Raw genomic sequence first — 143404 nt, 5'->3', positions numbered from 1 at the left:
TTAATAATGAGGTTAGGAATCCACCCTGACAAAAGTCAGGGAATTCAGAGTTCAGGTGGCAAGTCTCGTCCTGCATAATAGCATAACCCATTGATGGCTATGCAGGGGTTTGGGGCTGGCAATGTGCATCACTCCCTGCCCACTTAGAACTTCCAGGTGAGGCTGGAACGTAGACAATAGGTTCCTGCCAGTTGAGCTAAAGGAGAATCTCCATTAACAATCATTGGTATGGGATTTATGACACACACATAAGTGAACAGCTTAGGTTCTACATGAGTTAGGAAAGTAGGTAGTTCAGTACTGCGCTTGGTATGTCCACAGCATCTCTCGGTCAAGGACTTCCAACACAGCATATTAACTACTTAAACCCCACAATACCCTAAGGAAGTAGATAAGGAGTATGTAGGGTGCTACCTCCAGGGTGAGGTACAGCACCTCTTTAACAGCATATCACAACACTATGCAATGGTTAAGATCAGGAAGGAAGGAAACTCCCTCATTGTACTGTATCCAACATACTGCCTATTACCAAAGATCCCCATGCAATGTTTGTATGATTTAGAGTGTTTGACCAGAAACACAGAATTAATCCCAATTTGCATAATTACATCTCACCTCCCAAAATTCCTCCTGTAATTTTAAGTGACTCTTCCTCACTTCCTGTTCTCAAATGCTGCATGATGTTGGGGTTAAACCCAGAGGTGGCTACGCTATAGCATAAAGCACTTTGGGATGAGAGGCACTCCGTAGCTGTAAGCAACTGGAGATAGGTCTGACCCAGAAGTTCAGATTCTACCACCCCCTCCTTTGGGACAGTCTAGATCCAGACCTAAACGTTGCTTCTCAGACGCACTGTCACAGGTTAGATACACCCTGTCAGGTCGCATGTGACAAATAAGGGGTTACGGCTCCAGTGGCTAGAGTAGATATGGCTGTCCTAGCTTATAAAGCAGGGTAGTGCGGCCTAGTGCTCAGAGTCCTTGAGACTGCCCTTGCTCCCAGGGCAGCATGGCCTAGTGGCCACACCCTGCAGCAGGTGTGGAGCAGGGTAGGGGGACCCAGACTCACCCTTCTCCACAGGTGCTGACCCAGGGCCCTGTGAAACAAGTAGTTCGCGGCTCCTGCTTAGTTTCCTATTCTAACAGTCATGTTCCCTGGGTGGCTTCCTACCCTTGGTTCCTGCTCTGTCAGTTCTCCTGGGGGTGTCAGCCTTCCGGCTCACTCTTGTCCTCTGGGGTCAGCAGGGGTTCCACCATTGGTCCCACTGGCTTGGCCTTCGCGGTCTGTAGCCCTAGCAACTCCTTGGCAGGAGCCTACAGGTCATGTCTGCTCTACATTTGCTGTCTGGTCACCCTAGTCTGCTCTGCTCTTCCACCAGCCCAAGCAGAGCTAGGCCACGCCCTTTTATATCCTGTCTCCAGGTTGAGCATGCTCAGCAGGGCTGAGGGGAAATGGCCTGTTCGGCCCACAGTGTGCGGTTAACCCCAGCTGGGTCAATGCAGGGTAGATACACCCCATCACACACACGCCTATAGCCACGTTTATCATGGCACCGTGTCAGTGAGGCGTCATAGCAATTCCTGAAGCTGAAGGCCCAGACGGACAGTACGCTGTCGTATCGCGTAAGGATTTTGCTTAGCAATTGAAAGGCTTCCACACTAGCTCTTACAGCACTTTGATTGGGACACAAGCGCCGGTCAGGACTGCTTTTACTAGCATATTCATAGCCGTCCAGGCTCACGTGGCAACACTGGCAGGTTCTTATACCATGGGCAATCCACCTCTTTAGCTAGGTGTCTTTTAGACTCATCACTATTCGCACAGATCCTCGTGCAAAACAGAATAGATTCCCTTTGGTACGTTGGCGGAGGCCTCTCTTTTACATGCTCTACCCCCCACCCCTTACTAGGTGGCTCCTCCTGAAGAGGTGGAGATAAGTTATGGGACCCATCTCCCCTTATTATAGTCACCCCATATTTATGATGTTTCATGCCTTTGCTCCTCGCAGCATGGGAAACAGAGAGAGCTTCCCGCAATTTAATTTGGAGTGTGTGTATTCTTTGGATCCTGGTCTCACTCTCCAGAAGTGGTAGAGGGAGAGAAGAGAAGGGTTCTGGGTACTTTGCTTTCGTCCTGAGGTGCAGTGAGACCTTTCATTGGCTGTCCACACCCTCTCTGGTGTAGAGACACTGATCATGGCCTTGTGATAAGAGAATCATTGCCGGCGAGATATAAATAAGCAGACCGGGGTCACTGAGTCTGTGTCTTACTCACAGCAAATGTGTCTGCCAAAGTTCTTCAGGCAGGAAACTACATTTCCCCCCTTTGTCTGTCTCACTGTCCACCCTTCCTAGAAGTGTCTGTACAACAGGGTATTACCACATCTCTCTCTCAGTTCTCCTCCTCTCCATTCTCTTCCACCTGGGAGAGCCAGACATACCCACGTGTATTGTAGCACTGGCATCTCCTCCAATTGGGATCCATTTGTGTCCTGCCATCATAGCTTGGGATGTTTGTGCTAGACAGAAAGAGATAGCGGGTTACAAATGTGTGCTGTGGGTTAGCAGCTTTGGAATGATCACAACGGTTTCTGCTGCAATGTCCTGGGAAAGCTCCCTCTCCTAGCTCTGCGTCAGGACTTTGGAGCAGCCAGAGAGTGAACAGCTTTCAAAGAATTCACCCCCGGCTTCACCTGAGAACCAGCACATTCTTGAGAATGGAACACATCCTGGGTGTGTTGAGTCATGCTAGTTAGGGTGCCTGTGTTAAAAAAAGCAGCTTGTTTTTCACTCTCTTGAGTCCTGGAGAGGAGAATGAGCTAGTGGTTTGAACAGGGGACTGGGAGCCAGGATCTCTGGGTTCTGACACTAGCTGCTGTGTCACTATGATATGTTCTCTGGTTGCTTGGCGCTTCACAGCCACGGTGGGAAGAGAACCCAGCTCCACTTCCTCCAAAAGCACAATCCCCTAAGCCTTAGCAGGCAGCATTATAAGGACTATGACACATTGTGACCATGTCTGATTCCCTCCAGTTGAGGTAGAAATGGAAATACTTAAATTAGCCATTTTTGTCGCATGCTGTGAGAATGGCAGATGAAAAGTACAAGTGATTATTGTTAGTGTAGTTGATTCAGGCCAAGTTTTTGAGAAACAGGGATTAAAGCTGGCAGGGTTGAGAGTACTAGTAAAAAGCACTATATAAGAGATAGGAATCGTTGTCCTGGCCTCCTGCCGGGGGAGGAGAAGGGTCAATTTTCACCCCTTGGTGCAGTTTTTATTTATAAACCCATATACAAGACTTTTTTCTTTCTAAAGATTTCTAAATTTCAGCCGTCTTTCCTTAAAATAAAGGCAAAACAAATTATAAATGCATAACTAAACCACAGCTCTGCCAGTCAGGAAGCAAACAACCAGACTAAGAAACCCATCTGGCTAGGTGGCATCCTGGGTGGGCACCTTCCTAAATGTTTCATGAATGGCATCGTTACTGGGCTCGAGGTGGGGGGGAAACCAAGGCAATTTTTTTTTTTAAATCAACTCTTCCTTCAGTTGTGGGGAAGTAGAAGGGGAGGCGGGATGGTTATGGGGAGGACCACCTCCAAGGTCAGAGCCCAAGTCAGTTATCTCTCTCGGAGGGAAGACTATGTCAAAGCCGAGCAGCACTTGGGTTAACCCTAGCGTCTGGCTTCTCTGGCACCACGAGGCGTGTGGTTTCAAACCCCGTCTGCCTCCCTGCTGAACAACAATGCAAGCCAAGAGAGAGAAAAAAACCCAAATCCCCTTAGAGGAAGCCGAGGGCCAGATGTTCTCTGTTTCCTGTCCAATGCTGCCACAGCTGCCATAGCCTGTGGTTGTGGTTTGTCTGTCTATGGCTTGTATGTGAGAGACTGAAACAGCACTTTCTGGAAAGTCCCGCAGCAGCTGCACTGATACCTGACAGGCGCCAGATTTGCCACAGCCAGGGGGCTCTGTCTTGGCGGCAAGGGAAGTTCTGCTCGTTGTGCGCTTAAGCTTGTTGATGATTTTAGTGCCAGAGAGGGCGTTGCATTGACAGCCTTGGAGACCTACTGCTTGCCACAGAAAAGGCCCAGCAAACTTTCAACAGACCAGGCCCCACAAGATCCCCTGCCCAGATGCCCCTCCCCTGCCCAGCAGGGACCATCCCCAGGCCCAGGAAGATAACTCACTTTCCACTCTTAGGCTCCTTTGCTGGCCAGTTTGTGATGGTGGTTTTGGTGATGTGGACACCAGGGGCCAAATCCATGACTGGTGTAAATTAGCGTAGCTTCACTGAAGTCCATGGAGCGAAGCTGATTCACATCATCTGAGTCTCAGCCCCCAGATTCAGACAACAGGCCATGTTCGGCTCATTGTATCCATTGACTTCAGTGGTGTTTTGACTAAGCACAGGAAATTGCCCGTGCGAGTTGTCAGCATCACTTTGAATATTCGAATCACAATGGTAATAACTACAGTTGTATTTGGAAAGCCCCGCAAGGCACTTAGGATGCTGCAAGGACAATTATAATGCAATAATCATGATAATTAAAATGCCATGAAACACACCACACAAACCCCAAGCAACATTTAAGAACCCAAACCTCAGCATCATAAACCAAATAAGAGAGGGACTTAGGGTAAATACTGAAAAAGCTGATTTCTAACTTTCCAGATAACACAACCAGCAGCAGTTACAGCGTATAATAATCTTAGGCCCTTATCCTAGAAAGGAATCCGCATGGGTAGTCCCCTGTGTCTGAATGTAACAATATTGATGGACGCAACAGAGAGCTCAGTATAGGCTCAGGGTCCTAGAATGTAGGGTGTGAGTAATTATTCAATCTATACACATAATAAAATCTGAGAAAAGAGCTCTGTTACCCAAGAAATGGACAGAGGCACCTCTTCTGCTGGTCAGTTACACAGATGTAAATCCAGAGTAACTCCCCTGATCGGAATGGAGTTACTCTGAATCTATGCTGGTGTAAGGGAGAGCAGAATTGGCAACATGACGAGCTGGTTCCAGCTGGAAAGTACTCAGAGAAATGCCTGATACAGTGACAGCCCATCCAATCAGCCATAGGATGTCATAATACTACTTTACGGTGCACCTTTCATCCAGCTGCTGTTATTCTGCATGTCAGATCATAGCTCTAAATCAGAGAGCCTGGACTGGTAAGAGCCTTTGGGTGTTTTTGCTGTTGCATCTTTCCACCTCCTCAGCACTGATTTGGGCTTGACCCAGGCAAGATTCAAAAGGAAGTTGGACTGAAAACAGTTCCTGTGGGAGGGGGCCCTCTAAGAGCTGCCATTTAAGGATAATAGGAAGAAAAAGCAAATCCAGTCTGTTTCCAATGAGAGAAGGAAATGGAACAAAGGAACCAACAGAAAATTCTGCTTGCACACCACTACTTGCCACCGTCCACAGCTTTGCTAAGGGAACCCGGCCGGGGCTAAGCTAGGCCAACAAAATGTTTTAAATTAAGGCATCTGCATGACCTGACAATTCTGGTACCTGATCTGTAAAACTAAGGCTGCTTGGGATAGCTACAGATCGTGAGCCTTTGCCGGGTATATGGGCCACCCAGCTTAGTGCAGGAGAACTATTTTTCCATTTTTAGGAAACCTGCTGAAAGGCACTCATAGACCCTCAGACTCATAGACTTTAAGGTCAGAAGGGACCATTATGATCATCTAGTCTGACCTCCTGCACAACACAGGCCACAGAATCTCACCCACCCAGTCACTCTTAGTGGAGAGCAAGGGTGCCCACCCATGGTGTTAGTGCAGAGCAGTTAGTACTAAAGATGGCTAGAATGAGGCACAGATTGGTTAAGTGATTTGCCCAAAGCCTTGCAGTGAGTCAGTGGCAGGGCTAAAACTAGCGCTCAGAAGTTTTTGATTTCCAGTCTCTTGACACTCCCTTCCCATCCCCACCCTGTACAGCGCACTGACAGAAAGAAGGAAAGTGCCAGACCAGTAGGATACAATGAAATCAGCAAGAGGCAGTGCTGATCACTATCAGCGTCTGTGGCAATTAACGAGCACATTCTCCTCTGACAGTAAGTTCCGGAAAACTCTCCTAAGCCATCCAAAGATGCCTCAGGAAGTGCCAGGAATGGACGTCAGCTCCATTCACTAGCATCCATCCCTGATGCCAGGAGTGCGTAAGAGCTGCAGATGGAATATATCTGGCAACCACGCCAGCTGGCCAGTGCTGCGCCTATTTGCAGCTATAGCGCTAGCAGTGAATATGGCCATCGCAGGCTGTACGCTGCACTCTGCCTCGCTGGTGCGCTGAGGAAATATGCAGGGCCTAATTCAGTGCATGTCAGGAAGAAGGATGCTTTTTTGGTAACTGAATGGATAAATGGATTCCCCCGGGAACTGCAGCACCCCAGACATGAAAAATTCCTAGAAGAGAGAGAGAAATTGGAGTCCCTTTCAGGCAATACCCATTCCACGTGTTAGCTTTTACCACACACAAAAGGCAAACCTAGGCTTTCAGCCTGCCAGACTGTCTGATTAAGGAATATCAAAGAACTAAGGGTCCTTAAGAGAATTCAGAAGCCTGTGTGCCTCCTTGTAGTGCATAGGAACAGAGTAGCATCCCTTTAAATATTCTGTGAGCCCTCTAGTGGTGCTTACTGCGTTCTATGATGTAGAAGCTGCCAGAAACCAACCAGAGCAGCAGGCTGTAGCTAGCTAGGCCTGCCATGTTTGTGTGTATTTAGTAAACATAGTTGGGACACACACATACACACACACACGTCAGGGCCCATGAGGGATTGTTTTGTTGAGTAAAGAGCAAATGACACATCACTCTTCCATCTCAACTGAACCAAAAAAAAAAATGGCAGCTGCTTCCAGCAAGGAGCAAAAGGAATGCAAATTGGCCATACACAGAAAACAAAACACACCCGTTACGTAGGAGATTCTGGCTAGTACAGCGTAGGCAGGGATTGGCCTAGAGATGTGCACATTTCAAACTACCAGCCACACCCCATTGCCCACAATTCCTCCAGGACCCAGAGTGCAGAAACGAATCCAGAAATGGGGAGAGTCCAGGACAGTCTGCAACAAAGGTAAATCACAAGAGCGAGAGGGCAGGATTCTCCCAACATACCAAGACACCCTTTAGCCCTTGAGGAAAGAGATTAATTCTGACACTCTCCACCAGGATGTGTGGCTGTGGGGAGCTGACCCAGAGTGGCAGCAGTGGTCTAATGGTTCAAATCTAGGACTGGGAATCAGGGGACATGGGTCCCCTTCCCAGTTTCGTCACTGACTTGGTGTGTGATCCTGGGCAAGTCACTTCACTGCCCCATGCCTCAGTTTCTCTACCTGTAAGATTTGTATTTATTTGTTGTCAGGTTCAGTCTACTCATGTTTGCAAAGCGCTTGGGGATGCTTGGGCGAAAGGCACTAGAGCAGGGCGGAGTGGGGTTATTATTTAGCACATATTAGCCCCTCGAGGACCAGGCGGACTCCCCCTCCCTTCCCTAAGGCAGCCTCTCCGCCGCTCTGTCTTTTATTTAATCGCGGTGTAATCCTGATTAGTTACAGCCTGCTCTTGTTTCTCCACAAAGCCATGTGGGCAGCACCACTCGCGCGCCGCTGTCTGCCTGAGCCCTCTGATGGTGAGCCAGGGCAGGAGGAATTAACCACTGAGCTGTCTGGCCGCATCTCCAACAGGAAGCTGTTCCGCTTACGGCCCAGACAGCAGGCTTCAAGGTGCCTGCAGGAGGATGTCATTGTCTCGACATGTGGGGTGGAGGAGGGGGGGCAGCTGCGCAGGGAAGAAAGGGGTGGGAGAAAGAAAGAGCACATAGCAAAAAAAAAAAAAAAAAAAAAAGGAGGGGAGGGGGAGCAGGAAGAACAGAGAATCCAGCCGTTGGCACTAGCGACTTCAGAAAGGCTGAAATGAACCAGCCGAAAGGAGCAGGCGGGCTCAAGCCACCCATGGACTGCAGGGGAGTCACCCCAGGGGTTGTCCCATCAATGATCCACATTTTGTGACCCTCTGAAAACCAAGGCCGGCTGCAGCAGCAGAGGCGTTGCTACATTCCCTGGGCCCAGGCTGGGGGACTGAGTGACGGATGTGTGGCAGGCAGGGGTAGGCTTGTCGGGGTGCCGTAACACATGCATCCACGTCTCCCGCTTCGCATCCAAGCTGGGAGCATGATTCTCCACAGCCGTGTGCTGGCACTTGCACAGGGTGAAGTGGGTGTAAAATGCCACTATTGCCCTTAGGGGCTTGAGCCAAAGCCCAGTGAAGTCAATGGAGTCACGCCACTGACTTCAGGAAGCGTCAGCTGAGTTGGGGACTCTGATATAGTCGCCTCTTTTGTAGTCAACTCTGCCCGAGAGCAAACAGCCACACAAGGTGCAAGGCGGGAGAGAATCCGGCCCACAGCTGTGCGCCGAGCGTTTGCACACGTCCATGAGCAAGTGCAAGGGAGGGCTTTGGTTTGCCGTGTGCTTGCGAGCGACACGTATGGATGTGAGTGTGCATTACATGTGCCACACGTGGAAATCAAAGAGGGGGCTTAAAGAGAGGTAAGACTTGAGCGTGGACATACAGGGTACCTTACGCTAGCCTGTCTAGGTGATGGTGAGGAAATGATTTGCTAATGAAACATGACATTTTCAACTTCTGAAGCCTGCTTAATCAGAATGAACTATTCCACTTTCAAGTGGTTTGGGGCGCAATGAGCAGTAATTAAGGGGATTTTCCAGGCCTGTTCCTCTGCTTTTCAAGCCAGGCTGACTTCTCTCCCTCTGATGTTTAGCTTGGGTGGCATTTGATCACCAGGTGTGGGTAGGTAGCGCCTGTGTATCCAGCAGCACATGGGCCTTTGCTATGCTGACTGAGATGAAGGGGGAGTTGCAGGAGGTTTTAATCTTTATGGTTCTCCCCCACACCTGTGTGATTTTCCCGGTGATTTACCCAAACCTACAGAAAAGCTCCTGGAGCAGATCCTGCTCTCAGTAACATCAGTATAAATATAGAGTGACTCTCTTGCAGCATTACAACACTGTGCCTGAGAGCAGAACTGGACACTGGAGGTCTCCGGGGACTACTGAGGGCCAAAATCCTCGTCAGCTGGATATACTGTGCTGAATCATGCGTGCGAGCACATTGTTTTGGGCATGGGATTGACATTGTCCTTTCCTCCAGACAAGGGGCTGGGCTAGGCATGGCTTTCAGGGACCTTGTGACAAGCCAGTCTCACCTGTAGACCTCACATGGCCATCAAATCAAACCCAAATTGGAATCCAGGACTTGGCGGCCCAGCTAGGGTGCCACAGAGAGGCGTCATGTAGAAAACCTGGCATCTGGAGCAACCCTGGGATGCTTGGGAGAGAGGTGTATCTAAGCCTACCTCTACCAACTGATTAGGATGCATTTGATTTCTGAACTGGAGGGTGCCAGGCTGGGGACAGAGAATGGTGCTCAATGAAAAGATGATGTGGGGAGAGGATTGGAACAAAGGAGAGGGGCCTACACGGCTGCTTCTGGCCATGAACAAGGCAAGTAGCCTACTGGGGTCTGAACTTCCCTACATACCAACCGTTGGCCAGTCCTTTTCCCCATGAGGGCCCACAGCCAGAACTCTGGGGCCAAATCCATGCCCATACTCTGTGTCCCAGGCTGAGGTTTATGCCGCCGGTCCACAAAGAGAGAGGCAGACATGGCAGCATGGCCGATAGTTCGCTCATGAAGGGGCACAGGTGCCACTGCACTCAAGTCCTGCCCCCGGTGGCGCCTGTGCCTTGTGAATAATATCCTCACCCACAACGCCTATGAGCTTGGCACCAGCCCTGGACGAAGAGAAACAAGTGCTCAGCAGGTTTCTGAGAACAACTGGTGAAAGCCCCAGATCTGAGCTGGCTTTGACGGAGCTGAGCCCAACTGTTTTACATCGAAACAGAGATTTCCTCCACGCTCGGCCTGTTTCCACTTACAGCAGGGCTGGGGCAGTCTGCAGTTTCCCCATTGCAGCACAAAGGGAGGGGGGATGGTCTGATTTGTGCTTTCACCTGGATCTGGGACTCTAACTATCTTCAGTCCCCGAACACCACAGACTTGGGCCTGCCACCTTTCCCAGCCTTCTGACTTCACCTGGTACTGTGGGGCTGTCAGGCAGTCATTCGACTCAGATTTTCTGGGGGATACATCCCAGCCACTGATTCTGTGTGACCGTGGGGAGGTCACGGCCCTGCTCTGGGCCTCGTTTCCCCACCTGTAAAATGGGTATAGTGATTCTTTTGCACCTTGGTGACGTGCTTTGAGATGCTACATGTGCAAGAGATGAGATTAAGGCAGTGCTAACGCGATTTTCAGAAGGGCAAAGCACCCACAGCTCCCACTGGCCTGCAATGGGAGCTGGGCATTCTTGGCACCTCCGAGAATCAGGCCATAAACTCACTGCAGGACTCCTCATCGACTGGATGGAAGTGGATACCAAGAAGAGCCCGAACTCAGCTGATCTGCATGAATTTATGTGCAGGCAACTGTATCCTGGCTGTACCTGTAACAGAGCAGCAGTCAGTCTCTTGGGTTTACAGAGACTGCCAGCAAAACATGCGACATTAAAGACTCAGTAGATGATGGAAGTAAAGGCCCCTGCAGCTGCTCCTCATTTCTGGAAGCAAGATCCATCACTGAACTTCTGGGCCACATGCACTCCTCACGGTTACCTTCACCAAACACCCCATGTCATCGGCTCTTCCTACATGGCCAGGATCTGCGTTCTCATCCGCAGCCCCCATCTGTTAGCGCAGCCTCCCTGGATCTCTGTCTCATCTGGCCTCATGACTTGACCATGCTCTTACATTCTTCTCTGTACCCGCTCTGCGTGACCCATGATTTCACTCCTGCTCAGCATCTTGGGGGGAAGCTGATGTGACAGGCTGGAGGACTCCAGGCAAAAAGGAAGTCGCACCATAGTGCCCCTCTGCTGGGTTTTCTCCTCTCCATGTTACAAGCCAGCAATGATGCTGGGAATTCTCCATGCCATGAAACACAAGGAGGGACAGCAATGACTGTGTGGGGGGAGCAGGGCAGGTCTTCATTGCAAACGAGGAGTAAAGCTTACAGTGGTATCTTGGACCCTGACCCAAAGCCCATTGCAGCCAACAGAAAGTCTCCCAATTACTTCAGCAGCCTTCGGATCAGGCCCCTGATAAGGTGGGGAGTATTTCTGCAGCCACACAGGACCGTTCAGTACCAGCCTGGTTCTGAATGATGCTACCCGCCCCCCAGTACGAGGTACAGGAGCACCCATGGTTATGGAGTCCTCCTGTTTGGCCCAAGGCTCCCTCTGAACAGACAGAAAATGAGGGAAGAAAAGCTTGAGAGAAAATACAGTGTAAATAGCAATGAAATGAAACGATGTGAAGCAAATCGAAATGGGCCAAAGCGGTGATGTTCCAATGCAGATTTGAACTTCCTTGTATCTGAAAGCAGGGTCCATTCCAGCAAGCAAAAAGTCACACAGTTCTCACCCACAGCCGAAACGCTGCCAAGTCTGGAGACAATCGGAGCGCCCCAGCTCCAGCTGTAGGAAAAGACACTTTTGTTTTGATGATCACAACTTGCAAAGCAGCTAGACTGAGTCACAGGGATGAGACTCCCCGGTTCCCCCTAGACACCAGATTGGGCTCGTGTGAACCCCCTCACTCACTGGGGAGCGAGCGCAACAGCACAAAAGCAGCAAAGGAACAAAGGGAGCAAGGCCGAGGCACCAGGCTGGGAGTCAAGCTGTGCGGCCCTGCAGCTGACTTACTGGGTTACCCTGGGCACGTCACTTAGCAGCTCCGTGCCTCAGTTTCCCCTCTGGAAAATGGGGATACTGGCATTTGTCTCCCACACAGGAGCGGAACTTGTTACTATTTGCCAAGTGTCTAGAAATCCTCCAAGGGATGTTGCTGCGTGGCATGAGTGCAAAGTATTCTGACCGAAACACTGACAAGCTGAGGAAATGAAAGAGTCACCCGCCGAGCTCAGCATTTTTCTAGAATCCCACCTGGCGAGGGCGAAGGCTTTGAAAGGGAGGTGAGAAGTGGGCCTATGCCAAGCTGGCAGAGGGAGGGCTGAAGGAATCCAGCCTCTCCCCCGCCCGCCTGGTGCCTCACAAACGCAAGCGAGGCAGCAGCAGCAGCAGTGATCCCGCATGGTTGAATAACGCGGCTCCCTGTAGCCGGTCCAACAAGAGCCCAGGCGGATCATAAAACAGCCTCTCACGTCCATGCGGTTTGTGCTGCTAGGAGACAAGGCACCAAACACAACCTCACGTGGGCCCAGTAAAACCTTATATCCCCTCAGACCCGGAGTTCAGCTGAAGAATTTGCATCACCTAATTAAAACCAAGCCAAGTTTGCAAAAAAAACCTCCCAACCCCCAAAAGCCCCTCCCCACCCCTCTCCATGATTTCAATTACACTACAACTTGAAAGCTGCCTTCCTGGCCTCTCCCTGGGGGTTTCCTTGCAGAAGCTTTGCTGGCAGGGCTCAGCTGCTAAGAACATTTGAAGGCTAAAGTCACTTCCTTTGCCTGGTGCCCGAAAGGCAGGTGTAGCCCTTTCTCTGGCCTTCCCAGGGAGAAGAGCGAACAGAGAGCTCCTGGGAAACGCAAGGAGGCCTTGAAACAGTTGCTCTGGGTTTGGCTGCCGTGGGCCGTCACGGGGTTGTTGTTCTGCAAGGAGGAGACGCTGATCTCGCCTTTACAACCAGAGATGAGGTTGTTCATTTTGTTTTGGTTCGCCCCCTTTTTTTTTTTTTTTTTAGCAGCTAGAATAAGGGGCACTGTGGCCAGGTGCTATGCCAGCTCCTCCTCCCCGTCACCTCTGGCTCACTCCCAGCCGGCTGCCCCCTGCTCTCCCCGTCCTGCATCCCCCCCACAGTTCTGCCGATGCGCCTCACTCCACGCTGCTTGGGCACAACCTGCGAACTTGTCACCTGCAGCAGCCCTTCCTCTCCCAGGCATGCTACACCGCTCTGCCGACCCCCCCGCCCCTCCCTTGGAATGGCCCCCTACTAACCCAGGCATGGGCCTCTCGTGAGCCAGACCACAAGACGTGTCAAGTGTCACGCTAGTTTTATGGCCGCTGGAGAAAACCGAGGCCAGATGAAAGCAGAACAACCCCAGCCAGAGTTCACTTCAGAGTCCCTGTGTCCAGCAGCAACTTCTCCATTTTCCAGCTTCCTAGGATTGTGTGTGTCTTGGGAAGTTCAGCGCATTAGGCTCTCATCTGTTCATTTTTTCCCCTTTGCAGCAGTCACTCAGACTGTTGGGCTGGGAGCTCACCGCCCAGCAAACCTGCCTGCTGCTCTGGCTCCCACACCCACTCTGCTGCAGGGTGAGAGTGAGGAGGTGCGAGGGGGTGAGGATGATTCGTGCAGCTTGTGTCTCCTTTTCAGCAAATCCAGATCCTGCCCATTCACTCCTTTCCCAGCAGCTGGCTAAGACAGGGACCGGCACAAAAGCAAACTGTCTGTGACTCAGCTCAGAGGTGCTGCCCTTCACCTCAGGATCTGATCTCAGAGCACACTGCAAACATTCATTAAGCTTCAAGGCCACTCTCAGGTAGCTGAGCATCCTCCTTCCCATTTCATAGAGGGGTAAACTGAGGCAGAGAGCTTCTCCCAAGCTGCCAAAGCGAGTCAGTGGCAGAGCTGGGAACAGAAGGCAAGAATCCTGCATCCTCGTGTTCTCCCCCCCATCGCCGCCCTGTCCTAACCACCAGGCAACGCTGCCCGTCAAACCACCTATCTGAGATCAGTGTCTAGCCATCTGGTTTTGCAAAGTGCGTCACTGGATGTTTCCCATCGATCACGTTAGTCAGTGACCCAGCTTCCTGGTGGGAGTTCCTCACCTTGCCAGGCCTCCTCCATCCATCACACAGCAGGACCTCCCCATCTGGTGCTGAAGAACAGAACGGCCTGTCGCTAGGTAGCATGGAGTTGGTCCGGCCTGGCCCGCCTTGAGGGCGGGTAAGTACCAGGGGAAGCATTAGAAGGGCCTTTCTTCAACTGCCTGACACCTCCTGGCTTCAGGTTTCTGGCCTGTGTGGGGCTGGCAGTGTGTGGGCCGGGGGGGCAGCGCTCTTGTGAGGTTTGGACACAATTTTGGTAGCTCACACCCTGCGATTTCTCCTGGCCCCAGTCCCACCTCTGTTTGATGTGCCAGTCAGAGTAGAAAAATATGAACTGGCCCAGAACACTTCCTTGAGCAAGGCCTATTTTTACTGGGGGGGAGGGGGCAGTGCAAGGATTACTCACCCGTTCTGAGCTGCTTTGTTGTTTGAGCCGTCAGATGGATGCAGCCTGCTGGCTAATTGCGGTCCAGGCTCCCCTTGCGAGCCGCCTGGCTTGCTTTCCAACACATGGAGATGGCAGCCATTCCAGAGCGGTTAGAGTCCTCGCTTTGCCCTGTGCTAAACGGCTGATGCAGTGGAAAGCAGCTGCAGGAGGGGAGTGTGCTGCCAGGATAGGCAGCTGGCAAAATAACTCGCCCTTCCCTCCCCTTTTTGCCCCTCGCTCACAGCAGGGGGGAGAGAAAGGAAAGTGTCCCTCTCCCTCAAACAGCCGGGGAGAAGCGAGCTGAGCCGCGGCTGGGTTTCCAGGAGGAGCTGCCAACCCACTTGTCCTCTTCAGGTCATGGAAGATGTGAGGGGGTGGGTGCTGCATTAGCAGCTGCAGAGCTACTCTTGGATTGCCACAGCATCGCCCGGGGTGGAGCCTCTGTGACCCCTGGCGTTGGTGTCCTGCCCCAAGATCAGTCAGTGCCTGCCAGCCGTCTGAAATGGTGACCCAACTCCCTGCCTGCGGCGCCAGGGATGGCCAGCTGGGTGACATGCCTCCCCGCCCACAACCCGTGCCTATATTCAAAGCCATTGGCACAGTGGTACGATGCTGGTTACATCTCCCTGTGGCATGTCTAACACGGTATATGATGCTGATAGTGCAGTGGCTACCCTACAGTACAATATACCAGCGGGGTGCTTTGGCAGTATGTACGTCAGGGTAAGGCCAATACAGTACATCACCCATGAACTGCTACGGCACCAATAAAGTGCATCAGTGTAGGGCTCTTATGACCCCAGGATAACACCACTACGGCTCCAAGATGGCATGCTGGCACGGTGCCCTGCCTTGGCCTCAGGCTGGCACATCAGTATAGCACTGCTGCAGCACAGGCTGATACAATACAGACACTACAGTGATGCGCACAGGAGAAATACCTGGAGGGCAGGAGGCCAGCGTAGTACTGTGCCCTCCTAACATACTCCTTGCTCTGCATGAGCAGTGGAGCCTGAGTCAAATCCAAGGGCTGGAGAGGGGCTCTTAGTCAGGGGCATATGCTGGAAGTGTGGTTTGGGGTTGTAGTTTGGCTAAGTAGGCTGTGACGAATGTTCATTCCTAGTGGGTGTATCACAGCCAAGGCTTCCGGAGAAAGCAGCCAGTGGAACACAGAGACAGGTCCATGAAAGGGAGGGCCATATCCGCTGCAGTCTGTACACTCGAGAGGATGCAGCTGTATCCTCCACGCCAGACCTGTGCCTGCATTTTCCTTCGTCAGTGCTAGAGTGAGCCCCACACTCCCCTCCCCTCCCCGTGCAAGCTGAAGACTGACCTCTGCTAGCTGCCCCTGTGCCCGCCCTCTAGAAGGCACCGAGAGGGGGCAGGAAAGGGAATTAGACCTGTCCAGATTCGTGCAGCAGCCTTGCCTGCCAAGATCCTTCTGTCACCTCCAGTGGGATGCTGGGGCCGCCAGGTTTAAAGGGAGCGTTGTCACAGCCTCGCCTCCACCATCAGACCCAGGTAGATTCCACCCATCCAGTCTTTTAGCACGATGAAAAGATCTCAGTAAGGCACCAATGTCAGGGGGGGTCCCGCGGATACCAAGTGTGTCACTGAGCAGAGTGAGAGGAAAGAATAATCTCAGGGAGGGAGAAAGAAAAAAAAAAAAACAAACCCAAGGACTTTCCCTGCCATGTGCTCAGAGGATGAAAGGGGAGGAAAGTCAATCGCTGAAGCTGTGGCTCTGCTCCAACCCATTGTTCTGAGGGAGACTCAGTCGCTGGGCTTTCAGCAGGTGCTACCCGGAAAGTCCCTCACCTCTCCCATTCCTCAGCTCTGGCTGCGAGTAGGAGTGGAGATATTCCAGACAGCTGTAACAGCGCCAGCTTCCTGGCTAGTTTTGCCTCACCTTCGTAGAGGAAAATCAGCCAAGCCCTCCCGTTACCAGGAGAAGGACCATGCCTAGGACTGCACGGCGCTGACGGGGGAGCTCATGCACAAGCCAGCCGGGGGGGATTCAGAACTGCCTCTGGTTTTTCTGGACGTTCCAGGCCTGCTGTGGAACCCACCTACTGCACTGATGGACGCTGTCTTGGCCCGCAGAAAGCTGCTGGGTGTTGGGCCATCAGCAGAGCCGGGCAGCCACCCTGACCCCTACAGTAAAAAATATCACCCATTAGAAACACAGCTCTCTTCCTCTCCTCCATTCCTGTCTACCACCACCCTCCATGGCACCTCCCGGAGAGCGGGCAGACAACTTCCTAATCTCAAGTGAGAAAACACTGTGGAACGCAGACTTTCTCCCCTGGCTTCTGGGCCAGCTCCCTGTGCATTGCTAAGGTAGGCAGGACAGAGTCCAAAGCTTCTCCTAAGAAACTAGGAGCCTTCATAGGTCCCCCTAAGTGACTGCAACAATAAAGTACCCTTCAAGGTCTCACTGCTATACCCAGAATCCATTCCAGCCCAGCCCAGAGCTCTAGTTCAGGACTTCTATCTTCCCACCTGGACTGTAACCCAGGGGGAAAGAAGGTGAGAGACAGAGAGGCTGCTGAAGAAGGAGCATGACTCAGAGGTTACAGTGCTAGCCTAAGACTTGCCAGACCTGGGTTCACTGCCACCGACTTGATTTCAATGGAAACTAGGAGCCTGGGCCTCTTTGTGCCTCAGTTTCCCATCTGTACAATGGGGTTAATAGCATTTCCCTCCCTCACAGGGGTGCTGCGAGGATAAATGCATTACTGATTGTGAAGTGCTCAGATGCTATGGGCCATATAAGTACCTAAGAGACTGATGGGTGATTCTCTATCACATCCGTTACTGCCCTACTGGTACAGCAGTCCTTGAAGGGGGAAATTTATGCTGAATAGGCTCCGTTGAGTGCAGATGGAATTTACCAGCCTTTTCCATAGAATGCATAATTCCAAATCCTTGAGACTCATGGAAGGGACTCAATGGCTTAATATGCAAGTGTTGTCCTATGGCTTAAAGTGCTCTCACTCAGTGGAGCGACATCAGGAAACCTCCCCCACACCCCACCCCGGTTGATTCAAGAGACCTTTTTGGCTCTCATTTGCCTTAGAACACCCAGAACCTACAGAGAATTCTGAAGGGAGAAGCAGACAACCGCAGGATAATTAAACTATTACGACAGTCTTGATCCTCTCAAGCAGACAGTTTTAAATACATTACCAATTCTCTCAGCATGGCACATGCACAGTGCTGGCCTGCCACAACAGTCTGGTTCTGGCTCACGTTGCTGTCTGCCTGTGCGTCACACCAGTATGCAGGGACACTGGTCAACAATGGGAAGGGGGCATTTTTCCATTGAAACTTTTTTTTTTAAATGGAAAATTGGGTTTTTGACTAAAACATTTCAAGGAAAGTGCCTGGCTTTTTTTAAATTTGTTGCTAATTTTGCCAAAATGTAACAAAAAATCATTTTTTTGTAAAGTTTTCAATAAAAAAATTGAGAAAGGGGAGGAGAAACATTTCCTGACCAGTTCTATTTGCCCACCCTCAATTCTTGTCTACTTAGATAGTAATCCCTGCCCTGAAGAACAGAAAAATCACAGAGCACTATGGGATATGTCCCCCACACACATGGGCAAGCTAAGAAACAGTGAGGACACAATAACTCAGGTCGGGCTTTGCAGTGGAGATGCTCATGCCTGGGCTTGGCTAACCTGGCTGCCCAGACCCGGGCTAACTGTGCAGTGAAGACATACCTAGAGTGGCAAGTGACTTGCCCAAGGTCATATAGTAGGTCAGCGGCAGAAACAAGAAGGTACCCCAGTTCTCCTGCTGTTTGATCCAGAGCTCAGTCCACCGGACCACACTCTCTCTTTGAAATAATGATACTGAAAGAGGAAAAAGGGAAAGAAAGAGGTAGGGGAATGAAAGGAGAGGAAATAGAGGGAAGAAAGGAGAGAGAATGGCAGAAAAGGAGAGGGAGAGATCCCTCATTCTTGTCCCCCATGTACTGTGGCAGACTCTCACTGTCTCACATCCTTTCTGTCTGAGAGCTCTGTCCCTTAAGGGTAGGTTTGTCTATCTGGTTTTTATAAAGGGCAAATCCAATTTCCGATTGGAAGCAAACGTGTTCTGCCCACAGGCTGAGAGCTGATGAAAAGAGAGCGCCCCCATCTGCTTGAGAGCACAGCATTTTCAACTGGACGCCATTCTGGCTCCAAGCCTGGTCTTTCAGCAAACTCCATCCACTGGAGTAAGCAACAAATTCCATTACTTCAGTGCAAATTAACAAAGGTGAGGGAGATGTTCCCTCAGAACAGTCAGCTGGCTGCTGCATTTTCTCTTTAAAGAACCTCCTGGGTTTGAGGGCCTTGAGCTCTCTGGAAGAAATTGATGCTCCAGGGAAGAAATGGTTAGGAGATTAAGAATGAGGAATACGAAGAACCAAAACACATTAGCAAAATAAATAAGGTTGGACACAGCCTTTGTGCGCAGGGCTAGAAGAGACCAATAAAAGATGAATGGGATATTATAAAGCATAGGGTTCTTGGATGGGAACTTTGGCTATGAAATTTTACTTGAGTCATTACAGTCATGACTCAAGTTTTAGCTCCAAGTGAACTCCCAGTGCTTCCTCATGAAGGAGATCACAGACTGTACCCTGCTTTACTGCAGCCTATAACTCAAGAGACATCTGCTCCACCACACCTGCCTTCTACATGGCAAAGTCTTTGGCACAAAACTCAGATCATTACATCATTAGCCATCTACAGCCTTGTTTTCTGACCCTATGACTCCAGACTAAGACAACTGGAGCTTGAGCTGCTCAGCACCTCTGGAAGTCAGACCCTCTTGTCTAATTAAGGTATTTCTAAGTGACCATCACCCTAGTATCTAACACCTATGGAAGGAATGAGCTCTTGCTCAGAGAATCACTAACACTAGACCATTGACGGCTTGAAGAGCTGGCTGGTCACATGGTGCTGGTTTCCCCTTTTGGTTTCCAGCAGCTAAGTCACTTTAGAGGCCACCAAGAATACATTAGATGTAAACAGTTGCTGTATGTGACACAGGGAGGCAGGCCATGAGCAATCCACCTAATCATGAATGGGAGAGGAGGCACTCACAAGACAACCTCGCTAAGATGACATGGTCCACAGCATAAGAAAGTCTGAGAACCCCACATCTAATGCTTGCAGGTGAGCTGTAGGAGTATGCATTGAATATTCCCTGTCAATGCTTGGGCTACCATCTGAGGTCAGGTCTAGGTGCCTGGACTCCCCTCTAATGTTTCCTAACATATTCTCAGAAACTGAGAAAGAAGTTGCCCATTGCACTCTGAAAGTCACGATGCAGCGTTCCCCGCCTTGTAATGGGCACTTGTGTTCTCTCTTGATTGTGTGTGTATGGGGAGGGAAGGGTTCCTCTAGGAATGCATCCTTTGATATTCCCCATGGAGTATTGGGGGCACTCCTCATATTGCGGTTGGGTTTTGTGATAACAGGGAGGGAGTCTGCTGATCCTCCATTGGTTCTTTGGTGTTTCCTCTAATTTTCTGACAGAATTCTAAGGACTCCTTTCCATTATCTTGCTTTGAGTTCCCTTTGACATTCTCCACTCATCTTCCCGTTTGGAAACCACCATAGATGAAAGCCACCCGTCCACTCCTGGAGGGCACAACTGTCACTGCCTCCCCCAGGGATGACCCTTTCAATGAAGGTAGGAAGTTTCTATGAAAGTCATTTGGACAACGCGAGATGTCACCGATCAGCACAAACTGACTGCTTTGTTCACATAAAGATGAGTTCAGATGCGTTAGGGGAGCTCTGTCTAGCAAGAAATAGACTGGATTCTGAATATCTACACATGCAATCCCATCTTTTTTGGAAAGTGAGGTTTCATTTTTTTAAGACACCCAGGACCCATAAGAATTCTGGAGGCCAGTTGATAATGGGTAGGCCTGTGGGGAAATACATTGTATGTATAGCTAATCTACTTAAAATATCCTCCTGTTATAGTTACCACATCCACCCTCTACCCATTTGTTCCATCCACCTATTACCGCCTGTCATTAGGGCAGGAACAATCTCTTACAACATGATAGTACAGTTCCTAGCACACTACGTCCCTGCTCCCCGCCTGGGGGGTCTAGGCGCTATTGTAATATGAACAATTATAGTACTTTAATTTGATTTATCATTCCCTTATTTCTGCAAATAGAAGGGATGGTTTCCTGTTCAGAAACGGGGAAGGGAAGCCAAGAAGTGAAAGGTACATGCAACTTCCCCCCTCCTTCTGCAACCACCACTTCAGCACACAGACTCACAGGGACACATCCTCTCACCCGCAGACTTCTCTGCAGAGATTCTAGCAGACTATAAATCAGCCCCACTGTGAAATAGCTGGAGATTAATTAAAAAAAAAAATACTGAACAGCTGAGAGGGGTGTGTGTGTGCAAGAGAGAGAGAGAGAGAAGCAGAATACATCTCAGCAGACGAGCCTGCAAATTCTTCTGGGATGCTAGAGGAAACGTAAGAAACTGCACATTGAATTTAGCACAATGGAGACACATGCGGTCCCTGATTTTTTGGAGTGTTGTAGTTCATTAACATGCAGGCAGCATTTGAGTGGGAGCCGTTACTGGAGAGGATGGCTTTGTGATAATATTTACATATCGTGTTCTTCTGCGGGTGCAGCTCTCGCCAGTTCCAGGTCTTTGTTCCAAGCAGCCCTCCTGTGGACTGTCAGCACTGCACTCTCTGAATCTGGAGTCCCGAGAACATGGGTTTTAAGATGTTGGCTGCGATCCTTTCTTAGCAGCATGACTGCCTTGCTGCACCAAAGCCCTGCCCGATCCCTCTGGGAAACACTGACCAAAGCTTGGAACATAAATGGAATTTCAGGCACCATTGGGGATCGCTCCAAGGGCTGTCTGTCCTTAAAAATATGTAGTGCAATGTGTTTAAAAAACAGTGGAATTTGCTCCTATATAATAGCCTAACGTGGATTGGTGGCAGTATCTGCTGTACAAGCTTCCATCTCATAGCCCTGCCAAATGCACCTCAACCTTCCCAGGTAGCATCCCCTGATATTTCAGTCCTGCAGTCTTTGCTGCTGCATTTCAACCCCGGAGAGGCTGAACAAGTATCCCAAAGCCAGTTGAGAACATACAAGTGTCTCCCCTCGCAGATCATAGACTTAATGCATACATTGCCAACAGCCCATAGGTATACGCGTGGAAAGAATGTGATTGACATGGGCAATGCGTGTCTGATTGGATCTGTAATCCGGTCCTTCAGCCCACAGTGCACTTGGGCATCTGCAACACAATCAGAGAAAGAGGTGGATCGCTGAGCTTTACAGATGTCCAAGTAGCCAGGCGCCATTCCCATTTTAAATGGCATAGAAAAAAGGAAAATTAGCAAGAGGACCCTAGACATATGAGAGATGATCTCTGCCCATGTAGAGGGAGCCTAGCGGAGGAGAAAGTCAGGACTCCCAGGTTTTATTCTCCCTTCTAGTACTGACTCACTTTTTGAGCATAGACGAGTCACTTAACGTGTATGTGCCTCAGTTCCCCCAGAATTCTAATATATGTCTCACTGGGTGTCAGGTTTGCAAGCCAAGGTATTATCTTTAATGTGTGTGCAAAGTGCTTCGAGATTTTTCACTGAAAGGAGCTGTTAACATGCTTATTACTAGTTATCAGCATGAATAAAAGGGATACGGTTTAAGCGAGATCCAAAAAGGGACTGGAGAGGAAAGGCTGTTAAAAGGGTAGAAATACAGCATCCCTCCTACCTGACTGGAGTTACTTGTGTATATCATACACAGGCTGTCATTCCCCACAAACAGCAGGTACCTTCTTAGAACTCTGCTGGTTCGATCCCACGGCAAGACAAGCCAGCGTCAGCCTTCATTAAAGACTGGAACGGGAAGATGCAGCACTGACAAAGACAATCCATTATTGTCCATATCCCAGACAGGCAGACGTTCCCAGAAAAGGAAGATAACCCACTGGCAAGGCCCAGCTGTGTAATTAGCACAAGGCCAGGCGACGTCCAAGCAGAAGGAATAGCCATCTCTTACTGATTAATAAGCTTTGGCTGCTTAAGATTGCCATCAGCCAATGAGTTCACTCACCCTGACGTAGCCAATGTTTGTACGGGACTGTTGGCCATCTTGTGCACTCACAGTGAGACACAGCCTGGGACTCCCTTGCCCCCACTGATGAGCAGTTGCACACGCAGGAGTATTTGTGAGAGGAACCGCTCACCAAGATCAGTGAGAGGGTCAGTCTGTCTGTGAGTTTGCACAGATTCCCTAACCCGGATTTAGCTGCCTTTCTCTAGGCAATTCCCTATAGCAAATGAGTCCCCTTCATTCCTGCTGTGATTACAATGAAGGTTACGGGGGCTACACCAGGGATATTGGGGACCATGTATCCCCGTTTACTAAGCAAACAAGTTCCCAGGAATTCTGCAACTCCCTCGTGGCCCCTGGACTCCTGGGAAGGGAGGGCAGAGGAGTGAATAACTAAGCCCCTTTAGTCAGAAAAGGAGGTGGCAGCTGCTGGAAAGGGTCCAAACTACACCCCTACACGCCCTCTGCCTAGGAAGTTGTTCTTGGTACCAGGAGATTTCAGCTCCAGTGAGGTGTGTGTTAGCTGCCCTGGTTTCTTAGAACAGAGCTGGGAGCCAGAGTCTGCATGCCTTACAAGGATGATTACCGGCCCCTTGTGCAATTCTGTACTCCCCTTTAACTCAACAGCAGCCAGTGGCGTCTACTCTTCAACCAGCGGAACAGAAGAGGTGTGGCTGAAACTATCCAGCCCCACAGCCTCCAAACATGGCAGCAATGGGACCAGCTGCTCTGGAGGCAGCACCGCAAGTTCATCTCTCATTTGTGTGGGCAGGTGGAAGACAATTCAATTCATGTCTCCCCTTTCTCGCTCAAGTAGCTTCCCTTTGGCTAATGATCAATGAACACAGTGGTATTGTCAAGAGAAGGCTGTAAACCCTTATGCATAACAAATGGGGAAGATCATGGAAGCAGGATCCAAGGGACCTACAAGATGCATGGAATATACAAGAGTATCCTCAGCTGGGCATGACCAGATTTATTCTTGCATTAAATCTTGAGTTGGTCCTTGGATCATCCATGTATGATCCTTGCGCTTTTGCTGGAATAGACAGCTGGACCACAGGGACTTTAGCGACAATCATAGCAAGTGGAAAAACAGGTCCACACATAAGGAATTGTATAGGGAAGAGAACACTGGGTGGAGAAGGCCCCGGCACCTCCTTCAATGCCCCAAAGAAGTTACCACTTTCATGTAGGGCCCTGTTCCAGAGCAGGTCCTTCCACCACGACTGAAGGACTGGGATGCCTGAACTCCCTCACTCCATTGTAAGCTCAGGGAAAAATAGCTCCAGCTCTCACTCATCTGCAGAACATACTGGAGTTCCAGCGGTGAAGATCTGCACAGAACGACTCAATGCCTCCGCTCAGCCACAACGAAGAATCGAAGTAGCTAGAACCATTGTACCTCTGAAACCATGTTAAGAGCTGACAGGAGGAACTGCACAGAGGAAGCCGTTTGCAGCACAGAAGAAGTTTCACTGGTCCCACACAAAACCCAATGATATGGCGTAGCCTTGAGTGCTATCTATTGGCTCCTTATCTGTTAGTTATTTGTCTATCCACAGATACAGAGTATGCTCGTGAAACCAACCACCCAACCCAGTGCCATCCCACTTATCTTCCATCCCTGGTTGAGAGATGGCAAAGGAGGTAGGACCATTGGCTTCATACAATCAGCCCCTCCTGTATCCTTTTGTTTCTGGCTGACTCTGGCAAAAGAATGAAAAAAAACCCCGAAAAACCCAAGACTTTTTATTTATGGTTGTGTCAGTGGGCTGCACTGTCTAGACAGCTGGTATTAGCATCTCAAGCCGTCCTGGAATTTGAAATACCATTTATTTACCAGGAGAAATAAAAACTCTGAGATTAAACAGTTCATAAAAATAAATTGGGAACTGACACCAGGCCGGAGGAGACAAAAGGTAACCATGTCTAGGGTAGGCGTCTTCGTTTGTCTTGGCCACAGAGATGTTTTTACAGAAAACAAAACAAAACAAAAAAAAGTCAGCTTGGCTTCAGCGAAATGTCCTCTCTCTCTCCCCTCCCCACCTTCACTCAGCTGCTCTCAACATGTCCCCACAAGAAAGCCTCAGTTCGCTCAATTGAAAAGGAAGGACGGACAGAAACAGGGGTCACCCTTCTACAAGAAGCCTGGGGACCAGCAGTCACTCCGTGTTCAGGTGGAGAAAGCGACTAGGGATGGCCGGCTAATAAGTTACATGCAAAAAGAGGGGAGAGCTGGAAGCAGGAATCCTCAACCTTCCTTCTCTGCTGTGGAGGTTACAGGGCAATCCATGCCTGCCCCATTTTGGAGTGTCACTTTTGCAGGACACTACACCTGCCTGCCCGTTTCCACGCCAGTTCACAGATTGCAGGAGGTTTCCAGTCACATAGCTTTTAAGATTCAGCATGGACAGAGCAAAATAAATTTCTGGATCCCACCATCTCCCTCTCCTTGAATGAGCAGCACACAGTCTCCCAGGGGAACATATAAAGAAAGTTTGATGGAGCCACCCCATAATTTTAACAACAGCTGCAGAACCTTAAAGAGGAACCACATGAAGGCATGAGACCTCCCCTCTTACAAAGAGCTACGGGCTCTGTGTTGAAGCTGAAAGCTCATATTAATATAAATGACTCATTAGGCCAAGCACACAGCAGCTTGGCTGGAGAATTACTCCAGTTCTCCAAAGACAGGAAGATTTTAATAAGTAAAGGAGAGGCCACTGGACAGAATCACAGCGCCAGGACTGGAACTAGCAGGACTTTGTCCGGGTCAGACAGAGGCAAGAGTTAGTGTTCCAAAATTGAAGAGGGGGTAAAAATCAGATTGGGTAGAAGATAAGGGAGGGGAACTTGGTGTAGTTAATAAGTACCAAAGCCTTGAAGGTCTGGAAAGAAAGGAGAAACAACAATCTGTAACGGATCAAACCATGTGCCTGCTGCAAGCCATGTTAGTGGTATCCAAGGACAGCGAGAGCAGTAATAGCCTGTAGGTGGGGTTTTTTTTAAGCCTTGATAATGTATAGATTTGGAATCTAATGTGGATATTCTTAATGCATCTATCGCTGTGGTAACTGAGCACTCTGCTTCTGAATGCAGTGCACAGTACCTGAATGCTGGGTGATGAACACCACCCTGCAAGTGAAATCTGCAGCCTACTGTTTCGAAGTACTCATTGATGGTTCTAACCTCAAAGGAAATTTGCCATTTAAGGCCAATACAGGCAGGGAAGCAGCACGCACCAGGGCACAGTAAATAGTTTCAATACATTTCAGTTCTACTCAGCAAAGTGACTCAAAATGAGCTGTATAAAGCCAACCACTCCAGCCATAGTTCAGAGCTTGAGTGGAGGGATGGCCTTGTGGTGTACTGGGACTTGGGCAATCTGAGTTTAATTCCCAACTCTGCTACAGACTCCATGACTGGCCCTGGCCAAGCCACTTAGTTCCTGGGCCTCAGTTTCCACCTCCAACCTCCCTGCTGTGAATTGCAGGTGAAATATCGGTGAGGTCACTTTCCAGGACCCGAAGAAGAGCTTTGTGGGACTAGAAAGTTTGGCTCTCTCACCAACAAAAGTGGGTCCAATCAAATCATTTACTTCACCCACCGCGTCTCTCTCCCCCTTGTCTACTTAGAATGTAAAATCTAGACCAGGGCTTCTCATTGCCCTTTGACCCCCTTCTGACAACAAAAATTACTGCACGACCCCAGGAGGGAGGGGGACTGAAGCCCGAGCCCTGGACAGGGGCCAAAGCCAAATCCCAACGGCTTCTGCCCCAGGCGGGGAGCCTGTAACCTGAGCCCCGCTACCCAGGGATGACGCTCTCAGGCTTTGGCCCCAGCCCCGGAAGTCTAAGTCAGCCCCGGCGACCCCGTTAAAATGAGGGTTGCAATCCACTTTGGGGTCCGAACTCACAGTTTGAGAATCACTGCTCTAGACTCTCTCTTACAACACATACGGACAGCACCTAGCACCCCAGGGTCCTGGTCTCTTTGGAGCGCCTCGGTGTTAACCACAATTCTATACAATAAATGCTCCTTACAGTCTGCTGGCTACGGCCACATGGCCAAAGCAGCACCCAACTCTGTAGAGTTCAGGCATTTTCTGCAAAGGGTGATTGGATCCTGGCTAGTGCCAGAAGGCCAGATTTGCTGGACCGAGGTTCTGATCCAGTATGGCCAAACCTATCTTACTATGGAAACACTGGTGAGTTCAGAGTCTGAAGAGCCAAATTCTGAAGCATAGAGAGGAAAGGATGTTTTCTTTTCTGCTGGACAAAACATAACATTTCTGGCAGGCGCGAGCAGGGACTGAACACTGTGTCCACTTTGGCAATATCCCGAATTCCTGGACGGACACAAGTGTGTTTTTACATGCAACACAATTGTGTAATCCATCTCCCTCCACTCCCTCTGAAGGAACTTGGCAAAAAAGCATCCACAAGGCTTTGGAAATTAAGAGTAGCCTGGAGCATGTTGCATCTCACTCCAGCGGCTGCAGAGCAAGCATCACACAAATAAACCAAGTCACCTTCAACACTGCATAGTCTGTAGGTTTGCTGCACCCAGATTGTAAGAGGATCAATCATCAAAGCCCCGTTTCTCCCTCGCATTACATCCAATGAAGCTACATACTAAAAATCCAAGGGTCATGAACTATCTACTCCAGACAGCACCAGTGAAGAACCTGGAAAACCCTGGTCTTAGTGTTGTGGCTTTCTGGCTTGCTAGCTTGTGTCCACATGGGCTCACACACAGCCGTCTGCTCGCTGCACAGGAAAAGGCCCCACACAAATGAGAACACAGTTAACTAGCTTTTATGTGTATTCAACTCACCAGTGGTCCAGGGCCAGGCCATCTGAAATATACAGATTATGTTTGGAGTAACAGCCATTATTCCTCAACCTTGTCTGGCAGGCCTCACAAACTAAGGAGGAACAGACCCTTTCGGCACTTGGGAGGAGACATCCAAAGGAAACACCCCGGGGTTATTGATTCCATAGGCAGCACTCAGCCTCCAATGAACAGTGAACCACTGCCCAGCATGGTGCTAGAGAATCCTATTGCCAGAGGTGCTTGCTTTGGAAGAAGAAATACAGCAGGACTCTGGTGCCTCACACAATCATTAGAAACCTCCTTCTTTTTGTAGGGGACAAAAAAAGTAACCCGCATCCTGGTCAAATGCCAGTTTAGGCCAGCCTATTTTGCCAGCCCGTACTATGAACTGGATAGAATATTTGCTTGTGCGGGTCCTGAACTGGGGTGAAGTCCTGCTAGACCCTGCTGAATAGTAGTTACTGCCCAGGCAAGAGATGATTACAGTTCAGGGGCAGACGAGATTCCTGTACGAACAGGCACTGTAACGAAGCACTTTGCAACCCTTCAGGACAAACAAAGCATTTCCTAGAAATTTAGACAGCAACACCACCCCCACTCAAGCCTATACTCCCCTGCTATTAGATACCCCAACCAACTCCTTCCTGAGCTATCACCCTCTGTCGCCTGAACAGCTTGAGCAAGAGGATGCCTTAAAAATCTCAACCCACGTGTACTCTGGGGGGGAAAAACAGCGGTGGGTGAGTGGGGAGAAGTACTGATTCTACCTATTTTAGAGGTACAGATTAAAGTCCCTCCAGGCAAGCATCAATGGACGCTCAGAGTCAAGGCCTGCTGTCCAGTTACTCATCTAAACTTACACACATGGACTTTCACTTAGCATAATCCTGTTAGTTTGGTTTTCTTTCTAAGGCACTTGCAATGTTTCCCCCCCCCCCCATCCTGTAATATTATCCCCATTTTACAGATGGGTTCCCGGAGGACGGAAGATGTTCTAGACCTCAGGCCAAGCTCACAGCTAGTCAAGCCGAGCAGCTGCTCACGGCCAATTTCTTCACAATCAAAATGTTCGGCAGGAGTGTGCTGATGTCAGCACATCTTCCGCCGGAAACCAGGCAGCATTCCTGCCGCCTTGCCCCCCTGGCAGGCTGCTGCAGAGCTGGGACCCTGGAAGACCCAGCTCGAGCCGGGGCCATCAGGACTTGCAAGCTCCCAGCTTCTTGGTCACCCCTCCAGGCAGGCCGCCAGGCAGCTCAAGGAGCCTCATCAATTTTGTTTAGAAAGCGTCAAAATGAAACATTTTGATTTTTCAAGCTGGAAATTTCAGGCTGTCTCTGTTCCGCAGGCAATTCTGAAACCACAGTTTTGTTCCAATGCAGAATTATTATTTTTTCAACTCTCAGAATTTCCTGCCCCCCGGGGATTCCAGGTTCCAACCAACCAATATTAAGTGCTAGTCTATTTAAGGAAGTGTAGGCCCAGGCCAGGCTGTTCCCATATGACCCAGTTGCCTTTACAAATGGCTGTAAGCCACCTTAACATCTATGTGATACTGTAACACGTGAATGGAGGAACGTGGCTGAACTGGGCAAGTCCCAGTACCCTTGGAAATCAGAACAGCAAGTTAGGCAGTAAACGTGCATTACCGTAGGCTTGCGTGATGAGCTCTAGCTGGTATCTCTTCAATGCTATGTGCGTCTGTGGTTTGGGTGGGAAACAAGCATTTCGAGGCAGCAGAACAGAATGCACCAGGGCAGCTTGAACTCCGGCGGGAAGAGCATTGCTAAACAGTAAGCAAGTTGTAAACCACCAGTCAGACAAAACATCTGGCAGCTGCTTCAAATAGTTCTCTGTCTGAAGGGCGGACAAGCCTGCAACAGACTCATAAATCAAAACATTTGTGAGGACAGGGCCAGAGCCCCGGGGGGGCTTTGTGCAGCCCTAGGACGAGCCTTTCTCCCTTTGGCACCACTTTCTGGGCCGAGGAAGTTTTAAAAATAAAATAAGTAAATAAATCTCCAAATATTTCCCTCTCCAATCAAATTCAAGTCAGCCTTGGGCACGGGATCAAAATTATCAGTGCGGTATAGGCTGGGGGAGCACACTAGGGGATCCTTTTCACTCCTAGCTTCAGAACAGCTTTACTCACTCAATAGAGAAGACCTGTTTGCACCCAAATTGGAACATTCACTGCAGCAGTCAGCAGAGGAAGGCTGGCTGGCTGTGCTTACGGCATGGGGCTGGGACTCAGGAGTTTTGCAGTCAGTTCTCAGCTCTGTCACTGGATGACTTCTGTGACCTTGTGCAAGTCACTGAATCTCTGCCTCAGTTCCCCATCTACAACAAGGAAATAGGGTTACTCCCTTTGGGCCAAGGCCCTAGTTAGGGTTGCCGACTTTCTAACTGCACAAAACAGAACACTCTTGCCCTGCCCCCCTTTCCCCAAGACTCCATCCCCCCACCCTCACTTACTTTCACTGGGCTGGAGCAGGGGGTTGGGGTGCAGGAGGAGGTGAGGACTCCGGCTGGGGGGTGCAGGCTCTGGTGTGGGGCCAGGAATGAGGGGTTTGGGGTGCAGAAGGGAGCTCCAGGCTGCGGCCGAGGGGTTCAGAGCGTGGGAGGGGGCTCAGAGCTGGGCCACGGGGTTGGGGTGCAGGAGGGGCTGTGGGCTCTGGAGGAGGGGTTTGGGATGCAGGAGAGGGCTCAAGGCTGGGGCAGGGCTCTGGGTGGGAGGGGACTCAGTGCTGAGGCAGGGCATTGGGGTGCAGGAGGGGGTTCCAACCTGGTGAAGAGGGTTGGGGTGCAGGCTCCGGCTGGGCGGCACTTACCACAGGTCAGGGCCGGCTTTATGACCCGCAGGGCCTGATTGGAATACTTGGCGGCGGGTTGGGGCTTCGGCGGTATTTTGGCCGCGGGGCCCACTCCGGGTCTTCCATGGCACCGAAGGACCCCCCGCTGCCAAAATGCTGCTGAAGACCTCCAGAGCAGACTCCCCGCCGCCAAAATGCCACCAAAGACCCCCGGAGCGCAGCCCCCTTCAGTGCGGGGCCTGATTCCAGGGAATCGGCATAAATCCAGCCCTGCCACAGGTGGCTCCTGGTTGGTGGCGCAGCAGGGCTAAGGCAGGCTGCCTGCCCTAGCTCTGTGCGGCTCCTGGAAGCAGCTAGCCTAGGTGGAGGGGCCATGGGGCTCTGCGTGCTGCCTGCAGGCACCACTCCCACAGCTCCCATTGGCCGTGGCTCATAGCCAATGGGAGCTGCAGAGCCGGTGCTCAGGGTGGGGGGCAGTACACGGTGACCCTGTGGCCACTCCTGTGCCTAGGAGCTGGATATACTAGGAGCTTTCTGCAGTGTAGGGAGGCTGCATAGCAGAGTGGAAAGGACACTGATGGGTACCCAGGCCTAGGCTGTATTCTCAACTCCACGCTGAATCACTATGACCTTGGGAAAACCACAACCCCTCTGCACCTTCTTATGGATGAGACTTGAGCTTCCTTTCCTAAGTAGCTTGGACATTGACAGCTAAAGCCCTGTATCTGTGCCAATAACTATTTTACCATAGCCACCGTGGCAAAACACTCCCCTTGACTTATAAGTTACTTCTGGGGGTATCATCAGGATATCTCAGATTCTTTCAGAGATCACCACAGGACAGCTCCAGGGAGAGGAGGGTCAGATACCTTGGATTGCATCACTGAGACAGCAAAACAGGACAGACTGCAATAAAATAGGAAGGCATAATTCGGTGCAGATGAACGTGATTAGTCAGCAATAGAAGGGAGGCAAGTGATATTGGCCAGCAAGCCAGGATTGGCTTTAAAGGAGGCCTTGATTCAAGTGGGACTTTAATTTTCACGGTCTTCAGCGGTGGGAGCAGCCTTGGCTGCTGGCGGCCAGGACCCAAGCATATGCGACAGCAGGGGAAACAGGGCTCCACTGATTCATTAGGATTTGCTAATCTGTGACATCATTTGTTGATTCCACCAGGTCCAGTCCACATCTCATGACTTCCTGCATGGTTGCTAAGGCGATGTACATAAACACTGCAAACTCCAGGCCCCGAGCAGGTCATTTATTTCAAATATTCCCCGCAGCTGGAACATGAGCCTGTTTGGGTGTCTGGAGCGGAGCATGAACAAATTTCTCAGTCTCTGGCACCAGCCCCACCTTCTGTCCCCACCACCCCAGCCCACTGCTGTGCCCCTCCCCATAGAGTTTATGGCTCACTACAGCTCACATTCCATACAACAGTGATGGGACAGGCTGCAAGGGAGGCAAGCTTTGCCCACATATGGTCAGAAATTAATATTTCTCTTCAAATCCCTGCTACCTGCAGCATGAGAAAGATGCAGAGATTCATTGCTACCATGTGTGCAGGCTGCCTTCGCTTAGCATCATTTCATTAGCGCTTTCCTTTAAATAGAAAGAGATGGCACTGAGGGTTCCCGCCCCCTCCCCTCATTTATCTTGCATTTGCCCTTTGCGCCGGGCAGAAGCCATTTCTGGTGTATTGCAACCTTGAGTGGAGCTCAGTTTTACAGACCCCCCTTCCCCAGGCTGGGAGTTGTAAGAGGTCTTTTCCTCTTATACCCACGCCGCCCAGTTTGGTAGTTATGGCACTGGTGTGCTCCCTCGCACAAGAGGGTGCAAGGTTTGCCCCGGATTAGTACAGGTGCTCTCAACCCCAGCCCAGTAAATCTCTCTCGCTCGCACACACACACACACACACACACACCTACCTACCTACCAGGGAAAACTGCAATATTAGCTAAGGTCACCCTGTAGCACTTATAGAATCCTACAAAGGACTAGGCAGAGCGACCACCCCGCACACCACGGCATTGGCATTGCAAGATGCCACTTTCGGGACCACGGAACTACCTTCTTTAAACAGGGCCTTCTTTCCAAGGAGTGAAACCTCTCCCCAAAGCCTACGCAGTGTCATTTCAAGCAGCCACAGGGAGGGGTGGGCACTGATGCATCCCCATTGGTGCTTTGAGTCAAAAATCAAAGTGGAACGGCTAGGACTGGTGAAAGGTGCTAGGTTAAGGGCCCTGTAGCTGGAAGGCCTCAGTGTATTGTGTGGGCAGAGGAGTGTAAACTTCCACCCACTGGCCCTTGCAAATGCTTCATCCTTGACCTGGAGGCCCACCAGGCTTAAGAGGGTTATTCAGATTCCACCACCAAATTAAATCTTTGGCCTCTAACAGCCAGCTGCAACGACATCTGTACCAGAGATCTAATGGCAAACGGTCTCAGTTCATCACCACCAGGTCTGACCCAGGTAGGAGTCAACGGCCTAGAGGAAAGAGGCTCTGTGCATCCCGCTACAGATTCCAGAGCCATCAGTCCCCTGCATCAAGGGCATGTGCTACATTAACCTGCAGGGGCAGGGCACTGCTCTTCAGCTTTGCCACCCCATCCAAAGGACCCTCAGTTAAGTGAATGAGGAGAAACAGGAATCTCACTACTTCCATGTAACCCCAAAAGAGCCTGGCTGGAATAGGTCATGATCGCCTCTATTTAGCCAGTTCCCTTCTCTCGTTCCATTTCTTCCTCTCTGCCTCTCCAGATCCCCTCCACTTTTTCTTCACGACTTTCAGGAACTCACTCAAGTAACCCAAGGGGAAAAAAAATGTTCCCATATTTATACTGTATTGCCCATTACATTTTGTTCATATACACGGTGATTCTTTACCCTTACACTACAGTGTGAAGAAGGCCCATTTTAAAGAGAGGCTAGCTAGCCATTGGAACGTAAGGAATGTGGTGGATTCTCAGTCACTTAAATTCCAAGTCAAGATTGCAGGTGTCTAAAAGATAATCTTTCCTCAGCCAGAAGTTATGGGGTTGATACAGGAATCACTGGGTAAAACTCTCTGGCATGTGCTATGCAGGAAGTCAGCCTAGATAAGAGTCCCTTAAGGCCTTAAAAAAAAAAAAACGCATCTGTGAGTGAACCTGGTTCATTTTAAGGAACTGAGTACAGGGCCAGTAACAAGTCTTCCCTGCCAAAACTGCCATCTCATCTCAGAGATATTCATTCCAGCCACATGTGCAGTAGAGATTTCCAGGCATGACTGGCAGATGTGGGTCCCATAAGCCTTTAGACGTTAATGAGGTTGTCTAAACACACTGGTTAGCGGAAGATTCCCCAATGCTTCAAGGAAACAAAAGTGCTGCAATTCTCATACATCATATCCCCACTCTCTTGGCCTGCCTCCTGCAGCCTTCCTCACACTCAGTATTCAGAAGGAAGTTTACATGCAACAAGAGGGCTGCAGGCTTGATCCCAAGTGACAAACAATGGGGGAGAGACCTGAACTCAAATGGTACCTGCTGTTACAGGTGGAAACAGTGCAACACTACCACGATAACCACAAGCTACCAAAGGAAATGGTAGATTCTGACTCTTGGGAGTCTTCAATTCAAAGACCAGATGCCTTTCTGGAAGATCTGCTCTAGCCCAACACATTGTTGGTTTCAGTGCAGGGACAACAGGGTAAAACTTCTCTGGCTCATGATATGCAGGAAGTCAGACGAGGTGTTTTAATGGTCCCTTCTGGCCTTACAATCTATTTTAAAAAAAAAAACCTGAGCCATCTGAGGCTACAGTTGTCCATTATGTGCCTCTGCTAGGAAGCATGCAATGGATTGCAAGGAGCCCAGAGTCTGGAGAACAGGGTGAGAGGCTCCAATGGTCAGATGGAAGGAAAGTGTGGCAGTGGGGGCATAGGGCCTGGCCCCTCCATTAGCTACAATAGGATACTCCGGCCTTTCACCAATACCACTTCAGATTCCTATCTACACAACCCTGTTCCCCAGTCACCTCTACCTCTCCTCCAACACAGCCAGGCACCTTGCTTTCAGCAGGGAAGCACCACCACAAGACCATACCAGATAAGCTTGCATAAAAGCACAACTAGTAATGACAGCTCTGCACGTAGGGGGTGGGGCGGGGAAGGAGGGAAGAAGCTTTTCAGTCTGAAGAACAAGGATGGGGGTTATAGCACCAGAGATCTGGGTTTAATTCCCAGCTCTGCCACAGACTTTTTGGGTAGCCTCAGAATAGGATCTGTAAAATGGGCATAATCCATGCTCTCATCTTTGTTTGTTCTATTCAGACTAGACTCTTTGGGGCATGTCTCTTGGTCTGTATATGTACAGACCTGAACACAATTGGCCTCTGATTTTGGCAGGGCCCCCCTAGGCACAAATAAAACAGGACTCCTGCTCTATATATTTAATAAACTTTATTTCTGTATTGGATTACTGAATATTATTTACAGCTGGAAAAGAGAAAGCAAAGAGTTTAAAACTGTACAAAGCAATGCACTGGAGACAGCAGAGAGACAGTGGAGACAAAGGGGGGGGGCGGGCGCTAAAAGCACACAAACAACAGGGCAGAAGGTGGCCACTTCCCAGGAGGGGTGGAAGATGCTGGTCGAGTTGAAGGCCATCAAGCTAGGCTCTGTACATGCTGAATTATCTTGTGCAACTTGGTATGGTCCCCCACCCTGTAACAGAAGCTTGTACAAATCCCTACATAAAAATAATCATCCAGGTTACATTAAAAAAAAAAGAAAGAAAAGGGCACTTTGAACCCCACCCAGTCTTGGCACCAATTCTGTGCTTTAAAAAATATACTATGCCAGTAGATTTTTTTTTTTTTTAAAAAGGTACCATACAGCAGCTGTTTAAAACAGGATTATACAACACCACAAATATATATTAAACATTTTCAACAAATAAACTCATTTGTACCTGTACAAAACAGAAGCAAAAAAAAAACCCCCCACACAAACAGTTTTTCAAGACAAAAAAGAAATGTGCAAAATAACCCCAGAGAAGGCAGCTTAATAGCCTGCTATTTGGAGAGGCCAGGAGGGAGCAGCTCCTGTTGACGGTGGGGGACAGGGTCCTCTCTTTTTGGCTACTGAGGTGAGAATCTTTATTTGGGATGTGCGAGGATTTCTCTCGTCTTTTAAATAAAATCTCAATGGTTCTTCTCTCCCTCTTTTCTTGACTGTGATTCAGGCTAGTTCCCTTTGCTGTGCATGCACAGCATCGAAAGAGCCTCCCATCAAACTACTTTCCATCACATCACCCTCTAGACGTCTGGCCTGCTGACATACTGCAAGGCAGAACACACTGTTCACACCCTTCCTCCTGAGTCGTCCCTCTGGCCATTAGCAGGGATGAGAGAGAGGGTCATTCCTGCCAGAGAGCAAGGAGGAGGTTATCTTGATGGACAATGGCAGACTGAAAAGCTCTGATTTGAAATACTCTAAGCAGCTTCTCAAAGCAGAAGACTCCCCGGCAGATCCATTTCAGGGGCGCTAACATGGACTAGAATATGTATGACGCAGACATGGGAAAGGAGAGGTCTGTAGTTGTAAAAGATCTGCAAATCGACAAATCAATCTGGAGTGGCTGGCTCTCCATGGAGGATATTGCATGCCAAGGAGTCATGGCAGGGGGAAACTCACCACCAACGGGCACCTGATCTAAAAGCTGCAGGTTAAAGTGAACACAAAGAAAGAGGGGGGAGATGCAGACATCAGAGGGGCTGCTTAATGGATTGGTTTCCCCATCCACCGCAGGCCTTATCTGCTGCTAGCATCACAGCCAGTGAAAAGGAAGCCAGACAAGATGCAGGGAAAATGGAGTGAGGGATGGAGAGCGATGGGTGAAAGAAACAAGAGTCAATCTACATAAAGTAACAGTTAAGACAGGGTGAGACTATCGCAACATTGACATCAGCTACATAAACCACCTTATCCAAGTTAAAAAAAAAAAAAGTGTCCATGTGGAGTTTTTTTGGTGTCTTCACTTCCCATTGAAGTCTTTTATGTCCTTGCTTGTCAGAAGGCCCCTCCCCCCCATCTTGTGCCATTCCACATGTAGCACCTGCCATTCGACGTGTTGCCATTCTCAAGGCTTCCCTTCCAAGCCTCATGTACCCTCCTTCAGCCGGCATAAGAGGCAGAATTTGCTCCTCAACTGCAGGTGTTCAAAGGATGCTCTACAGCTGTTTGGCAGGAGCTGGGAGGAAAGCAGCAAGGGATGTGCAGAGATATTCTGGAAGGTTGTGTTTTGGGGGTTTTTTTGGAAGCATGCGGGGATGTGATGTGAACTTCCTCAGCAAAGGTCATCTTAGTTGTGAAACAAGGATACTTGAAAACGGCCATTTTAAGGGCATATTTGGTTTTGGCATTGGAGGAAGGTACTTGGGCTGAGGATGTCCAACACTAGTGATGATGGGGGGAGGCTGGCAGGACCACGTCCAATGGGTCAGCGCCGAATCATTTGCCTCTGTTTCAGTTCTCACAGCGTCCTTCAACCTGTAGGTCATTGGTAGAGAAGGTAGCTCTTGAGGGAGGCCGGCAGTGGCAGCGCTTGGATCTCGCTCAGTCGATCCTTGCCCAGAGCCAGCCGCACAGAACGCCGGCACAGATCCATCAGAGGCAGTGGTTCGGCTGCAAGACAAAAAAGCCCCACGTTAACTCGGAACACAGGTTAGAGCCCGGTGGCTGCGTCGTTAGTTACGGTAATAGACACTCAAGAGGAGCGTAAGAGAAACTGAGGCCCGGGCCTGTTCAGGAGCCCTTGACCACCCAGCACCCTCAGCAAGTAAAGCAGCAGTTCTAGGTTACTATGCAGGGGGTCCCAATGGGCCACGAAAGCTGTAAACTATCCGCAGCAAGCACTGAAGGTAATACATGCCCTAGAAATACCAACGGTAGAGTAGGAAAGGAGATCCTGGAATCCCCCTACAAGTAATTAGGGAGGTGTAGCAGCATTCAGTTAAGGTGGGAGAGCCCATATTTTTAGACATCACAGTGTGGGAACCTTTGTGAAAGCTGTTTAAACACAGGACTGCATCTTGCAGTATGGTTTTACCATTTCTAGGTACCCCAAAGCAATGTACTGGTTCTTCACATTTCTAGGCACCCCAGATGCCTTCACATGCTTACTTCTGACCTCCCCACCCCCAAAATACAGACAGGCCAGCTCCATCAAGTTTCACAAATCACTAGATTTGCTCGCCTCAGGAGAGATTTCACCTGCAACCTGAATCCTGATCCAGCAGCACCAGATGGGACTATACACTTGCATCTATTAGTTCGGTATCCATGCAGCAGGTTTCATAGCCCTTAACAGTGAAAGAGCTTTATTTAGAGCTCACACTGCCAGTTCTACTGGGGTGTCTTTCTATGCATCCTTGGTGGACTGGGCAAGTTCCTTGTGCCAGCACGGCATCCCCTATGGTGCAGCGCAAGAGTTCCTATTCTGTTAACACCTCCTGAAATGCAAGCGCCATGTGATTAAGGGTGCAGGTGTTCTGGCTGCTAAAGCCAGTGCTTGCACTGGCCACGCATCGCTGATGTGAGTAGTAATTTCTCTTCTGCAGGCAACCCTGCCCACCTCCCCACCCACCCCCAAAAACCGTCACTGCAGCAGATCTCTAGCCTGTTTCCCCTCCAGGGAGATTTTCCAATGAAAGTCTCCATCAGACGCTAATGGTAGCCCCTTGAGAAAAATCCAAAGCCTAACATGAAGTCACCCCCAAAGACTGAGTTGAGCTTGCTTGCCTAGGTCAGGACTTCAGTGTCTGAGGGGCAGATGAGAACCAAGCCACCTACAGACTGTCCCCAGCAAACTAGGTTTCAACACCTATATTTAAGGGGGCAAGCCCACGTCATACCCCCCAGAGTGCTCCCAGCACTGGGGACAGAACATGCTCTACTGGAAGATCTGCAACTACGATTCTTGCAAAATGGCTTTAATAATACAGAAAGGAGAAAGTGCAAGAGCGGCTGGCTTCACTAACCAGGATTAAGACCCACCCAATGAGGAAAAGCTAGTAGTCAAAAGCCCAGCTTCATTTTAGCTCCACAGTTACATTTTCAGGTTAGGTTTGACAGACTACGGCAGTACCCCAGCAATGAAGAGTTGGGGAATTTTTTTTCCAATATCAAACGATTGCATATGGACCTATGGCTCCATACACATCAATGCAGCAGGGAGCTGCTCTCTCTAGTTCTTAGGAAGAGGATGATCTACGAAGGCCAAGTTTTCAGCACAGTGAGCCCAGGAAATCCAGGAGGTCGAGATTAAGAATTGATATTTTAGAGACAGATGATCCAAATTGCCATCTCCCTACTTCCCAGGTTACAATTCTGCTACCTAAGCAATTTCATAGCCCCAAAAAAGTAGGAGATGCAATTTAACTTAAGCGAGCTGCCACAACAGATTAAAATACAAATGAATATTTCCTAGGAATATTTCACTGGTTTCCACAGGAAAGACTGGTTTCTTGTGATCTGATGGGGCAGACAGCAGGAACCAAAGTTACAGCTGCACATAAGGAAAAGAATCTGAACTTTCAAAGAGTTTTTCTTGATGATGTTTTCCAAGCTCATCTGGATAGCACTAAATAAGGGTGAAGGTTTTTCAAAAGCGACAAGGCATGCCTCTGCTTTGGGCTGTCTCACTAGACACTTTGAGGGTCTGATTTAAAAAAAAAAAATGCTGAACAGCATCTAAAAATCCAGGCTCCAGCCGGAAACCCCAAAATGGGGACTTTGAAAATCTTGGCCAACAAGCGTTAGTTTTTCAGGAGCTGACTACAGATTCATGCCAACAGCGCTCGCTTCCTCTGGAACAAGCCAAATTAAGCTATCGACCCTGTTCATCCTGCTGCCACTGCCAACAGATGGGAGGCAAAATTTTTAGTCCATTTTCTGACCATAAGTGTCACTGCATTCGTGCTCACTTCCAGGAAAAAAAAATCCCTCTTGCATCTCTCCTCCACCACTTCCCACTCCATAAGAGTTTTAAGATTCATCCTTCCCTTCTGTCCAGAGCAACGACACTCTCATTCCGGTCTTCCCCACCCCATTTTTCAGATTACTGTACCCATTGCGTCCACCTTTTAGCCTCCCAATGCTCATTGACAAAACTGTGGCAGAGTTTTCCTAGCAGCTTGGGCAGAATCTCTCCATACATTCCAAGGCCAGACGGGACCACTGGGAACATCTAGTCTGACCTCACGTGTAACACAGGCCAGAGCACTTCCCTGAAATAATTCCTAGGGCATAGTTTTTAGAAAGACATCCAGTCTTGATTTCAAAATTCAGTGCCCTGCACATCAGATCAAGTTCAAGATTCCAACCCTTCCTTTCAAGGTTCTAAACATCTCTGCCCTCCCCCCCAGCCTCTCCACCTAGCCAGCGATGCCAGCCTTGTCCACCGATTGGTCTCTGCTAGGATCTACCCCTCTGTCCATACTAGGGCTTCCCTGCACCAACCCTGAAGGCCTCAATCCTTCTCTGGAGATGCAGCTCAGCTACAGTGCTGGTAAATCAGCTAATTAATGGCTACGTGTGAGGCATATGGGGACATGACTCTTTAGAAGTCATTTTAAAAGGCAAGGGTGCATACTATGCATTTGATTCTCTACTTCCCGCTCCAGGCCCCACCCCAATAAACTTCATTTGTCCCTTCGCCTGTAAGCTCTTCAGGGCAAGGAGTGCGTCTTTGTTGATACAGCATTCAGCACAATAGGGCCCTGACCCTCCTCCTTGGGTCCCGTGGCATCACTGCAATAGAAACATGCCAACGCCGTGGCCTTCAAAGCAGCTTTGGATGCAAACTAATCCAGCTAAATCGCACTAACTATGTTAGTTGTTTGCGTGGAGAACCCCAAAACAGTCCCATAAAGACCACCCAGCTCCACAGGAGCTAGGAGTGAGCTTCTGTTGGCGGGTGAAAGAAACACCCAGAAGAACAAACCATGCTTGCACCTGAACCGCTGACCCAGAGAACGCAGCCACTGCTCGTGGAGCAGGTTCATGAGCACGGTGTCATTAGATCCAGGATCAATACTAAGTACTCCAGTACAACTACACCCGGGAGCTGTTCTATCCGTGCCTGGTAGCTGATGTCTGACCATTTCTGACTCTGTTACTGCTACCCACAGTCAAGGCTGGGCTCCAGTAGCCCCATATTGGGTATGTTACACCTTGGAACCCACTCCGACCGAAGCAGACACAGAACGCGACTGTTCGCTTGCTATGCGGAGTTCTGTGCTGAGAACTCCAATCTATATTGGCCACCTACTGGCTTCACCCCTATGGTGCTGAACGGTTTGGAACCCAGCTACCTGAGCGACTGCCTCCCCTTGGCCATACTAGATAGCAGCTGTGCCACAGCTGGGCTCCCTTCTGTCTGAGTGGCAGGGCACCACTGCCAAGAATGCTCTATCCAAATGCTTGATCCCATGCCCTCCAGGGTTGGGCACCCTTCCAGACATGCTCCCAGCTAGACTGTTTAGAGACAAGGAGGCTGGGAGGAAGTGGCTGCTGAGGGACCATCTGGTTTTTAGGTGGTAGTGTGTAGCTGCAGAAGGCAGCCTATATGGAAAGCACTGACTGTGCGTTTTCAAGTTTCAGTACCAGCATCCCTAATTAGGGGCACCTAATCCATGGAGATAAGACATCTGACCTTTACCTACTGCCTTTCCCTACTTCACACATGCACTTGCCCTGTGCCTGGACCCTCAGAGCTAGTGCAAGTGAAGGGCCCTTGCTCATTTATTAGCCTGTAAAGTAAATACAAAGCATTCCCAGCCATTGCCTCTGGCTGGCTCCTTTCAGATACAGCAGACTTGACCGGGTGATTGGCCAAGACCACAGTGCAGACAAGAATCTGTGTTCCTGTGTCACAAAGCTCGATAGAGGCCACCTCAAAATTAGACCACTCTAGTCCCATCACTGTTTAGAAGGAGAGAGATACAAAATATTAGTGCTCCAAGCCCTGTCCGTCTGCTCCTGGATGTAATTTGAAATGCCTGTTTTGCTTTACCTACTTCCACACGGTTTGGGACCTAGGTACCTGTGAGACTAACCATCCCCAAAGGGCTGCTACGGCCATCAGGCTTAGCTGGAAAGGTCTCTCCAACCAATGGCACCTGGAAGTGAGGAGTAAGAGTTTTTGAGGAAGGGTCCTGGGCTGTGGAATTCTCCTCACTGATGTGCAGGGCAAAGCTCTTCCTTTGAGCCAAGCATTTGCTTGACATGGGTCACAGATAAGACAATGTTTTGCTGTGAGAGGTATGGGGGGGGGAGGGGGAAGGGGGCTGTCATTAGGGAGATCTCGGTTACGGTGCACTGAAAGTGTAGAGTAGAAATACATGAGTTTGGATAGGTTTAATTTGCAGCTGTCCCTGTAGTCATGTAAAAAGCTCAGAGCTTGCTACATACCCAGCTGCACCATTAGCCAGATTTGCTCAGAGTCCCGCTACACTACATTTGAAAATCAAGAGACTGAATGGTAGGTGTTTACAGCAGGGCAAATTAGGAGAAGTGAGACTTATCTCTCTCACACGCGCCAAACGTTTGACTCCAATGCCTGTGACTCAGCACTAGCTCTGTCTCAGGCCAGGAATACCCTACTGCATGTCGATTGGTTGCCAGGTTTGGCTAGATAATAGAGCAGCAGAAACAGCAAAGCTGGGAGATTCAGTCTCTGCAGTCCAACCTGCGTGGCAAAAACTAGGAGGAGTTTTAATGCAGAGTGGAGGAAAAAACAAACAAACTCACTGTTCAAAAACATTGTCCCTTTTGGTCTGTTTGTACAGCTCCTAGCACAACAGAATACTGCTCCATGACCGGGGCTCCCAGGGGGACTACAATACAAACACCACCCATTGCCTTAATTTAATAGCTACAGTAGCAAGGAGAGTCAAGTCTGCAGTATTAGGTACTTACACTTCGTTCTACAGAAGTGAACTATCCTGCTTAAATAATTCATTAATTGTCATTAATAGTACACTCGATTCTGAACGGGCTCCATCATTGCACTGGGTGACCTATGCGTGGCTTCGATGAAGTGTAAGTATATTTACTCCCAAATACAGGAAGAAAGTATTCTATAATCCCCTGCAACAATACAAGACAGACGCTACTCTGGGGCTTGGGGTGAACATGCTATCCCTTCCCATATTAAACCTGACAAATTTCAGTAGTAGCAAATCCAGATTAAGCCATTTCTCCGAACAGACTAAGTCACATTCTGGTGCAACTGGGAACCTCCGTCCCAAAGAGACAGATAGGCTTTTTTTTCAGGACCAATTTGAACTTGGGAAGCTTGTACTAAGCTTGGTGACCAACTGCCATCCTGAGTTTACACAGAACTACGAAGGTTTTCCTGGCCACAATACCCAACCCCACTCTGTTTAACAGCGTTCCTTAGCCTTGAAGGGAAAAGGACAGAAAGCTAGTTGCTGAAAGAGGTGGGGTTCCAGGCTACTGACTGCACAGCTCCCTACACACCTGCCTGCAGAGCAAGTTTAAAACTTGTTCTCCTGTATGAAGAGTACGTGGAGGTCGTCACCTTTCAGGTAAAGGGTGCTACAGAGAAGCTACAGGATTCTGCCTCCTCCATTGGCCTAAATCCATAGTAAGGCACTGGAGTCTCCAGCAGTAAGTGGGAGGAGGAGGAGGACCAGCTTTCCAGATAGACTTAATGCACATGGCTGGAGTCCCAGCAGTAGGTTTCCTTTCTGCATAGCTGCCCAAAATCCACACTTTCCGCCCTATACAGTCACTTAGTTACTTTCAAACTGCTTTCCTAATTTGAGGCACCGTGTGCTGATGTGTAGCCAGACCCGTTGGGGTTACCCTGCTATAGGAACATAATCTGGCTGACTGGTAGCTACACCAGATCCAGTTAGAAACAATACTGTTCTTTCCAAACACAGCCCATCAGCAGAGACTAATCTGGAGTTGAAACCCCATCCTCCCCCAAACCCTTTGCTGCCTTAACAGACCCTGCTGTCCTAACAGTCATTTTGGTTTGCACGGGCCACAGTTTTCAGGTACATAGCTCACTAGCTATTGGGAAGGGAGTACGGATATGTGATTGAATCTCTTTAGCGGGGCTAGGAAGGCATGCAGAGACCTGCACTTTCAGAACAAGCTGCAGAGGGTTATACTTACGATCAAGCCCGTTCAAGTAGCGCATCCGTATTTCGCAGTGCCCCCACACCGCGCTTACAACTGGATACAGTTTTTTCCCTTTAAGTCCCCGAAAAGCAACGCCCATGTACTGCCCGTCTACGATGAAGCTCAGGGTCCCGTCATCCATGTCCAGGACCACCAGAAAAGAGTCCGGCACAATGAAAGTCTCATCCGGTTCTAAGAAGGCAGGGTAGGTTTTACTCGGCTGGTTCTTGCCGTCGTGGTACAGTCTGTTCCGCCCAAGGTCCCAGCCCCAGGATTCATGGTTATTTCCTATCAGGGTCGTGTACCCTACCGAATGCAAGGGCGCGTCCGCCGTAGCCACCCCTACCACGGCATGCGTGCCCCGCTGCCTCATGGCCCACGTGATCTGCCACACATGCAGTCCCCTCGTATATCCAACTTTGCCTCGGATGGCATCTGTGCTCTGAGCCACCGGATGCCGGTGAAATATTAGTTTGTCGTCCTCTTTCACAAAGACATTCAGCGAGCGGTCATCATTGTTCCACGAGTGCAGCAGCTGGACCTCGTAGGAGACCGGAGGCATATCCAATAGCAAGTCCAGGCGCGTGGGCTTGCAGTAATCCAGCCCCTGGAGCTCCTGCTTGAGTGGCCTGTATGCAGGGTCTCTCATATCCACAGTCTTTATCCCGCCAGTGACCTTCTGACCCATCTTGTGCTTTGATTTCACGTATTTAGAGACTCCCAGGGCAAGCTCATCAATTACCCTCCCGCTGTCATTCAGCCCTGCAGAAGAGGTTGCTCGGAGACCTTATCAAGATGTGCACTGGTCAGTATTGCCTAATGGAGGGAAAGAAAAACAAGGAGGAGAGTTAAACATTAGCACACCACCTGTAAACAAGATTCCCAGCACTCCAGTTGTCTGGGCAAACAGACCAAAGGTCACACCTAGGGGGGGCTCACATGCCCTGCACAGACAGAGACAGGACCACCACTCACTGGAACGTGCAGCGTGTTCTAGAGGGAACCTTGAAAAGTTCTGTCTACACTGCGGGACTAGGTGTGACTGCAGCATACATTGACCTACCCGAGCTAGCTTTAATCTAGCAAGCGAGAGCACCAAGAGCAGCGAAGCCACCGCAGCATGGAGGCTTAAGCCCATCTGGGACCCTGAGTACTTACCCAGGCAGCTAGCCGATGCCGAAGTCCTTGCTGCTGCAGCTTCGCCACTATTGGGACTTGCACTAGCTGGATTAAAGCTCTCTCAGGTCGGTCTCCACACGATGCAATTTCGCCTCTAACTGCAGTGTGGACACACCGTAAGGGCTGGGAGTTTGCCAGGCAACTCATGTAGGCGAAGTTTAATAAGGAAGCTGGAAAAATGTAAGCACACCCAGCCTCCCACGAGCTGCGAGGAGGACACAAGTCTCCGTACTGTGATGTACGATGCAGAGAGAAACACAGACTTTGGCCTTTTGTGGGCGTCACTGAGAACACTGAAGCTTTGGTTTTCCCTTGGGTTACACACAGACTGCACCAGCCTGTTGTCCTTGGGCCACGCTAAAGCTTTTAGACCCAGGGCTTCTCTAATATGCTGCCTTCCCATAGGTCTCCCCTGCATTGAATCCCCAATCACTCCTGCTAAATACTCTATTGTTTGCTGCATACACGGGCACAAGAGTTGCAGCTCGATACAAGGTGCTGGCAGAGATTAAGAAATTCCTTGATGGCCCTGAATCAGCGATTGAGTCGTAGCAGACACGGCTTTCAGCGACCACAGCCTTGCTTCATATCAGCCCCAACCCGAGCTGCACGAGACACCTCAGCCACTGCCAGGACCATCCACCTGTGTGTCTCTTTCCAGACACTTATAAAGGCCCTGGAATTACATTCCAACTGGACAACAGTCAAAGCAATCTCTACAGTTGCCCAGAAAGGAGCCAAAACACACAAAGCATTTAACATTCTGCAAAGAAAAATCCCTAAACAGCCCCAGGCAACTACTGCAGCTATTTGAGCCCTTGTAGCAAAGCGATTCCCAGAGGTATGTCCAAGTTCACAGGGACTGAAGTTGCAGTTAGAGCCTAGAAGGAGCTTACTTTCATCTTGAAAGGTGAGAGTGCTCTGGTGGGAGACTGAGCTTGCTTATTCAGACTTGGTTACTGAAGCTTAAGGCAAGGTCCAGGGATTACTGCATGTTCAGTATTTAGCTTGTTCTTAGCAGCACAAGCCTCCCCTATCCTGACCCCCGTCTTATTTTGCAATAGACAAGACAGAACCAACCTCCAGACAGAGGCAGTTGCCACTAAATAATAAAGGTGGCTGAAATATTACTATAGGAGTAGTAAAGGAGCAGGCTCTGTTTCAGTGGGTCTCCCTTCTGGGTTTTATTTCCTAACCACCGTGCTCTCAGGGGGAACCTGAAGACTTGATCCGGATCTGCAAAGAGGTCTAGCACTTGCTGGGATATTACAGGGCTGGCTGGCAGAGCCTGACGTCTATGCTACCCCTGCAGGAGTTTGGCACTTTGCGTCCCACTCGCTGGTTCAACAAGGGCTGAGAGCACAGCAGAGGAAGCCCTCGCTCATGTGAGGTGGGGAAGTGACTTGCATGGATTTCCCTGGAGTAGCTGTAGCTGGCCAAGGGTGCGGGATCCAGCCTTCCTTGGCTGCCTGCCCTAGGTGACAGGGCTCTCTGGGTGGGAGGGAATCCTCTGGGCTCTAAGCACCCTCTGGAGAAAAGATTACACAAGGCAAACACACAGGCAAGGTTGGCTCGGTGATGGCTTTTCCTTCCTCTGCTCAGCACTGAAACTCAGCTCCTGAAAAAGCTTTAAACATGGCTACTTCCCAACAGCAATAAAGCTATTTCAGTGATCAAAAAAGGGAGAGGCCGGGCAGCAAGGGAAAGCCCCCGATGGCTACAGACGATTTGCTGAACAGTGGGCAGAGTTAGAGAGCACACCCTCCGCTGGGACAGGTCTGGAGAGGAATCTGACCCCCGACCCCCCAGTCCGACCCCTCAATACCGCGAAGTACCTTGGAAGCGTCCAACTTTGCAGAGCTGAAGGAGCAGGCGAACAGGCTCGGCCCAGCCTCAGGAGGCCCACATTCCAGCAACGCTTGGCAGCAGAGCTCCCATTGAGTTACTGGAATCCAGATAGCAGTTACAAAACCCACCCCCCTTGTACGTTTCGTCTCAAATTCTCTGCCTCACTGGGGCAGCTGCTCTTCCCAGCGAGACAGAAGCAGACTCCGAGTCCGGAGAGAGGAGCAGGATTCTTTGCACAGCTTAACAGTTTCCTTCCAAGCTTCAGACAGACTCATTTTGAGAGGCGCCTATCTGCTTAGAGACCAGCTACCTCCATGCACCGCTCTGTGGCATTGTGTCCACCCAAGCAAATCCGCTCTCACTCGGCTACACAAGCAACCCTCTGTTTATGAGCCGCCAGAGCAGGGGCAGCTATTAGGAAAATAAAAATATAGGAGGGGAGGGAACTAGCTTTCTAAGAAAAAAAGTGTTATTTTAACGTTTCCTGGAGTGAGGCAATCACCCAGAATTCCTGCCAGCTAACAGTCACAACAGTTACTCATGACCAGGACCTCATCTGGCATGGAAAAAAAAAAAAAAAATCACAGTGCATGAATCAGATCTTGTATTAAAAAAATAAGGTTACCGGACATAAGCGGCAGCACTTCAGTTAGAGGCTGTGGGGGGAGGAAGGGCTGTACTGTGCATCGGCATCACCATGGACAGACTGATCAGCTTCCCCTAAGCTTTATGCTAACGAAGTTGCTGAGACTACTCTGCTATTTTAGGTGCCTGTGGTCCGGGGGTTGCTGCAGTTCTGTGGCTATTTGCATAGAGTGCTAAACCACACACACACACACACACACACACACACACACACACACAGTTTGTCAAGCTTTCTGAGACTAACCCTCAAAGTTCCATCTCTGAGAAATTAGCTCCACAGCTGGCACGGTACACTGGCCCTGAAGATCTTACACATTCTCTTCTACCTTTGACTGGTGAGCTGATTCCTCCAGATTCCTGGAGGTGCGCTCTTAGGGAACAAACCACTCCCAACCTCCCAGTCAAGGCTGCCCTAGTTTAATTAGACAACTATGGAAGAAAAAGCAGCTGCCACTTAGAAGGGTTTGTTTCCACCTTTAGATGCTCAATCCATTTTCTTCTATGGTTTTGCACAGGCCGTATGCTTCACCGTTTAAGAGACAGTGTCAATGAAGCAACAAGACCTTTCCTACATCTTAAGTACTATATTGGGCTCTCTTCAGAGACCTCTGCCCTACGGGGCAGAAGTGCTTTAAACTCCAGTCCTGTACACCAGGGCTGATAACATTAGTCTTGAAATGGAGGATAATTACTACAAGTCAGACATCATCCAGTATTATCCACAGGGGCACCTGAAGACAAGCTAGGGAACTTTCAAGGACGGCTTAAATCACACTCCAGCATTTGCTGACTGGCTAAGCATAAAAGTCATCAACCAATTGCAGAACAACTTTAGTGATGTTCCCCTTTCTTTGGCTCAATGCTTCTCTTTAAAATACATGCCTCATTCTCCCTGGGGAATCTCATTCCATTTCAATAGGTGACAACACTAAGTCTTGATTAATCTGCAGATATTTAGGTCTCTAATCTGCCTTCCTAGCACATCTGAGTATACTTCAATCACTTCTCTGCCAATGCAGGTGCCTTCGGCACTGGTGCACCTTGGTCACTCCTATTCTCTCCCCGAGACACATAGTAATCTAGTTTCACATGGGCTGAATGCTAGAGTCTGGTTTCGGTTCGGTTTTGGGTGGTGTTGGTGGCCTGTGATATATAGGATGTCAGACGAGATGATCTGGTGATCCTTTGGGGCCTTCAACTCTACGATGAAGGATCAAAACACTGGCAGAAAAGGAGATGCAGAGATTTTCCTGAACACAATAGTCCACATGACAGCAATAGACAAGAAGCTATAATCCAGCCTGCCAAACCGAGTAAGTATCTGGTACAGACCATTTTGAAGCAAGACATACATGTGAGTAGAGCCGGGGTCGGCAACCTTTCAGAAGTGGTGTGCCGAGTCTTCATTTATTCACTCTGATTTAAGGTTTTGCGTGCCAGTCCTACATTTTAACCTTTTTAGAAGGTCTTTTTCTGGAACTATTGTTGTATGTAAAGTAAATAACGTTTCAAAATGTTTAGAAGTTTCATTTAAAATTAAATTAAAATGCAGAGCCCCTCGGACCGGTGGCCAGGACCCAGGCAGCGTGAGTGCCACTGAAAATCAGCTCGCGTGCCGCCTTCCGCACACGTGCCATAGGCTGCCTACCCCTGGAGTAGAGGGTACTTCTGTAGTCTGCTAATGAGCAAACAATCCCCCATTTCCCTGCTTTATCTGTGCAAGTGCCAGCAAGACTCGATTCCAGTACTTGTTACCTACAGAACCCTTTCATACACTCCTTGTCTTCGACTTAACCTGCTGAATGGAGGCTATTCCCAAGTGCAATCTCTATTACTGCACCCATGCTCATCCGTAAGGGTAGATAGGGTTTGCCCCTGCTTGAAACCGAGTGGAGCTCAGAGAAAGGGTGGGTTTTACGTACCCGTGACACTGAATTGAGCCAAGGATTCTGAGGACAGAATGAGAGCTCCAAATCAGAGCACCGCGGCTTGCGAGTTTAGGAATTATTGTAATGCAGCACAATATATACCTACTGCAACACTCCATTGTGCACCATGTGCCCGACAGAGCTGCTGCCCCAGAAATGGGGTAGGGGTGTCGCAAGAGAGAAAGGAGCTTTCAGCTGGGAATGAAAGCTGATGCCCTTGGAAACTTGAAAGAACCTCACCCACCTTTGGATGAGCACTAGTCACTGCATGCCTTCATTACCTCTCTTTCCTGAGGCAAAGAACTAGGGAGCTAGCCAGGTCCAAGCAGCAAAGAACTAGATTCGACAGTACAGCCAGGACATGAGAGAGAGAGAGAGAGAGAGAGAGAGAGAGAGAGAGAGAGAGAGAGAGAGAGAAAAGGTTGGGTTGGGAAGGAACAGAAAGGAGCAGTGAGAACTGAACACAAGTAAGGGGCTTCTAGAGGGTCAGACTGGATACACAAGGAGATGCTACTTAACTTATGACTCCAAGATTCATGTAGAATATTGCCCCTTTACAGTCTGACAGGCTAAGGCAGAATCTGTCAGCTCTGTTAGAGGGGTTGACAAACACCGTGCAAGCAGTAACACTAGTTGAGGAGAGCCAGCTTTGGCATGGAATCAGATTACCCAAAGGCAGGGTTCATTCCTTACATCCCAACAGGATTTTAAAAGAAAAGCGCCTGCCTTTGCAAACTAAAGTATAGCAGCCACTGTGGTGCTCAGCAAGCACAAAGCAGACCAGAATACAGTTCTGCTGTGCAAACGGCTGTGTGTCCCAAGGACTGGACTCCTGTACTATTAGAGTGGCGGCTTACCTATCTGGGAGTGCAGAGCTATGCATTAAGTCTCCCTACAGACAGCTCAGCACCAGATGCAGGCAACCCTAGAGAAAAAGGGTCAGAAGACCCCAAGCACTTAAAGCTACAAACCTTTCACCACAAAAGATTTTCAGGGGTCTACAAAAGGTGCCTATCACCGTAGAATCTACACACTGGAAGATCTCCATTGCTCGTGCAGCCTGTGCTTGCTGGATTTCTGCATTGTTCTACCGCCACCAACCCCGTTTGGCCCCACAGTTTTAAAGCCCCATTTTGCTCCTGTGCTATTCTGGTTTTATTCGTAACTTGACAGATTTAAGAGTTTTGGAGTCTCACAGCAACGACATCCACTGCTATTTTCAGAGCATTAGCTCTTCCTTTAGTTTAACTGTTAGGAACCAGCCGGCAACATCCCATGACTGACACACACACACACACACACACACACGTCAGGCTCCAAAACAAATGATGTTGGCGAGTGGGCACAAAGGCCATCATGAGACGTTTCTCCATCAAGGGCTTTCACACCAGAGAGGAGCAAGGACATTGTTTTGAGGCTGCTCAAGACCGGTTGCAGCAAAGGTGCAAATGTAAGCGGAGATGGAGAACAGGGTATCCCACCTAGAAAGCCTTCTCTGTCTTCCTGGCACCTTGTCTACCCCTAGGCAGAAATGCTGCCCCAACCGCCAGGCTCAACCACTGAACACATCCAGACCATCTTCTCACCTCTCCACCCAAATAACTTGTGTTGTACTAAGAGTCGAGGTCATGCAAACGTTGCTCCTCCGACAACCTCCTTTGCCCTCTCTCAAGGGATGCAGCCTTCCATTTGCATGTCGTCCTGCGCCATCTCCACTTCCCAGGGCTGGAACACCTCCCTAACCCAGCCCCATTATGCGACCACCCTCTAAGGCCCCAACTTAAACTGCACTTCTTGCAAAGGACCGGCAAGCCTCGCCCTCCCCATTGAAGCATTAGCTAATGCAACGATTCGTCACCAAAATACTGCATGCAAGATGTTGAGAAGCCACGCTTCGCCTCCCTGTTCATACACCCTCCGCCCCGCATCATCACATCCAAACCCCAGCCCTGCTTTGGCCATCTAGACCCATCCACACTACAGAGCGTTCGAGTTTTGGTCGGTTGCTTTCACTGAGTTAGCGGACAACGCTCACCACGATCTAACCCCGACGCTTCGCTAGCGGTCAGCCCTGCGTCAGCCAACTCGACTGTTCATCATCTTGTCCCAACACGGCAACGTTCTGTAGTCCAGGCAAGACTCAAGACTCCGCTCCATTGCTTTTAGTTTCTTTTCATTTGTTTAAAGTGCTCCCCCAGTGGGTCCGGAAGTTTCACAATAATTTATACAAGGGCTGAGAAAAAAAAAAAAGTCTAACTACTAAACTCCACACAGGCTATGAGGAACCCCACAGATTCATAGACCCGCCCCACCCACTCCATCCTTCAACCCACTGCACTCTCCTGTCTTGAGCTTTGCCATGTGCCATAAAAATTAAATCTGGGCCGTCTGAACAGCCAGGAGGAGACGTTCTCAGGAAGAGGGGCACTCACCCAAGAGGGCCTCCCACCAGCTCTCCCTGCTCTGTCTAAAGCCAGATGAAACTGCAGTGCTGTCACACACACAGGTCATTTCAGGTAGTCACGTTCCAAACCACATGGAGATGTAAAGGTCAAATCCTAGGACAAACCCCATCCAGAAGCTAAGTGGGAGGCAGTGCAAGTCTGCAGGACATCAGCGCAGGTGGGCTCTGCACAAAGCAGGGACTTGGTGTTGGGAGCTTTACAAAGGGGCACAGAGACGCTGCTGGTGCCATTACCCCAACCCCACCCTGAACTGTGATTATCAAGTTTGCAATAAGTCCTGCCCGGAGCTCTCTGCACTCGAGAGGGTTAAAGCAAATATTAAAAGATGCATTAAGGAAAAAAAAGCAGAACCTCTCCACTTGCTCTGGGACAAGCAATGTTGCCAAACATGGAAGCAGCAGGAGGGGATATTAGGACAGGAAAGGGTCTCCAGTTTGGCCCGCTCCGATGCACTCATTGCATGGAGCAGAAATGTGCTGGTGTCAGCTCAGACGAAGGAGACTGGAACTGAAAACGAACCAAGCACTGCAGAAAGGGAAAAACCGAAAGCACCTCTAGCCAGCTACGAAAGGTTTTGGACAACTGAAGTTCAAAGCCACGCACAGCTGCTCTGGCCACGCTGAGCTGCAAAGCAACGGACACCACCTCACAGGTCACCAGGCACAGAGGCCCCAACACGCTTTTCTCCATTCCCTGGCTTCCTGTGCAAGTTTTGCTCTATGGCTGTTGGTTTGAGGGAGAGTTTACTCTGGCTCGCTCCCTTCCCACAGTATTTACACAGAGTTTCTATGGGGGGGGGGGGAAAAGAGGTCAGGCATCTATAAAAGCACCCAGAGCACGAGGAGAAAGTCCTGGTCCCACCCCAAAGAATTTAAGATCTGGAGACACCATTCAGAGGGGCAGGGGGAGAGGAGATGCTGAGCACAGTCACTTAACCAAGCTTTTAAAAGGAGAATGATTTAACTGCCTGGCATGAGCCTTGTCGTCATTCTACCATTCTTGAACTCCAGCTTATGTCTTTTAAAAAAAGGGAATCGGATTTTGCAAGTCCTTTTGGTTTGTTTTAGGGACTAAGTCAATACTGTCCCTCTTCCTACTTGTTAGAGACCAGGAACTCATCATGGCCAGTGGGCAGGGCACTGGACTGGCATGTGGAGTCCTGGTTCTAGTCCCAGCTCTGCCCCCAATCTGTTCCTTGGGCAACTGACACCCCCACCCCGCAATTCCCCCAATCACTCCTTTGTTTTGGCCAAGGCCTCACGGTGTCTGTACAGCACCTAGCACAATGGAACCCTGATCTCAACTAGGGCCTCTAGAGGTGGATCTACACTGCAAACACACATGTGTTTGATTCCCATGTAGACATGCCAAAGTGCTACTTCAATCCAAAGTGACAATAATCCTTCCTTCTCCCAGCAGTCAGCACCGTCCAGGAGCACAAACCCTCTTACATTGGACTGAAAGCACAGCCGACTGTAGCAACGTTTTAACCAGAAGGGAAAGCACACCGCTCAAGTTCCCCTGTGAAACTAGTGCAACTGAAATCTGCACAACAGTTAAGCTTTGATCTCAGCAGAAAGTTACCAGCACTGTGTTTTTATTCTCAGTCCACAAAAGGGATCAGAGGGTGATGTCAGGAGACACAGCCCTGCTACTCCCCCGATGCACGGACACCCCCTGCACTCAAACATCTCCGAAGTCCCAGCTCCTGCCACTAACAATTAATCAACACTTTGAAACAGCAAGCTCACCTACCTGCCAGAAGGAGCCTTCGCCTGCTGCCCTGGAAGCTAGTCGGTGTGCAGCAAACGCTACCCAGCCCCAGAACAGGCTGCCTTGGCAGTTGCTCAGTAGCACACAGAGACCACTGCATTAGTAACACAGTTTACGCTAGTTTTGAAGTGTTGCAAGTCAGCCCCAGCAGAGATGGGTAGGCACAATCATCACTGCCCGGCACCAGTTTTAGGCACTGGTTGCCGCCCCTCTTCAGTCTTGCTTCACAGACCACAAAAAGAAGTCGCCCGAGGAGGGCAACTTCTCCCAACCCCACCACCGGCAGAAGCAGCTTGACTAGGAAGGTTCAATTGCTGGAAGGGCTGATACGGTCCCTCTGCAGAAAGTGAAACTGCCTTAGCATGTGAGAGCAGGAGGAACGCAATAAAGAGGGATGGCACATGTCCTGGCAGACAGATGGAGCAAGAAAATCCTCTTCCAGAACAGAGGCCCCAACAAGCAGCTGTATTCTACAGATCTGCAGGGGATGGGGAGAACAAGCCTCTTTACAGCCTAACAGCAGTACTGGCATGTTCCTAAGCCAAGCACCAGATTCTTCTGCAGAGTTGTGGGCCATATGCCTACAGACTTCTGCAGCTAGATTCCAGTTCTTCTAGATGTTGAGTGACAGATGTACCTGCACTCATTCCTCTAACAGAGAGAGGTCTCCACTACAGGGACGAGGAGGGGTATCTTTTCAGAAAGAGGAGAAAGACCCATTTTATGGCACTGCTAGGACCTGGAGCAATTTAAAAGCCAGCTGTTTTACAAGATGGAATTTTCTGAAAACCCCTGCCCAGGAGATGGCCTAAGAAGGGTTCTCCAAGCAGAAGCTTTGCAAAAACGGTGCATTTTGGGTAGCATGTGAAATGCACTGTGGGCATCTCACACGCTGTGGTTCATCCTCAAACTGTTCGATTTTCAAACACAACCATAGCAGGGCTATGAACTTGAATGAGCCAGTGCCCGGAATTAGCTAGGCCCACCCTTGATCCCACCAACGTCTCCATAAAACCATGTAACGGAGGAGCCACATATAGGAATCCAATCTCTTGGTTAAGTTTCCACTCCCCTCCGACCCAATACAGCCATGAAGCTCTGCAGCTAGCAACAAGAACGTCTTGAAGCACCTCTACAACCAGGGAGGGGATGAATAATTCATAGATTCCAAGGCCAGAAGAGACCACTGATCTAGTCTGACCTCCTGTACACAATACACCAGAGAACTTCCCCAAAATAATTCCTAGGGAATAGCTTCTAGGGGAAAAAAAATATAATCTAATCTTCAACTTCTAGTCAGATTCTGAAGCACTGTGGTCATCAGGGGAGTTCTGCACAGCAGCTAATAGCTGAGACACGAAGACATTTGCTTTGTTGAAGGTTTGTACTCAGGAAGACATGTCTAGAAGGTGGTGGTTTCCTGCTCCTGCCAGAGACGGTCCCCTGGATTACAGGGGCCAGCTGCAAGTGGCAGTTAAAACCAAACTCCTGGATGCAATGTGCATATTGGCATTTGCTAGTGGTCTCAGAAAGGCCTGGTCATATCTTAAAGGATTTAAGGGGAATCCCGCATCACAAAGTTTAGCGGATGTGCCAAAAAGGTCACTAGATTATCTGCGGCTCTCAAGAAAACTCATATTCCTTGTCAGTGCCAGCTGCAAATCAAACAGCATGTACAGACACAGCATTTCCTCAAGGTTCTTAAAAATAGCCTGCTTAAGTGAAGGCAGATTCCAGCCATTCCCTCCCCACAGCAACAAAATCTACACTAGAGGGACAGAAAAGTTTCAAACTGTACAATATTCGGCAGTGGTGGTCAACATCAGGCTTTTCAGAGGAAGGTGCTCTAATCCTTGCAACGCCCTACTTATGAGGAAGTTTTTTCTTAACTATCCCCCACCCGCATCAGTCAGTGGATGGCTTCTGCCCCTGAGTGTAGGAGATTATAAAAACTTGCATTTATAAAAACCACCTTGTTCAAGCCCTGAAGTTCAGCTACAGACAGCTGATGCAGTGTCACTGCTTTCAAGATCACAAGGGATGTTTTCCCCCTCACTCTGTCCCATTTAGGACAACATCTGCTTGGGGCTTAAGCATCAAGGTTAGTGCTATAGATACCGCTGACACGTGTGGATGGGTTTATATCCCGTCAAATGCTGCCAGGATCCTCTTGGCAGTGACACGGAATCCTGCTTCTTTCTATGCGAGTATGTACATTTCACAGCACCTTTACGGCAGTTGCTTCTCAGACGGGGTGCCAGGTGGGAGCACATTAGTTTTCTTTCCTCCTTTGATGGAACAGGACCAGCATGAAATGGCACAGTGCCGGAAGACAGGATTCCATGTTAATGTTCTCCGGCAAATCAGCACTGGCTACCTGCAGCCAGATCAGGAAAGATGCAAACTGTAGCTCCACCTGTAACCGGATTTTCTCTCTTTAAATAAGGATGGTTCACACACCCCTGCCCTGTACTCTGTTGTCTCCAGTGCTGAGCCAAACTATTGTTCCCTCCCCATATCAAAGAAGTGTTTTTTTTTGTTTTAAATAAAGTGATCACACCTGAGGATATATTTCAGGGTGCAGCAAGCTTTGCTCAAAGTGCTGTACAGACACATGCCTCCACCACTCCAGAGACCACCAGAGGCAGCGTGGCTTAATGGATAGAAAGAGGTGGGTTTTCTATCCTGGGCTCCGATCTGCTGCGATACCTTGGCCAAGTCACTTCTCCTCTGTGTGTCCGTTTCTCCTCCCATCGTCTGTCTCGTCTATTTGGCCTGTGAGCTCTTTGGGGCTCAGACCATCTCACTGTGTCCAATGCCAAGCACAATAAGGATCCCACTATGGTAGGTTGGGGGCATCTCCAGGTGCCACCATGATAACCTTTGTGCCAGGTTGTCCCTCTCCTCCAATCTACCAAAGGGTTAAGTGTTTCCCAGCAGTGTCATCTGCACAGCCAGGAATAGAAACCCCAACGGAACCCCCAGCCCATTCCCCTCGAACACCAAGGCCCAGGGAGAAGCACCTCTGCAGAATGGCTTCTGGGGAGCAAATTTAGCAGTTCTGTATCCTAGAAGGCACCTTTAATAGAGATAAGAGGGGAAAATAAGGACATGGGGATATTTCAGCGAGTTCGCCAGAGCTCTGTCACTGAGTAGGTTTGCATTTTAAGTAGCGGCAGGATCCAAGTCAGCCGAGACGTGAACTATTAGAGACCATCTCCCCAGGATACAGCCCTGGCAGTTTAAGATCACATTAAACTAGTACTGCACTGCATCTCTGCCAGATTGCTGAGAAATTTAGCAAAAGCCCCTTCCCATGTCCCTAATTTGCAGCTGCAGCCCTGACCTTCCCCAGAACTCTCCCCTCTGCTTCTTTCCAACATCCTGCGGATCCAAAGCATTTGGCTGCAGCCCACTGGCGAAATGCTGTTTTGATCAGCTGTGTCTGTCTCACAAGAATTGCCAGGTAGCCTTACAAGTCAGAGAGCTGGTCTAATGAGCTCTGTTTGCAGGTATACTTCATGGTGTCTAACCCACCTATGGTGCCACAAGCCAGACCGTCACATGTCCTGACGCCGACTGCCAGCGAGACTTAATCCAGCCATCTGTCCGCAGCTCTTTCTGAAGCTAGCACTGTGTACGGATGGATTGCAGACATACCTTGTCTTTATGCAAGGGTTGCAGACAGGCTATATCAGGGACATCACTGACGACGATGATCATCATATGTGGTGAGTTAGAATAAGAGCCATAGCTCTGAACTCCAGATAGACTCTTTTGGAGGAAATAGCACGAAGTTGTGGTCTGGCAGATTCGGCAGCATTGAGACGGCACCTGTACATTGCGTTACGCCTGGATTTTCCTGCGGAGTATTTTTCCCCCTTGCTCCAAGGCAAGTCTGAGGCGGCAAAAAGACACATGTCTGGAGCATCCCAGCAGTTACACATCAGAGAGGGAAGTTAGGAGATAGAGAGAGAGAACAATGTGTCCTTGCAGTAATTAGGCAATTATACAGAGCTATTCCTCTCCAATGCGCTTTGCAAATGTTAGTCATCAGCCCTCCCATGCTGCAGTGTAAGCAATTCACCGATGAGGAAACAGTCACAGATTTAAGTGACTTGGCCAGGGCCACACATTTGGTGGCATGGCAACCGATCCACGTTCTTATGTGTAAAGGGGACACAACTGACTGTTTCAGAAAGTAGACTGGCTAGATCAAGACAGGAGAACAAGCCGTCAGAGCGCCTGAGCTGGCGTCGTTTGCCATAGTTTGTCAAAAGGCAGGACTAGGGGTCAGGAGCTCCTGGTTCTGCGCCTCGTAGACGGGTGGTTTTCTAAGCCAAGTTCTTTGTGGACATTTATAACACCACAGAGCCGATGCAGCTGCTCGTCTCCTCAGTAGGAGCACCGAGGGTGCAGCGTCCACTAGGACTGAGGTTCATCGGCAGAGCCACGTGTAGAGAGGCTCACAGGTTGGATCAGCAGCCCCTCGTGCCGAAGTCAACAACTTGGGGATGGAAGTCGATGGAGTAAAAGCTGGGCCCTTCAGGAGAAAGTACTGCGCTCTGGGCCCCTGGCGTTTCAGAACCTCATGGTTATGGTTTCTTATACCCACACAATATTTCCAGTGCCCATACAGGGTCAGGATTCAAGAATCACTTGCCCGTCAGTATGGTGCAGGTGCAGAGCCAGTGGGGAAGAGGAGGACTTCACCTCTCCTTAGGAATCTCTCCTCCTATCCCCACATACCTGCCCAATTCTGAGAGTTAACTTTTCTAGCACCGCCAGGACTTGAAAAGCTCGCACACGAGGACACCACCCGCTCAGTAAGGGTTGTGCCAGGCTGGGCTTGCGTCACAGCTAGCAAAGATCCCAAAGCTACAGCTTAGCAGCGCTGGAAAGACTGGTTTGGCCAGTTGGGAGACTGTACTGAGAGGCACCAGCCATTCTGTCATCTAAGTTATTAACAGAGCCGTGTCTTGGGAGCCTCTCCCTGCGTTTACAAGCTAACCTCCACACTTCCCCGTTCTGACGCATGCTCGGCACGCAGGACAAGCCTGGCTTTAAAGAGAGGCTTTTTAAAAAGCAAGGTGCTCAGGCAGGCTTCTGTCTCTATGGATGCTGCATCATGGTTCCTGTGTCCTTAGACGGGAAGCTCTTTGAGGCAGGGGTTGTCTGTTTTGTATTTGCACTGCACCTTGCCCGACAGGCTCCTGATCCATGAGGTGCTCCTACAACCCCACAATATCATCATCCTTGCACAGCTGCCCCACCTCACAGCAGACAGTCATAGTCTAGGCCTGACCAAACTAAGAACTCACTGAGACCACTAGGTTGATACCAATTGCATCATTTTTTTTTACTACAGCTGACAGGTCTGAGACACACCCAGCTGGTGAGCTAAGTGGGTGAAAGACTGATCCTTTGGGGCCATGCCAAGTTTCCACTTCTGGGGTGGTGCACTCAAGCCATCAAGGAAGAGTTGACATGTTACTGGATTTACTGAAATTGCTAGTCTAGCTCAGAGCAGCTGTTCCGACTTGGAAAGCTTCATGTGCCTGTGAATAAAGGAGCACTTAGCAGCAGGTGGGTAGGTTCCCTACCCCTGACGCTCACCTCCGGCAGTGTGTCACTGTTTTCTTGTCACTCCCCTCCAGGAACACAGCCAGCTGGAAAGTACAGCACCCGAGAGAGCTTTCGGGGCTGCTCTTTTGCAAGACCCATAGGTTAAATTGGCAGGAGACAAACAGCAGGAGAGTGTGGGTGGAATAAGGAACCGGGCAGCCCTGTAGCAATGGAAAAATAGATAAGGAGGGCAGGGATGCTCCCCCTAAAATTAACACCAGTAACCTTGGCCATAGTTACTAGGCAGCAAGCTGACAGAGGCTCTCGGATTAGCCCCAGTTCCAATGTGTTTAACTGTTCTGTGCCTGGCTTGGGAGCTTCAAACAGCTGGTGCTGTCTATACTTCCCTCAACACCGATTCCCTCCTCAGTAAGGCTCGTCTAGCTGATTAACTACTCCCCACATCAGGTGTCTCTGAACCCAGGAGCTGTAATATCCGGATAAGCAGCATTTTGAAAAGGTATTTCCTCTGCTATTAAGCCACCATACATTTTAAATAATAGATGTTTACCTTTGGAGCTATTTGCATTGAAGAAACACACCTAATCCTTAGCCAAACCAAGCTCCTCTTACACAGCCAGGGCTCCAGAGTCTAATTTATTCCCGCTTTACTTATTCATAGCCCATGCAGCAGTCCATACAGCCTGTGTGTTTATCTGCCTAAACGACCTTCTTTAGTTCAGTGTCATTAGCTGGACAATCACACCAGTCTGAGACAGTGGGGAAGAAATGAGTTTCTATCGCTATCCAGAGTTTCTGTTCCCATATCTGAAGCTCTTTTCTGCTGAGACAGTACTATGGGGCCAACAAAACAAGCCATCAGGACCCTGGTTTTCGTAACAGCCCTCTCCTTCCCTCTCGAAGCCCGTTAGCACTGAGTCACTGTGGTTTAATTGTAGCGGCAGCTGCACTGGTGGCAGGAATCCACCTTAAAGTTGTACGACAACATCTACCCCAGTGACAGTGGGGCAGACGGACGACTGCTTGAAAGCCCAGGCGATTGGGACAGGAGCAACGGTTTCACTGGGGGGTAGATTGTTCTTAGGTAGAAGGAAGGGGCTGAGTTGATAGCAGGGACAATTACAGCACAGCCAGCGGTGAAACTGAAGGCTCCCACATCCCAGTGTGCAAGCTTACCCTGCCGCGGCAGGACTAGCCAGTAATACCAGGGGAGTTTAGTCTTCGTTCTGTTCAGTCCTTGGCCTGCCAACCAGTGTGGACGCCTACGGTATGTCTACACTGCAACAACAAAAACCCATGACACTGAGCCCAGCTCCACTGACTCATGCTCGCCGGGCTAAAGTTTGCAGTGTAGATGTTAGAGCTCAAACTCCAGCCCAAGCCCGGAGACCCACCTCCCCAGCAGAGTTTCAGAGCCTGGGCTCCAGCTGGAGCCTGAACATCAACCTGCAATATTTTTAGCTCTGCAAGACATGTCTGCTGACCCTAGCCAGCCGCGGCCGTCCTGCGGGTCTTATTGCAGTGCGGCTGTACCCTTCGTGACTAGAACTAGGCAGAAGTCACTCACTCATTTTCATACAGACCTCAGAACAGCAGCTAGATGGCTACTCCTAGACACTACAAACCCCGGCCGGATCTGAACTAGTAACCAAGACACACAAGACTTTTCCAGTTACCAGGATCTTGTATGACGACTGGACAACTAGAGGGCACAGGCGGGTCTCCCCTTGTGGCTCAGCATTTTAGGAAATTAATTTTCTCCTTCCCTTACAGAAGGCCAAGCAAAGGTGCATTCCACACTAGCACCCCAGCTACCATCATGGTGAAACAGCGCAGTGACACGGTTCTGATGCGGTTCTGGTGAGTCGTTAGCATGACCAAGACTAGAACCCAGGTCTCTCCTCTAGTGCCTGCTGTAGCCACTAGATGACACTCTCCTAATAAGCAGTTCCAGGAGTCAGTGCAGATGTGAAAGACAGGCCTGCAGAACAAAGCCAAGAGCCCTTTCATGGTTAATGCCTCCTTTTGCCTTTGTTACCATTTGTTTCGAGAACACAGCAAGTTTGTCAGGGATTGAACAAGGCAGCCTAGCACGGGACCGTCACGGGGATCAGAGGCCTATCTGTACTAGTCAGCCACTGCAAGGCTGAGAGGGAGAATCAAAGGCTGGAAAGGAGCGAGTCTGCTCATCTATACTGAACCGACAGGGCCATGCAGACAGACACTCTGAAAAGAATGTTTTTGTGCTGAGCTAGAAGCTGCCAAGCCTCCTATGTGTATGGGCGAGGCTTGGGGAGCGGAGAGGAATTCCCTATGACCCAACCGCCTTTACATTCTTTGGGAGCATCCAGCTAGCTGGGGATCAGCTGTCCCCTTTAGGAGTCCAGTTGCGTTTGGCAGAAGTCCTTCGCACCCAAAGCCAGAGGACAAAATTTAGTTTCCAGGTTAAAACGTTTCACACAGCTGACGATACCAAGATGTGTGGGTCTTGCAGAGGATCCTAGAAAAGCCACGACTCCCTAGTCACAGAAGTGCAGCTGAACACATCTAGAATACCAGGTCATCCTAAACTGCTAGCCTGGAGGCTCCATCCAGCATGGCAGAGAAGCCACCACTAGCTAGTGCAGTGTTTCTCAAAACCTGGCAGGCCGGGCCGGTTTGTTTACCTGCCACGTCCGCCACTTCCAGCGGCTCCCATTGGCCCGGAGCAGCAAACCGCGGCCAGTGGGAGCCGCGATTGGCCGGACCTGCGGACGCAGCAGGTAAACAAACCAGCCCGGCCTGCCAGGGGCTTTCCCTACACAAGCGGCAACCCCAGTTTGAGAAACACTGAGCTAGGATCTGGAGAAGGGCAAATGCATAGTAACACCCCACCCCTTCCACCCCAGCAACTTTGAGCCCTGGTCAACGTAATACAATTGCAGACACTGCGTTACCTATGTCAATGCTAACAGTCCTGCAGCCGCTGTTGAACAATGCCAGACACTAGCCACTCTGCTCACAACTGTAAACTCCACCGCCCGGGTGTCACTGAAATCGGAAGCCCCCCAGCCCCTTCACAGACCCACGGATGTTTGAAATGCCTTTTCCTGATTGTCCAGTTTGGTGAGCTCACCCAACCGCTCTCCTTTGTTGTCTGCCACTGCTCAGCTGACCCTGACAGCTACAAGCTCCAGACTTGGAGGAGACAGGAGATATTGGATCCCCTGGGCCTGTGTGGAGAAGCAGCTGTGCAGAGCGCAGCAGTTCACGTACACAGGGATGTCCCTGGAATCCTTGAGATCTCTCAGTGAAACTTTGACGGAGATACTCTGCCATCCTTTCCCAGAGGCTTCTAGGGCTGGCAGCCTTATTTCTTCCTTTGCAGGAGGACATTTTCCCACGCCAGACGAGGATTACTGCACCGGTGCCTGCCGAAGTTAACGGGTTAGCAGCATACGGGCACGGCCAGCTTTGGGATGCCAGCTGCAGCTGTGCTCGTGTTACCCTCAGGAGTGAGAGATCAATGACCACCACCACCGAAGGTGGGGAACGATGCCAGTATTCTGTGCCCTTGCGCTAGAGAGTTCTAGTTTCATGCCACTGAGCAATTGCCTCCCAATGTCCCTCCCCCCCGACTAGCCACACTCACCATGGCTGGAGCCGAGAGCTGACCATGCACAAGCACTCGGACGCAGAAACACACCTCCTTGAAAACTGTAGGGGAGCAAGGGAAGGCAGCTCTGAATCTTAACTTTCACTTTCTGTTGTGCCTATACAGACAATGGTGCCTGTGTGTGTTTGATCTGTAGCTGCTGCTGCTGTTGTGGCCTTGAGGGTTTTTTTCCTTCCACATCTGCAGAATGCCTGAGCCGGAGGAGGAGGACATGTTCCGCGAGGTCCTGCAAACCAGTGCTGCATCAGACCAGGAACAGAGCCTGGACGATGAATATGGCAGACTGTACGGAGAAGGAAAGAGTGGACAGGAGAAAGGCCCAGAAGCTGGAGAGGGAAAGGCACCAGGACATAAACAGGGCTTCTCTGGCAGCAAACAGATGCTGCAGACTCTTGGGGAGCTACAGGCTCACCGCCCCTTTGCAGTCCGGGGAGCACTCCAGTACTGCACCTTCCTACCCCCATCACTGCACATTGGGGGGCATTAAGGACAACCACAGCTTCACATACCCTCACCTGTGAGCAGGGGTGAAAGTAACTTAAAGGACTTACCAGTATGCAGGCCCAGAGTCCTGAGCAGGGGGGCAGAGCCTCAACTGGAAGGGGGTGGGACCTCAATCAGAAGAGGTGGAGCCTTTAAAATCCCCAGGCCCTTTACAAAAAAATAACTGAGCTTTAAAGGGCCCAGGGCTCTGGCTACGATAGCCGCTGCTGGGAGCCCTGGGCCCTTTAAATCACCATCAGAGCCCCTGGTAGCGGTAGTGGTGGCCGGGAGCCCCAGGCCCTTTAAATCACCGCTGGAGCCCTGGGGCTCCTGGCCCCCACCACTACCCTGGGGCTCCAGCAGCAGGGCTCTGGCAGCGATTTAAAGGGCCCAGGGCTCCGGCCGCTGCCAGGAGCCCCAGACCCTTTAAATCGCCAGCCTGGGGAAGCTGCCCCCTGCTTGCTGGTACGCTGTACTGGCTCACTTTCACTACTATTTTAGCTACACATACATCTACTGTGGCTCTGACAGGCAGAGGTCAATGTTCCTTCCCCTTCTTTAAGCTCAGTTCCATGAATGTGTTAAGATTTTAACGCATTTGCTTTTAACTTGCACAGAATTTAAGTGGTTTTGTTACTCAGTAACTATTATTTGGAAAATAGTTCATCTTTATTAGTTCCCAACATATGCTGCAGAACAGCTGGAGGGACTTGTGATTGTACCCGGGCACAACTCATAGGATCAAGTATCAGAGGCGTAGCCATGTTAGTCTGTCGCCACAAAAAACGAAGAGTCCGGTGGCACCTTAAAGACTAAAAGATTTATTTGGGCATAAGCTTTTGTGGGTAAGAACCCACTTCTTCAGATGCATGGCGTGAAAATTACAGATGCAGGCATTATTATACATGAAGAGAAGGGCGTTACTTTAGAAGTGGAGAACCAGTGTTGACAGGGCCAGTTCAGTCAGGGTGGATGTGGTTCACTCCCAATAACTGATGAGGAGGTGTCAATTCCAAGAGAGGGAAAATTGCTTTTGTAGTGAGCCAGCCACTCTCAGTCCATATTCAAGTCCAAATTAATGACGTTAAATTTGCAAAATGAATCCTAGTTCCGCAGGTTCTCTTTGAAGTCTGTTTTTGAAGCCCATTTGTTTGCACTTGGAGAGGAAGATGAGGTCTGTGTATCTGTGCGAGTTTTTAGAGGAGGTTGATGGATTTGCACTCATAGGATCAGTGACAGTGTAAACATACACGTGAACCAATCACCACAAAATTCTTAAAAAGCCCCCCAGGCAGAAGGCCAGATACAGCAGCGCCACGACAATGCACGACTATGGCTCGCTGATCTAGGGCTCTTCCAAAGCCCCCCTGAGCAGTATAGGTCCATGCTGAGCTCTTGCCTGCCAATGTACCTGGCTGTTCAAACTCAGCTGACAGTCGCTCCACCTTTGCCCTCCACCCCAGCAGCAAACTTCCCCTCCTTTGGTTCACACGTTATGCAGGACACAGCAGGCAGCTAGAACCACTGGGATATTTTTCTCATTGAGATCCAATCTTGTGCCCCCTCAATCTCCCAAAAGGGCATTCAGTCCTTCTGCACCTGCTGAGCCAGTCGTTGACTATTTCCTTGGTGCTGTTGAGGTGGCCAGGGTCTGCTTTCCTGAGCCAAGGAGTAAAGAGTAGGCTGGGTCTCCCAGGATCCTACTGACATTTCAGCATTGCCAATGGTCATCTACTGATTGGGAAAGGAAGTCCCTGCTTGTAGCTTTTGAGCAGTCCTGTGCTCTTAAAGATGCGAGCGTCATGCACTTTCCCCTCACCAGCTAGCGCTAATGTCAATGATGCATCCCCAGTGAGCCACCAGCACTTGCATAACCATAAAAAAAAAATAACCCTCCCTGTTCACGTACTCGATGGCAAGATGTTCTGATGCCAAAATGGGGATGTGCTTGCAATCTCTCTCCACAGCAATTTGGGAACCCCATTGCTGCAAATCCATCCATTACGTCCTGCACATTGCCGAGAGTCACAGTCCTGTGTAGCAGGAGATGAGTAACGACCCCGCACACTTGCGAGACAATAGCCCCTCTCTGTGGATTTTCCAACTCCAAAATTATTTCCCTTTGACTAGTAGCAATCTGGCACGACCACCACTCGCTTCTCCACTGTCAGTGCAGCTCTCATTCTGGTGTCCTTGTGTTGGAGGGCTGGGGCGAGCTCGGCACACAGATCCAGGAACATGGCATGGTGCATCTGAAAGTCCTGCGGCCACTGCTCGGCATCCCAAACCTGCATTATGATGCGATCCCACCAGCAGTGCTCATTTCTTGGGCCCAGGAATAGCACTCCTCTTGCAGCTGCCCCGTGAATGCCAATGACCATCTTGAATGGATTCTCGTTCTGTCCCACAGCAATCTGACCTCCAGGAAATGGTCATTTTCCACGGGGCTCTTCTTGCATCTCTGTGAATACCACAGGATTGCGGTCCTGTGTTTGTAATGGTCTGGACAATAGGGCAGAGCTGTTCAGGCTCCATGCTTCTGTCAGAGATAGCGAACCAGTCCCATATAAGGTTCATGGGTTTGTCAAAATAGGCATGAAAAATCGTCGGTGGAGAAAGCTGCATCATGGGAACTTGACTTCCTCAGTCCCAGTCATCCCTTCATGACAAATTTCTGACCCACCAGGCATTGCCAAAGCTTCCCAAGCCAATGGGCTAGATGATGGCAAGTTGCCTACTGGGATACCTACCCATGGTGCACTGCACTGTGCATCAAAACAAGCACCCCAGTGAGCAAGTGCACCCCAATGCAAGGCTCCAAGCATGCACAAGCAGTATACTAAACTGACAGCTTTATGCTGATGTGACTTCCATCGGCAAAAGTTAGAGGTCAGACTTGAGGGCACAAAGGGATGTCAGAGACAGGACTATGGGGCTGCATCCAAATCTAAACCTCTGCCTCCAGGGCAGGGACCTGCAGGAGAATGAAGTGACTGGATAGACGGCAGAATATTTTTGTGACCAGGCAAATACAACAAGCCCCTCAAAACTTTTGGGGTGACAGATGTTCAATCTTGGAAAACAGAAGGGTAGAGGCAGTTTGCTCAGCCTACATGTTTTACCTTCAATTTTGTAGTTTACCTGGTGCAGTGTCCTCCTATAAATGCTGAAAAGAGTCACACTCATTCTCCATCACCTCGCTTTCCTCCCAGGCATTCAAGACAATCCCACCTTACTCTCCATTAGGCTGCTTCATCCTCCCACCCCAGCTAGTATTGCATTCAGAGAAGCCACATCTTTAGCACTCAACTACCATTCCCGACAGAGCGTTTCCATTCTCCACCTCCTTGGGTGCTCTGCTTTGGCTGCAGACCAAGGAGCCTTCCACCGGCTTCTGCAAGCAGCAGCATGACTGGAGCGGTGAACATGCACCTTTGCTTGCTAGTGCACAGCTGGCAGTGTCACCACTACAGCCCTTTGTCTCTTCTCGAGTTGGCTGAGAAATGGTTTGGTGCTGAACCCTGCTCAGCAGCTCCCAAGTTAGATGAGCTGCAAGTCTGTTCCAACAGCAGCTCCACACACACAGGCAGACCATCTCGTCTGGATGGAAAATCCCTTACAATTTTCAAGTTGTTTTATCACTACTAAGGCTGCCAAACTGCAACCTCCTCCTTCCTCTTTTCATTTAAGCTGTGTTAGCCAGGTCACAAACACTATTAACCGAAGAGCAGAAATCCCCAACAATGAAGCACTAGATTACTCAGCCTGTGCCCTTCTAAGGCTTTGTTGAGTCTGACACAGAGCTACAATAAATGCTTCTACGTCGGTAAAGTCTCTGCCCAAGGGGAAGTTATGGCAAGGATGCTTGGGCCAGGTCTACACTACAGTAAGGTCAGCCCACCTACGTCCCTCAGGGTGTGAAAAATCCACACCCCTGAGCAATGTAGTTAAGCCAACCTTATTCCTGAAAGACTTCTTCCATCAACCTAGCTGCTGCCTCTCGGGCAGGTGGATTCCCTTTGCTGATGGGAGAACCCCTCCCCGGACTCTAGTGAGTGTCTACACATGGATGTGTTGCAGCAGCGCAGCTGTAATGCTTAAGTGTGGACATAGCATTGGCAATGGCACTCAGCTGTTTAGGAAGGCAGCACTGTCTGAAGACATTTGCCAACCAATTCCCCGCAGGGAGGAGCTCAAAGGAAGTTTTGAGGAGCATAAAGGGGGCGTGCTTCCATTTATTGGCAGTCTGTGCCGACAGGGCCAATGAGCCACAAACACTGAATTCCTACCCAGGCCTCTACAGGTCAGAAGAGAGGCAGACTGGGTCTGTACATGTTTGCGCAATCTTGCATCAATGATGCACTTTCTGAGGCTGATGACTCTGCAGGACTGGAAGGCAGAAGCAGCACCGTAAGCTAGCGGTGCTGCCTAGTCAGTAAGGCGCTGGAGTGGGATCAAGAGACTGGGTGTGAGTCCTAGCTCTGCCGCTGCATTGCACAGGGTGTACGTGTGTGGGGGGGGGGCAATTTCCTCCCTGTAACCCCGCCCCCCCATATCTACAAAATGGGTAGAGCGATATGACCTCCTTTGTGATCTATGGATCAAAGCATTGGATAAAAGCTAGGTATTATTAAATGAGAAGAAGAACCTGGATCAAAGTTCCTCCCACCCCAACCCTGAGCAGTATCTCTTCCGAAGAGGGACTAGATCCCTCCTCCTAAGAGCAAGAGGCGTCTCTAGGATAGATACAGAAGTGCCTGTGGTTGGAAGACTAATCAACTCCCTTCTGCTCGCCTCTTGAGGCCGGCGACACAGCACACTCGCTACAGTTGATCTGTTTTCTCCTTCCCATCCCGCACTCCCAAAAGCCACACTTCAGATGCAAGTTACAGTTTCTCTTTTCCTTCCTTTCCAACCTTAAATTCCCTTAAGAGGCCAACACTGAGCTTTTCTGTCTTCACCAGTCTCTGGTGTTTACACCTTACTACTTGTATTCAGTAAATGGACACTCAGCTTTGTGGAGTGAGATCTGTGCCAAGTCTCTCCAGCCTTGCCGGCCAACTGCCGCTGTAGGTTTACACATTACAGGGGCTGCTCTGGATTTGATCAGGTGTGAACACAAAAGGTGCACTGGTTTTAAAAACACCTTTGGTTAAACCAGTGGTTCTGCACTCTTGTTCTGAAAACTGGCTAAAGAGGATATAGCTAAAATTGGCTTGTTGCAAGCCTTACGCAAAATCAATTGAGCTACATATATTGTAAATAAATGCTCATGCAGATTTGCAGCTGAACAACAAATAATCAACACCTTTTGTTATTCAAGTGCAAGTTTGAAGGTAGAACAATCACTTGGCTGAACCCAGCCATGGCAAGCCAATGCATTTATTACATAGTCAGGAGAGGGGGTTATAGATTGAAATAAAAGAGTTCCTGCACACACAAATAGCATCAGGTTTCAGGAACTAGAAGAGAACCACTCTAAGTGAACAGTTAATGATTGCCCAATTACCTGCAGAATTTCAAAAAGCAGAATGCTTTATTAGCTCTGTGACGAGCAGCCGAATGAATTGAGAAAACTAGCTGTGAAGTCAGACACCGAGAATGTCACGTTAGGACGGAGCATCACTAGGATGCATTGAACACCTTCCGGGAGCTCTGCCTAGCGGATACTTCTGCATGGCCTTCTAAAGGAGATTGAGACATGACACAGCACAAGATTGAGAGCATGTTTGACAGGAAGGGGATAAGGTGATGCACAATGCAATCCCCTTCTTAAAAATTCAACTTGCAGTCCACCCAGAAGACCAGATGGGCAGCACCTGACCCCCATACATAACAGCATCCCATGAAGGTGTCTCCAAGCTGCTCCACCAGCAGTTTAAAGATCGAGGTTACTTGGGCTCTGCTTTTTCCCTGTGCATCTGACTTAACATGCTAGTCTCTCCCCTCTGTTGGGGATAGCTGGTAGCCTTCCAGTGGAAAACCGCCAACTCTGCCGGCTCGTGCCAGTGAGACTGCGTGGGGGGGTAGGCAGCAATTCCATTCCAAGTACGGCCAAAAGCCCCTCCCTGCGGCAATGGACTAGCCCTACCATACTGGTTTCTTTCTCCCTGTGCCAGCACAGGTCACAGAGATTGAGAGCCTAACCCTTTTCTGGAGTCTTCTTGCTGCTATCACAATAAGCTACTAATAGCGAATCCAAACAGGAGAGCTAGGATCTAGTGCGGTACCCAAGCACCTTAAGGTTCCTATCTCTCTTCTTCTCTCCTACTCCCCCCCGCAATGAGGAGGGGAATACCTGCTGACACCTTACGGGATCTAGAACCAACCAACCCAGGCCAGTTGCAGGTATTTAACTGCTGTACAGACATACCCTCTGAGATCTCCAGGATGGGCCTGGTTAAAGATCTTCATTTGGATAGATTCTAAAAGAGACAGCTAGACTGGGAGCCCCACGCTAATTTCAGCCCCCAGGGACATAATGTAACAGCATGAGTATCAAGCCTAGAACTGCTCCCTCTCATTACAAAGAAATGCTTCTCACTTATTAGCAATATTGACTTACTCAGTAAGACCAGACCGAGTCACTTGATACACAAGCCTGCAGAGTGCATTTCTGGAGGAATCAGGGGCGGCTCCAGGCACCAGCGCTCCAAGCGTGTGCCTGGGGCGGCAAGCCACGGGGGGCGCTCTGCCGGTCGCCGCTAGGGCGGCAGGCAGGGTGCCTTCGGCGGCTTGCCTGCGGAGGGTCCACTGATCCCGCGGCTTCGGCGGACCTCCCGCATGCGTGCCTGCGGAGGGTCCGCCGAAGCCGCAGGACCAGCGGACCCTCCATGCTTGAGGTGGCAAAATGTCTAGAACCGCCCCTGGGAGGAATAAGGCTATTCAGCTCCAGGGACAAGGTTACTGGAAGAGTCAGAAGAACCTTCTGCCCAATCATATTAGTCTGTTGTCCATCTGTGATCCCAGCTCCTTCTTTTATACCACGTCAATGAAGCCGCACTGAGTTTAAAAAAAAAAAAAAAAAAGACCACATCAAGAACTTAATAGCTAAGCTTCTCACAACCAATGCAGCTGCCACTACAGTCCTAGACAGGAAGAGATGCCAAGCTGTACTGGGGTTTTGTAATAGAGCCAAGTGTCCTTGGAGGAGTGAAATTAGACTTTGCTCCCATCTAACTGTGACCCAATAAACACTGGAACCCCATTTTGCTTGGAGAGTGACTAGTCCACTAACATCCCTGCACCATTAAGTTCTCAAGCCACTTCCACACAAAGATGCTTCCACATCTTTGCTTATTCTCTCTGCTGGAGTCTTCCCCGAAGTGGGGAAAAATCTTTGTTAGCAAAGGTCAGTGAAAGGCTCTGTACTGTTCTCTCCCCCACGCCCTGCCCCAAGCCACACAGTGCTGCATGCAGTGAGATCAGTTAAAGCCCACAGCATTCAGCCAGGCAGAAACAACCTCCTGATTCCAGGACATGAGGACTCAGGTGTGGGAAAGAGATGAAGGGAGGCATTGTGCAAATGTCTAGGAGACTCAGAATCTCGCGACAGGCTAGTCCTGGAAGGAGAGAAGAGAAAGGACCCCACTGTCTGACAGTAAGGCAATCAGCACTACTAATAGGAATTAGCAAGACTCGTACTGGAGGCAATCATTATGAATCAACAAGGAATTTTATTTATTTGCAGCCAGTGTCTGAAGTACCCCAAAGCCAGACAAAAACCGAGGAAAGTCCCTCGGACAAATGGTCTGGATAGTTGACATTTCAAGTTCCAACACCACCCCCCCCAAACAAGTTGTCTGCCCGTTGTTTTTGGGTACGTGGGAGGGGGAACCCAGGAAAGGTCTTTTCAGCTGTTTCCTTCTGGGAAACAAGCAGCCAATATCCCAGAACACAGCCTAGGCATGCAAGAGGTCAACATCTGGCATACTGCTGCTGATACACTGTATAGCTGCCACTCCTCCTCCCTCCAACCCCACAAATCTCCTGCTTCCAAAGCTTTTAGCTATCCTGCAGAGAGGGTATGTTCACCGCATAAAAGAGATGTTCCGTACCCCGGGGCAGCCGAAGACAACGGATGTTTGCTTTTCACTTGTTAGCAGCTAGAGTTAAAAAGTCTATAGGGAGTCTGGTGTTGAACTCAAGCAGCCTCATCTTCACTATTTTAACCTGAATGTTCTTTATTTGGGTTGACGAACCCCCCTTTTTTGGGGGGCGGGGGGGAACGGGACAACAGTGAAAACATGCCCCTTGTGTGCTCAAAGTTAACCGCCTACAAATAAATCACAGGACAATCATCAACTGCTCCACAAGCTAAACACAGCAGCTTCCCCTTAAAAATACAGGTTGCCACACTCCACTTCACAGAATCCCTGAGCCCAAACATCTCCACTGCCATTAAATCAGCCCTATAGCCCAAGTCAGCCGGCATGGGCCAGCCGTGGGTTAATTGCAATGTAGACAACCCTTACAGTCCACTGAATCACAACCAGTGAATTTCTCTTGTACCAGATACATGAGCTATTTAGACTGCTTAGGCAAAATTGCACTAAATAGGCCAGATGCAAAGTGCGGAGAGCAGAGGTCTAAGGAGAAGGGTACGTATACGCGTATTCCCGAGTGGAGTTTCACCATATGCTAAAGTCAGACACACCAACTCCTAGCTTTTAAGGATCCCCTCCAGGGTGTTTGTCAGGATCACTTATCCCTCTGTAAGAAGGTACTGACAAAAAGTGGCCCGGGGGTGGGGAAGAGAATTAGCCTTGTGTCTTCTTTCTTTGATTCACAAGGGCCCAAAAGGATGTCAGATGTTTGCTTACACTAAACATTCAGCCCCTTCCTGCCCTGAAGACGGACAACAAACCCCACAAGACAGAACAGAGTTGAGTAACCAAGGGAGTGATTTTTCAAACAGCTTCTGTTCACGCCAATACTTAACACAACTCCCCTTTTGCCAAGTGCTTATTAAGGAGTCAACACCCTTGCACATGCAATTGAAGTGTGAGAGCTCACACCCCCACCCCCAGGAGATCTTTCAAAGCCTGGGGAGACCATACTCCTGATGTTACTAATCTTACAAAAACGTGGGCGTGGGGGGGTTGTTTTCAAAAAACGCTAAGACCTTCACGCAAAACAGTGAAATCTTCTAGACCAGCTAGGAGTTTGAGAGACCCTCTTGTAGGAACTGGGAGATCAACCCTTAGGCAGCTTTTGGGAAAAAAAAAAAAGAAAAAGAAAAGAAAGGCACAAACTCCATTTTAAAAGCAAAAGCCCTTTACAAATCACCTTTAAAAAGTCTGATACCTGTTTCTGTTCATGAGCCAGGACCCCAAGCTGAAGGAGAACAGTCCTCACTTCTGGTCTGTGTCCTTAACTCATAACCAATACTGGTACATTGGTAAGGCTCAGTGATCAGCAAGGTTGGGTTGGGGAAGGGGTAAGGAAAGAGAGAAGAGCCACCCAGTGGCACACTAAACACTAGCTTTTGATCCACTAGCAAGCCATGGCATGGGGTCAGGGAAGCAGAGGATGGAACCCAGCAAAGATTCCCAGTAGTAAGCATGCTGGACAGCATCCCCAGCTCTGTCCTGGGACTCAGAGCATTTTCTCACCAATAAAAGGAAAAACGTGTTCAAGTCTAATTGCGCCTCATGGTAACAACCAGTCTACCCAGGCACATGGCACTTCAGCTTCATGCTTTATAAATATCCACCCTATATAGACAGCGCCAGCCCTATTATGTAAACAAGGACAAGTTAGACAAGTGACTTGCCCACAGCTGCAGAGGGAGTGAGCAACAGAACCAACAGAGCCAGGACTAGACACGGGGTGTTACCTTACGCCTAGCCCCATGTTCAGCCCAAGCAGGGAAACTGAACAGGTCCACCAGATAAAAATATACTCTTACCTGGCTTGCAGCAACAGATCACTTCACTGCCACAATTAAAGGTCTTCTCAAGACTGAGGTTCATCTGCCCGGCTTCTTACCGCAGTTGTGCTAGGGAACAGCTCCAAGCTGAACCACACCAATGGCATGATACCGGTAGCATCATTTTCACACTACAGTCTATAATCAACTGGGAGGTGAACAAGTTGCAGGAACAGTCGATACAACATGTGACGTTCCTCAAACCAACTCTTCCCCTTCAACCCCTTATTTTCCAGCCTCCTGGCTCAAGCTCCACCTGCCCCTCAAAGAGGCCACATGCTGCGGAGCAGCCAGTGAGACAGCCAAGCGAAACAGACTACGAGAGCCGAAATGTTGGCCCAAATGTGGTCCCAGTTGCTTTGTAGGGTCACGCTTGTGTTTAGGGAGGGGGCTGAGCAATGCAGGGCTCACCTTGCTGTAAAAAAGGCGTTTTATTACCAAAGTGGTCTGGATGGGGAGCTTTGAAAAACTCCCTTCTCCCCCCACATGAAAGTCCTGTTAAATTTAGCTTTGCAACCAAAACAAAACAAAAGCAGCATCTGCTTGGACGAGATGAACACAAGATAAAAGGTGTCCATGACAGAAAGCTGGCTGCAGCCTCATGTTTTCTTTTCAAGTTTGAGCTGGGAAAGAAACATAACAAGAGCTGTGGAAAAACCCTTTCCAAATCCAGCAACACAGCCGGAAGAGGCAATTATTCTTCCCCAACGGCATCAATAGCCAGGCAAGGTAAGAGGTTGAGACAGATCCAAACTTGCTGTCCCCTCTGGTGCCTATAGCTCCTCTGCCTCCTGGAATCTGGAGGGATTCTCCCAGCCCACCCCAAAGAAAGCGCAGTTTCCTAGGGATCTCCCTGAGCAAAAAGGAAGTCGAGTTTCATATGATGGCAGGGCGCCTCCAGAATTCTTCTGGCATGGAAGGTTTGCAACCCCGCCAGTAAGGAAAGGAAAAGCACTGGCATCTTTCCTCTGCCTAGAACGGACTGTTCTTAGAGGAGAGTGAAGTTAGGATCATCATTGGTTTGCTGGGACGTTATATAATACAGTATTTAGACACTGCTGAGGTCTCATCGTGGTCAAGCCCAACACTGCAGTATGAATAGACAAGGATTGCCCGGCTACAGATGCACAATAACATAGCAGCTCCTCCCCCACTCCAGGGAGGGGCCACCATCCCTTACCCTGCGGCATCCCAGCTGCCGGTACCCCCTTGGACACACAGTGCCCCTAGTATACAGGTTAATCCAACACAACAGAGCTCATGAAATGTGGGTTTGTGCTACCGGTGCCCCCTGCTAGGGGCCGACTGAAAAAGCCAAGGTGCCTTAAGAATCCAGGATTTTACACACTTCAGGCTCTTGTGAAATGTGTTTAGTGGTCTCAGTCCAGCCTCCAACGGACAAGCCTCCACCACTACATTGGTATGTTCGCAGTATCCGGCAGTCGGGAACAAGGAGAAGAAGTTAAAAGACGACCTGCGGGGGAGGGAGAATGTGATAGAGGTCTATAAAATCATGACTGAAGTGTTATTTACTCCTTCACATAACACAAGAACCAGGGGGTCACTCAATTAAGCTAACAGGCAGCAGGTTTAAAATGAACACACTGTCAACCTGGGGAACTCGTTGCCGGGGGATGCTGAAGGCTGAAAGCATAATGGGATTTAAAAAAGTAAATTCATGGAGGATAGCCAAGGACAGCTGTTAGCCAAGATGATCAGGGATACAACTGCATGCTCTGGGTGTCACAGAATCATAAAATATCAGGGTTGGAAGGGACCTCAGGAGGTCATCTAGTCCAACCCCCTGCTCAAAGCAGGACCAATCCCCAGACAGATTTTTGCCCCCGATCCCTAAATGGCCCCCTCAAGGATTCAACTCACCTCCCTGGGTTTAGCAGGCCAATGCTCAAACCACTGAGCTATCCCTCTCGCCAAAGCTAGAACTGGATAACAGGGGATGGATCACTCGGTTGCCCTGTTCTGTTCATTACCTCTGAAGCATCCAGCACCAGCCACTGTCAGGAAACAGGATACTGGGCCAGCTGGACCATTGGTCTGACCGTTCTTATGTTCAACACTCTGTGGCCAGCCTACTCTCAATCCACCTGCAGCATCTATTAAAAAGGTACATACATGCCCCTCCCATTACCAGAGTCTCTGTCAAAGTCTACAAAGCATTTGAAAAATTACATACGTGGGAACCAAACAGGATTCATCCAGATGTGGCACAGACAAGTGCTAAGCAGCTCTGTCAACGTTGAGATGACTATCCCTCTCATCTCATAGTACACCAGCGCAAATACCACTGCCAGAACACACACACAAGTGACAAGTTACTCCACAGCATCTCATGGGCTGCCCACTAACTATTGAGTAAGAGGACATTCCTGAGAGAACTCAAGACTACTCAAAAGGCAGCTCAGATTACCAGTGTACAGGAACATACACAGAAACTCCCTCAGCTAAGCATGCTGGGCCGATACCTCTCTGGAGCTCATTGGTCCTTCATTAGTCAAAGAGGTGGTTGAACCCTGTGTTTACCAGAATGCTTCAGTCCAATTATTTTTAAATGGGAATATGGCAGGCGGTGCACACCCCTCAGTGAAGATTACAGCTCTGCACTCCCATCCAGGCTCATTAGATAATACATGACTCCTTTCACCCTACCTGGAGAAGCTTATGAGAACATAATCATGTTTGTTAAGTGCTTTTAGGAGGGTTGGGCTACAGGAGTGATTCATTTGGATTCTTACATCACCTAGCATTGCAAAGGGCTTAAGATATCACATGGGTCAGCGACAAGACAGCTAGATTTGTCCATTTGTTTAGGTGTTTTTTTAGCTTTGTCAGTTGAAGTTTTATGCAAAGCAGCTTGCATCAGAGGACACAAGCAGAGCTCAAATTTGCATGTACAAAAACCCTGAAACTACTGATTCAACTGTGCTTCCCTTAGGGTAGGTCTACACTAGAAACAGCTAGTGCAGCAACCGCACCGCTGTAGCGCTTCAACATAGACAGTCACTACAGCGACGGGAGGGGTCTTCCGTCTCTGTAGTAAATCCAGTCCCCCAGGGAGGCGGTAGCCAGGTTGACGGAAGAATTATTCTGTCAACCTAGCACTGTCTACATGGGGACTTAAGTCAGCTTAACTACATCGTGCAGAGTCAGATTTTTCATTCACCTGAGTGATGTAGCTGCGTCCATCTAATTTTCTAATTTAGAGCAGCCCTGAGTCTTTGCTCCTTCAACATAGCCCAGAGGGATCTGCTCTTCAGACAGCCCTACCTCATTGAGAGTGAACCTCTTAAGACTGAGGCCTGGACTACACCTAAAACTTAGATCCACCTAGTTATGTCACTCAGGGGCATGAAAAAATTTATCCCCCGCCCTGGGAGAGATGTCACTCAGGGCTTGTCTACACTTACCGGGGAATCGACGCATCGGTGGTCCATTTAGCAGGTCTAGTGAAGACCCAGCTAAATCAACCGGTGATCCTCTCCCATCAACGTCACGTAGTAGCTTAGACCCGCTTACCACGGGGTCCACACACAACTCCAATTGCGTAACTTAGATCGAATGTCCCCTGTAGTGTAGGCAAGGCCTAAGCCAACCTCAGCCCAGCTGTACAGACTCTGCTAGCTCAACGGAAGAATTCTTCTATTGACCCACCTACTGGCTCTCAAGGGGGTGGATTTACTACAGCAACAGACAACCCCTTCCTGCTGCTGCTGCTGCGTCTACGCTACGGCAGCACCGTGCCCGTAGCACTTGTAGCATAGGGATACCTAAAGAGGAGAAAGACTATGGGCCTGACGCAGCTCCCGCTGAGTTGAACAGCACAAGCTCTAGATATAGATTGCAAGACATCATAACTACTTGCCTCTCCAAACCCCTTCAAGTCAGCATGAAGCTGTGCCCAGCTCGTTAAATTACTTAAGGGAGTTCTAACAACTTAGGCTTCCCCACGTGGTGCATTCCCTATACCAGTTTACATAACAGGAGCACCACCCTAGGGCAGCAAACGTGACCTGCGTAACTTGACTGCATTACTTGTCGCCATGTCAGTGCCAGGATATCAGTGTGACAATACAGTCCAATAAAATACTCTCTCACCCTCCAACTTCTGTTGGCAAGAGAGAGATGCCTGAAGAGCTCTGTGTGAGCTTGTCTTACACGAACAGAATGTGGACCAATAAAAGATATTACCTCACCCCCATGTGTCTCTAACTTCCTCGGACTAACATGATTATACTACCACAGCAGACAACTTACTGTACACACTCCTTTGCATAACCTCATGCACAGTCTTACATCGGCTGGTTAGAAGACAAATTGCATGCTAAGCCCATAAGCAAATTCTTATAGCCTTCTTTTCCTTACAGGCCTGGGAGGGGGGCGTGTCACAGTGGGAAGAATACCTGGCAGGAAGATTAAAGACCTACAAACAGCCATATTTTTGACACTTGCCTAGAGTTAAAGGAAAGTTGTTCCAGCCAGTCTGGAGTAGTCAGAAGTGAGGTCCAGTGAAGCTGTCAGGAAGAGCAAAAGTTTGTAGGAACTGGAGTTCACTCACGCTGGATGTTTGAGCTTGTTTTTCCCCTGTAAATCTGAAGTGCAGATGAGGCTTACTTGCTGATTTCCTGCACTGGAACGTAATGCATGCTTGGTTGGGAAATTAAGACCCGAGTTTAATTAGCCTTGTAATACACTGACTGATGGTACAGATTTTGTTTAGCTATCTGCTAAGACAGACTCCAGCAATGAAGAAAGGCTGCTAGTACACACTGTCCACAGAGCAATTAGCAAAAAAAAAAAAAAACAACACCACACCCAACCTTTGCCTACATAACTTCACGTAGACCGCGCCTCCTTTGTTGAAAGGGAATTTTACTTCAACCCTCTAGAATAAAAATGAGAGAACAGTTTCCCCAAAACACATGGTCAGATCTTTTTCATGCTGCACAGTATAACTTTTAGAACCAGCCTGCCCCTTACATTTTCACATTCCAAGTGCACCAACAATACTGCAGGGTCCTGTGGTAAGTGGTGTTTGGAGGAAGCCTCAGAAACGAGCACATACACACACGCACCCCCACGCCCTCCCTGGGGCTCCCATGCAGACTAAACTGTGGGTTTCCTCTTAGAAAGGGCAGAATTCCAGTACCTGTCATTAAGCTAGCTGCTTTATGCCACGACTGTTCCAACATGGATGTCTGAATCCTTTCCATCATTACCAATGCGAAAAAGCTAGCCAAAGTGAGAAAGAAACGGCAAGTACCACAAACCAACCCCAAATTCTCTTATCTGGCATTTCACAGCTGCTAGTATTTTTTTTTTTTAAACAGTTCAAAGGCAAGGCAAAAAATATCCATAGTCAACCTGTCCTCTCATAGCCATCTTAAGCCCTCATAAAATCAACATACCCACTAAATAAACATTTAATACAAATGTTTATATAGTCACTTACTTCCTGGTGAACCAAATCATTTGAAGTGGGCCATGGAAAGTTGATGACATCAGTGGAAAGTTTCCAATTAGGAGACCAAAGTTTAAAGCATATTAAGGGCATTTCGGGCTCTTGAAAGAAAGCTGCGGACATGGAAACAGCAAAAAGAAACCTGTTGTTAAGCAAAGAGTCATTTTTAAAACAAGTTTGAGGGGTAGCCGTGTTAGTCTGTATCAGCAAAAAAACCCATGAGGTTCCCCGTGGCACCTAATGCCCAAATAAATGTTAGTCTCTAAGGTACCTAAACTCCTCGTTGTTTTTAAAACAAACTCCTAGGACCAAATGAAGAATTTAGACCAGGTCTTGTATTCTTAGTCGGTGCTTATGCGAGTTGACTGAATGTAAACAGCACATGACCCGATGGACATGCTAGGTCATTAGGGTCAGGCTTCTGTCTTTGTTAAGACTGGCTGAGGGACTCAACAAGCCAAGCTGTTTCATCCATCCAAAGCACACTGAACGTTTACCTATTTTCAAGTTGCCTTTGAGTTAGAAGCATCCACTCTAGATCAAAAGGGTAGAGTCAGTCATTACAAGTCTCTTGCCAATCACACACACACACACTTCAGGAGCATTCTCCATCAGGACTTCTTACTAGGCTACCTCAGCTCTGCAGCACAATAGTTAGAATAGATGATTTTTCCCAGTTTTAGGAGTCTGGTAACTGGTCCCAGCCAGATCACGGGCTTGAGTACAGGGGAGTGGTTCCCTTCGACCCTCAAAAGGAATTAACACTTGCCAAACCAACTCAGACAAGTTTGCAGTAGAGTTCAGCAATCCTCAAGAAGCCACCATCAAAATAGGGGCTACTGGACAGAGAAGGGGCAGATTATTTATAGTCTTTCTAAATACTGAAGTTACACCAAGCTAAGCGTGACAGTCTGGTGTTTGAGGTTGGGGGCGGGGGGGGAGGGGACTTTTGCATTTGCTTACAAACGACTTAGGACATGACTTGATAGGTTTCCATCAACATGCCTCTTTCCAGCTAGATTCCTGCAAGGAATCAGCGCACTTTCAAGACATTTGTCCAACGGCCATCATTCAGATGTTGTCTCACTGGACTGAGGTTATTGCCTGCCAGCTCTTCATTTCTAGTTGTAGAGGTAGATGCTAATAAGAGACGCCGCAGGACTGGTTCTTTAAGACACCCATGTGTTTAGAGCCAGACTCAGAACCACAGATGCAGAGTGAGCAATCCTACGGGGGTGGGGGGAGACAGCCAAGCATACTCAACAGCCAGCAGAGAGGAATGGGGACATCCCGGCCAGCCTCCACACATACTGCTTCCCAAGCAAGCTCAGTGCTGGCCTGGAGCCGTGTCAATGCAGCACACCCTTTGCCAAAGGGATGCTTGTAGGCACTTAGGTTTCTGAACCAAAACGTACAAGAGAGACTTGGAAAAAAGAGCCCCAGGGGGATAATTACAGACCACATTACTCCTCACACAACCAGCTGTCTCCAAGTCACACGCTCTACAACAGCCACACTTACGGTGCTAAAATGTTTTTTTGCTACTAACATCACACACAGAATGGGACACCTGCCCCCACATCCCGATTCCCAGCTATCACCATTACAGAGAAGGAACAGTTGCTTTTTGTAGTGCAGAACAATCACCTTTGCTTTTCGAATGTGACCAAGAGGCTATCGCCTAGGATGGGTCTTTGATCATCATTACATCTGACAGGCGCACTCTCTCCCCTGTTAAGGCATCTGGCCTGGGACACTGTCAGAAGACAGGATAATGGGCTAGCTGGACCATTGGCCTGACTCAGTATGGCCGTTCTTGCCCTTAAGGGAATTCACAGCAGACAAGCTTGGAGTCATGGGCATTTTTGGCAATCAAGTCACTGCATTGTCACATGCAGATTCAGGGAGTCCTTAAGAAAAGTGTGGTTTCATGTTAGGGTGACCAGATAGCAAGCGTGAAAAATCGGGACGGGGGTGGGGGAGGTATTAGGAGCATATATAAGAAAAAAATCTCCAAATATTGGGACTGTCCCTATAAAATCAGAACATCTGGTCACCCTATTTCATGTACTGAAGTGCACTACAATATTAGATCTCTTTCCTCCAGTGCAGGAGGAGTCCTGGATTAGCCTTATTGCCCCGATGTTGTAGTACAGAGCACATATTTTAACAGGCAGGGAAATAGTGGCTAGAGCCTCGGGACCTGGAATAAAGTTTGGCTCCACTCATTAGAATTTAACATGAAAGGAAGGGGTGGCAGTGTGGTCTAGTAGATAGGAGCACCAGACTGGGACTCAGGAGACCTGGATTCTATTCCCAGTTTTGTCACTGGCCTGCTGGGTGACCTTGGGCAAGTCACTTTGCACCCGGTGCCTCAGTTTCCCCATCTGTAAGATAAAAAAATAAGGCTCCTGACCACCTAAGCTGCTTGGAGATCTACTGATGAAAAGCACCGTAAGACTCACTGTCATTACTACTCCAGGAACTACATTTCCAAAGCAAAACTGTATCAGCTTAGAGCAGAGGTGAGTGATTAAGTACTGCTGGAAAGGTGCTTCCAAGAAGGGGGCTATATGAAAAAAGGTTCATCTGAAGTGGTAGCCTGAAAAGTTACCAAGGGCCTTTTAACCACCCGAGACTGATTGTGTGCGAACAGCATAGTAATCTATAGCAAGTGGATCTTGAACAGAAACTTTTAGTTCAGGATGGATTCACTCAAGGATTTCTGGAGAATAGCAAATTGACAGTTGTCTAGTAAGTCTCAAGGTTTTGACCTGGGGCCTTTTTAGATGAGCACCTCCCTGTTTAGATGGATTGGCTTCAAGGGAAGCCAGAGCTCGGCTCAGACCTCTTTGCAAGAGGGGAGCCAGGCTAGAAGAACAGAAGCTCAGGGCAGCAGAGAACTCACATCCCACCCTCCTCCTCAAAGAAGACTCTTTCCCAATTGCCTGAACCCAAGTCAGAACTAAAATACCCTGCTCCGAGACAAGCGAAGAGCTCTCCGCTAATGCAAGTATTTAGAGATTGGCAAAAAAAAAAAAAAAGGGGGTGACCCATTATGAAAGGCAGGGTAACAGGTGCAAACCAGACACTCCGTAGCGTCTGCCGCCCAAGCACAGAGCATCTGTGCCAAAGCAGAGCATGACGTACTCCTGGCTGACAGCTTTAGAAGGTCAGCGGCAGCATCATTCAGGAAGTTTGCTACTAACAGCAACAGAGGAGTAACTTTTGCAACGTCTTTTCTGTGCAACAGCTGGGACACCTGTCTAATTTGGGCAGCCACTTTTAAGTGCTGCACAAATAGGCCTATTACACAGTGGCTTTTCAGGAGATTGCCAAACTGTTCGCAGTCTGCAAAGATAAGCTGCTGTCAGTTCATCCTAGCATCAAACCCTCCACCACAGGAATACAGCTCTCACACAAAACACCCTGAAACCCCATCCCTCCATAGCTGTGATCATGCCACACACAGACCCAAAGGCTGACTAAGAAGATCTTCACCCCAGATAATTCTGTAGAGATGCACATGAGGTGGATTGGCCAACTTTTATATTCGCCTTACAGCCAAAATGGTAAATTTCAGCCGTCTGCAAAGCCATCCCTTTCATTGTTGACTGCCTGCCACCTGCTGGGCCATTTGCCTTATCTGCTCAGGGCTCAGGAGAAAACCTTGGTTAGCAAATGGCTCAGCAGCACAATATTGGCACATACAAAATTTCACTCAATTCTTTCAATGGTGGCCCAACCGTGCCAAGACAACAAGATTCCATGACACACAGAATAGGACATTGAAAAAAAATGCTACTGCAGCACTGGAGGGGCCTTCTGCTGTTTGATTCTAGATGGTTGGGAGGACCCCAGGCAGCCAACAAACCAGGTGACTAGGGTCTTGTCTAGACTAGGATTCAAGGCATGATATCAGCACATTAGCCAACGTGCACCAACATGTTAGAGAAATCAGTATAGACATGGGACGCTGCTTTTACACATGCTAAACTGGTCAAGTAAAGCCTAATGGGGAGCTTAAGATCCAACGTGACCAGCTTCACAAGCATACATTGCCTTGTTCTACCTATCCTACGTTCCCGAGACACACTGGCATGTGCCAATGTCACACCACAAATCCTAGTCTAGGCAAGCCTTCAACTGCGTCTGCTACGGCTTAGCTGCATTTGTTTCCCCCCCCCCCCCACCACACACACACCCTTGCACAATGAATATTGATAGGACTAAACTGGCTTGTAGCGCTCTTTCCTATCGGGAACAGGACATTCCCTCAAATATCATGACCCTTTTGAGTGGTCCGCCCGGGAAACCACTTCTGCTTTAAGCTGTTTGAGAGCAGGGTGGAATCTTGAGTTCTGTGTTTGGCTCTTCTGTATTTCCCGATCAGGGACACGAAAGAGTCGGAAGGATGTTGTTTATTGTCAAGGAAGAAGTCTCTACACCAGACACTTGGTGTTCAGAACGCCCAGCATGACTTGGAGTCTACAACATCACGACCTTGGAACACAAGGTCTATATTTATACATCCCACCAAGCTCACCTTCACTCCTCCCCTTCCAGGGGACCCACGGGACTTCGGCTTCAGCAGGGGCTCTCACTATGGCTGGCCACTCTCCCTCCCTGGCATCCGACAAAGGAGTCCTTCCCCAAAGGCAGCAATTATCTCAGCCAGTCCTCTAGGGGGGTCCCAAGCTCGCACTCACCCTTAGTAACTACCGAGTGTCAGTCCATTCCCTACCCCATCCAGGGGTAGCAGAACAGGGGGACCAGGGGGCCATGGCCCCATCACTTTTTACCAGCCATAAGGGCAAGCAATGGGTGGGAAGGGTCTCAAGGGGAAGAGGCAGTGGGGGAGGGGCAGGGCCATGGTTCGGGAGGCGGTGGTCCCTGCCACTTTGAGGGAGCTTCCATAACTGGAAATTCCCCCTCACCTCCTTGCAAGGGGGAGCAATTGTGTGACCACGTTCCCCAGCGCTATCAGTGAGCTGAAGAGTTCCCTGGCTGCTAATGGGACATTTCAGCTCACTTAGTCTGGGGTCGTCAGCCCTGCTCTGACTAGCCTTACGCATCCCGTGTACCACTGATGCTTTTGCTCACAGCAGTGTGAGTAGACTTGTCCTGCAGCTGTCCAGAGGTTCCTAGAAACCAGACAGTCCTTGCCTGGTCTCCCAGGTCAGCTTATTCCTTGGCTGCTTGGCCAGGTTTTTTTACTTCTTGGCCTGGAATCTCACAAATCTACTTTGGGTGAACTTTTATTCGGGGATTAGGCTAGTCCAAAACATCAGTGCAGTCCCTCCCTAATCAACTCAGGTTGTGATTGGTCTGATCCTGACTAGCTCGGGAAAAATGAGTTCTCTTACAGGTAGGGTGACCAGACAGCAAGTGTGGAAAAACCGGGTCAGGTGAAAATGCTAAGGAAGTTAAGCCAGGTCACACTACTGAGCCCACCCCCACAAAAACTAGAACCCTGGCCTCTTTAATGGGACGCTGTTCAGCTACCCCAGGCTGCTTCCACCACCGGCTCAACATTCCAAAGGCACGTGCTCCACCTGGATTGGGCAGGGGCACTGGAACGAGTGGTGTAGCAGCACCCCGGCTTAAAGTAATAATAGCGTGGCTTCCATAATATGCAGGGTTTGCAGTGTTGCTCAATGGCTTTCAACACCCCTGCTACAAAAATCATTCCCGCATCCTTGGTCTGGGAGTTTAATCATCAGCTTGGAAAGAACATTTAAATTCTGCCTGGCCCACCTCACCAATTCATCCTTCTTTTGGTAGGGACTGTGGGGGCTTGACTGCTCTGTGCCCCTGCAGATTTAACCAACTGAATTGTGCGGAAGTTGTACAACCTGAGCTGAAGCTGTGCTACCATGAAGTCCTGGTAGGCCCTGGAATCCATGAGTTAGAAAGTTGCATTGTTATAATTAAAAGACACCCTGATTTCTGTTGAAACAAAGCTTATTTTAGCTTGGCTCAGCTAATTAGGAATCTCTTTCAACTAACCCAACAATGCCACTCAAGCCAGAGAAGAGTCCACGCAAGGGTCTGCAGCAGTTTAAATGAGTAAGTCTTTTTAAAGAGATTTTACACCAGTGCTGCTTTCTTGCGCAGAAAAGGGCTTGGCCTCATCCATCCCTGGCTTATGTTGGCTGTTGACAGTCTGCGGCTTGAGTTCTCTTTAAAACGCAGCCATTCCTAGAAGGAATATTGTACAGTTACTCACCGGCTTTGTACATTTATGGTGTCGGGGTCCCATTTGGGATCTCCTCATGATAGATTCTTGACATGGCAACAAGCCACAGATCCAAAGAAAGCAGCTCTGGCATCTATGCAGCTGCTGCAAAACTGAAGACTTCCCATCAAATTCCCTTCCCAGCCCGGGAGACAAAGCCCTTGTTTGGTAACTCCATATTCTTGCACACCACCACCTTCTGCCCCAGTGCCCTTGGATAAGAAGCAGGCTTGTTCATACATTTAGAAAAAAGAAAAGAGTAAAATCCTATCTCCATCCCACGGTTATAAAAGTCCTAAGACAACTTACTATACTAGCAGTGCTACCATAGTGAGCTGCCCGCTTCTGCAGTCTGATAGCAGAGCAACAATCTAAACCTCAGAGAATTAAAACAAAAAAAATTGTTTTACTGCCATTAAGAAGGTTGCAGAGAGCCCTGTTGACTTCCAACAACGTGTGCGCAGATGGCAATTTCTGCATGAAGATTGGGAAAAGCATCTCATCTGAAGCGTTTCTTTGGTGCTCAATTTAATTAGTCCCAAGACTAAGTAAGCCTCACATGTGAAAGATCTCTGAACGACACTGAAGTTGTGAGAAAATAGTGGGAAGAATTTTTTGGATGTGAGTTGGGAAAGAATTAGAGCCAGTAGCACACTGTGTTTTTCCTACATCTGTGAAGGGGAAGATATCCCATTTCTGAAGCTTGTTTATATTACAGTAACAGCCACAAACCCCCAAAAGCAACTGGGCCTCTCGCTGCATTAAGCTCATAAGCAAGAGGGCAGTCCCTGCCCCAGAGAGCCTACAATTGAGAGCAAGTAGGGATGCACCAGAGCAGAATAGCCAAAATGCACGAATATACTAAGGCTGGCCTACACCGTTCCAGCACGAGTCAGGAAGGAAAGCAGCCTGGCCCTGGTAGGGTCCGCAGCTGAAAGCGGTCCTCAGATTATTTCCAGAGAGAACATACAGCAAAGATTCCTTCTATGCCCAGGAAAGGAGAAGCTAGAGTGTAAAGGGATGCCGTCCCCTCCCATTCAAAGCTATGTCGATGTGTCCCAGGGAAGAGACGGGACACCAAAACATAGTGCGGCACCAGATCAATCCAGACGGTTCAACGCTCGGTGGAGAGAAACTGCATTTCCTTTATCAACCGTTTCATTGGACGGTAACCCCCCCATCACTGATGCCAAATTCCTGCACACATGGCAGCTGTTCATCAGCTTTTAAGGAAGCCCAGGTTAGAATGGCAGGAACTGTACATAGGATATATTTTAAAACCCAAATTATTTTCCTTTAGTACACATGGAGCTCCGAGAGAGGTGAGAAGACTTTTCCCAGAACAATTTCACTTGCTATTGATATCTTCCAATAAGAATGAATCGGTTTTTACGTTTTACATACGCTGCTTACTTCTTGCATCTCACTCTGCTTAGACGATGAAGAAGCTTCTAAACCAGTTTCACTTTCAGGTTATCATGCACCAGCACCAGTAGCCCAGGGTTTGCAGTGCTAGCCCTGGAGGGGAACGCACGCTGAAGTCCAGAGACAAAGCCTCATTTTCGCTTATTTTAAAAGTTAAGTCATATTTCTAGCAGAATCCACTTTTATAGGGCAAAAGTACCTTAATTTTGGGCTTCACCTGCCTAACAGGGGCCCTTCTGTGGCACGGCCCAAAAGGCAGGGACTCTGGGTGTTGCAGAGCTGCTTTCCTTGGTTGTGTCCCTTGCAGTCAATCAGTCCCCTTGCAATCAAGACTAACTTCATGAAGTAAACCCAACAGAAATCTAGGCCTGATTTTTGCAGGGTTAGAATCATAGAATCATAGATTATTAGGGTTGGAAGGGACCTCAGGAGATCATCTAGTCCTGTGTGAAGGGATACAAAACCTCAGCCTAAGGTGGCAAAGGAGTCCAAATCAAGGGAAGTCAATTTTTAAATCATTATGTAGTCGAGGTGAATGGGCCACAGGGTAACACCAATCACTTGATGATTACCTGTTCTGTTCATTCCCTCTGGGGCACCTGGCATTGGCCGCTGTCAGAAGATAGGATACTGGGCTAGATGGACCTTTGGTCTGACCCAGTATGGCCGTTCTTATATTCTAACAGTTCAGCCCTGAGACGTGCAAGGCATTGCACAATAAAGGCTAGCAAACCTAATACCGAGGCTCCCACTTTGGTCAGTGCTCTCGATGTCTTTCTAGCCCACTCCTTGAGCTCCACGCTTTGTAATTCAACTAATATTAGGGCTTGACAGAATTTGTTGGGGTTTTTTTTTTTTTTAAATATAATTTTGATGGATAACGATGTTTATTTTTAAGTTCTATTTTTATCAAGGAAAGTTCTCACAGTTGCAGGAAGTTAGGGGGTCATGCTTCTCAAGAAGCATTTTGCTTACTTTGCCCACTTGTGAGTTTTAATTATCGATGGACTTTTTTTCATTGGTTTGTGTGTAAACAGTGGAACCGATGTTCACTGACATTTACGGATAGAAATCTAATCCTGCCAAGCCTTGTCATATTGTATTTGTCTGAGCCAGACTGCAAACATTTCAGGACAGGCACTGGACATGCTGGCCTGGTCTACACATACAAGTTTTACTGGTATAACTATTTTGGTTATGGGGAGTTTGTTTTAAAGCAAATATTTATCCTGCTAAAAGCCCTAGGATGGATGCAGTTATAACAGAATAAAAGATAATTTATAAGTATAGCTTCTTCCACCTCTTGAGCCAGAAGGAGTTATACCAGTACAAGCACTTACACGGGTATAACTGCTAGAGCTGTCCGAATAGCGGATTTTTCAGTTTCCAGGCAATTCCAGAAAACTGGAGGGGGAAACTGTTGTGTGTCAAACCTAAACATTTTTTCAACCCAAAACAAATTGTTGTTTTGACAGAACTTTGTGTGTAAGTGTTTAGATGTTTCCTTTAAGTCGAAGTTAATTTCAAATCATTTATTTGTTTAAATGAAATGTTTCTATTTTATATTTTCTGACCAAAACAATTCAGCAGAAATGGCAGCTTGTGAAATGTTTTGGTGTTACCAAATTTGCATTTTTCTCCAAAAAAGGTCAGAAAGTGTTACCCCGCTCCAACGACTTCATCTGCACTAGTGGTTTTGTTGCCCCATAGCAAAGCTTTCTAGTGTAATCAAGGCCCTTGAATCAAGGCCATTTGAAATTCAATTTTTTATAGTAAAGGACATAGTTTAAAAACTCTACCCCAAATGGACCGTAGGGGCTAGTTTCCTCTAATGCGATAGGTATTGGTAATACGATTGTCATACTACAGTAACCTACTGCAGCTGCCTATGGTAAGGGTGGGAGAAAAGCATATTGAACTATTGCCACTACACAAGTTTGAACAGACGCCAGCATCCAAATCATGCCCAAGAGGTATTAAGGAAGATCAGAGGCCTCTTTAAATTAAAAAAACACCCTAACATCCAGCAAGTAAAATAGTAGTTACTTTACAAGAAAACATTCACAGCCTTCTACAGACACAGGCAGATTCACACAGAACCTGTAGCCAGTTTACTGATGATTTATAATCGCATCAACTTTATCTTGCTTGGGGGAAAGAGTTAGTTTCATGCATGATTTTCTCTATACATGAAAATTTGTTTTTTCAACCAGTCAGCCATGCACAGACCATAAAACAACCAGGAATAGACAGAGCAAATGAAAAATGGCTTCTCTACGTTTTTACATTGGGCTTATGAATGAGATGTGTGCTTGGGTGGACAGTCAGTACAATGCCTGGATGTTTACAAACAAACAAACAAGAATAATGAAATTATTCATTCAGAAACAAACAAGAGCTTTTCCTTGCAAGTTTAGGATACTATTCTCCAATTAAAACACTAAGAAACTGAACTTGTGTGCCTATAACCCACTTTCCTATCTTTTTCACCCTGTTTTTAAAATAACCTGCACGGACTTCAGTGTCCCTTCCACATAATTTCCTATTAGAAATAGTTCACTTCTAATTCCTAAAATGTTTGTCTCACACCCTAGCGTTTTCACATACACCTCCACGAACAAGGTAGTTGTCCATATTATTGGTGTGAAAGTTACAAGCAGCCAAGTCTCCAGATATTGGACAATGGCAGAACTGTTCCAGCCAACATACTTAAAGCTTCCTCATGTTACACAACAAGCATTTGATGCCACTAGATTTTATGAGCCTAACAGAGGAAGAAAACCCATTAGTTTGGGGGATCAGAGTCACTTCTAAGCTCTGGAGGGATCCTGAGTTTGAAGAAGATAGATCATACATACGAGGTTGCCTTAGATGCTATTCCTCTGGGAATAATGTGTTTGTAAGAAGCAAGGGGTGTCAGTCAGGAGCGCCCAGCCTGAAGGCACTGCTACTGATCTATCAGAATCACAATGACTGAATGGGGAAAAAGGAGGAAGAACAAACCTTAAGGATAACGACAGCTCAACCATCCTCTGAAATCAGGGCCTTCTTTTAGATGAAGGGAGATGCGGAGCGGTCCAAGCTTTCTAATTAGAGGAGTAACAGTAACTCAGACGTTGAGTTTTGCAGTCTAGTTTAGGACTTCCGATTTTTCTTCCACTGGCTAATGGCTGGGGATTTAAAGTTCTGCTTTCCTCCCTTAAGATGAGTGTTGAACACCAGGAAGTGCAGGTCCAACAGAGTTGGTTAGATCCATGCAGACACGGAGCAAGTTTGCTGACACCTGAAGCCACACTCACACCAGCTGACATTCTTCTCTCATCTCCCTTTCTAGTACAGGCTATCAAGGGCTGACGGTGCAGTGGTTCTTCAACAGAGGTTTAAACTCAGTGCACTTGTGATCCAAGCAACATATGAGCCAGGATGCCAGGAATTAAAAGCTACGCCAGGATTTATACATTCTGTTTATCGGTGTGTTTGCTTGAGGCATCAATCCCAGCTTCCTCTCAAAGGAAGTTTATTGTTAAGGCTTGCACTGAGTCAGAAGGTTTCAAGTATTAAAAGAAACACATGTTTCAGTCTTCAAGACGGCTATTTTGCAGCTTAATAATGAGGCTGCCGCAAAAACTCACCAAGCCATGCTGATGACTCATGATCCACAGGGAAGGGGAGGGCTAGAAGGCAGGTGACATCCAAGAAAGCCTCTACCTCAAATGTCCTTGCTTATCTCAATGTTAGGAACGCATCCAAAAGAAAAATTCCTTCCCACTCCTGACTTGCAATGAGCCAGCGTCCAGAAATGAGGGTGGAAAGGCTTCCGGCACGCACCAGCAGTTCCAGGCAACATGCTGTAGCCACAGTGCCCAGCAGCTGCATTTTCAGGGTGTCGTCAGGATTGATTCATTCCCTCCACCCCCAGTCAAAATGAGTCCCCACATCATGAGAAATCTCCCACCAAAACCAAGCAATGCTGCTTCCTGCATAAGCCAGAAGGCAGCGCCATGCAAATCAGCACCATATGAACGTCAGTCCTCACAACAGCCCGGCTCAGCAGATTTCTTCTTCTCTAAAGACAGGGCTGATGCAAGAGACCTGCTCAAGGCCACACAGCAAGTCAGTGGTACAGCTGAGATTAGCCTACAATTCCTCCTGGCTCCCAGCCCTGTCCTCAATCTACTAAACCACACTCCTTGGGGCAGGCTACTGCTGCCAGAATGCTACAAGCACCAGGTGGCCCAGAGAACCCCGGACCTAAACCCCTTTCTCAGGCACAGCAACATGCTGCGAATGTGATGGTCACTGGAGACTGAGTGAGCATCCTTCTTGTGCATCCGTCTGCCATTTTAGCAGCACCCCTGGCCTCACTCCACATACAGCCGTTCTCCCACCAACGAAACCCCTCTTATGAGCACATGCTCCCCTTCCAAATCAACAGCACACAAGGAGCCAGTCTGCAGGCAACCTGATGGCGCAGGGGACGGATAGAGGTGAAATGCTGAATAACTCCTCAAGTCATTGCTTTATACACAGATTGTCAGGGACAGAGTTGTTCCTGTACTGTAGCTATTCAGTGAGTTTTTTGGGGGGAGCTCAGCCCAGCATACACCTTGAACATCAGTCAGCCTTGTACGGGAGAGGTCAAGGAAATCAAAGTAGCCTTTGACCCCTAGAAATGATCCTTCCAGGTTAGGACTGAGGAAGCTCATGTTGCTGCAGACTGAATAGTGCAGAAAAGTGCATCATCGATCGAGCCCCTTTCAGCAGCATGAAAAACACAGATTTAACCCCCCCAATTTTCCACGTACTAGAACCACTCCTAGCCCAGATCATACATGTATGAAACAGCACTAAGCTGAACTCACGTCTCTTCACTACTAGAGCACTCCTAGAGAGTTCAGGCTGGCGCCAGACTCAACAACACTCATTTGTTAACTGCAGCAGGGTTTTCCTTGAGACTGTACCAGAGCTGCATTAAAATTTTAGTTTCCAAGACTGCAGAATTGCTATGACTAGAGTGGGAGAAGCTAATTAGAGTGTCACTACTATGGAGACTGCCACCATGTAAACCTGTCACAATACAGAATAACTGCAACAGACATTTCATCAGAGCCAGGAAAGCCTTAAGTTTAAAGGGAGGTTAAGCCTGTGCACTGGTCAGACCAAAAACGATCACGTCTAGAAGTGCCACCAACTCCCTGTATCTCTCTCCAAGCAAGTCTCTGTTTCCCTCTATTCCAGTCAACTAAGCTGGACAACTAGGTGCAACTTAGGATCATCTTGATAGTGAACTTCTAAACTCCTTTGTATGCTAGACAGACAAACTCTTGGTTCTGCACAGTCCTACACTGGCCAGGAACGATACCCCTCTAGTGTATCTGGGACACACAACATTGGAGCCGTCAGTCACTCGCTGGAGTGTAGTTGGCAGGAGGAATTCACTCTTAGACCTGGTCTACACTGAACTTAAGTGGACAGAGCTATATCAGTCCAGGGGTAAAAAACACCCCCCTCCCCCACAAGCTATCCAGACCTAAACCCCAGGGCCCAGAGTGCTTCTGTCGACTTAGCTACCATCATTCGGGGAAGGGGTGTTCCTACACAGCCTGGAAAACCCCCTTCCATTGGCGCAGGCTGTGTCTACATTACTGGTCTCGGCAGTGTAGACATACCTGGAATTACCTTGCATCACCTCTGCCAGTAAAATTATATAAGTGCATAATTGCATGTTAGCGAAGCAATATTATAAACGATTTCAGCACACGTGTACTATGCAGTGTAAACATACTAGATAAGACCGTGGGAAAACTTCCATCCTACTCAGCATGGATAATTAGTTTACTGGACCAAGCTACTTCTAAACACAGAAATGGAAGCCAGGACCTCCTAGCATTCTAATCCTGGCTGTGCCAACAGCCCCCACAATGCTCCAGACACCCCAGTTAAGTCTGGAAACACACAAGTTTAACATCTGATGGATAGTTGCCTACCTCACTGGATTGTGTGAAGCGGTTTGTACAGAATCAGGATGGATACAAATCCATTATTTAAAAAAAAAAAATTTATTTAAAATCAGATTTTTTGATAAGTTTTTTCCTCAAAAGCATTTTCTCTCAAGATAGTTTTAATTAAGATATATTATAGATCAAAGATATCTCACCATGGAATAAGGATTATAAATTCTAATTCTATAGTATGAGACAATATATTCATGTAATGTTTATGAAAAGGTTGGTAAATGAGTTCCAATAGTTCATGGATTAGGAACCCAATCTTATGGGCTTCTGTACAGATGATTTAGGTTCATCTTTCTATTTACCCAATGGGACTCAGTGCTCAATCTAGAAGATACCATCAGAGATGCTTAGTTCTGCAGTTCTCAAACTGTGGACTTGTGTCTCCAGAGATAACATGTTCGTTAATAAATATATAGAGGTGAGAAATAACAGACCTCAACCCTATTGTCCCTCTGCAAATTTGTGTACACAAAGTCAATCCCCTACCTCTCTCTAAAAGTGCAAAGTTTCAAAAAGTTCAATGAATAGAAGATTGTTGGGGGTGGAATAGATCTGGACAAGGAGAAGAAGTCTGGAGATAAATGCGAGAAGGGAGGGATAAGCAGTAGAAACAAAAGTGAAACTGTTTGAGCAGCGTATTCCAGAAGTCTTGAGGTCATTCTGAGTGTAGCCTTCGTTGATTTGAGATCTACCATACCATTCTCTCACTAGAAGGGAAAACTTATGGCCTGCTGCCATTATAGAAGAGACCCAGTTGGGGAATATTTTAATGAAGTTCCTCTACTTGTGAAGAATATGTTTGAAGGTTATAACAACCAACAAGAATGCACTTTTATGTAGAAATCCATGAATAAATCGAGTCTTCCTGACTAGTGATGTAAATCAATTTGATTTAACTCAGATCCACCCTGTACAGAATGCACGCACACGCAAGCTAACTATTAAACACTACTGCTGCACCTGTCAGTCAAGGATCAAAGTCATTTACAAACACTTTGTCACAACCCATCCTGTGAAGCAGATACATCAACCCCTTTTTACAAACAGGGAAACAGAGGCAGAGATTAAGGGACATTCCCACGGTCACACACCATGGCAGAGACATTCCCACGGGCACACACCACGGCAGAGACATTCCCAGGAAAAGGAATCAGACATCCTGGTTCCTAGTCGCACGCGCATAACACTGAAAAAATTAAGTAATTCCGTGGGCATGTTTCCTCCTTTACATACCAGATGCAAAGCCACGTGTAGTGCAAAGCTGCATTCTTTGGATCCCAGTCATCATTTCAGACACCCTAGAGCTCTCCTCTCCTGCCTCTGCAGTTAGGCTGTGAAAGAACAGAGCTGCCTCAGTTACTGAGGGAAGGCACCGCTTCCAGAACCCCTGGTCAGCACAGCAAGAGGCCTGCAGGCAAGGGGAGAGTTCAGACAAACATGCCGTGTCACAGTTCAGAGCAACTGCACCTGTATTTCCCTCTCTATGGCCCAGCAAAGGAACCTGCTCTAGGTGCCTGGCTCCCCAGCCCTCACCTCTCGTCTCCGCTCCCACTCCCGACTGGCCTATATCCAGGCTGCACAGTTCCCTGCCTACATTGTGAATCCCCAGCAGTTCTGACTGCGCAGCAAGCCTGCTTGGCTTTCCTCCCTCGGAGGCTATAAACAGCATAATTGTCCACAGTTACCACACAGCTCTTTCTAAGCGTTATTCTTCATGGACCAGCATTAGACAAGACATATTAACAAGAAAAAAAAAAAACTATCTGCAAGCTAATAGCTTACCAGAGATCACCCCTGACTCCAGCAGAGGCTCTGGGAGGTGAACGGTCCTTCAAACACCAAGCCCTTCTGAGGTCATAAGTACAGAACCGCCTTGGCTCAGGACAAGCACAGACTGAGATGTTTCAGAGTAGCAGCCGTGTTAGTCTGTATCCGCAAAAAGAACAGGAGGACTTGTGGCACCTTAGAGGCTAATAAATTTATTTCAGCATGAGCTTTCGTGAGCTACAGCTCACTTCTTCGGATGCATAGAACGGAACACACAGACAGGAGATATTTATACATACAGAGAACATGAAAAGGTGGAAGTATGCATACCAACAGGAAGAGTCTAATCAATTGAGATGAGCTATCGTCAGGAGGAGAAAAAAAACTTTTGCAGTGATAATTAAGATGACCCATAGAAGGTGTGAGGAGAACTTTACACTAATTGAATCTATTTCCCTATGTATGTTATGACCCAACCATTCCCAGGCTCTGTTTAGGCCTGAGTTAATTGTATCTGCCTCTGATCTTGTCCGCGCATAACAGGTGATCAGCAGACAATGGGTTTCTCCTCAGGGAGCAGGTTCCAGAGATAAGAAGTTACCTTCCCTGCCTCCCAAGTACTTCCTAGGTATCCCACTTTGCTTGGTCTGTCTAGCCCATTGTTTCCCCGAGTCCTTTGAAGCTCATAACACTTCCCAAGAGTTTACACTGGTCACGTCTTCTAGAGAAGTTACACACAATCCTACAACAATACAAACATTTGCATTTTCAATACAATGAGTTCCTAAGACACTTGAACTTAATTCAATAAGGTTTGTCCATGATATTGCAAGGTGTGTCTCACAGGCGGAAGGTTGGTCAGACCAGGCTGAAATTTGCTTGGTTGAAAGGCTGACCCGATGAACTATTTGAGCTGACTATATGGCTATACACTTAACCTCCATCTCTTTGAGGCTGTTGGACAAGGCAGAACTAGGGAAGGTGGGTTTAAAGCTAACAGGACTCAAGCAAAATGATGAAGTGTTTGGAAGAGCAAATTGCTGCCATATGCTTAAAGCTGAGGAGGAGTCAAGCAGCATTACTGTGACTAAGCAAGAGCTGGACGCTGGGAAAGAATGTGCATGTCATGAGTCAGTATAGTACTCTGAATAGCATCCCACTCTCCTGCGGGAGTGGGGGTGTCAGAGACAGGAAGAATGGCCTTGCAGTTAAGGCAGGGGACGGGGACTGGGCCTGGAGAGATCTGGGTTGAATTCCCAGCTCTGCCACAAACTTCCTGTGTAAAGTCAGGCAAGTCGCTTATTAAGACTTAAGGAATGGCAATATACAAAAACCTGTAGGAGAACACTTCAACCTCCCTGACCACACAATAGCAGATCTTAAAGTGGCCATCCTGCAGCAAAAAAACTTCAGGACCAGACTTCAGAGAGAAACTGCTGAGCTTCAGTTCATCTGCAAATTTGACACCATCAGCTCAGGATTAAACAAAAGACTGTGAATGGCTTGCCAACTACAGAACCAGTTTCTCCTCTCTTGGTTTTCACACCTCAGCTGCTAGAAGAGGGCCTCATCCTCCCTGATTGAACTAACCTTGTTATCTCTAGCCTGCTTCTTGCTTGCTTATATATACCTGCCCCTGGAAATTTCCACTACATGCATCCGATGAAGTAGGTATTCACCCACGAAAGCTCATGCTCCAAAACGTCTGTTAGTCTATAAGGTGCCAGAAGACTCTTTGCTGCTCTTATTAAGACTTTGTTTCCCATCTGTAAAACAACTTCCCAACCACTCATATTTCTGAGGCAAGGAGGGGCCATGCAGATAGCCCCCTGACCGTGGTACTCTCCCTCCCCCACAGAATGGCTACCCAGCATTTCTACCCATTAGCAACAGCAGCTTATTTTTAAAAACTTGCTCTAAACAGGACAGAGCCAGGGGCGGCTCTACGTTTTTGGCCGCCCCAAGCAGTCATGCGCGGGAGGCGCCCCGGAGCCGCGGACCTCCCGCGGGCATGACTGCAGAGGGACCGCTGGTCCCGCGTGGCTCGGCTGGACCTCCCGCGGCTGCGGACGGTTCGCGGGTCCGGCGGCTCCGCTTGAGCTGCCGCAGTCATGCCTGCGGGAGGTCCAGCCGAGCCGCGGGACGAGCGCCCCCTCTGCAGTCATGCCTGCGGCAAGTCCAGTCGTCCCGGGGCTCCGGTGGACCTCCCGCAGGCATGACTGCGGCAGGTCCGCTGGCCCAGCCTGCCGCCCCCCCGGCCGCAGGGGATGCCCCCTAGATTTTGCCGCCCTAGGCACCAGCTTGTTTTGCTGGTGCCTAGAGCCGCCCCTGGACAGAGCTGGCTTGCAGCCCATTTTAGTGCTCTTCACCCCCTCACAACCATGTCCAAGGTTCAGCGGAGAGCAAACAACTGCTTGCCCAACATGCGCCAGAGTCCTCACAAACGGGATAATATACAGACCCACTGCATTTTGGTGGAGTGCCTTCTGCTGGCAGCTAGCTTGCTCTTGCTGAATGAACCTCCCACTGAAACGCAGGCCTTGTCCTCTTAGCAGGCAAGTCCCTGTGTGTGTACACACTTCAGTTTAGGGGTGGCTTATTTCGGCTTAAATAGATTCCTAACTGATTTAACCTAAGCCAAACTAAGTGTGTCCACACAAGGATTTCCAAAAGATTTAAGTGAAACCAGAGGAGTATTCTTGTTAAAACAAAGTCTCAGTGATAAGATTGAGCAATATATAGAGAGAAGGGATCACACCTATCACCGCTTTTACTGCCGTGGTAAATGGCTCCCTGACCCTGGCAGCCTCCCACCAACCAGGCTATTTATAGCTGATGAGTGCTAAGTGAGCTGCTGAAGGCAGCAGTGTCCATTAAGGAGAGAGGACATTGATACCAGCGTTGGCTGTTGCTGCTGAACCCGATAAGGTTAACAAAAACCCAGAGAAAGAGAGAACACAAGCACCACTCAGGCCCTGGCTTACACACACACACACACACACACTCACACACACACAAATCAGACCAACAAAGACACATGAAATTCAACCATCTCTCTCCATTCAGTTTCAGATTCCAGAGAGCTATTGTTGCAAAACGCTATTATCCCTATTCAGTTATCAGCCAGCACCCACAAGGACATTCCTTCCCCGGCACAGTTTGCTGGGGCTTTGCTTCTAACAAAGACATCAAGCTATAAATTTTTCAGTGGCTCTAGCCCTGTGGGCCCCCCCAACTAGTATTTCAAATGAAGATCTAGGCAAAACAAACCAAAAGGATGCAAGAGGCCCTGGCCGAGGAAGCTCTTTGCGGGGGGAAAGTGGGAATAATCGATCCATCAGGATAACTTGAAACTGGTAAATGAGTATGGCTCTTTCCATTAGCCTATAAATAAATGATTGCTAAGTAATCAAGCAGCTGTAACCTTGTCTGAAAGTCACACGTGACCAGCTCTGCTGGAAATAACTTCCTAAATCTTTAAGATCTTGGTAGAAGGAGAATGGACTTATTCTCACTACTTTGTTGCCTGGTGGCTAGAAAGAGGAATGGTCAGTTTTTATCGTAGTAGCCAGAGAACACAAGGACTGTTCATCAAAATGAAGTAAGGAAGTGGGTTCCAGGAACCTTGTGTCAATCAGAATTATCCATGGCTTTGTCGACTCTTGTACTGCTTTAACTGTATCGGTACCGTTAAAGCAGTACCCCAGCGTGGGCACAGTTACAGTGACATAAAGGTGATTTATTCCAGTTAAGTTTACTCCCTCTTCTTGTGCCAGAATAAGTTACACCAATACAAGGCAGTTTTATACCAATATAGCTGTGCCCATACTAGGAGTTGTACAGGTACAACTATTTTGGTCAAATGAAGGTCACACCACTAACCAAAATAGTTATGCTGGGAAAACTGAGGTTAGACCAGATCTTCACTTCTGCCCATCCCCTCCCAGTAGAAGAGAAGCCCTCTGTCCTAAAGGATGCTTTAAACATAGGAGAACCTTCTTTCCTTCCCATCCTGCCCCTCACATCTGGGAAAACCCTCTGGGCAGTTTCAGCACTTCAGAACCCAGGCGTCAAGGAGGCTACGAGCCCCAAGTTAATACAATCCCACCGCTGCATCCAGATCTTTTGGGAGGCAGTTATCGCAATGCCCATTTTTATTACCATCACACACACACGGACAACTGATAACACATCTCCCAACCCCCACTTACAGCTACACCGCCACAGCTATTTAAGAAGATGTACCAAGGACAGCACCTATTGTCTTGAGGCTCCAGTGCCTCTTTCACATGGACAAAGAACCTGGAAGCCTATCTGATCCTCATTCAGCTGAGAAAATTATTTGTACTGTGACCACATGGCACAAAGCAGCCTCCTTCCAGCCAAGAAATGAGAGTTCACAATGTGGTTATACAGGGACAAAGCAAGACACACCAATTTGGCAGGGGGAGGAGAGGGAGATCCTCCCGGGCCTATGCACTTAATCAACCCAGTAGTGAGGAGATGCAAAGCTCTTATAATTAACTCTGAGCTCTTCCCCCTCTTCGTTTGGATTTGAAGAATGGCACCCGAGTATATAGCGCAGTAACAGATAGGGCCATGTCAGAGGAATGTGACATGTGACCCAAAACCTAGATTAGGCATATAAATAGCCAAATCCAGATGTTCCAGTTTCCTTCCTTGTATCTCACACAGTGTGGAAGCTTCCCAGTGTTTAATTCCCCTAAACTTGCCTTACTGCACATGCTATCTGCTGGACAGTCTTCTTATCTGATACCATGTGGCTATGCAGGACTTGCTGTTTTGCCCTACCTTGGCTTTAAAAGCCACTAAGATTGGACTCTGAAAAAAGGGAGGGAGGCACTGAAGCAAGTTCTAACAGTGACTCAAGTTTCGCTTTCGGCCTTACAAGCATAGATTTGCTTGAGCATAGAAAAGAAACGTGCCAGGCTACATTCATGCACCTCTCCCCGGTAGGGTGACCGGATGTCCCGATTTTATAGGGATAGTCCTGATATTTGGGACTTTGTCTTATATAGGCACCTATTACCCCCACCCCCTGTCCCAATTTTTCATACTTGCTGCCAGGTCACCCTACTCCCCCGTCACTGAAATGTGTTGGTTAACTTCTGAGGAGAAGGGGGAGCTATTAAAATGGCCATTCATTTACACTAGTGTAAGATGTGCTTTAGAGGGCAAAGTGAGTTAGTCCCTACAAAAATAGAGAGTAAGTTCCAAACAGAGGGGCAGCATGAAGAGGCTAAGCTGAAAACAAGCCACGAAACCTGAGGTTGTCTTCACTGCAAAAAAGACAAAGTTTTCACATCAAGGTAGCTTGATGGAAGGCAGGGGGAGGGAGATTAAGTAGGGTTGACCTCAACTTGCCATAAATCGAGGTAACTACTTGTGCCTTGACTCCATTGGGGATTTTACATTGTTTGCTACCCTGATGCAAAATAAAAAAGCCACACTCACCCTTTCTGCAGTGAAAGCATAGCCTAAGAGGAAGGTATCGGCAGGAGGAAGTTAGAGCAGAGATTGTGCAGGGCCCTGAAAGTGAAGGACAGGAGCTCAAATCTGATGTGGTAAGGGGCCGGAAGCCAGTGCAGCAGACTGTTCAGTATTCTGAGCCTGGAACATCTGTACCGAGTCTGGCCGTGTGCCCTCCCTGACTTTGTTACAAAGGGTTTTTGCTTTTAGCGATGGTATTTAGTGCCCATCTTGGTGTGGTTTGTACAATTATTTGTAAACTGAGAAAGTCAATAATGCCAAACTTGCACATTTCAAAGTGAGCCCAGGGATCCTGGCTACTAGAGTCCATCCCCTAATTGCACACTGGAACTAGGTGTTCTGCTGTTTTGACACAACTGCACACTTAAAAAAAAAAAAAAAAAGAAATTTGTGGTCTTAAATATCCCATTACTGAAGTTCTCATCCAGCCTCAGCAGTGGGTTTGTTTTTTTTCCAACCCCAAGTGTCAGGACTTCCTGTTCTGTTTTTAACAGTTTTCTATTACATTTAATTCAATGACCCACCATAATTTGTCCCTAAGAGACATCCTTCTACACACAAAAGTCTCCTTCAATCACGCAGCTGCCAAGATCTCCAGCAAGCCACTCAGCTCAGATAGGTGGGTTTCACCAGTACAAAACTTATTAGCTACTTACTTTGGAAGACTATTCCCATATTCTCTCCCGCCCTCCTCCCCAGTGAAAGACATGGTTTGATAGAGCAATGCTTCCTGTGGCATTAGTGGAACGGGCCATTAGGCTTTAAGATAACTACAATCATTGGGCAAGAGCTTGCCTTGGGTTGGGTTCCACTCCTGTTCTAAGGCTCTCAAACTTTCTCCAGACTTCGGACTGCATCTCAATAAAGATATCGTCTCTTGGACAGACCCAAGCAATAGCACGTGTCACTCCCCCATTTGCCCATGTGCAATGGCATAACATCCTTGTGGTAACTCCAGCAATTGCTTACATGGAAGAGCAACCTTAGGGAAGTAGTTTGCTGTCTAATAAAATGTAGTAGCTGGAAGTGAGTCAGCAGCACGTTGACATGAGCCAACTCTGAAGACCAGCAGCAAGAACTCCACAGACCACGGTTTGGAAGCCTCCGTTCTCAGACACTTATTCACTTTTCATATCCCAGGAGCATTACCCTTGATTGCACAATCTCTTCAGGAGCTCATCATACAGCTGGTGTCTAATTAGTGCCCTGCCCCAGCACTCTACAGGAGCCATTAGCAGGAGAGATTAAATAACTCTCCCATTATTAGTCTGCTCACGTGAAGAGCAGGGCTGCCCACTGGACAGGTCTCCATCTTAGGTGATGACTATGTCAGGGAAATTTGCACCAAATCAATCATTGCAAACTTCTCCTGTAGTTATTACACTGTTGTGACTTACCCCAGGTGTAAATTGCACGGGTGCAGCATCTACGTTTGTGCATCAGTGAGGCTCTTTTAGTACAGCTACGCCAGTGCAAAGCCCTCACATTGGCACTGATCTCCCTCATCTAACCAAGCCCTCGAGGACTGGCAGCAACTTGCTCATCTCCTCCCCACCCCTGTCCCATTCTCTCACGTGTGAGTAGTTGAGCCCTGCTTCAAAGGGCGAGACAAATAGGTTGGTTTAGAGTTCCAAGTCAGAACCTGCTTCCATCCTTACTAACGTCCAGCTGCTCGTGGAGTAAGTGCTGCTGGTGCAGGAAGAGCGCAGGTTAAGCACTGAGTACTCCAACCGCTCGCCATATCAGCCAACCACGTGAACCTAGACAGATACGTAATACCTTCCCCTCCCTGCCACCACACACAGAGGAAGAAGCTGTTGCTACCCTCTTTGTAGCAAATGCAGCCACCGTGAATGAACAGCATCACATCAGCTGAAGAATCAGCTGCATCTTCAGCTACATTTACAACATAAGCAAGAACTCCAGGGCAAGCAGCCCACATCTTTGCACGGGGCAGGAGACAATGCGGACCCTGTCCTCAGCAGCCATGCTTCACGTCACTTTTAAAAACCCATGGAAAAGTGTGACAAGAAGTACAATACGCTGCAGTGTTAGACCAGAGACCAGATAAAAGAAATGGAGACAAAACTGTGAGTCTTGAAAGTTAAAAAGACTGTCAGTCATAATTACATCAAGTTGAATGCATCGTTGACCGGATTTTTTTTCCTGAACACTTCTGGGGGAAATGTTGAACAATTCTATTCCTCTCTTTCCCGCCCCCCGATGAACTATGAATCAAACACTAACACAAATAAAGGTACCATCGGGGTCCCCTATAAATACCACTGAACTATGAAAATAAAATAAATAAAAACTTACTGGATTAAATGCAAGACTCCTTGAACTTGAAAATTACTCAGTTTATGCAGTGTTAGCTCCACAGCATGCAGCAGCTTATGTATAAAACCATAGGGCTAGGAATTCCAGTGTTCTAACTGGCTCGACTACAAATCAAATGCCTTCATCAATTCGTAACCAGCCCATTTTAAAGTGCATCATTTATAGCTTATTGGGGGGGGGAAGGATTGAATATTAAACCAACTCCTTTTGTGTCCAGGATCCATGTGAAGCCACCTGACTCCACAGGAGGACAATACACCATTACAGCAAATTAGTTCCTGGAAAACCAGACCACAGCTTAGACGCATCCAACATATGGGATCCAAAACACACACAAACTCCCAGTCACATTATAATGCACTTCAGTGATCTCTGAAGAAACAGAGACAATGCACTAAGCTGCACCAGCCCAATCCCCCTCCAGAGGAATACTCTGCTGTGAAACAGTTATCATTCCTATTGCCTCTGCAATACAAAAAAAAAGATGAATGGGCAGAAGGAGGGAGGAATAAATTACACCTTAATATGTCAATCATCTTAGTTCTTGATAAAGCCAGAACAGCCAAGACACGGCCAGGCAGATTGAAGGAGCAGTTCGGGGTATTTAGCATTTAAATGTCATCCTATCAAGGGGGAAAAGAGTCTTGCATGTATCAACGTTTAAGTCCCTTTTGAAGGTGCCATTTACTTTTAGATTACTTTGTAAGTAGTGGAATGGCTCCATCTTATTCTCAATGCATTTCATATCAACTGGCTCTGCTCACAGGGCTGTCCCTCCCCCAGCCCTACAATTGTCATCCGCAGTCTCATTCTACAGTCCCATGTACCCAGATCCCCCGTTGTAGTGAATGGGAATTCTGCACATGGACTGCTCAGAGGATCAGGCCTTCAACTTGCAGGGTATAAATTAGAGAGACTAGGTGGGTGAGGCAATCTCCTTCTGTTGGTTAAAGAGACAAGCTTTCTAGCTCTAAAGAGCTCTTCTTCAGGTCTGCTCTTTCCGCAACAGAAGTTAATCCAACAAAAGGTATTCTCTCTCTCTCTCACTTTGTTTCTTTCATAGCCTGGGACAAACATGGTTACAGCAATGCTGCAAATCTATAAATTAAGAACATAAGAAAGGCCGTACCGGGTCAGACCAAAGGTCCATCTAGCCCAGTATCTGTCTACCGACAGTGGCCAATGCCAGGTGCCCCTGAGGGAGTGAACCTAACAGGCAATGATCAAGTGATCTCTCTCCTGCCATCCATCTCCATCCTCTGACGAACAGAGGCTAGGGACACCATTCTTACCCATCCTGGCTAATAGCCATTTATGGACTTAGCCACCATGAATTTATCCAGTCCCCTTTTAAACATTGTTATAGTCCTAGCCTTCACAACCTCCTCAGGTAAGGAGTTCCACAAGTTGACTGTGCGCTGCGTGAAGAAGAACTTCCTTTTATTTGTTTTAAACCTGCTGCCTATTAATTTCATTTGGTGACCCCTAGTTCTTGTATTATGGGAATAAGTAAATAACTTTTCCTTATCCACTTTCTCAACATCACTCATGATTTTATATACCTCTATCATGTCCCCCCTTAGTCTTCTCTTTTCCAAACTGAAGAGTCCTAGCCTCTTTAATCTTTCCTCATATGGGACCCTCTCTAAACCCCTAATCATTTTAGTTGCTCTTTTCTGAACCTTTTCTAGTGCTAGAATATCTTTTTTGAGGTGAGGAGACCACATCTGTACACAGTATTCGAGATGTGGGCGTACCATGGATTTATATAAGGGCAATAATATATTCTCAGTCTTATTCTCTATCCCCTTTTTAATGATTCCTAACATCCTGTTTGCTTTTTTGACCGCCTCTGCACACTGCGTGGACGTCTTCAGAGAACTATCCACGATAACTCCAAGATCTTTTTCCTGACTCGTTGTAGCTAAATTAGCCCCCATCATGTTGTATGTATAGTTGGGGTTATTTTTTCCAATGTGCATTACTTTACATTTATCCACATTAAATTTCATTTGCCATTTTGTTGCCCAATCACTTAGTTTTGTGAGATCTTTTTGAAATTCTTCACAATCTGCTTTGGTCTTAACTATCTTGAGTAGTTTAGTATCATCTGCAAACTTTGCCACCTCACTGTTTACCCCTTTCTCCAGATCATTTATGAATAAATTGAATAGGATTGGTCCTAGGACTGACCCTTGGGGAACACCACTAGTTACCCCTCTCCATTCTGAGAATTTACCATTAATTCCTACCCTTTGTTCCCAGTATTTCTCTCTTACAGAGCCTGCAGGTCACATTCTGAAGGGATGAGGCAAAACAAAAAAAGGTAAATGTATATATTTTTTTAAATCAACCCTTGCCTCCCCTATCTGTCTCTGTCCTGTATTGCTGACAGGAGTAAAAAGCTCAATTCCCCCTCAGGAAGGTTGATTGTTGCCATTTTTACAAGCACTTAGGGCTTGTCTATACTTGTAAGTAGCGTTTCAAGTGTAGACAACTACACCAGAAACAGTAGTGGGAAACCTCTCCCACAATTCTCCCATGGATCCAGCCCTGTCTACAGAGGGGCTTAGGTCAGTATAATTATGTGTCTCAGGGGCGTGGATTTTTCACGCCCGAGACACAAGCTGTGCCAATGCACGTTCCCAGTGTAGACCAGCCTTAAGTCTGACCCAAAAGGATGCTTTAGGCAGGACAGAAGATAGACCATTTACAATGAACACCAGGTTTAGGTGCAGCTCATGACATGTCAGGTTGTTCATTAGCCATTGGCTCAGTCAGGAAGCCACAAATGCCAAACGAACTAGGAAACCCCCGATGAAGAGCTCTGCGAAAGCTCAAATGCTCGTCTCTTTCACCCACAGAAGTTGGCCCAATATTACCTCACCCACCTGGTATCTCAAATTAACTGCATTTCGTCTTTACTTGTCAAGAGTATTTTGTCATGGAAATGACAGACACCAGCTATTTAAAACCAGGCTGAAGTCATCTTATACTACCAAGATGACCATGTAAAAATAACCATGTTCATTAGACTTGCAGGGTGTGCTCCGAAGACCATTCAGCGCAGCACTGTAAGGCACACACTTGACAAACAAACCTATTTCCTTCGTTAGTTTAACTCTCTGAATCGACCTTATCGGTGTTTGCCTTTCAAATTCACACACGGATACAGCAGATGACCTCTGGCCGTTAAACATTTCCTTGCGTCCCAATCACTTGGGTTGTCTGATAAAGGACATAAAGCATTTGCCCAGGTCCCCGGCTGACAGCTCTGTGACAACTGGCACTTGCGATTGGCCCAGCTCATCTTAACTCATTTTCATATGAAAAGGCCACCGCCATTCACTTTTGCCCTAGGGTGAAGATACTATAACAGAGCAGTTCAGATACAACCGCCCCTTTAAGCTGCACAAACAAGGGCATAAAGTGTAGAGGAATCAGAGTTGTGTATTGTTTGGTTGTGGGGTGGTTTGTTTGTTTGTTGGGGTTTTTTTTTTTTTTTTTTAAGATTTGCATTGAGCTAGTTCAGTTACTAGAAGAAAAAAGTTCTTTGCCATGAATTCGGGGGCGGGGGAAATCCTCATCCCAAGGAAAGTTTTCAACAGCTAGTGTTTGCACAGCAGCTGCATCTTAAGGGGGGGGGGGGGGAGAGAAATACTGACTGTTGGCCAGGAGAGGAGACTGAGCAGGAAAGTGAATTTACCCTCCCAGCAGAAGCTCCAGCAGGTGAGAGCTCCCTCAAAGCGGGATGTTTGCGGGGAGGGGGAGGAGGAGGAGAGGGGGGGGGCCGGCACACAGGCGAGGGACTGGTCTCTACCCCTAGTGTGGGCCACTACATAGGAAACCGAAGCCGCGGAAGGTGGGAAGTGAGGACCGGTCCCGAGCCAAGTTTCCATTAACCCCTTCGCGCCGGAACACCAACCGCTTCGGAGCCGACCGGCTCGACCCCGCCTTTCCCGGGCTGCTCCGGGTTTCCCGGGATGGGCAAGGGATGCCCACGTTACCCCCCCTGCCCCGGGACTCCCCATCCCGCCCCCCCCCGCAGCTTCAGGGGCGGCCCCTGCCCCAGCAGCCGCCTGGCTGCACCGGGGGGGGGGCACCCCCCAGCCAGCGCCCTGCGGCTCGTCCCAGCGCCGGCCCCCGGCCGGCCCCCGGGCAAGGGGGAGAGGGCACGGCCGCCACCCCCCGAGCCCCGGCGCCGCTCCTTACCAGGCGAGCCCTCCTCCCCGAGCAGCGCCGCTTCCTAGCGCCCCGGGACGCGGCAGCGGAGCATGGCAGCGGCCGAGGCCGGGCTCTCCCCGCTCCTTCGGGGCTCCCCGTCCGCGTCCTCCCCAGGCCGGGCCGCTGGGATGCCGGGGGGCGAGGGGAAAACCAGCCCCACCCCTTGCCCGCAAGCGCGGCTCCTCCTGCCCCCGCCTCGCTGGGGCCCCCCCCGGCAAACCCCGGCAGCGCCTGGCTCCCCCCGCGGGCAATTTCAGGGCTGGAGCCGCGCTCGCCGGGCTCCTGCTGGGCGCCAGACGCGAAGAGCTCCGGCCGGCCGGATCACATGGGCCAAATAGCTCCCAGCTGCCGCTTGGCACCTCCCCGCGCCCAGCCCCTCCTCTCGGCGGGGCGGGGGGACCCGCGGCCGAGCCGGGGAGCGGGAGAAACCCTCTGCCCGAGGCCCGCTGTGCCGCTTCTGCCCTTGGCAGCAGAGCTGGGTGTCCGGAGGGGAGAAGAGCCCCCAGCTGAAGAGATCAGGGGAAACTTTCTCACGCTCAGGCTCCGGAACAGGCCTCCAAGGGGCGGTGGAATCCCCTTCCTGGGGGGGTTTCACAACAGGTTGGACCAACCGCTGTCAGGTTGCCTTGGTCCTGCCTCAATGCAGGGGGCTGGATGGTTTTCTCAAGGTCCTTTCCTCCAGCCCCACGTTTCTGTGCTTCTGTAGGATCAGGGGCTAGGAAGTGATGCAAATCCAGATGATTACTGGATGGTGGTGGTGTCTAAAAGGCCATTGTGCCCGGCACCCTACTAACAGATCCGATGAGTTTGCAACCCAAAGCACTAGATCAGTGTTTCTCAAACTTTTGTTTTGGTGACCCCTTTCACACAGCAAACCTCTGAGTGCGACCCCCCTCATACATTATAACACTTTTTTTTTTGTATTTAACACCATTACAAATGCTGGAGGCAAAGCGGTGTTTGGGGGTGGAGGCTGACAGCTCGCGACCCCCCATGTAATAACCTTGCGACCCCCTGAGGGGGTCACGACCCCCAGTTTGAGAACCCCTGCGCTAGATCCTGTAAATACTTATGCACGGTGCTTAACTACACTACCCTGACTAGTTTCACTGATTTCTTTAGGACACCTCTGGTAGCAAAAGTTGAGGACATGCATAAGTGTTTGCAGGATGGGGGCTGCAGTGCATACTGCCGGCCCCAAGCATTCACGGGCCACAAGTCAGGCTCTGTAAAATCAGGAAAATGGCTTTAAAATCATGAGATTTGAAAAATAATTATCGGTTCTTTTTATTGGCATTCTCGTATTTGACCCTTTAGGTTACACTAAGGACACATTTTCAAACTTTTCACTCTAGCCATGAAAGCTAGAAGCTTACCTAAAAAAAAAAAAAAGGGCAGAGATTTACACCTACTCACATGATTCCAGGAGTTGGGATTTTGAGAAAAATACCAAATAGGATGAGAATTGGCAACACTGCAGGGTAAAAATTCTACTTCTCTAATTCCTTACCTATGTTACAAATAACACCTTAGGTTATTAATGCTCAAAGCATTTTTTGATTATTATTTATACTCTGATTATTTTTATTTATTTGTGGACAAATAAACCCAGTTCCACTTTTGTTTGTGAACTGTCTAGTAGTGGCAAACACTTTAGTGGAAGGTGTATAAAAAAACAATTTAATTAAAAAATAAATCATGAAAACAATTCTATTGGTTTTAGGTTATCCAAAAAGGAAATTGTGGGACAAATCTGATTTGACGGTCTCCTTTTAAGAGGTGCATTTTTAGTATTCCCAAGCAAAAGGTCTGTTTGTAACTATATCACTTAGAACTGTGAACTTACAAGTTCTCATAAATTAGGCAAGCTTGAACCTGATCAGGATTGAATGGAGCACCTCCAACGGCCACCTAGGTGGTGCAGGAAGTGGTATGATGGATGAATGATTCAGTAGGTGGCACTCTGCCAGCCGAGTCAGTATTGAACCAGTGCCCCATCCTGGTGCAGAAGGTGGTAGATTTTGAGTTGAGACATTCAAATCCAGTCCTGACCGCCTGTGGTCATTAAAGATCCCATGACACTTTTCCCAAGAAAAGTCTTGGCTAAATTGAAAGGGCCTAATTCTCATCTATGCTCAGGCACCTTTACACTGCAGAGCCTTTGTTTAACTAAGAATCATACTCAAGTTGTGTAACTGCGTTCTGCCTACCTAAATGCAGTTTAAGTTAGAAAACTTTCTCTCCTGTTAGTGTTGCTGTGCTCTTTTTAGTGATGACTGAAGTTCAGAAGTGAGTAAAGGGATTCTTTTCTATGCACATCAGAGGCTTGTCTTTGTTGCCAAAAAGGAGGGGGTTTTCACAGTGGGAGAACTAACATTAGCTATCCCACTATAAAATCCTAGTGGAGACAAATCACTATAGCTTTTACTTCAAGGTAACTAGGTGAGTTTAGAAGTATAGTACATTTACATGACATTAAGGTAGTTATTCTAGCTGTCAAGTAGCACCTGGAAATTTAAAGATAAAGCACAAAGTCCTTTAACACACTACATTGCAGGAGAGAAAAGGGAGAAACAAATGTTAAAAATATATAGCTAGGCGGCATTTCCAAAACCACTTTGTATTGACGTGACTCTTCCCCCATTTAAGTCAGTGGAAGTTTTCCATTCATTTCCATGGCAGCACTGAGCCGGTTTGAAAATCTCACATGCACACTTTTTCCCCTGTGTACTTTTTATTTGAACAGGTGGTGGGTCAAACCCTGCAAGTCCACACTGAGCTGAAGTCAATGGGAGTTTTGCCTGAAGAAGGAGTGAGTAGGGGAGTGCAGGATTTTGCCCTGTGTAATAGCTCCAAGTTCAGCCAGGACTGCAGTGACAGCCCGCTGGGTAACTCCTTCTTTGTCTGGGCATCGATTCTTTGCAGCTGTTAAAAGTCTCTTGTGTCTCTTGTCCTCCCCCACGGGCATAACACATCTCCATGCAGAAATTTCTGCTCAGAAAATCGCGGCATGGATACTAACACTCAGTATTGTGGCTATCTTTGTTTGGGTATTTAAAAACACCAAAACCACTCTCAATCATTCTCATTTACACTGAGGCTTCTTGACACCATGCTGGCAGGGTAGATGTCACTGAATTACTCGTTACACCTACTTTAAGGCTCTTTTATACTATCAGAGAGATGTCAATGGGGTCTTAACGTAATGAGTATCTGACCCATGGAGGTTAACATAGGCTGAAATGCCTTGTAACCCAGAAAGCCGTAGTTGTGTCACCCACGGGGCACTGTTTAATTTGTTATTGGAATGTCGCGCTTGTGAAAGATGTTGGATCAGGACTGAGGTCTTTGGTTGGCTCACAAAATAGGTACTGCAGGGGCAGCAGCAGTGCACGTTTCCCTGCAGACCTGACCAGGAGGTCCCACAGGTGGCACCGAGCAGGTTTCTATTGGACTCTCCTGATGCTGCCACTGACAGTGTCCGCTACGAGCCTACCATCGCATTTCACATAAGCCACCAACCAGCCATCAAGAGGTTAAAATCTACTACTGACCTGATCCAGGGTCACACTGGGGAACCTAGAGAGCAAATCTCCAAAGCCCCCCCTACCCATTGCTGGAGGTGTCAAGTTCCTATCACACACAGAGCTTACAAAGAGCCAGTTGGATTTACTGATGCTTAACCGTAGGGGTTGGGAAAGTCCCTCTTTCACTGCGTGTGCGTGGTGCCCCAGGGGAAGTCCGGCTGTGGCAACAGAGCGCTGAAGCACCATAGGGGAACCAGGCCCCTGTGGGAACTTAACAGCTCTTGCATGGAGATTCCGAAGGAGCCTTTAGCTACTGCTCCCATGCTGCCTTGGGAACTAGTGTGAGGTTTGCACCTCCTGCAGAGAAGGAGGCCAAGTCATTGGTGACTCCCAAAAATAAGAATTCTACAGGGAAGACACCACCCGTCTGCCTGTGAACTCCGTGGCTCAGTTCGCTGCTCTGCAGGTCTCCCAATATATGCACTGGGGATACCAGCTCCATGGAAGACTGGACAGTGAAAGGGAAGTAATAAGGCTTTAACTGGAAGAAGAAAAAAAAAAAAGGTTAGACACTCACCATGAGAGCAGAGAGAAAAGGCACCAGGCATTTGTTAGAAGATTCTCTTAATCTGCATGATGGACACTACTAGTCCTTTTGCCTGCTGGAGAGGGGAAAAAATCCCTACAGGAGCTGAAATTTAGTCTGGCTTCCTCTGTCAGCTGAGATGAGGGGATCCCGTTCAACTAAGCCACTTGCCGGGGTGTGCAGCGCAAAATGTATCAAAATGGCAAGAAGGATGTGTTAGTTCTAGTCTCTTTCTCTTGTAGGATGAGGCCAAGGCAGACCCACTAGAGAGGCCAACCTAGTACAAGCTACAAGGAAAAAAAACTTTCTTCATGGACTGGGCCAAATCCATCCCTGGGGTGTACCTTGGATAACTTCAGGAGTGTTACAGTGAGGATGCATCTGGCCCGCAGAGTGTGCAGAGGTGGATTTCAGGATGCATGAGTGTCAAAATAGAGACAGCTAAGGAAATTATTCCACCCCACCTCTTCCTAACAGACACTGCTTCTTGGCTGAAATTTTAAAAAGTGACTAGGAATTTTGGGTGCTCAACTGGAAACACCTTAAAAGGACCTGGTTTTCAGAGGGTGGGCACTCAGCGTTGTGTGCATATCAGGCCCCTTTAAGATGTTGAAAGTTGGACAGCCAAAATCACTAGTCACTTTTTTAAATGTAAGACCTTATCTGTAGAAGGCACTGTCATGCTTAGAGCAGGACAGGGAGTCAGCATGCCAGGATTGTCCACTGGTTTTCTGTGGGACCTTGGACAATTCATGCCTTTGTCACTTGGTCCAGATCCTCAAAGGTGGCTCTTTAGGTGCCTAACCCGCAATGGGTAGATATCCGCGGACCACGTTTGCAGCTCACGGCTCAGATGCGGATTCAAATTTTGTATCCATGCAGGGTTCTACCAATGGGAGTTAGGCAGCTATATACCTTTGATGATCGGGGCCACTGAGATTAGGCTGTTGCAATGCATTCTACATGGGGCTAACCCTTACATCCATTCCAAAACTTAAATTGGTGCAATACGCACCCCCTCACTTACCTTGTGGCGAGCACATTATATCCCTGGTAAGTAAAGAAGTATTCTTTTTAAAGTGAGTGATTAAATGACATGTCCAAGGTCATATACAGTCTGCACCAGACTGCAAATTGAGCACAGGTCTCGGGGCCCGGTCTGGCTCCTTAATAACCACAAAACCCTCCCTCCTCTCAGGTTGAAAGAGTACTGCCCAGAAAGACCAAAGGTAAAGCAGTTGGCACCAGCCTGGAAGGGAGAATGCTGCACCAGTTCACATGTGAAATAGGACACATTTCTATCAGGATTGTCTGAACCAGCAGGCAGAAAATAAGCCCCTACTCCGTGTGAGAACTTAGGTTTCTTTCCCATAATAATGTACCATGCTGTCTTCACGCTGGCCCTTGTAAATGCCGCTTTATTAATTATTACCTTCTTTCAAGACACCCTGTTCTTAGTATCTGGCTTCTGAGCATGGCTAGACTGCAAGAGAACACAGCAGCCAGATGAGGCCTCTTATTCTGTAGACAATATGGGCTAAATTTTCCTCTGATTTACACTGGTGCAACCACACTGAGCTCAAGAGGGCTTCGCTGATGTGATTGGCAGGCTCTCTCACCCACTCCCATAGGGATGCAGGGGTCCTTCATTGACTCACCCTGTAACCAGGCCTCAGAAGCCTGCCCAAAGCTGAGGGATAAATTCTGCTGACTCACAATGGCAGGTGCAGCTTGTTAACTTCAGCGATAGAAGAAAGTTTGGGGGCAGCCCTCTAGTTATGGGTGGGTTTAGAGACAGAAACAAGGTGTCCTAGGATACTTGTTCTTTGAGTCCTGAGTAGAGTCAGGCCCCACAAGGGGGTTGAGTTACATGTCTTGTATGGGCTTTATTTTCAACAAGGTGCACAAGCCATGTTGTGCTACTGAGAAGAAAACCAAGTCCTGTGTCTTCAGCTCTTAAATCAAAGACAACCCTATAGAGGGCTTTATCACTATCCCCTTGTGCCCTGTTATGCAAGTTTCCTTGTTTTGAGGGATTGTCTCACAACCTTGGACATCCTTTTGATGCAGTTCCTGGCATGTGAAGGTCTCCTGCTGTTTCTAACCAAAAGATATACTTATCTCTGGATTAACGGCTGGGAATGCCCAGGGTGTTCTGTTCCAGGGGGTCTCAGCCAGACAGATATTAATGCACATGTAAGCTAAGCACCCTCGATCTGACCTGCTCTTTTTGTGTTCACTTGGCTGTGATTTGCAGATTGCTGGAGAATTGTTACGCATGGGGTGGCGATAGAAACGTTCAGCTCTAGCTTTTTGTTACAGATCAAGGAAGGGTAAAACTGCAGGCTAAGAGGAGCAGACAGATTGGAGGAAACACCAGGTTGCAAACAGTCAAAACACAGTTCTGGAACTTCTGGCCAGTCCATTCTGAAGATGGACACCTTCTCTGGGAGCAGTGGGGCCTTGGAACCTCTTGCCAGATGAGATTCCAGCTTCTACAGAACAGTTTAATTTTGTCACATTTAACTCTCCTGCATCCTCAAGGACCATGATGAAGATACTGAGTTATTTGCTAGAATCACTAACATGCACATCCAACCAGCTCGTAAGAGAGAGGTGGGGTTTTTTTGGTTTTGTTTTAAATCCCTCTACCTTTCAATGTTGAATGAAAAAAATGGAGGAAGGGGATAATTGACAAATTCCATTGCCCAGTGACTAAAACTGAATCTGCTTGAAGAGCTAGACTCTGCCTTGGCTGGGGAGTGGACCCAGTTGATTGAACAGGCCTTCTCCAGCTCTACCCACGGCCTAAACCAAGATTTAAAAAAAATATTAGTTCCTTCGGGTGCCTCAATGTTTGACTTTAGGCACCTTAAAAGGGCCTGTTTTTTAGAAAGTGCTAAGCACCTGCCTTCTGAGAATCAGGCCTCTTTAAGGTGTCTCATGTTGGGCTCCAAAAATCACTGATAAGGTTTCCACCTCTGAGGCACAGCAAAACTGGCTGTGAGGTCAGGTCCCAACTTGGGGGGCTGGCCTGTGGGAGCAGAGCCGCACAGAGGATTCAGGGGGCCTGGAGCAAAGCAGGGGAGCTGCGGCGCTTGTATTCACCCGGTGGCGGTCCGGGTCTTCGGCAGCATTTCGGCGGCGGGGGGCCCTTCAGTCACTCTGCATTTTCAGCAGCACTGAAGGGCCCCCCGCCACCCGGCCAGGGCTCGCAGGGCCCCACTTGCCCCCCCCCCCCAGGTGGCCCTGTGTGGGAGGGGCTAGGTCCCAGGGAAGAGGCTCAGCTCTCGAAAATTTGGAAAGATCTAGGACTGGGATTGGTCACCACTTCCCCATGAGCTGATGTCCGCCCTTTGCACGCTACATGCACGCAGAGCAATACCCAGGGGCCAGCCGGGTAGCTGTGGTGCACTCCCAGCTGCCAAGCGCCCAGCCTGTAGTTAAGATATTGCATGTGCATGGAGCAAAAAAACCTGGCAAATGACATCTTCTGTCAACCAGCCAGTCCCTGGACCAGCGAGTCAAAACCCTGCCCAGTGGCCAACCCTATTACTCCTCACTTTTGAAAGCACTGGCCCGAAAGCTGCTACATGATTTATAGAGGTCCTTTTGCCCTGCGGGAGTTACTCCATCAGCAGGAGGCTGGGAGACTGTATCTAAAATAAATCCCAGCACTTTGCCTTTTGGCTCCTTGTGTCAAGAGTCTGCAGCCATGTAGCGTTTTTTAAGGGAGCTAGATCTCTCCTAGCCTACCACCCCCTTTTGCCTGGGGACAGTTGTGGTGTTCCCAGGGGCGGCAACGCTGAGCAGTACCCGGAAGCATCTACGTGCTGCATGTGGGAATCTAGGGAGACAATGTGACAGGCGGAACAATGAGGGTCTGTACTGTACAGCGCTGGAGTCAGAGTAACCTAGTGCTCTGTTGAACAGAGGGAAAGAGACGTTATGAAAACAGCAGCATCCCCAGGAGGTAGAATTCCTGCCAAGCCTGCTCATAATGCAATCAGCTAGAGGATGGGTCATTGTGATAGAGAAGGAAGTAAAAATGAGGGCGTCGGGATGGCGAATCCCAGGGGAACTCCTGCAGGCCAAACATAATCCCTGCTCTTCTAAGTCAGCCAGCCTCCTGCGCGGCCCAGGTTCAGATCCCAACAGGGTCAACCCAGAACTTCAACCTTTGCCAAGCAAATAAACGAAGCTCCATACAAGCTCTTTTCAAGCGAGACTTTAAATGAAGCCCCTGTCTACTCTGCAGAGACACTAAAGCGCTTATGGCACTACTGAGAAGAGCTGGGATTTGCACTGATGTTCTGGACCACCGTTTCCTCTGGCCCACCCCGCTTGCACAGGGCGCCATATGGCCACTGGCTGCTTTGCACTGGTATGGGCCATCTAGAGCCCTAAAGCTCTTTGCACAAAAGATGCTCATCAAAGATGATTAAAATAATCTTTTATACAGGAATCCAGTCACCGAGAGTCCAGTTAAACTTGGGATGCGTGGGCGGCAGTCAGAACACCCCTTCCTGACCCCTCAATGTGTGTGCATTCCTGGGGCACTGGCCTAGATGCATAAGCTGCTCCAGAGAAGGGCCCCTTCACAAGCGCGCAGTTTTAATCATCACCGCTGCAATTGCAGTAACCTTAACAGCTAAGACAACCGTCCCTCCTTTATCCTCTGGGCATATAGTGCTGCGCTAGCCATTATTATATAGCACAATCACCAGTCTGTGCACAGGAGGCGGATCCCGCTGTCACAGCCTGCACGCAGAGTCTTCTTGTTTGTGCACAGGGAGTCTGCATGAATGTGAAATAGAGAAAATATTTTCTGGTCTTACTGACCCAAAATGATGGCAGAAACACAGGGAGCCACAGAAAGTCAATGGTGCCCTGTGTGGGACCTGCCACAGAAGAGCAGCCACTCAAGCAAACATTGTGTCCCAGCTTAGCTCGGAGGAGTTTATTTCTAGTAATCGTGCTCTCAGTGATGCGCAGACAGCTGTGCTCTGCATCGCCTGTGAACAATGCACTGCAGCACTGGGCTGAGAAAATAACTGGTTCAGTGTCCTGCTCACTCTGAGTTAGGAAAGAGCACCCCCTGCTGGTGAGATGCCTGCCTCAAAAGCACGTTTGGCTGGAGTGCCTAGAGAAAGGCTGCGGCTTCATCAGGCTTTGAAAAGCATCTGTAAAAAAGTCCCTCTGCAAGTCATAACACTGCAGCGTGTGGGCGGTTTGTTTAATAGACGGTCTGACCGTCATGTCAGCATGCCGCTGCTGGGGAAGAAGCTGCATCTGCTCTCAGCAGCCAGGAAATACACAGGCCAGGCACACAAAAGATCTTGCTTGCTGCTGCTCTACTTCTAGTACTTTGGTTGGTATTTTACGGTGAACGTGTCTTTACACACACACAGACGCCTCCCGAGGACTCTGTAATAAAGCTCTCCCTTCATCACCCTCGATCCAGCACTTTACGAACCTGCACTAAGCCTTTAATAAACTGCCTACCTTATGGGATGACGACAGCCCTTTTACAGACTGGGACACCAACGCACAGATAAGTTAGGTGACTTGCCCTCCCTGAATCAGTGGCAGAGCCCTGCCATCCTGGCCGCCTTCCCTTGCTCTAACCATTAGACAATATTCCCTCTTTGGAGCTGGGAACAGAACCAAGCAGTCCTGACTTCCTATTTCTCTGCTCTAGCCCCCCAGACAACTCGTCACGTCAAGGAGATCAGTAAGGGGGCCTGGTTCCATTTCACCTCTCCCCCTTGGCCAGCCAGCAGGCCAACTCACCAGCCAGTGCATCAAGCCCACTCAGTAGCCACTCAGTTTTAATCCTTTTACTTCAGGGCTGGAATTTTATTTCTTGCAAATAAAAGTTTAACCCAAAAGTTTCCACCTCTCGACCACGCCCCTTCCTCTGACCCAGGGTCTCCTGCAGGCACCAATCTCCAGCCCAGCTAGCTGACCACAAACGAGGGCCTCTTTACCTCCTTATCTCCCTGCCCTCAGGCTGCCCTTTAACCCAGCGGGCCTAGTTCTGAGCCACTCAGCTTCTACCCCGTGGCCCCAGGACTTATTCCCTTCCCCGGGGGAGGTGAGCTGAGTCTGGCAGAGTGAAGCAGCTGAACCCCCAAATCTCTCAACGAACCAGCTCACACTGTGAGCCTCCCTTCAGCACACAGCTTTGTTCCAGCCGCTCTCGAACATACGGCACTCCCTGCTCCACCACTTTGCTACAGTGTGTTCCCCAAAACGCATGTCCCCAAGGTGCTTATTCACCTTGGTCTCTGCACCAACTCAGCAATGGTGAACGACCCTCCGACCCAGTGTCATTCACACACAACACAGCTTGTTTTGTGTACGAGCGGATGCCTACAAAAGGGAGCCCTGGTGAAGGAAAAAATGAAGTGATGTCTGCGCTGCACATTATAGGGACATATTTTCCAAGGAAATTTTCCCAAGAGCAGTTCGTCAAGGGGGAGCCAGTGCCTCTCGACGGAAGGAGCATTGTAAGGGCACAGGTCTTCCCGCAGGAAAGCCTGGTGCTGCATTGCTACAGGATAACATGCCAGCTCTGCAGAGGTAGGACCTGGGCTGAACTGTATCCATTTAAAACACACACACACAATTCCATCCACTGATTTGTTTAGGAATCAAAGGGATTCCTGAGAGGTGTCACTTTTTTCCTCCTTTGTTCTGCATTTTCTCCTTCCCTTTTCATGAAACATCCATTTTCAATCATACTGTTTTGGGGGGGAAATGAAATCAAACCATCACACAGGAGAGGAGCCTGGAATTCCAGATCAGCGCAGGGCAAGCTTAGCGGTCGACTGTGGAGAAGCCAAGGCGACCATTAAAAGAGACATTTATATCTGAAATGATTCAGATGCTGCTAAGGGCAAGCGTCTCAGAGCTTCAATCCTTTCCATCAGTACTGCCTCTGCGAATGGTGGGGGAGGGGAGGAGAGCTGGCTTTGGTAAAACCCTGCTAGTATTTTTAAGCATCGGCCTTCAGTGATAAGTGCTGAGCAAGAATTGCCTTTCCAAACAGGATTTCAAACGTTTGTGACTGAACGGGGAATCGACATCTCTCCCGCGTGGCCGAGCTGTTACATGTTTTCAATAATCGATTTGGATTTATTAACTTACACGTGTTTTGTTGAATCCTAATGTAATAGGCTGCCATCTCCATTCAGCATGTGCGTGAGATGCTCATGTGTGACCCTAGTTATGGTTAGATATCAGTCTGGGGGACATCAAAGGGCTATTAGGATGTGGCTATCATTCCTTCCCACCTCAGCCAGTGCAGCAATGTTCCTTTACTCCACATTTTCTCATACTATGGGGCCAATTCTGGACCCTATTCTGACCCACACTTACTGCCCCATCAACATCTAGAGTCAGAAACTGAGCCGCAAGGGACCAGGGGAGAATTCCTCAAGTGCAGAAGCAGCATAAGGCAGCTGTAAGGGCTCTGTGCTTTCTTCCCATGCAAGCTTTGGCGTAGAGGCACGCTAGAGGGAGTCCTGGGGGCAGAAGGGGAAGTACCCCTAGCACTTGGTGCTACAGAGAACCCCGTCTGCAATACAGCCGTGGGGCAGCTCTGGGTGGCTGTTGTAATACTCTAATTTTACCCCCAGGGTCATTTTGGCCCCTGCAACAACCCAGAATCCAGGCAGCATGAAGTCATACTTGTCACCCATCCTCCTGGGTGATACAGCACAGAAGGTAGCCCTTTGTCAAGTTAGAAAGTTTCACTTCCTTCCATTCGGCGACTATTCCACAGTCTAATGGAATACGTGTTTCCGATGGTATAGTGTTCTTCTGGAAGAGGTCATTGGCTGCCATCAAGCAGGTCTTTGATCTGTAGACAATCACAGGCCTGGTTAAAGCTGATGGGTGTGCTGTGCACCATTCCTTCAGGCTAAATGGAAGGAGCAATTAAATGCATCTTTATGTAATGATAGCTGCAAACAAGAGGAAGCCACCACCCAAAAAAAAGGCCTTAGGATAAGTCCAATAAGAAGTTAAGCCATGTTGACTGAGGAGTTTCCCTGGGGCTGACTGTAAAATGCAGGCACTAGGGGATTGATTGGCTCAGGTAAGTACCTGTATGTATCAGAGGCCGAAAACCAGCAAAGCCGTGGTGAGTGTGGCCTTCAAAGAGAAGTGAGAGACAGAGATGCTTTTGGGCACAGTACTTGATGGAAAAGCAGACTTGGATTTATGAGCAAGGAAACAGCCTGACGCTTTTTGTTTCTACTGTGTTCAGGGAAATGGGACTTTATGTACACTCTTTTTAAATGAGCAGGATTGCACTAAAGAAATGCCTGACTTGTATAATCAGTTTCTCCTCCTAATTAAAACAATTTACCCCCAAACACTGACAAACTGCTGGGCCCAAAAGGGGCAACAGCATAAACGTCTACATTTTGCCTCCCTGTTCCCAAATGATGCAGTTTCTTTTTCCGCTCCTCTTTTCTCTTCTCCCCCGACCCGACTAGATTCAAAACCTTTTTGTTTTGTTTAATGGAGAGAAAAATCTAACATATTAAAATGTATTTCATTTTTCAAGTGACGGCACTTAAGCAAGAAGGGGGCTGGTTCTAGGCAGTGGCCATTAGGAATACAGGGGAACAGAGAACACAGCCCCAGCATTGGAATTATCTTATTCAGCAGACAGCATATTCTGTAGAAGACAGTCTGCAGATTTCATTTTAAAATTCAACTACACAATCTTGACTCGCTGGAACCTAAGTTACTAAGCAACCCTATACTATGGTGATGGCTTCTACAGAAATGCACAGAATAAATCAATAGATCACTGGCGATTTTCCCCAAGCAGCATTTGGCTGATTCCAGGACATTACAGCCTATGTTTTCAAAGACTAGTGATTTTGGGAACCCAACCTGACACCTTAAAAAGGGCTTGATTTTTAGGAGGGTGGCTCAGCACTTTCTGAAACCCTGGCCCTTTTAAAATGGCTCAGGTTAGGCAGGCAAAAATTGAGAGAGTGGAAATGAATACTCACACCAAAAATTCAGACCTACTCTCTTCAAACTCTTGTAAATATAGGCCTACTGTCTTTGTAAGAACCAGTGCCATTTAAATGCAATCACCAAACAGAGGATAAACAAAAGAAGAATGAAAGGCAGCTTTAGGCCAAAAAATGATTTTATTATTCAAAAATATATATTTGTTTTTTTTAAAATAAATTTCCATCAATTCCCAAACATTTTATGGTTCATTATTAACAGGAAAAGAACTCTTTACAGCTTGATTTATAAAAGTTAAACCATGTGGGAAATGGCCCGTTTCCAGTGTTAGATTTTTGTAAAAACGTATATAAACGGTCACATCATTGCTTTGTATGGACACTGTTAAGAAATAGTACTTCCTTTTAAAAAAAGCACTGTGACAATACAAATAATTGGCGGTGTGATATAATGACTGAAAAAAGTTACTCAATGGGCTCCTCTTTGCAAGGATGTTTAACACACATTCCCTCAGCAACACAACTGCACACAGCATTCCTAGCTCACTATTCACTGAAAATAAAAATCTATCAACAGTTTCTATTAATAGCTTTCCCAAAATGTAACTAGCACTCTGATTTCATGTCCTAGAAGGAAGTAGATCTTTACCACACTGTCTTTTTCAGTGTCAGACTTATTTTAGAGTTTCACGTTCCCTCCCCCACATCCTGCTCCCCAAATCTCTTGCTGGTAAACTTTGGAGGTTTAAAAATATTTATCCCCACTCTGTTATTTTCCATTTGGCAAATACGAACAAAGGATTAAAGAGTTTAAAACAGATGCTTCTGAAAAAGACATCGCCTTGAGAAATACATAGAAAGATCTTCAGTGAAGAATAAAACACAGATATATTGCAGAGCGCAATTACTAACGAAGGATACACTTACATACAAAGTTTCTATTGGAATTTTATAAAGGGAAACCTGAGGTTTTATTCACAATTTTGGGGTGCCCAACCTAAGATATCTGAAAGAGGTCCTGATTTTCAGAAAGAGCTGAGCACCCAACTTCTGAGAAATCAGGCCTCTTTGAGGTGGCAAGTGGGGGACCTCAAAACCACTAGTCATTTTAAAAAATTTCAGCCAAATTATTCAAAAAAGAATCAAGGAAACACTCCACCCCTAAGCCACTCCTCCAATGTCACAACCCCTTCCGATTCGGAGAGAAATTCTGCTGATAGCCATTACATTTATCCTCCCCCCTCCCTTTTTTGTTTATTACGTTAAACCTGTTGCACCACACACGCCATTTGCATGAAGCCGAAGGTAAAACAGCTAATTTTGTTTAACAAAGAAAAATGAAGCTTTGAATTTTCAGCTATCCCAGGCCTAAAACCTCCTCCTCTACATGGCTGCTTCAGCCACGGGGGCACCTTTTGGAATTAGCTGTGTTAGCAACCTGGCACTTCAAACCAGCAGAGAGCAGGGGGAATTGTGTTCTTCCAGGTCTGTGACAGAGGGCTAGCAGCACCACCCTGAGCACTGACAGCCGGAAGCAGTTAACCACTTTTCTATTAGGAGATTATGAGGGGGGGTAATTACTATGCAACTGGAATAACTGGCAGTAATTGGGAGGATCGGGGGGGGAAGGGGGAGCTCAGATGCTGTATGGAAAGCCCCGCCTGCTGCATGCCTGTATCCTTTGTTTGGTTTGGGACTGAGGGACCATGGAAGCAGGCCAGAAAGTGAGGCACAATGGGTAGTTAAGGGAGCACCCCATGACAAGGTCCTATTGTAGGGGGTTGTGATGGTGGTAGCAGTCTGTGTTAATGCTTTCAGAAGCTGGAGGATTTTCTGTCTGGAAAAAACAATGTAGCTGATGGTATGAGACACAATGCAGAAGAGGAAGACCAAAAACATTTTCTAAGGCCAGTAAGCTACAGCATCGTCCCTCCTAAAAGCAACCAACAGGGTTTCCCACTACACAGTGCTTTACGCTCACCCTTTGCTTTGAGGTGGATAGGTAGGCCCGCCTGTCATCATAATCCAGAGAGGAGGTAACTCCAATCCACACTCATATCTGATTAGACAGCCTTTGTCTCCTCGGGATCTGAGCCGATGATGTAGCTACACCAGTGCAACCTCCCTAATGTAGGCAAGCCAAGCTACGTGCAGCAGAGCAATTTATCCCAGATTGATCAGAGGCACCAGTGCAAACCGCAGCTTGGTCTTTCTGCACTAGATGCTTGCACTGGTGCAACGACCTCAGTGGCAGAAATCAAAGCAGCCCGAATGGAGAAAAGGCCTCAGCTCTGAATTTCACTGAGATCAGAACATGTCTCCCACCCCAGCCCTGGGTCTGAAAACAAGGGACTGGTTCTCAGAGCTTCCCCATTTTATTTCTATCCACAGCATTAAAAGAGGATTGCGTGTTACAATAAAAGCCATTCGGAATGACCAGGAGTGGGAACACAGGAACTGCCAGACTGAAGGAGACCCACATCCCCGCGTCTCGGACAATGGCCAGCATCTGATGCTTTGGAGGAAGGTGCAGGAGACCCCCCGCAGATGTGGGATAATATGACCCCCCACATTACATCTCATCCTGATCTCTAGTAGTCAGAGGCTGGTTTGACTCTGCAGAGGAGGGGTTCTACATCTCTTCCAAGGTTTTTTTGGTATTAACTCTGCTAACGCTGGATATATATATATATATATATATATATATATACACACACACACACACATACACTCGGAACTCCAAACCAGCTTACAGTGAAGTCCTACTCTGAAAAACAGGAAATGTCCTGCAGCCCCGTTACACTCTGAATCCTAGCTGCTGATTTTAGTGACCCATATGTTTTTCCTATTTGTTACTCCCGTTATCCCCTCAGCCATGAGAGTGATCCCAATTCCTTCCCAGCTTATGCATCATCCACACGGCTAGCGGTCTGACTGTGCCCTGACTGCCCTCTTCCACCAACGTCCATGGAGTTCAGTGGGGTGCAAGTCAGGCAGAATTTGGCCCCACTATCCACCTCCCAGACCCCTGGAGAGACTTTTCCTCCTTCCCCACTCCATCAGCATTTCACATCCGTGTCGGTCACGAGGGCTGGCTCCTGAGAATCTTGCAAGCCGGACAGGAGCAGCCTCCCATGGTTTCAGGCTCAAACAGTGCGGTGCTTGGAAACTACACACAATTTATCACCACTTGGTTTGTTTGGTCATGGCGCCACCTTGTGTCAGACTCCAGCTTTTCCACTGAACTCCAGTCGTGCCCGTCAGTCGTCACCTGGACTCCAACAAGACTGGAGTGCTGGACAACTAATTCTTTCACTAGCTGCAAACATCAGAGAGTCAACAGCCTCCCCAAAAGGTGGCTGCTAAAATCCCTCTGAAAACCATCACTTTCTTCCCTTCTCCAGTTCTGCCGGTCAAGGATGTGGCATTGCTGGGTGCGGATCAGACACCAGCAGATCTGGATTTGCCAGGAACTGGTAGAATGTCCCTATTCTGGGTTCCTACAGCTCTGTCTTGTACTCCTGGCTCTGCAATGCTTGGGTGGATTTCCCCCCCCCCCCCCCCGCCCCAAGATCATAGAGCAGCTCAACATCTCCCAATGCAGTGGGCAGGATCCGGGTTTCCTTATCTAAAAAAAGAACGTTCCTCCTGCACTCCACAGTAAATAGCCCACTGAAGCAGGCCATAGCGTCACTAGAGTATATGGGGCTAAGGCTTATATAAAGGACGAGCAGCACATGGACAAGGTGGAATTTAGGCAGTGGGGGAAAGAGGGTTCTAAAGATTCTTCCCCCTTTTTACTAAACAGGACGGCACCCCCTGCTTTTGTGCAGTTGGTCTATGCTCTTCTGACCCCCCTCCGATGTTTTCAAAGGACGTGTCCTCCCTACACGGTGACAGTGGATTGGCTAGAAAACACCCAGGAGACAGAAAACTCCCTCCTCTTCTCCAACAGCACGCCAGTGCCCTGGAGTAACAGCCCCGGTATCCTTGCCATAAGCGCTGGGGTGTTGGGATCATTACTGCTGAAGACCGTAGTTCTGTATACAGCTGCCTCGCGGGGAGATGTCGTAAGCTGCTGAACAATGCCGCAGCTTGCCCGTGAGGGCGGAGGAGGGCTCTTCCCGGGGAGTATAACAGAAAGGCGCCTCAGGATATTTAAGGAAACCCAATTCCATCTGCAGCTAACTCTGCCCTCCACCCCTGATCCTCTGAGAAGGGGAGCTTCCTGCAGCGGTAACATCACGCCGCAGACAAACGCCATCTCCAGAATAACGGGAGCTGAGCCACGATGCTCTCAACCCAATCCCCATAATCCTGAAAGCCTCAAAATCCCTTGCCTTTTCCATCCCCCTGGGGTGCTGGCTTCCCACTTAGGAAGAGCAGCAATTGCTACTGATAACTACGCCTGTGCACCAGGACAACGTCTAAAGCCTCCGCACACAGCTCAGTGCCAGGGAGGGGGAGGTGTCGGTCACACAAGGGATGGTCCCTGGGTGTCTGCAGCTTCCAGGGCTGCATAAACACAGCCATGTAGGGAAGGGGACTGGTTGTTTCTCTTTGTTTGGGGGCGGGCGGCGGGAAGAAGGGGAGGAGGCGGAATCAATAACAGGGCCAGTGCAATTGACAAAGGTTAATATGAGACAAATCCCTGTGGATGGCACAAGGCAAGCAGGCAGGGTCTGGCAAACTCCAGTGCCCAAGGACTGTACCCAATCACGCCCTTACAATGAGGCAAGGCCCCAGACCTGCCAATACAGGAGAGCTCTAAAACAGGAACTGCAGCAGAAGACCTTAGACTAGGAGAGCTCCACAGAGGAAGAGTGGGGAAATGGTCAGTATTTTGCTGAAGGAAAGGGTTGGCACAATCTGAATGGGACTGTGATTGGGCCGTGAAAATGCTTCTGTCAGCCTGTCTGATCAGAGGCGACCATCAGCAGTCAGTAACACGGCGCTTCTCTCTGCGCCTCTCCTCTGAGAATCCTGACGAGCTCTGCAGGCAATTAATCAGAGCTGTCTCGGATGGCTCCTGCGAGGTAGGTAAGTATTATGAACCCCACGGTGTGTGGGGGAAACTGAGGCACAGAGCAGCGACGTGACCTGCCCAAGGTCCCAGAAGCAGTCAGGGGTAGAGTCAGGAACACAACGCTGATCTCCGAGCGCTGAGCCGCCCCCGCCTTTCTAGGCTTAGATGACAGAGCCGTTACAGCCCATGGATCTTCACAAAAGTTAGAGGGACTGTTCAGAGCAGGAGCTGTTATTGTAAACACCGGAGCCTGTGTGCAGTGTTGGAAAATCCCGGCTCCAGGCGGGTAACGGGACAGACATGAGGGGAGGGTAAACCAAGAGATTATCCAAGCAAAGCGTCATAATCCATGTACCACACCAGCTGGCCAGAGCTGGGGTTGACCCCTGAAATTGGCCACTTTCTGGGCTCCTGTCCCACTCTGCTGATCTGGGTCGTGATTTCATGCTTCCCCTTCCCCATCACCAGCACGGCCACCTGCCTGGCTTTGTTGATGAGAGGCAGGCTGAGGCTCATCCTCTGGTGGGGTTTGACGGGGCTCTCGGTGAGCACCACCGTCTGGGCCCCGTCGAGGCCGCTGGACGAATGCGGGAAGAGCGAGGCCGTGTGCCCGTCGGAGCCCAGCCCCAGCAGCACAAAGTCCAAGCTGGCGTTGGTCACTAGCTCTGCGATCTCCTTGGCGTACAGCTCCGGCCCCCGGTCCTCCTCCACGCACAGCCGCCGGTTCAGGTGCACCGGCATGGGGTGGATGTTGAGGTAGGGCACCCGGACGTGCTGGAGGAGGTGGTCGTGCAAGCTGCGGAAGTTGGACTCCGGGTCGGCGAGCGGCACGCAGCGCTCGTCCACCAGCCACAAGTGGGTGTGTCTCCACGGGAAGCCGTAGTGGTGGGTCGCCAGCTGCTGGAACAGGGTGATGGGGCTCGAGCCGCCTGACAGGGCCAGGTGGAACTCGCCGCAGCGTGTCACAGCCTTGGCCGCCGCCGTCTCAATGTCCGTTGCCAACTGGGCAATCAGCTCCTCCGGCCAAGCCGAGACCAAGGGGCTTTGCCGAAACTTGGCCTGGATGGTTCTGTAGTCGCTTGGCATCTGCCCATCGGGGTGCAGCAGTTCCACCGGCTCCTCCAGCGTGAAGGACAGCTCCCTGCCCACCATTTCAAAGTCCAGGAGGTGCTGGTTCTCCAGGCCCCCCGGGTACAGGCGCGGGACCTGCTGGGTTAAGCTGTCCAGCAGCGGGGTCCAGAACTCCCAAGACGCCAGCAGGTTCTCCGTGGTGATGAAGGAGTCCTTCCTGCCGTGGAAGATGCTGGAGATGAGGACAGAATAAGCCTCTCTCTCCTTCACCGGGCTGTACACGTAGTAATCCGACAGCGGGAGCCCGAAGAGGCGCAGCTGCGGGCGATCCACCACCTCCTTCCAGCTGCCTTCTGGCATGATGGGCTTGAAGAGGTTCCGGCTGATCAGCACGGCAGGACAGCTCAGCTCCCCGTGCCCGATGTAGAAGATGATCTGCTTGGGTCCACACTGGCTCTGCCCCGCCTCCCTCAGGCTCTCGCGCTGGGTGCAGTAGGCCCGGTTCTTGAAGAGGACGCGGACGTAGCCTACCCGCTCGTCCAGGGCTTTGCCAGAGGTGAGGAGGAAGGGGACTCCCTCCCATCGCAGGTTGTCTAGCTGAATCAACACACCTGAAATGACAGGGGAACCTCAGGTCTGAGCCCAAGCACCGTTCTCCTTGCATGGATCCTGGCATCCAGAGCCTCCCTTGCACCCCAATCAGCCTTCCCCATCACCCCACCAGGTCTCTGCTCTCCCGATCCCCAAGGATTTGCCTTGCTCCCTCCCAATTAGCCCACAACGTTCCTCTGCTTGCCTAGCTACCTCTTAGGACAGCAGCTTCTCTGGATGAGCCGTCACATCATTCCCTCGTCAAGAATCAAAACACTGAGCACGTGCAGCATGGCCAGAGATGGCCTTGTGATGAACTGAGGTCCACCGGCCCCAGAGAAACCCCCCCGTTCTTACCTTTTGGAGACATGGAACGGCCCCCAGACAGTGAAGGAAGGGACCTAAGCCACTATAGAATGAATTCCTAAAAATAACTGACATTTATAGTAATAATTCCACATGTGGCTTCACGGGCCAACAGACCCTTCTAGATCCCTGGGTGGCTGGACCTCGGGCTCTTGAGGTCCCACAGGGACAGAGGCCCTGGAAATAAACAAGGCAGCTACTGTCCCCGGGTAGCAGCCGTGGAAGCAGAGACAGAAGTTAAGTCACTGGCCCACAGCCACAGAGGAAGCGACGGAGCTGGGATTAGGATTTGGCTGCTGCCCGTTGCCTAGTCCCATGCATTGACCACACCCCACCTGCCTCAGCCACTATGCCCTATGACGTCTGGGTCTGGGTCTTGCTCCCACCTGCAAAGGTCGGCGTCGTGCTGACATAGTCCTGTGCCTTCTGCAGCTCCTCCCGCACCTGGCCGGCGTAGGCCTGGTATTGACCCAGCACCGCACTGGTGCTCTCCAGGCCCTGCAACGACTTGAAGGTCTGCAGCTTGTGCCGGAGAACCTCTTCGGCGCTGCTGATGTTGGCCGGCAGCTCCATGGCGAGATACAGCAGGACCTCGGTGAGGTGGTTCTGGAGGACGTCACGGATGACCCCGTACTGCTCGTAGAAGCTGGTGCGGCCTGAGTGCGACGAGGAGGCGAGAGACGAGCAGTCAGCGCGGCAGGAAAAAGAAACCCCCCTGCAGTCCCCAGCATGTGAAAGGAGCTTGAATATTGGTGCCCGAGGGAATGACGGGACAGGCCCAGGGACGGAGCGGTCTCTAGCCCCAGATTGGGTACAACGCCAGCTGCCTCTGCGGGCACCTCAGCAACTCACTTCAGCCCTGCACACCCCTTCGCCCACTGCAGCGGGGCCTCCCAGGAGAAGCTGCTGCAGCTGATAAAGGATTCCCAGGAGATCGGCTCCCTCACTGGAGCAGCAAGAGGGACCACGGCTGGAGGAAGGAACGGGAGAGTGGGGGCTGGGCGGGGTTGGCGAGCTGGGTGAGCAGAAGGGCTAAGAGGAGGCAGCAACTCCTGTCTGTCCTCAGGCACCAATATAGACTTAAGCCAACCCTAATTACAGCCTTGCATGGGGCTTCCTGAGCTCAGTGGGGGCGGGGAGGGGGCTTTGCCTGACCAGGCCGGCAGCACAGCCCATGTGCAGTCTGGGCCAGGGATCAGCGTCCAGCCTACGTGCTGGGAAAGGAACGCAAGACGTGCAGTGCCGGGCCTCTCTTTCACCCCGGCAACGATGGGCACATCTCAAGGGGCAGGTGGGATGGCAGCAGAGCCCGGGGTCTCTAGCTGGGGTGTGAATCCACATCAAAGCCTTAACAGAGGGATCAGAACAAACCCGATTACCCCTCGCAATTCTGCAGCAATGGAGCAGGTCAACGGAGCAGCAGCTGCCTGCATTACACTGGGCCCCTTCCATCCACCACTCCACGCACAGCCCACTCCGAGCGGCTGAATACTCCCCCGTACCATCAGCGTAAGCCCTGCCCTTTCTGCCAGAGTCAGGGCTTTACCTGTTTCAATACAGGCCGTGCCTTGCCCTGGGCTGATTTCTTACTGGGGCCGGGAGGGAGAAGGACGATGTCCTATTAAATGCAGGGGATTCAAACCAAAGCCTCCTGTTAGCTGGTCGGGGCAGGCGACGCGCTGCAGACCTCGCCCCTGCCCTGGGCTTCCCCTTGGTTTGATACCGTTTGTCTCCCTCTCTCTAATCCAAAGGCGCATTTGTTAACGCAATCAATGCTGCAGCCTCTCTGGAAGCCAGGCTGCAGGGGGATTGGTGGGGGGGGGGTCAAATGATCAATGACCAGGCTTTAATAGGGGCCTTATTTAACACTGCGTGTGTGGTGGCTAGGAGCAGGGGAGGGAGAAAAAGGGGGGCAGAGACACAGTCCTGATGTTGCAGAAATAAGGGCGCCTGGCGTCCCCACACCTGCTGCCGGCGGCGGCCCAACCCGGAGCGCTTTCCGCTCAGCGCTGCGGCGTGGGGCTGTAACCCTGCAGGCAGCCATTGCCGCCGTGTCCTTCAGCAACAGACCCGCATCGCTCCCTCTCTGAGCGGCGGCTGAGAGAGAGGCCCCTGTGCCGGGATGGATGAGCGCGGCCTGGGGGGTGCGAGTAGCCCCCCTGGGCAAAAGCTGCAGCAGCCTAACCCTGATTTAAACTTTCACGCCACAGCACCAAATGAGCCCTGAACCCACCGAGTCCCTCTGCAGCAGAACTCAGGGTCTCTGGGCATCGATGTGAAAGGCTCCCGAGCTCTGCAGCAAGAGGAAGGGGCAGGTTCCCCCTCCAGCAGAGGGAGGCAACAGCCCTGACTGGGAATCAAATTTCTGCCTCTCAAGTGCCCATGCAGAGGGACCCCGCTCAGCTACCCACCTGGCCTCCTTCTCATGCATTTGCAAATTCAGCCACAGGGGTCAGCCGCACACAGATACACTAAAGCCACCCAGGGCCTGAGAAATTCCCCCTGGCTAGCTCAGCCCAGGCTCCCTGACCTTTAGCATCCAGAGTCTCCTTCAGGACAATCTCTACTCTCTCCACATGGTGCCGGTTCCAGATTGGGTCCAGAAACCGTCGGTTCTGGTCTCGGAAAGGCAGGATGTGGGCCACAGCCTGCGAAGGAAGGAAGGGAGGGAAGGAGGGAGGGAAAGATCAGCGTTAAAAACAAAAATCCAAAGCCAGCAGCATTTCTAGAGCATCTCCCATCCCACTGCTCCACCCAGCACAGAAACGCAGCCCTGTCTGAGGTGTAGGGAGCACACGGCATGGGGAGGAAGAGGGGAAATCGGGGAAAGCCCGACTCTTGCAGAAGGTACCGGGGGTCTCTAATGTCCACGTGGGACAGACATGAAAGGCCTCCGTGGACAAAACAAATGTTTTACCGTGTCATCGGAAAGCGACTCACACACAACACACAAGACACTCAGCCCCTCTCCCTCGGAAGGGCAAATGGCTGAGTCAGACCCTGCTAGGATTCCAAGCCGGGGTTCCAAGGAGTTGAGATGGATCAAAGGGGCTGCGTACATCACTGAGCCATCTGTTCTCACTTAGTGCAAAAAAAATTCCAGTAGAGATGCTCTCCCTGCAGTCAGACACGCACCCTTGTGACCGGACCATGGGGCCATGGATGCAATAAGGCTGTTTCAAAAAGGAGATGTCACAGCACAGAGGCCAGGGCAGTGCATCCACCTCACACACGTTCCCTCAAGGGGCCATGCAGCTGTTCAGATGCCACATCTGGACAGGGCAGCGGCATGTTCTCAGAGCCCTGTGTTCTGGGGTCAAGAGTGAAACTTCAGCTCGGCCCGCTCCACGGCTATGGAAAGTGACACCTTGTCGGCTGGCTGAGGAAGGCCGGGTATCTTCAACAACCTGATCCACCACAGCCCCCAAATCACTTGTGGTCTAGTGGATCTGGGGTTGGGCTGGGGAGTCGGAAGACCTGGGTTCTGTTCCTGGCTCTGACAATGGCCTGCTGGGTGACCTTGGGCCGGTCTCTTCCCTTCCCCATCCGTAACATGTGGCTAGCGACGCTTACCTCTGTATGTAGAGGACTCCGGTATCTCTAGCTGGCAGGCCCTATCAGAGCTAGATGTGCTGAAAACCCATGGAGGTCAAGAGGCACAAAGTCAGGAAAACTCCCGTATAAAGCTACCCATCACGTCTCTGGCGCCACCCAGCTGTTCCCAAACCAGTGGTTCACAGGGATAACCGGTGCTGGGAAGTGGGACTCTGGGTGGATGGCGGATAATTTGGAGTTCCTTGGGAACCCCTGGGAGAAGGCAGAAGAAATTGAGGATAAAGTGGGAAATGTTAAAGCATTGCATCTTTGGACTGGTTCTTAAGTAGGATGTTAACACTGATCTCCCAGCTCAGGATGGATCCTATTCAGGTACCCCTCCCTACTTCATGTTTATAGTTCAAAAGATGGGGTAGCGGCACAGTGGGCATCCAAAATGATGATCCCCTCTTAGTTCCTTATTAGAAAGATCCCAGCAGATCCAAGAGAGAACCCTGTTCCATCCATCTACGGCTAGAGGAGAGAAAGGTGTCTCCCAGTGTGGCAGATACAATCACCTGGATTGTGTGTCAGCTGCCTTCCAATTAGGAGACCTGACTCCAAGCAGGTCTGTACCAGTAATTTACCTGCTGGATCTGGCAATATCTGGTGCAGGGGAAAGAACAAAGTCAAAAGCAGAGAGCACAGAGGCCATAGGTCGGGGGCTAGGCTCTCACGGGGGTCGGGGTGAGGGAACAGTCCTGATTCACAGGAGAATCAAGTGATGAACCCCTTTCCTGCCCTGACACCCTCTTCCAGCCCAGAGCAGGAGAAGTGTGACTTCCTCTGCCGCAGGGCTACGTTCACTGCCTTTTACACCCCCTCTCCACTCTGTCCCTGCTGCAGTCACTCGCACAGATGCACCAGCCCCTGAAAAATTGGCTGATCATTTCAAAAAAAAAAAAAAAAAAAGCAACAGCACATCATATCAAATTAAAAGCCTCCTCTAGAAGCTGGTGCTAAGAGGCTGGGCCTGCGTGGAAGGGAAGGGTTTGCTTACTCAGCAAAATACAAGCCCTGACCTTGACTGGAAGACCAGATGGATTCTGCATCTCACACCCCCCCCCATATGTGGCCGCCTCGCTAGGAGGAGGAGAACAAAAAGCCTGACCCTTATCACTTTGGCATGAAAAGGTCCGGCCCCTGCATTTTCCTCGGTGAGAGATGGGCCGGCAGTACAGGGGAAGAGTAATGGCCAGTCGCTGCAAGGTCACTCGGCTGCAGCCCGGAATAGTGGGCTGGACACATTCTCTTTGGCAAGGGGAGGGTTTGAAACATGCTCTGAACTGCTCTGCCTGGGATCCCCAGGGGACATGGATCCCTTCAGACACCAGGGGAGGGGGCAGGATCCAGATATGCCGTGAGAGCAGTAAAAGAGCTCTAAGCGCTTCATCAACAGGGATCCATTTAGCCTCCAGACCCCACTCGCAGGCAGGGACCATCCTCATTTGCAGATGGAGCAGCTGAGGCACAGAGAGGACAAGTCACAGCGCCTCTAGGAGGCAGAGCTTGGAAATGAACCTAGGAGTCCGGACTCACAGTGGCTGTCCCATAGCCACAAGGCCAACCCGCTTCCGTTATTAAGCAAAGGAAGAGAGAAGCTGCCTAAGGAGATCTGTAGCTATAAGCCCGTCAGGATTGGTTGGGGTGGGAGCAGGGGAGAAAACACAGACCTTGATAACCCACCTTCTGGTACTCTTGCACCTAGTCCTTAATTGTTCGTATTGCCCTGATCTACAACAGATTCTCGACTCCTCAGGCACCTTGCCGCCTTCTGCATCTGCAAAGCGCCATGCACGCCTATGGCACTGTAGGGTAACGCAGTCCAGGGACATGCAGCGCGCAGACAGGCTGGCATTCGCTAAGAGGAAACGTGGGAGCAATGAAGCACCCACCAGCGTCTCCAAACTCCATAGGTCTGATGGGAATGGGACATCCTGGCCTGCAATTGACGTCACGCACACCTGACATGGCCCTCGCGGGACAGCTACAGTTCACAATATGATTGGACCAACCCTACATTTGTGAGATAAAAATTGCACAAGAGGACCCAGCCCGATTTTGAGGGGGAGGCTCGAGGTTCTGCCCAGCATGTTTAAAATCCTGCTGCACCCTCAGACCCAAAGGGAGGGTGGAAATATGCAGCTTGTGGCCTCCACCCCACCCCCTCCCGGCCTTCCCTTTACCATCCAGGGTGCCCCAGCCAGTCTTATTAAGGTTTATTTTGCTGATGCTGAATATAAGCCACGGATCCTTTCTGCCGCTGGGCAAAGACCAGTAGTATTAATAAGCGAGGAGAAGCCAATGTGGCCCTCGTTTCACAAGACAGTCAGATTAACAGGAACCAAGACAGCCTGGCTGGGTCACGGCTGGCTGTATATTAGTCTCCAGCCCTGCGCATCGTGGTGCAGGGGACAAGGTACCAGCCAAACGAACAGTGATAATAAGACTTAACAGGCTCCAGGTCACTTCACTGCTCCAGCAACCTAGGTGAGCAGCTCAGCTGGGCTGTGATTGGTGCACCTGGCAGCCTGCTGCCCACGTTAAATGAAAGCCTGAAATTTAGGGCCCTCCCACCATCCAAGCTCCCACCCCGCCGGGACCCCATCCAGCACGGCAACAGAGTCATTCCCAGTCTGCTCACCTGTTTGCCAAGGTAGTGATCCACCCGGTACATCTCCTCTTCCCAGAAGAAAGTCCTCAGCTCGACGGCCAGCTGCTGGGCTGACTTGAGGTCATGGCCAAAAGGCTTCTCCAGCACCACCCGCAGCCAGGCTCCGGGGCGCGGCCTGCAGCTGCCATTGATGTGGCGGGCGATCTCCGCGTAGGCGAAGGGCGGCACCGAGAAGTAGAAGATCCTGCCGGCTTCCTCCAGCCCCTCCTGCTGGAGCAGGGTCTCAATCTCCTGGTTCAGGGCAGTGTAGTTCTCGGATGTCTTCAGCTGGTGATACCGGCTCAGCTTGAGGAACTGGTCCTTGACCACAGCGCACCTGTCGGGGGACACGTCCGACGGGCAGACCAGGTTCTTCAGCACCTCAAACATCAGCCTCTGCCCTGGCTCGTGGGCCGTCAGGGCAGCCCCGTGGAAAGTGAAGCTGTGGCCACTGCTCACCTGGTCCAGGTAGAGATGGAACAGCCCCTCCCACAAGTACTTCTTGGCCAGGTCCCCCGTGGCTCCCAGCAAGACCACCGAGACATGCCCTCGAGACTCCTTGGCCAATGATGGCAGGGCGCCTAAGAGAAAGACGGTGCACAGGGCTGCCCTCAGCATCCTGGGGGAGGAGACAAGGACCCAGGGAACCTAGAGGATGGGAGAAGGGAAACATCAAGCTACATTAGCACAGAATATAATGCCACAAAACACAACCCCGGGTGCTGGTTCTTCCAGAGCACTCGAGCCAGGAATTTTCACCTGGATTCCTCTCCCCAAAAGTCTCTCTCCTGGTTTGCCACAGGCGGGAGTGATCTCAGCTCTGCTGATACAGCCCTAATTAAAGCTGAGGTCCCAGATGCTGCATAAACCATAAACCTGTCAACAAGAAAGACCTGATCTCATGGGGGTAGAGGGGATCAATGCCATCAGCACTGAGCAATAGGGTGGGCAGACCCGGCACTAGGCATAAGCTGACTAAGCAATCGCTTAGGGCCCCAAGCGGCTCAAGGGGGCCCTCTATTCACTTTTTTAGCATGTGTTGTATGTGGGGGACCCCCACACTATCCCTGCTTAGGGCCCCCAATGGGCTAGCACTGTGTGTGTGTGTGTGTGTGTGTGTGTGTGTGTGTGTGTGTGTGTGTGTGTGTGTGTGTGTGTGTGTGGCTGGCTGCGCAGGACAATAAGGCTGCATTAGTGCAGGAAGCCTCGTCATCCTTACCCCCCCGTTTGACAGAGTTTATGATTACTGCCAGCAAATATTTGCATTACCGGGCCCACACACCCCTATCAGGACTGGGCTCTGTACAAACATAAAGAACACAGCACCTGCCTTGGAGACCTTCCTGCTGTGCCAGCACTAACCCCTGCATGGTGAGGTTTCTGAGTGGGAGTCGCTGGCTTTGAGCTGTGGACATGAAATCCATTCTTACGCGAGTTTCAGTGTCTGCTGCAAACAAACGTGTGCGTCACTGCATGCAGGATGCTACTTCCTGCTTGGGGCTTTTCTTCCATGTTGGCACCAATTTGCATCAATATTGTCACAGCGCTTCAGAGACAGGCGCCACAACTGGTAGTCCCGGTTTTCTAGCTCTTCGGTTCACATCCATAATATGCAGCCATAAGACTTGCATGTAACTATGTCCCCATGAAACAAGTCTGGTATATGTAGCTATGAATCAGTGATGCATTTTTTGTGTGTACTTGCACCTTTATATCTCTAAGCACTCTGCCTGTCTGCAGAGCTCCCCCATTCTGTTCCCAGAGTTGCTACAGCCTATAACAGAAGAGATGCACACAGTCCACTCTCCAAAATAAACTTAGCTTTTGTTCTTTCTTGCTTCCGTTTTCTTTATACAAAAATACAAGCAATTTTTTAGACAAAAGTACAGCTTTTGTTCTTTGTGCAAGGCGGTGATGTGGGAAACCAGGAGAGAGAACCCAGAAGGACAAGTTATGAAGACAGCACAACGGTTGATTCATAATCTATTGCATCAGTTGTTATCTCGCTCTGTTCACCTAGTTTTCTGGAGTTGTGCATTACTGGAGAGCAGCCACAATGATAGCACAGGATTGAGATAATCCAGGGCTTTCATGGCACTGCAAACAGATAAGCCTTATCTACAACAGCAAGTTGTGTCGCTTGAACTACACCAGTTTAATTAAAGCGTGAGAACACGCCCAAGTGCGACCACAGTCATAATGGTATAAAAATGTTTAGACCACTATAGTTACTCCTGTACTCTGTGCCCACAGCAGGTTATGTACTGGCCTAACATCATCTCTCTAACTGACATAGTTACACTCGTACAAAACTGGTGTTTAGACCAGGACTTAATGAGCAAGTTTCTCAAGTGTCTCAGTGAAACAGGAAATGTATTTGACACCACAGACCCCGTTTGCTTTTTGCACATTCTGCATTTGGAGCAGTGAAACTAGTCATTTCACTTTCTAGCTCTCCTGCAGCAGCTGCTCAGGATGGATTTCTCCAGTGCATGGGCCTGGCAAAATATCATTTCAGAAATTAAAAAACAAACAAACAGGTGACAATATTTCCATTCACATGAGGGTTTGAAACAACCTGGTTTTCTTTTTAGAGCAAGACTATGCCAGGGAGAGAGCATCACTCCAGGGTATTAGGTTCATTCTCCTCAGACAAGAAACACCCATTCTCCACCAATACAGTAAATGATCCATAATGAAGGATGCAGGCTTTTAAAGCCTGTTTCCTCTGGTGTCAGTGACCCCAACAGTACCCATTCAGGCCATATAGGTCAACTGTAAGGACCAGTCTTGTTCAGATTCTTGCATGAAAAGGGAGCATTGGGTATTTAGGATTTTTCTCCTGCTCCCGCAACAGCCTCATATCATCTGCCACCGGCTTCCCCTGACCCCACTGCCTGCTCTGCCAGTTCTGGGCTAGTTCACTTCTCCCCATCCCAAAACATCAGCAGGGTGGGGAGCTGGGTGCTAGCAAGGGGAGCGTGCCATGTTCTGTTTAACAACTAGGTGGCCCCACTTGGCTCTGGCCACATGGCTCAGGCAGAGCAAGGCTTCTGATTACTGGACTGAGCGCTCCGAGCTGGTTTGAACTCCAGTTTCCAGAAGAGTGCTGAACACAGCTTGTCCTGTTCAAACCACGTTCAGCACTAGCTCAGATGCCCTTGTTGTCAACCTTGGGTATCTTTCGGTGTAGACAAGGCTACCCAGAAGGAGCGTCGCAGTGGGCAGGCCCGCGTCTGAAGGGGAATGGAGTGAGGGAGAGCTGGTAGGTTTGGAGGATAAAGGCAAAGGAAGAGAGAAACAAAACCCAAACTCCCCCCCACCCCCATCCCTGCGCGATCTCCCCTCTCCTCCAGCTTCTGCCTGGAGCTTGGCACCTCAATGAAATGTTTCTGGCAGTGCCAGCACAGCGTGCTAGGAATGGATGGAAAGTGGAGAGGTAGCAGCACCCGGGAAACAAAGGCTTCTCCACAGGCTCCCAGAATCCCTGGCTCCAGCAGACAGCTCCCCTCTCTCCCCACACACAGTGACCTGTGCACCAACATCCCTTCCCTTCCTCCTCCCCAAGCCCCACTTCAGGCTCTGGTTCTGGAACAAAGGACCTGGACTCGGCGGGCTGAGCGGGTCCCACCCTCCTAGCACAGTCCTAATGAGTTTCCATACTAATGGGGTCCAAGGAAAAGTCTCCTCTTCAGCGCTAGTGTTTTCACTAAACCAACACAGGGAGCCCCAGGAAATCCTCACCGCCCTATCGTGAATAAACATGATTAAAACGCACACTGGTCTCACCCAGCAGACTCACCCCGGTAACACAAGGACTTTGCAAAGACTGCAATGGTGAAAGAGCTCTGGAAACTGACTTCCTTCTGTTAACTCCTGACCACAGATCTTTCTTCTCCTGCAGCCAGAGACAGGCTATGGCAGCGCACTCAGGACTAGCAAACCGATCGATAGTTAGACAAACAAGAGGCCTCGTTAACGATAAGCCAGCTCAGCACTTTCTGGTAAAGGGGAGGAAACAGCAAACCTGAACCTCCCATTCCCAGCAGAGAAAAAACAAATGCTCCTGTACCCGTCTCCAGTCAGCACTTCAAATTCATTGGTCCAACCAAGTTCCTTTTACTTAGCTGTCCAGGAATGGGGGTGGGAAGGAGAGATTTTTTCCCCCCCAACATGGATTCTTGATCTTTTATTTAAAAGAGTGAGAGGGGAACCAAGAAAGGTTAAAGCTAAATATTTGCATCTAGGCTTGCAGCAGATGTGTGAAATGCTGGCCCATGCAGGAAGTCCAACTTCCCAAGAATTTTCTCTGAAACATTCATCTGATTAGTTAAGACACTTGAGAATCATACCTCCCACTCGTAGGGAGACGCACTGGTAATGGCTTATAGTGAGCCCTCAGTGAGAGGGATTTAAGAAAAGACTTCTCGAAGTCACAAAAACTGTGTGAAAAAAAGCATACATTTTCACACACACATACACACACACAAATAAAATAAATCAAGGGTTTGATACTGCTGTGATTCTGAATGCCCTTGATCAGCGTTGAATTTGCAGATTAGGAAAGATAGTGCGGAAAGATGGAGGAAAAGCACTAGTGTAGGTCTTGAGAGACCTGAGTTCTTGCCCCAGCTTCGCCACAGTCTCCTTACATGACCTTGGCCAAGTCACTTTGAGGCCTTGTCTATGCATAGTTAAGCCAATAAGAATGTGACCCTCGTGAGAGATGTCATTTTTCTAATGAAACAGTTCAATCAGTATCGCCCCCTACCAGTTATAATGGTATAAAGGTGCCTTATGCTGGAATAATTTATTGCTTTTCCCAACAGGAATAGCTATACCAGTAGAAGGCACCTTTCCACCAGCGCAACTGCATCCACACTGGGTGTTGTAGCGCTTTATCTTAACTGGGATAGAGAAAGCAGCACAACTTGCGTTCATAAACAAGGCCTTAATCTCTCTGTGCCTCAGGTCCCCAGCCATAAACGGGAACAACATTCCCCTTCTCCCACCTTTTGTCTGTCTTGTCTATTTCGGCCCATCAGCTCTTTGGGGCAGGGACTGTCTCCTCTTACTGGCATGCACAGCACCTAGCGCGATGAGCGCCTATACGCGCAGGGGCCTCTCGGTGCCGCTGTACTACTACTTAATGTGCTTTTCCCCAGCCCTGGCTGATCGGTGGGGTTTTCAGGTACACAGAGCAGCACAGAGGGCGTTTCTTTGATGTTTTTCAAACACAGGGAAGAACGTCCCCTGGCTGCAGAGGAAGAATGTCACACATTGGCTGAACACAGGTAGAGCAAGTCTAACCGGGGGCATTTAGCAAAGGGAAACAGGAGATCGCCTCAGCGTTTACCACAGTGTGGAACGCTCTCTCAGGAGACAATCTGGGATGAATTCTTTTTCTCCTGGGAGCTCCTACAAGATAGACCTTCACTCATCAATCTCTTCCCAGCCATCCACTGTAACTCTCCTACCCGCTCCTTCCTTCTTCATCATTGGCTACTTAACCTCTATGCAACTGTCAAATTACACTGACAACCACATAGGGCCAAAGGCATGGGACATAATCCCCGTGTCTACTGTATTACAGGGAGTGATTATTTTGCATGTGTACACGACAGTTCTTCCTTCCATTATGGAAATGTAATAGAATAATATTATTGTATCCGGATCAGCAACTTCTATTTAACCCTAGAGTGCTTCAAATGTATAATTGAAATGCTCCTACCTGTGGGGTGCAGGGGGCTAGCTCCCTAGAACACAATATAGTGCATGACAGCTGAGGCAGGGTGAGCAAGGATTTCGGCTAAGGACCCTGGCACAGCCCTCAACTCTTATAATAAAAAGCCATGGAATCTTCTGTGATCTCAGATGCATACGGGGCATAAGGAGGGGGGGCCAGGTTACCTGCCCGGCTACCCCCAATCTGAGTGGTGTTGCGACTCCGTGTGCCAGATCACAACACCACTCGCTTAAATTTGGCCCACGCGGTCCTGCGTCATCCAGTTAGGGGCTGGGGTGCTGTGTCCCCCGCTGTGCCCCCAGCTGTGTGGGAAACACCCGCATGTAAACTACAGGGCATCATTTATCAACTCCAACACTGGAAAGACGAACCAACCCTATAGGGACTAGAATCTGTGATGCTACACAGTTTGGGCATCCCAAAGCTAAGATAACCCTTCGGGAGTTTTTTCTGTATTAGACCAGTGGTTCTCGAGCAGGGGTACACGTAACCCTGGGGGTACACAGAAGTCTTCCAGGCGGATACATCAACTCATCTAGATATTTACCTAGTTTTACAACAGGCTGCATAAAACGCACTAGCAAAGTCAGTACAAACTAAGATTGCATACAGACAATGATTTGTTTATACTTCTCTATATACTATACACTGAAAGGTAAGTACAATATTTATATTCCAATTGATTTATTTTATATTACATGGTAAAAATGAGAAAGTCAGCATTTTTTCAGTAAGTGTGCTGTGACACTTCTGTATTTTTAGGTCTGATTTTGTAAGCAAATGGTTTTTAAGTGAGGTGAAGCTTGGGGGTACGCAAGACAAATCGGACTCCTGAAAGGAGTACAGTACTCTGGAAAGGTTGAGAGCATTAGACAACTTGTACTGATGTAATTAAAACCAATTTAAAGTCAGTTTAGTCACACCCATGCAAACCCCCTACTGTAGACACGTTTACTGGTTTAAAGTGCATCATACTGATTTAGCTCAATTTGGTAACTGAATTAAACTGGCGTGAGTATATTTTAAACCAGTTTGAAGTGTGTCTACAGAAGGGTCTTGCACCAGTGTAAGTAAGCTGATTTAGGTCATGTCTACACTCGCATTTATGTCGGCAAAACTTTTGTCGCTCAAGGATGTGAAAAAAACACCCTCCTGAGCAATAGAAGTTTTGCCTGCAGAAGTGCCTTGTGCACAGCGCTTTCTCGGCAGGAGACACTCTCCCGCGGACATCGCTTCCACCTCTCGCGGAGGCGGAGTAATTATGCCGACAGGAGAGCGTTCTCCCATCAGCAGAGCGCATCTCCACCAGACGCACTGCAGCTGCGCCAATATAGCATGGTAGCATAGACTCCTGGGGGATTCAATTACACAGTCTCACACATTTCCAGTCCAACTAAAAACTGGTTACTCAACGCTTCCAATTGCAAAACACCGCCCTGCTGTGCCCAGAGCCAGCAGAATAAACCCAGTTCCCCTGGTTTACTGCTGTCAGATCATATAACAAAAAGGACCCATGTAAAAATAAAACCAGACGGGATTATGTTACCCAAGGATTCCTTTCCCATGTGCCCTATGGCTTAGCTATATGAGAAAGTTGCAACATTTTAACTTAAATCAATTTTAAATCTGGGTTAGTTAAACCCGTGCAGGCCCCTGCTCAAACATTCTTATTCTGGTTGAACAATAGCTTGTTTGGGTTTATTTGGGTAAATTCCCAAAACTTAAAAACCAAAGTAATTGCTATCAAATGGGCATAAGGCAGCCCTGGTGCAAAAGTCCCACCCCCCTCCCACCCCGCATAAGAAACACCCTGACAGCCACAAACCAGAAAATAAACAGCCCGATTAAAACAAATGGATTTTACAACATGGCCATAAAGGCTTGTCCTGCAATGACTCCATTCGGACAATCCACTGAGGGTAATGCTGCCATGCATGGATGCAGGAGTCCACCACACAACCAATTGCAGGATGAAGGCCTTAGACCCTACTGACCGGCAAACCAATTCCAAGGGCTTTCTCACCCTGGATGTCACTGTTCTCAGCAGTTCAGGACCCAAACTGAGAGCATTCCAGTTGGCCATAACCACTGTAAAATACACCCTCATCCTGCAACGATCTGTCAAACTATGGGTTGTCTTCAAGGTTAGGAGCCCAGTGGGATACCCAAGGGAGGCTGAGAGATTGTCTTAGGCCCTAATTTTTCATTACAGATCCACTAGTGCAGACCCCTTCAAATTGAGGTGATTGCAGGATCAGGGCCAAATATGTTCTCCTAAACTCTCTGCCTCTGCTAACCAAAAAGCCACCCACAGTGCGACACCGATCACCCCGAAGTCTTTAGTGCTGGGCTCTTTAAGGGAGTAAGATTGATTTGGGTTGGTCTGGGAGAGCACTGCAGAGAAAAATCACCTGTTAATCACTTATTACACACACACAGTCAGTCAGTCTTCTGACCGAAGAAAAGAAAAGCACTTACAGCCTTGGGAAAACAGCAGCTACTATCATGACTGGCTAGAAGTCTTAATCACCTAACTCGCCGCTGTATGAAAAAATGACAAAATGATCACCGAGTGGCACGTTTTCACTAGCGAATTAGCATTCAGTCCACCCCGCAAAACATTTAAGAGATATACAGCACAACACAGCATGGCTTAATCCTTCTGTAAGGCTGACCATAAATAAAACACGAAGGAAAGCGTCACCAAGAGGGAGTGAGAATCAGGGAGAAAAAGTCAGCCTTCTGCATGGGGAAGTATTAGAGAATTGGCACCATCAGTTCCTGGAAAGGTCAGAGGTTTAATGCCCCAGATCTCATTAAGTACAGAAGGAGAGATTCAAATTAGCACTTGATCCTTTCTATTAACTGTTCTGACAAAGCCGTGACCTCCAAGCCTCACACAAAGGAGGCAGAGCTTAGGCCACCAGCCCCAGAAAACTGAATCACAGAATTTCCAGCGAGTAGGAGGAGGAGCAAACTCGCATTTATAGAGGCCCCAAGCAATATAGCATCTATTCCTCAATGACACAGAAGACAAAACCTTGGCAATACAAAGGTTAGACAACATCTGAAGTGTGCGTTTCTTGCTACTCCGACCAGCGTGTCTAAGTGGAGATCTAAAATACTCCTCATCTGCCTTCCCCAGGCTGATTCCAACCCAGTAATTTATTTGTTAAACCCCTAAGCACCAAAGAGGCAGGAGACGAATTTCATCAAGGTCGTGGAACCATGCACAGAGGTAACCAGTGTCATAATTGGCAATAACTAGCAAATGATTTACCAAAAAACAATAAAACAAACCAGAGGGCTACAGAGCCAGAGATAGGGAAGTATATTTCCTTAGGTGAGATCTAAGGAAAAGTTACCTTAGAAGAGGGGCATTTCTTGTAACGTTCACCACACACACAACCTACACATAAATAACTTTGTCAGGTACCCGAGGGGTAGGCGTGTGAGACTGTATCCACAAAAACAACTAAGAGTCCAGTGGCACCTAAAAGACTAACAGATTTATTTGGGCATAAGCTTTCGTGGGTAAAAAGCTCACTTCTTCAAGATGCGTGGAGTGAAAATTACATGCATCTGAAGAAGGTTTTTTTACCCACGAAAGCTTATGCCCAAATAAATCTGTTAGTCTTTAAGGTGCCACCGGACTCCTTGTTGTTTTTATAAATACAGTAACTTTCTTCCCTTCCCTCAACAAGACATCACCAAAACCCACACCCCATAAATAAATCACTCCACACACACACACACACACACACACACAAAATCTCCCTACCTATAAACTACGGAGTGAGCTCCTCCCTTCACCCTCCTCCCGTCCCAGAATCCTCCACGGAACAGAAACCAAAGTGCACTCTGCAAACTGACTTGTGCAAGAAGAGCGAGCCCTGGCCATGGTGCTTTCTTTACACACACAGCCCAAGACAGGGGAGGGGAGGGACCTTCCCATATTCCTCCTTCCCCAAAAGCACAAGCTGACCCCTCCCCCATCTCCCCTAGGAGTGGGGCTCCCCCCAAATCCAGGTCTAATTCTGCAAACCCACAGCCCATCAGCTGACACGTGCTCTTGTGCACGGGCAGCCCAGACTGCCCCCGCTTGGCCGCACGGCAGCCCATCCCCCTGGGCTCCCCGCCACCACCCAGCAGCTTGCAAGCTGGGCAGAGTGCACGGCGCTGCAGCCGGCGCTGCTCCCACCACGCGGCGCACCCCCCGCCCCCAGCAGGGCCCAGGATATGCGCGAGCCCCCTCCCCCCGTACTCACCCCACGGGCCAAGCCACGGGAAAACCCTCCCTGGGCCGGGCCGGCTGCAGCTGCGGGCTCCGCCTCCCGCACCGGCGCACAGGGCTCCGCTCCTCCTCTGCTGGTAAAGTCTATGGTTCACGCTGCACTGGCTCCCGCTATTGAGAGGCGGGAGGGGGCAGAAAGACTGGATAAGTGGATTCTTAGGGATTCAGCTGCCAGGGTGTCTGGCCCCCAAACTAGGCAGCTCCCGTCTCAGAGGGGCCAGATGGCTTTTCCCCCCCCCCCAAAGAGTTTAGCTCCCATCTGAGCACTTAAATGAAGCTGGCCAGACTTCCAAAAGTCCCCACCAGCTGTAGAGCCCATGGGACCTGTCAAGTTTTGAAACAAAGCCGTGGGTGCTTTCTCCCACGCTGCCCCACACATGCTTGGGAGGGAGAAGCTCCCTGTTAGCATCCCCACAGCCATCTCATTCGCTGCCGTCAAACCCCTCCTCCAAACTCTCCTTTGCCATGTTGCCTTCAAAAAACTTGACAACCCTTGGATTGCTGGTGTGCTGAGATCACTGCCTGTCAGGCTGACCATATGCCATGGTTTCCTTGCCGTCCCCCATCTAGCTGTTGTCTCTTGTCTTAGCGGGTAAGCTCCTTGGGGCAGGGACCATCTTTTTGTTCTGGGTTTGTCCAGCACCTAACACAGGGGGGTCCTGGACCATGATTCGGGCTCCTAGGCTCTGCGATAATTCAAATAATAAATAATGATTAATAATTAACTCTCTGGGAAATCTGGCCACGCATGCACTGGTCTCTACACAGTCCCGATGTTCAGTAACTTCCCATCCCCGATTTTCTTCTCTTTATTTGTCTGTCGTTTACATTACCATTATGCTAAAAATGCTGTGAGTGGCTGGGCAGGGCAGGGCTACTACCCAATAGCTGCAGGAGAGATCTAGTTTTGCTGGGGAGTGGGGACTCACTAGCTGCAGGATGCTCTCAGGGCCGAAAGCTACTGCCCATGTCCTGCGAGGCACTGTCACATGATGACTTTGCAATTGAACCTCGAGACCTTTGTACACAGATTGAGGATGCCTAGGACATGTGTTCCTGCATTATTTGCATTGCAGCATAACAGACAAATGCAACATGATAATGTCACACCTTACCCTGTTTTGTTGCAATATACCACTACGATAGCTTATCCCATTGAACAGACTCCAATATGTGGCAACCTTTACAGACCATG

The 143404-nt window shown here is 49.1% G+C and overlaps 2 protein-coding genes and 1 long non-coding RNA gene across 8 annotated transcripts in view; all 3 read right to left on the bottom strand.

The window, feature by feature from the left end:
• The window catches only part of LOC123354254, a 14004-nt gene extending 12690 nt beyond the window's left edge, over positions 1 to 1314 (bottom strand). Inside the window, exon 1 of the long non-coding RNA XR_006574689.1 lies at positions 1171 to 1314. This is a non-coding gene — a long non-coding RNA (uncharacterized LOC123354254). The remainder of the gene's footprint in view (positions 1 to 1170) is intronic.
• Positions 1315 to 34494: 33180 nt separating this feature from the next.
• Positions 34495 to 106030, bottom strand: SPSB1 (splA/ryanodine receptor domain and SOCS box containing 1). Of its 5 annotated transcripts, none has more exons than XM_044996374.1 (3): positions 105745 to 106030; positions 43263 to 44084; positions 34495 to 36737 (listed from the first exon to the last, which is right to left on the bottom strand). In XM_044996374.1, the coding sequence occupies exons 2-3, from the start codon at positions 43954 to 43956 to the stop codon at positions 36610 to 36612; spliced, it is 822 nt and encodes a 273-aa protein (XP_044852309.1). In that variant the 5' UTR covers positions 43957 to 44084; positions 105745 to 106030; the 3' UTR covers positions 34495 to 36609. The 5 variants fall into 5 exon arrangements, with proteins under 5 accessions (XP_044852309.1, XP_044852311.1, XP_044852310.1 ...); XM_044996376.1 differs by lacking the exon at positions 105745 to 106030 and adding an exon at positions 93148 to 93217; XM_044996375.1 differs by lacking the exon at positions 105745 to 106030 and adding an exon at positions 78229 to 78350.
• Positions 106031 to 119029: 12999 nt separating this feature from the next.
• H6PD (hexose-6-phosphate dehydrogenase/glucose 1-dehydrogenase) lies at positions 119030 to 142278 on the bottom strand. 2 transcript variants are annotated; one of them, XM_044996229.1, is made up of 5 exons: positions 142184 to 142278; positions 132161 to 132817; positions 128453 to 128570; positions 126309 to 126578; positions 119030 to 125576 (listed from the first exon to the last, which is right to left on the bottom strand). In XM_044996229.1, the coding sequence occupies exons 2-5, from the start codon at positions 132785 to 132787 to the stop codon at positions 124219 to 124221; spliced, it is 2373 nt and encodes a 790-aa protein (XP_044852164.1). In that variant the 5' UTR covers positions 132788 to 132817; positions 142184 to 142278; the 3' UTR covers positions 119030 to 124218. The 2 variants fall into 2 exon arrangements, with proteins under 2 accessions (XP_044852164.1, XP_044852163.1); XM_044996228.1 differs by lacking the exon at positions 142184 to 142278 and adding an exon at positions 135972 to 136099.
• Positions 142279 to 143404: the final 1126 nt, after the last annotated feature.

The sequence above is a fragment of the Mauremys mutica genome, chromosome 21 (assembly GCF_020497125.1).
Source record: "Mauremys mutica isolate MM-2020 ecotype Southern chromosome 21, ASM2049712v1, whole genome shotgun sequence".
Taxonomy (NCBI): domain Eukaryota; kingdom Metazoa; phylum Chordata; order Testudines; family Geoemydidae; genus Mauremys; species Mauremys mutica.
Note: the sequence above shows the minus strand (reverse complement) of the source record. Positions and strands in the feature narration are given on the sequence as shown.

Excerpts from the sequence above, each read along its gene's own strand:
- SPSB1 (XM_044996374.1), bottom strand. The coding sequence starts at position 43,956 with ATGGGTCAGAAGGTCACTGGCGGGATAAAGACTGTGGATATGAGAGAC. Across the intron at positions 36,738-43,262 it reads CTACTTGAACGGGCTTGATC|CCGAACCACTGCCTCTGATG; the intron begins GTAAGTATAACC and ends TTTGTCTTGCAG.
- H6PD (XM_044996229.1), bottom strand. The coding sequence starts at position 132,787 with ATGCTGAGGGCAGCCCTGTGCACCGTCTTTCTCTTAGGCGCCCTGCCA. Across the intron at positions 126,579-128,452 it reads GGAGACTCTGGATGCTAAAG|GCCGCACCAGCTTCTACGAG; the intron begins GTCAGGGAGCCT and ends CGTCGCACTCAG. Across the intron at positions 125,577-126,308 it reads CACGACGCCGACCTTTGCAG|GTGTGTTGATTCAGCTAGAC; the intron begins GTGGGAGCAAGA and ends CTGTCATTTCAG.